The sequence below is a fragment of the Heptranchias perlo genome, chromosome 6, assembly GCF_035084215.1.
Source record: "Heptranchias perlo isolate sHepPer1 chromosome 6, sHepPer1.hap1, whole genome shotgun sequence".
NCBI lineage: Eukaryota > Metazoa > Chordata > Chondrichthyes > Hexanchiformes > Hexanchidae > Heptranchias > Heptranchias perlo.
The window spans coordinates 41,667,695-41,803,978 of record NC_090330.1 but is presented as its reverse complement, the minus strand read 5'-3'; the positions used below and the strand labels follow the sequence as shown (position 1 = coordinate 41,803,978).

Here is a 136,284-nt window from a genome sequence, read left to right as displayed (position 1 = left end):
TACGCCTCCACTGGATTTTTCAACTGTCTACAAAATGCAGCAAAACATTACAAAATCAGACCATGTTTGAGACTTTGATGATCAAGTGAATTTATTTAACAATGGACAGGCAAGTGAATAAATAACAGTGATATAACACATATATATTTACAGCGGAGATGACATTATCTAGCTCCTAGAAAAGCACCAAATGTTTGCAATTTCTATACCAACTTGCTATTCTTTTGGATTAATATTTTATACACATAATAATTCATTTCTTGTATTTTTCGCTACTGCAAGAGCTACACTGGCCTGCCCTAACTCTTGAAGGTTTCAACTTGATGAGCTCTGATTTGAGCAAATAACTTAAATATCCCTGAAACAGTTGCTGCGATTCCCTGAATTTAAATTACTGACAACTCGATTCAAAAGAAGGGGTCAGTCATTCACAAAACTGAATCGTAACATTGCCTGTCTCTGCCCCTAACTCAGCCCATCGCCCATGCCTTTGTCACCTCCAGACTCGACTATTCCAATGCTCTCCTGGCCGACATCCCATCCTTCACCTTCCATAAACTTCAGCTCATCCAAAAATGCTACTCATCCATCACTCCTATGCTCACTGACCTACATTGGCTCCCAGTCCCTCAATGCCTCCAATTTAAAATTCTAAAGCTTGCGTTCAAATCCCTTCATGGCCTCACCCCTGCCTATCTCTATAACCTCCTCCAGCCCTATAATCCTCAACAAACTCTGCATTCCTCCAAACTCTGGCACCTTGTGCATCCCCCGCTCCACCATTGGAAGCTGTGCCTTCAGCCATCTAGGCCCTAAGCTCTGTCACTCATACAGCCTTCACTTATATTTTCAAACCTTGTGGCACATTAAATGTGAACTCCTGGGACTGATAAAACTTGTGAATATGGTTGCATAAAGTCTGTTATAAAGCTAGCAACATACTCTTGCTTGCGTCGTCACCGCCTGTTTTTGCCTGTGGATTTGACCTCCGCAAGCCACAATGCAAAATGGAAGCATGCTGAAGGGGGGATTTATGGCTGAAACACAATCTCAAATTCACAATGTCTTGTACATTGAAACTTGAAACTGCGCTTTCGTAGTTGATTTACCAACAGACCACTTTAATTCTGATACAGCTGTATAACTCCCTCCCAGTGATCCCTTCTATGTTTTTCTTGGCTAAAGTTTAGTTTGAATTCATGCATCCCCTAACATTAACAAAGTGGCATACAAGAATAGCTCAAATGGGACTTTTTTATTATTGTTCAGAGGTAAAGGCCCAGACATCCAGCCCAACAAAGCAAAATAAACACTATTATCTCAGTCTAAGATCTCACTGCCGAATAGGAATAAGAGAGAGGTCATCTGATACATTCATAAAACTATTCAGGAAGTATAACGTTTAATAAAGCTGCTCACCAAATATAGAAATACAATGAAAGCAAATAACAAGTTAGCCTTTGATGGAGAAATATTTTTTCTTCTATAAAAAAGAGCACTTTTGCACCATTCCTTAATAATAGAGACAAAAAATCTCTTAAGAATTTTACACTTTAATCATAATACTTTAAATGAAATGTAAAGGAATCAAAACTAGTTTAACCACAGAAAGCAGAAAGTAACGCTAAATGGAAAAAGCTTTGGCTGGACGGCAATGATTTGTGATGTTTCATAAAGATCTATTCTGGGTCCATTATTGTTCACACAATTCATTATGCATCTTGTAATATGTTAAATTTGCTGATAATGGCAAGCAGGTAATGATGATGAGATTGATAGTATTCAGAGAGAGCTGAACAACTGTAACAGATGGGCAAATGGCACATATGCCATAATGTAGTTAAATATATTATATAGTTTATAAATACCTTGGCCCAGAAATTGCACAGAGCGGTGAACGAACGTTGCCCACTGCTGCTACATAACTAACTCACCCACAGACTTTTTGTGGGCTTCTGGACACCAACTTGCTTCAGTGGAGACCTACAAGAAGTGCAGTCGATCTTTCCCAGGCTTCTCTGAGCTGCGAGAGCAGGAAGAGGATCTCACGCTCTCTCCCCTCAACCAATCAGCTTGAAGCATTCTTTACAAGCCGTGCAGTCAGAACCAGGAAGTGAAGCATCCTTCATAAGGCATGCAGACTAAGAACCAGGTAAGTGTCAGATAGATGAGTAAATTCTCTATAAAATCAGTTAGAGAAAGCAGAATAAAGAGAAGGTAAAATTAAAAGATAGAGATAAAAGAGACAGAAAGAATAAGTAGAAAAATAACTATTTAAAATGTTTTTCTTTTTAAATGTCCCCAATAATAATTAATATCGGGAGGAATAAGACTCCACATTTATAAAAGTTAATTTTCAGTGCCAGAGAGGTTGTTTAGCAGTCATTAGTATTTACCACGCCATTAAAAGTTAGTTTAGACCTAAAAAACCCAGCGTACCTTCTTTATTGAGAGGTTAGTTCATTTCCAGCTGGGCAGTGCAGCAAGCTCGCGCTGGCCCATTCATTCAACCAGCGAGATCTCTTTAATGCAGAGTTTTCAAATGAGCAGGGGAAATGTGAAGATTTTAACAACAAGGCTAATCTTGTACTGACATGCATCTTAAAAGCATTTGACAGAGCTGAAACAGGTTATTCTAATTTTGCCTAGATCACTGTTGAAGCTACATTTAGATAATTGTGTGCAGTTTTGGGCACCCAATCCTTAAATAAACATTGATAGAATCTTACGTATGGCATGTGCTTCCTGTCCATAAATGTTATCTCCTATAACACTTTTTCTGTATACATTTATGTCAATATTTTATCATGGAAAAATCATATGTAAACATTTTACCATTTCACTTTTTTTAGGTCTAAACTAACTTTTAATGGCATGGTAAATATTAATGACTGCCTCTCAGGCACTGAAAATTAACTTGTGGCTCTCCTGTCTTTGCTGCACTAGTTAAGGATTACTAATGGTAAGCTGAGACAGGACATTAGTAGAAGGTGGTGTGATTTATCATTCAATGGTAGCATTAACTATCATTTACAGGCTAGTGCAGAGCTCACAAACATATACAAAGATGAAGTTCATATGAGGAAAAGGGTCAACTATGAGGTCTGTCAAAGTAGATTCATGTTCAAACCACTTTGTTTTTGTTCTGTTCGGTTCAGTGCTCACCCTATCACCCAGCACTCACACATTTATAGTGACGTTTTCAGACCACCCTTTGGAGGTTAGAAGCATAAAGGGAAAAGAAAAGATTCAAATATCTACTGAAGTGCAGCTGGTTTCATGAGCTGTTCCCAGTAACAAAGACTCTATTGTTCATGGATATGACAACTGTATTCAGGTAGCTGTGCTGCATGTAAGAGTGCCTTTGAATCAGAGCTGGTCTCTCAGCATACTGATGAATGACAGCAGCTGGCCTCGTAATTGTGATGATAGGCTGCACCTGGTCTGCCTGCCTTACAAAACTGAGAACAAAGAGAACTGAGAACATTTAAAATAACCAATACTAAATGGGTACTTAAAAGCAGGTAGGTGTAATAAAATATAATTAATGGGGCTTCATAAGATCTACTGAGAGACAGTCATGTGAATAAAAACAAAATAAATTTTTAACTGTTTATTTGTGGAGAACTGTCTAATCATGAGTGTTTGTAAATCCTGTTACACTAAGACTCGTTTTTCTGTGCAGAATATGTTGGGTGGGGGTGTAAAACAGGCCGTAGCGGATTGACTTCAATGGAAAGGAAAATTGGACAGGTGTATAACGGGCGGACGATCCACTACCATCCATTTTATGTCACTGCCGAAGTTGAAAGTTTAGCCTGTATTTTTTCACATTTTTTTTTACCTTGTTCAAGTGCAGTTGCCAGGCAGACTAACATATCCAAGTCTTTTGAGGTATAGGCTCCTTGGGGCCTTCTGGAAAGTGGGAATGCCAGCGGGGTGGGACTTCTGGCTACCGGTTAAGTGTGTCACTGATCCCATCAGAATTTGCGGGTTTAACTCATTTGCATAAAGGTTGATCATTCCAAAGGTGCTACACCCGTGTAAAATGCAGGAGGAGGGGAAGAAAACTTGGTTTAAAAGCCTACAGAAACTTAAGGTGACAGCAGCTTTTTGGAGAGCCAGAAAGTGACTGATTCTTCCTCCAACTTTTGTCAATATGTTGAACTGGATTGAATTCTTACCAAAGTATTTTTGTGCTTCTACCAGATTGTTTTGAAAACAGGTAACAGAGTGTTTAGGAGCACAGTGACTTTGTGTCATTCTCATCGACTAATGAACCAGCAACCCAAGCACATTACCAGGCACTGAAAAGGCCTAACCACAGAGTACACAACTTTCTTCACAGAGGCCTCAAGGTCCTTATAGAGTAAATGAGCATGTTCATTGCCTATAAAGGTAAATTCTTTTGATTTGTTTATTAATCCATTTAGGTTCATATTTGAATAGCTCAATATCATTCATTGAATTGTTACCACAGTGAAAACTAATTTCACACATCAAACAAAAAAAAAATCTGGTCTCAGTAAAAGTGACCATGAAGCTGCCAGTATGTCATAAGAACCCAACCAGTTCACTAATGGCCTTTAGAGAAGGAAACCCGCCATCCCTACCAGGCCTGGCCTATATACGACTCCAGGCACCAATGTGGTTGACACTTATCCGCCCTCTGAAGTGACCTAGCAAGCACTCAGTTGTATCAAACTGCTTGCAGCAGTTCAAGGAAAAGGCTCATCATCACCTTCTCAGGGCAACTAGGGATGGGCAATAAATGCTGGCCTTGCCGGCGTAGCCCACATCCCGAGAAAGAATAATAAAAAAAATAAAAAGTATTAAACAATCGGCTATAACTTAGACTGGTCATTTCACATGGGAAATTTGACCAAAATTCACAGGATACCTGCCTAAAGATAACACACATAGAAATGTTGTACAAGCATTAAGCAACCATACATGAACTTTGCCACTCGGAAATTTTACCCTAATGACTCCAATTCGAGATTTTTGGATTGCCTTTTAGCATAGTAGAAACTTTGAACTTGAGTGCCTGGCCAACCAGACAGACTATCAGCTGTAGTGTGTCAGCAGTACAGTACTCCACCAGCTCGAGCTTGCCTGCAAGTCAAGTTGCAAATACAGCTGATACTGTATTATAATAGTTGATTCTGTGCTCAAATTTAAGTTTCTACCACAGTAAATTGCACAATTTAACAACCAAATTTTGTTGATGGCATTACATTTTTAAAAATTGCATAAAAAGTCAATTTTACAAAATATAAATCATGCTACTTGGGTCAAATCATACTTCTCAGAGGCACAAAAATCAGTGAATTTGTTACTGGATGTTACACTGAAAAATCACTCAATATATTTCACTCCAAAGGTATAATGATGACATCTATTGGTAGAAAAGTGGTACTGCAAACATTGCAAAAATGATTCTTTTGCTGAATTTGTCGATTTGGCATGAAGTGGCAGTTCACTGAGACTACCAGCTGTCAAACACATATCAACCACAGCTGAGCCACTTTCCTTGTCACATTTGTTTGAACTGATAAATATGGAAATGGTTAAGGTCCCACAAACAAATGCACTTAGAAGTCATTGGGGGGAGTTTTAACCCCCAAGGACAGGGTGGGTTGGGGGCAGGTGGGAAGGTAAAAATCTTAACATTATCAAACCTGACCCCAACCCCTCTTCAATCCACCCACTTCTGATTTTTACAGAGGTGGGTTGGGGGGATGGGCAACCAATGCACTCTCAGGAGGCGGGTCGGTCACTAACATCTTTTAAGGAGGCTGCGTGCCTCCATTTTAACTCAATTTTTATTTTTAACGCACGGAGGCCGGGAGTCCCAGGCTGCGGGAATCCCGGCAGGTAAAAGGAGGCGACAAGGGTCGGATCCATGAGATAAGTGCCTTTATTGTGCTGCTTGTGGAACAGGAGGAGCAGGAATGCTTCCCCACGGCCAAAAGCTCTACGTGATCCGACACCTGCAATTAACCGATCCCCCCACCCCCCGCCATGATGTCCAATTCACCCCCCTACGATGTTCAAGTCACCCCTCCACGATGTCCGAAGCGCCCCAACCCCCTACGATATCTGATTCGCCCCACCCCCTGTGAGGCACAACTCCCACCCACAATGTCCAACTTCCTCCACACTCCCTGATCGACCCCCCCCCCCCATCCAAACCCCAAAGACCCCAATCCCTGCGCGGTTGCTTTCCCACCTGACAGGCATCCAGCCTGTCAATGTGGCAGGCGCAAAACCTGTTGAAAAAATTTTAAAGTCATTCTACCTTCAAAATCGGCAGAACATGCAGAAACCCTTACTTCCAAGTTTCCCATCCAATAATTCCTACCCCCTGCTCTTTTCCCGGCTCCGAGTAAGTATCAGGGTCTTTATAAGGATAAACCCAGCGACTGCAGACCAGTCAGTTTAACCTCGGTGATGGGGAAGGTTTTAGAAGCGATAATCTGGGACAAAATTAATAGTCACTTGGACAAGTGTGGATCAATAAAGGAAAGCCAGCATGGATTTGTTAAAGGCAAATCATGTTTAACTAACTTGATTAAATTTTTTGATGAGGTAACAGAGAGGGTTGATGAGAGAAATGAGGTTGATATTGTATATATGGACTTTCAAAAGGCATTTGATAAAGTGCCACATAATAGGCTTGTCAGCAAAATTGAAGCCCATGGGATAAAAGGTGCAGCGGCAGCATGGATACAAAAATGGCCAAGTGACAGGAAACAGAGAGTAGCCGTGAATGATTGTTTTTCGGACTGGAGGGAGGTGTACAGTGGTGTTCCCCAGGGGTCGAAACTAGGACCACTGCTTTTTTTGATATATATTAATGGCTTGGACTTGGAAGTACAGGGCACAATTTCAAAATTTGCAGATGACATAAAACTTGGAAGTGTAGTAAACAGTGAGGAGGATAGTAATAGACTTCAAGAAGATATAGACAAGCTGGTGGAATGGGCGGACACATGGCAGATGAAATTTAACGCGGGGAAGTGTGAAATGATACATTTTGGTTGGGAGAATGAGGAGAGGCAATATAAATAGTACAATTCTAAAGGGGGTGCAGGAACAAAGAATGAGGAGAGGCAATATAAACTAAATAGTACAATTCTAAAGGGGGTGCAGGAACAGAGAGACCCAGGGGTATATGTACACAAATCTTTGAAGGTGGCAGGACAGGTTGAGAAAGCGGTTAAAAAAGCATATAAGATCCAAGGCTTTATAAATAAAGGCATAGAGTACAAAAGCAAGGAAGTTATGATGAACCTTTATAAAACACTGTTTCAGCCACAACTGGAGTATTGTGTCCAATTCTGGGCACCGCACTTTAGGAAGGATGTGAAGGCCTTAGAGAGGGTGCAGAAAAGATTTACTAGAATGGTTCCAGGGATGGGGGACTTCAGTTACGTGGATAGACTGGAGAAGCTGGGGTTGTTCTCATAAGAGCAGAAAAGGTTAAGAGGAGAATTGATAGAAGTGTTCAAAATCATGAAGGGTTTAGATAAAGTAAATAAAGAGAAACTGTTCCTATTGGCGGAAGGGCCGAGAACCAGAGGCACAGATTTAAGGTGATTGGCAAAAGAACGAAAGGTAACATGAGCAAAAGCTTTTTTATACAGCGAGTAGTTATGATCTGGAATGCGCTGTCTGAAAGGGCGGTGGAAGCAAATTCAATCGTGGCTTTCAAAAAGGAATTGGATAAATACTTGAAGGGAAAAAATTTGCAGGGCTAAGGGGAAAGAGTGGGGGAATGGGACTAACTGGATTGCTCTTTCAAAGAGCTGGCACGGAACTCGATGGGCCAAATGGGCCACTTCTGTGATGTAACGATTCTATAATTCTATGATTCTTTGGCTCCTGTCACAACTCCACACCCTTGCCATCGATCCCATCCCCTCTCTGGTCACTGTCCTAGGCTGAACCAGATTGTTTGCAACCTTGGCATTCTACTCAGCCCTGAACTGAGTTCCGCTCCCATATCCTCTTCAACACAAAGGTCAATTGCTTTCATCTCCGTAACATTACATTGCCCTCCTCTACTCCTATCTCAGCCCATCTGCCGATGAAACCTTCAACAATGCCTTTGTCACCTGCAGACTCAATTATTCCAATGCCATCCTGGCCAACCTCCTATTCTCCCTCCTCCGAAAACTTCAGCTCATCCAAAATTCTGCTGCCCATATCTTATCTGGCACCCTCCCATTCACCAATCACCCCTGTGCTTACTGATCTACATTGGCTTCTAGTCCTCCAACGTCTTGAATTCAAAATTCTCATTCTCATGTTCAAATCCCTCTCTAACTTCTCCATCTCTATACCTCCTACAGTCCTACAACCCACTGAACCCTTCATTCCTTTGACTGTGGCCTCTTGTGCATTCCCCCCTCCCTTTGCCCCACCATTGGCGGTCGGGCCTTCAGCCACCTAGGTTCCATATTCTGGAATCCTCTCCCTAAACTCCACATCCTCGGCACTTTCCGTTACTCCTTTAAGACCCTCCTTAAAATCCACATCTTTGATCAAGCTTTTGGTCACCTGTCCTAATATCTTCTTCTTTAGTTCAGCATCTATTTTTTCCTTCTGTTTCTGTGAAGCACCTTGGGACATTTTTCTATGGTTAAAGATGCACATTATTGTTATTAACATTGTAACTGAAACAAAGAATTTGTATGTGCATTAATTCAGACCAAAATACAGCTGAAGTTTTTTTTTCCTGAATCCAGATTCTTCTCCAAATTCTGAGAAACCCAAGGCAGGTCTAGGAGCGGGGACAGTTTCCCTGCATTGATAGGGAATTTGACGCCGTACAATAAAGTTTTGGCAGGAACTCAATTCCACCATCAGCCCTAGACTGGAAAAGAACTCAGATGCATTTTCCGCAAGAATTTGGGTGCACCATCCCTCCAATTTACAGGAAACATCGATGCATCTCATTCCCTTGCTGGACTATGCCTGACTTTGTCCTCCATAGCACCAACAGGAAACTGAAGGATTTCCAAGGTACCTGAGTAGAAATGCAATGGCTTTATGAAGGAAGAGATGGTTAGTGATCAAAGACACGGGAGCATTTTCTGAGAAGATGCAGCTTGCATGATAAAAGAAATAAACAGCTGTTGCAGTCATTTCATTTAAAGAAGTAATTTGTCTCAGGCAAGTGGGAGTAAGAAGTTATTCCAAACACATTGTTTCTTTTTAGCATGAAAGTCAAGGGCATCAAAAAGCTTCCAATTAAAAACCACAATGAGTGAGCTCATTGATTCATTTTTATAATTTGAAGAATCATTTCTTTTAAGTGAAGGCTCTTCAAATGTAATTATGAAAGATAACAATTTCTATTTAATAATTAGCAACTTCCACAAAACCTGCTGACTCTTACCAATGCCATGAAAGTAGCCCCTTTATAAATATATATATATATATATATATATATGGATCTGGGCCTTCATGCAGGGCTTTACATGCTGTGGGATGTTGACTGAAATGGGATTTAGTGATATTCTCTTTCTTTTTCTCACTCACCAGGAAAAGAAGGCAAAGAAACAGTGCTATACTCACTGTCTATACAGCAAGTGAGAGGGCCCTGTTAAATAAAACTATTTAATATAGCATTGTTCTTATAGTTTTATTTTTCTCACTTCCAGAGGAGGAATGACTGCTTCCACTAGGCACTTCCCAATAGTGATAAGATCGAAGCTAAGATTGAAATCGAGTTCACTATGTGGGGAATTTCAAACACAGACCCATACCCCATCATTCTGTCATCGAGTTACATCGAAACTACAGCACAGAAATAGGCCATTCGGCCCAACTGGTCTATGCTGACATTTATGCTCCACACGAGCCTCCTCCCTCCCTACTCATCTAACCCTATCAGGATACCCTTCTATTCCTTTCTCCCTCATGTGCTTATCTAGCTTCCCCTCAAATGTATCTGTGCTATATGCCTCAACTACTCCTTGTAGTAGAGCGTTCCACACTCTTACTACTCTTTGGGTAAAGAAGTTTCTCCTGAATTCCCTATTGGATTCATTAGCGACTATTTTATATTTATGACCTCTAGTTTTGGACTCCCCCACAAGTGGAAACATTTTTTCTACATCTACCCTATCAAATCCTATCAATATCTTAAAGATCTCTATCAAGTCACCCCTCAGCCTTCTCTTTTCTACAGAAAAGAGCCCCAACTTGTTCAGCCTTTCCTAATAAGGTTATCCTCTCAGTTCTGGTATCATCCTTGTGAATCTTTTTTGCACCTTCTCTAAAACCTCTACATCCTTTCTATAATATGAAGACCAGAACTGTGCACAATACTCCAAGCATAGTCTAACCAAAGTTCTGTACAAGTTTAACATAATTTCTTTGCTTTTCAATTCCATCCCTCTAGAAATGAACCCTAATGCTTGATTTGCCTTTTTATGGCCTTATTAACCTGTGTCGCTACTTTTAGTAATTTGTGTATCTGTACCCCTAAGTCCCTTTGCTCCTCTATCCTATTTAGACTCTTGATATCCAAGGTGTATGTGGCCTCCTTATTCTTCCTACCAAAATGCACCACCTCACACTTGTCTATATTGAAATTCATTTGCCAATTACATACCCATTCTGCAAGTTTATTAATGTCTTCTTGCATTTTGTTGCATTCTTCCTTTGCATTAACTATGCCCCCAATTTGGTGTCATCCGCAAATTTTGAAATTGTATTTCTGATTCCCAAATGTATATCGTTAATGTAAATTGTGAGCAACAGTGGTCACAGCACCGATCCCTGTGGGGCACCACTTCTCACCTTTTGCCAGTCTGAGTAGCTACCCCTAACCCCTACTCTCCATTTTCCATTTTGTAGCCAACTTTCTACCATTCTGCTATCAGTCCCCTGACTCCACGTGCTCTGACCTTAAGCATGAATCTATAATGTGATTCTTTATCGAAGGCCTTTTGAAAATTCAAATATATTACATCTACTACATTACCCTTGTCTACTTTTTCTGTTACTTCTTCAAAGAATTCAAAAGGTTAGTCAAGCATGATTTTCCCTTCTGAAGTACATGCCGACTATTCTTTATTATATTTTCGTTTTCTAGAATTACACCTTTGAGTAAAGATTCCATTATTTTTCCTACCATCGTGCAATATGTTACAAAATTCCTGAGAATGGCTGTTAACAAAAAGCTAATAATACTCCGTCATATAGAGGGTATTTGAACTTCCATGTTTTCTGAAAGTTACATCCTTATAGTTGAACATGCAGATCATATTCCTGTAATTTGAGGGCCAGTTATTTGGAAAGTTGGGATTGTTCTCGTTAGAGCAGAGAAGGTTAAGGGGAGATTTAATAGAGGTGTTCAAAATTATGAGGGGTTTTGATACAGTAAATAGGGAGAAACTATTTCCATTGGCGGGTGGGTCAGTATATATCCAATTCACCTTTTGAAAGTTACTATTGAATCTGCTTCCATCACTCTTTCAGGCAGTGCATTCCAGATCATAACAACTCGCCGCACAAAAAAATTTCTCCTCATCTCCCCCTTGGTTCTTTTGCCAATTATCTTCAATCTGTGTCTTCTGGTTATCAACCCTTCGGCCAGTGGAAATAGTTTCTCCCTATCTACCCTATCAAAACCTTTCATAATTTTGAACACCTCTATTAAATTTTCTCTGCTCTAAAGAAAACAACCCCAGCTTCTCCAGTCTTTCCACATAACTGAAGTCCCTCATCCCTGGTACCATTCTAGTAAATCTCCTCTGCACCCTCCCCAAGGCCTTTACATCCTTCCTATAGTGTGACCCCCAGAGTTGGTACAATATTCCAGCTGAGGCCAAACCAGTGATTTAGAAAGGTTTAGCAAAACTTCTTTGCTTTTGTACTCTACACCTCTATTTATAAAGCCCAGAATCCCATATGTTTTCTTAACAGCCTTTTCGACTTGTCCTGCCATCGTCAAAGATTTGTGTATGTGAACCCCCAGGTCTCTCTGCACCCCCTTTAAAATTGTGACATTTAGCTTATACTGCCTCTCCTCATTCTTCCTTTCAAAATGCATCACTTCGCACTTCTCTGCATTAAATTTTATCCACCATGTGTCTGCCCAATTCACTAGTCAGTCTATGTCCTGAAGTCTGCTACTATCCTCCTCACACTTTACTACATTTCCAATTTTAATGTCATCTGCAAACCTTGAAATTTTGCCTCCTATTCTCAAGTCCAGGTCATTAATATATATCAAAAAGAGAAAGAAAGAAAGACTTGCATTTATATAGTGCTTTTCACAACCTTAGGGCACCCCAAAGCGCTTTACAACCAATGAAGTACTTTTGAAGTGTAATCACTGTTGTAAAGTAGGATAAAGAGCAGTAATTTAAGCACTGATAAGCACTGATTTTAACACCGGGGCGGGAATCGGGTAGGCGGTGGATGAGGTGAGAAACAAACCATCCTGACCTCACCAGATTTTAACTCCTGGACCCCATCTGCATGTTTCCTGCATGAAACCGGTGGGAAGTGGCAGCTCGTCACAGGTTGGGAACGCAATGTCGAGCAGCAGGTGGCCGCCCCCAGGGACCAAATGAATGGTTCCTGACACAGGTAAGTCAATCAGGATGGGGCGGGGTGAGAACCCAGGTCAGACGTGGATAAATGTGAGGTTATCCACTTTGGTTGTAAAAACAGAAAGGCAGATTATTATCTGAATGGTGATAGATTGGGAAAAGGGGAGGTGCAACGGGACCTGGGTGTCCTTGTACACCAGTCGCTGAAAGCGAGCATTCAGGTGCAGCAAGCAGTTAGGAAGGCAAATGGTATGTTGGCCTTCATTGCAAGAGGATTTGAGTACAGGAACAGGGATGTCTTACCGCAGTTGTACAGGGCCTTGGTGAGACCACATCTGGAGTATTGTGTGCAGTTTTGGTCTCCTTATCTGAGGAAGGATGTCCTTGCCATGGAGGGAGTGCAACAAAGGTTTACCAGACTGATTCCTGGGAATGTAAGACTGATGTACGAGGAGAGATTGGGTCAACTAGGCCTGTATTCACTAGAGTTTTGAAGAATGAGAGGTGATCTCACCGAAACATATAAAATTCTAACAGGACTAGACAGACTAAATGCAGGGAGGATGTTCCCAATGGATGGGGAATCCATAACCAGGGGTCACAGTCTCAGGATACGGGGTAAGCCATTTAGAACTGAGATGAGGAGAAATTTCTTCACTCAGAGGGTGGTAAAACTGTGGAATTCTCTACTACAGAAGGCAGTGGAGGTCAAGTCATTAAATATATTCAAGAAGGAGATAGATATATTTCTTAATGCTAAAGGGATCAAGGGATATGGGGAAAAAGCGGGAACAGGGTACTGAGTTAGACGATCAGCCATGATCATTTTGAATGGCGGAGCAGGCCCGAAGGGCCGAATGGCCTACTCTTGCTCCTATTTTCCATGATTCTATGATTCTATGATTAAACTTTCCTTATAGGGGCTGGAGTTATACTCCTGCTCCTTCTGGCCTCACAAGGATAGTCAACAAAATAAAAAGACTTGCTTATTTGGGTATCTTCTGGCCCAGACTCCTCTTCCAAAAACTTTCCAGAAAGAACAAAAATACAATAATTGGCATCTAAAAGTTATTTTCCCGTTGTTACTTTGTCTTCACTTTTCCGTTCATCACCTTCCCGTTTTTATTTTGACCTTACAGGAAAATCACAACTGCTTCCCTGCTCAGGCCCATGGTTAAAATAGTTGTTGGACCCCATTGGAGCCCAATCTGCATATTTAAAGAAAGACCCCGCTGGTTTTCAGTGAATGACTTCTCGCCTGCTCCAAAGAGCAGGTTAAAATGGTAGCCCGTGGGATCGTTGCGGGACACCAGCGGGTGAGACCCATGGACAATTTTAACTGCCTGCCCGCCTGGTTTCTGGCAAGTTTAAAATCATCCCTATAGTACCAACAATTCAACTCAAAACTCTCTGAGCAAACACTCTTATCATTCACTGTGGGCCATCAGGTATTCATTGGTATACACTACACATCTTATCAATGGTGTTTAAGAAAAAGTTAGTAATTTGAAAATGTCACAAACTAAACCATGCACCTCAATGTAAAAATGAAATAAAGAAACTAACATGGAACAGACTTCATATAGAAAGGCCTCCCCCAACCCCTACAAATCGTCAATTTTATTGCAAATTTGCAGAGTAAATTAAACCTCAGGATAGCTGCACCTTCCTCAGATTCAAATGTCTGAACTTTTCTTGTGGTTGGATGAATTTGCAACCAGCAGGAAAATGCTTCTTTCAGCTGATAAATCCATGCTTGGAAAACTACTGCCAGTTTGTCACAAATAATAGTCAGGTTTAACACCAAATTTGCTAAGAATCAATAATCAAGCTTAGCGTCACTGCACTGACATAACTTGCTTCAGCACATCATCTTACCCAGGCTGCTGATAAACTAAAGGCACTATATAAATCTCATCGGCCACTTCAAATGTGAACTTAGAAAACATCAAAGATTGGTGTAGGGGCTGTACTGGCATGACCGAGTCAAATTACAATGTTCTGCCTCCTGATTATGGACTGAAATTCACTGATATGGCTGACATTAAGCTATGGATGAGTCAAAGTTTGCTTCAACTGAACATCTGAAAAACCAAATCAATTGTTTTCAGCCCTGCCATTGAAACCAGCCCCTACCTAGCTACTTGCTCTGGCTGAACCAGACTGTGAAACCTTAGGATCCTGTTTGACTCAGAGCTGAGTTTCAACCCTACAATCTATCCATTACCAAGACCACGTACTTCTGCAGGAATGCCTCTCTCCACCCTCACATTCTCCACCTCCATACATTCCAAACTCAGTTGCCCATATTGTGTCCTACATTAAGTGCTGCTCACCCACCAACTCCACCCTCATTGACCTACACTGGCTCTCCATCCGCCAACACATTAGCCCTAAATGTGCTCGTTATCTTCAGCACATCATTATTGTTCTGAAAAAAGGCACACATTTGGGTACATTGTGCTGAACACAAATTTCCTCGATCTTTTTAACCATGCAAACCTTATGCTTGTCAAAGCACCTGATTTGCATAGCTGCATTGTATGTGGCAGTTTCTTGGTTTATGCTGTTCCTGCACTTGGTGTAACAGCTTCCTCTATCACTTCACACAAGTGTGAGTGACGAGTTACTTATACTCATCATCAAGACCGCCTACTTCCACCTCCGTAAACCCTCATCCATGCTTTTGTTACCTCCAGACTTGACCATTCCAATGCTCTCCTGGCCGGCTTCCCATCTTTCACCCTCCATGAACTTCAGCTTATCCAAAGCCCTGCTGCCCATATCCTGACTCGCACCAAGTCCAGTTCACCCATCACCTCTGTGCCTGCTGACCTACATTGGGTCCCGGTCTAGTAAGACATCAAATTTAAGATTCTCGTGCTTGTGTTCCAATCCCTCCATGCCTTGTCCCACCCTATCTCTCTGAGAACTCTGCATTCCCCCAATTCTGGCCTCTTATGCATCCGTGATTTCCTTAACCCCTCCATTGGTGGCCGTGCCTTCAGCTGCTCTAAGCTCTAGAATTCCCTCCCTAAATCTCTCCACCTCTCTACCCCTCTCCCATCCTTTAAGACGTTCCTTAAAACCTACCTATTTTACCAACCTCTCCCAATATCTCCTTGTGTGGCTCGGTGTCAAATTTAGTCTGATAACGCTTCTGTGAAGTGCCTTGGGACATTTTACGACATTAAAGGCGCTATTTGAATGTAAGTTGTTCTTGAGTTGGTGAATTGAAGATGGCACCGACTTCACTTATTGATTACAAGCTTCCGAAGAACTCTTTTAACTCCTTCCTTCACATTTTTTCAATCACTGACACCATTTTACCATAGTGCTTTCCTCTCTTCCCAGAAACAAATTTTGGGACCTTCAACTTCCTTCACCCCTAAACCACATTCAGATCGACTTCAGACAAGGGGTGGCTTTCCGCATGGGCATACAATACTATTCCATTATAATGGAGGAGGAGCTGCAGAAGCAGCATGTCCAGGACAGGAGAATCAGGCAGTGTGGCTGAGGACAGCAGTCCAGCAGGGACTACCCTCCCCAACACGTGTGCAGGCCTCGCCGGTCCTACAAGGACCTTTCCAAAAACTGTACATCCAACAGCTTCGCTTCTTCAAGGATGCCATGGGGCATCTCTGCCACCTTAATCACGAAGACTTGCCACAACTGCCTCTGTCCGTGGCGATTAAAGTGACAGCAGCCCCCAATTTTTACAACTCTGTATCCTTCCAAGCTGCCATGGGGCATCTGTGCAACATTAGCTGGGGAGCTGTCAGGGCATATATTGTACAGGTAACAGGCACCGTCTTTCATTGAGCAGCAGACTTCCTCCACATTGACATCACCTCCAAGCAGCAGAGGCACAGAGCTAAGGACTTCCACAGGATAGCTGGATTCCCCAGGGTGCAGAGTGCCACAATGGCACACAGGTGGCACTGCAGACACCAACCAAGCAGTCACTGACGTATGTGAATAGGAAGACTTCCCTTCGCAGGGCATCCAGCTCATTTGTAATGCAAACCAGGTCGTGTCCTCACTCACCACTGCAAGGGACATCAGAGGGCAGATTCTGCAGAACGGCTTCATCAAATGATTGACTGCAATGGCAGCACCTCAGGCTTATCTTCTATACATCATATTAGATGACACCAAAGCAGATCTCTTTAGCTTAGCAGGACCTTGCCAGGAATCCTTACCTGTGTGAAGAATTTCAAACCTACTGAATGGTCTATTTCCTGACTTATTGTAATGTTCCTAAATAACAAATCACGAGACAAGTGCCCAGTGTATTTCAAAGTATTTTTTTTTTATTGCAAGCTAAAGGGATGGTAGTTTGTGTGTGAGAAGATATGGCTGTCAATTAAGGAGTGTATGGCAATTGTGATGGGAGAGATGAGGTGAGAGATGTGAGGGTGTGAGGATGTTAGAGTAGAGGAAGGTGTTTTGGAGTTGTGCAAGGCAGTTGGTGTGTATTAGTGGAGTTATTGGCTCCCTTCCCCAAACTGTAGTGTGAAGGGTTAGTATTGTGAGTTGCTTTTAGAGGGTGAAGAGTGTAATGGTGCCTGGGGTGAGCATGGAGGCAAGGGAGAGAATCAACCCATGCCTGTTACTGTGAAATGTTTTCACTTCTTTTTACGCTGTTGATCAGTCCTGGGTGTGAGGAGTTAGGAGTCGGTGCCAGTGCAGGCTCCCTGCAAGTGGTACGACTGATGTTGGTGTCCGGCTCGGCTCAGGCGTAGGAGGCTCACTCACTTCCACCTGCTCACTCACTCAACCTTCCCCGCATACAAATCCAATTGCTAGCATGCCTCACCAACCTCACCAGTCTGTTGGCCTGCCTGCCTGATTTCCTGGCCTCATCTGCAATCCACCCTGCTTGCTGGTTCGCTGCACCTATTGCGCCCGCCAGCTCAATCACCAATCTTTAAGCTACCTGTTTGCTAAGACACCAGCTTGTGAGCCTGCTGGGCAGATGGCTGCATCTCCTATTAGCACCCACCCACCAATGAGAGGAGACATTGTCCTTGGCCCACTGCACCCCCCCCTCCATAAAGCATCAAAACAGGTACTGTGAAACACTTCCTCCACCACTAATTATCAAAATATCCTCCATCCCTCTCCCTGTCTTCCTCCTTTTACCCCTCCCTGTATCCTGTCCATTTCCCCCATCCTCAGCCCCATTCTCCCTCTCTCTCCATCCTCCTCACCCCACCTTCTTTCCATTTCCCCTCCCATCTACCTCCACCATCCACCTCACCATCCTCCTTCACATCCCCTTCCCCAACCTGTTCTTCTCCTCTCCTCCCTCTTCTTCCCCAACCCTATGCCCCTCCTTAACTCTTCTCCTCCAACCCCTCCTTTCCAAACTCTCCTCTTTCCATCATGTTATTTATCTCTCTGTCTCCAGTTTCCCATCCCCCATTGTCCTCTTCTCCATCTCCTCTTCTCCCCTTCTCCTCCTCTTGTCTCCCGCTAGTTTATGGTGACTGAATGCATAAGTTTCCATTTTTCTTACATTAAAATATGGGATTTTCCAGGGTTTTTACTAATGTTTGGGAATCACATTGTGCAATTCCATCCATTTTCCATCAAAAACCGCAAATCAGAAGCCTTGCCCAACTGGTGGCATAAGAACTCAGTGAGATGAATTAGCAGCAGCATAGGTAGCTGGGCACCAACAAAATTAGTTATCTCACAAGAAGTGTTGACAAGTTTTATACGGGAGAATATTTTTCGTTGTTGTAACATCCTCAGCAATGGAATCCAGTGTGGAACAATCTAATGAGCGTTGCCATGGAAATGGAATGCTCTTAAGAATGAGACCAAACAGAAACATTTTAAAAGATACAAAGAAACAAAAAGCAGCAAGAAATGAGAGGTTTACAAAAGTAAGTGGAAATTAATTGAAAGGAGTACTAGAAAGGCTAAGAGAGAATGAAAACAGATTGTAGATAGTGGTTAGAAGAGATATAAAAAAAAGTTTTTAAGCTGTATTAGTAAATGGTGGCCTCAAATCTCCATGGGCCTTACAGCGCACTCCTGCTGTATCCAGCGGGAGTCCATCAGAAGGCCCAGGAATTAGACCGGAATCCAGATGTAGTAGGTCCCAGCCTTCTCCATAAGTTTCTGTGAGGCCTTGTTTGGGCAGGAAGCTCTTTCTGCCCCAAACAAGGTCACCCATGTCATAAGGGACACGGCTGAGGAGAGGGGACTCCCAGGCCAGGAGTTTCTTTATCACTGATCTGGCAAAAAGGTAGCAGGCCGTGTGCCAGGTGAAAGGAGGCATACCAGCTGTTGGATAGTTGTGGGGCTCACTTTGGGGGGGGGGGGGTCCACTCCTCGATCATGGGCTGGACCCTCTAAGAAAAGATGAGAACTTTTTGAATTTCTAAGTTCCCTTATTGAAGAGGTGACTGGGCATTGCAGATGTTATTATCTTGGGGGACACCCCTAATTCCCAGAGCTGCCAGCATGCAATGCAATTATTGACCTCCCTGGTCAGGTGGGCACCCATGATCTAATTGAATTATGGTACAGGCTTGACGGACTGAATGGCCCACTCCTGTTCCTATGCTCTTATGTTCCTAACTATACACAGGTGATATTATTATTGGCAATGTGTTGTCAATAGCAGAAGCTGACCTTTAAAAAAAAATAAAATATTGGATTTTCCAGGGTTTTTACTAATGTTTGGGAATCAGATTGTGCAATTCCATCCATTTTCCATGAAAAACCATAAATCAGAAGCTTTGCCCAACTTGTGGCATAAGAACTCACTGAGATGACATAGCAGCAGCATAGGTAGCCTTTAAAAAAAATGTTGATGATCCATGAAATAGCACCTGAATTTTAATATAGATTAGCAAACTTCCTATGGCATGGTCATGGATAAAAATAAAAAACAAAATTAACACTTTTGTTGTGAAATTATGTCTCTGCTTCTTTCTCAGTCTTCAAATCTTTCTGTGTCCCTCATTTATTTTTCTTGTTTTCCTCCTATTTCTCATCTGCTGCTCAGCAACATCATCCAAAGACACATCATTAGATTCCACATAGGTACGCTGACGACACCCAGCTCTACCTCACCACCATCTCTCTCATCCCCTCCACTGCCTCGGCATTGTCAGACTGCTTGTCCAACATCCAGTCCTGGTTAAGCAGAAATTTTCTCCCATTAAACATTGGAAAGACCAAAGTCATTGTTGTCGGCCCCCGCCACAACTCTGTTCACTCACCACCAATTCCATCCCATTGCCTGGTCACTGTCTCAGGCTAAACCAGTCTGTTCGCAACCTCAGAGTCCTATTTGCCCCTTACCTGAGCTTCCAACCCAATATCCTCTCCTTTACAAAGGCTGCCCACTTCCACCTCTGTAACATCGCCCATCTCCACCACTGCTTCAGCTAATCTCCTGCTGAAACTCTCATCCATGCCTTTGTTACCTCCAAACTTGACTATTCCAATGCTCTCCTGACCGGCCTCCCATCTTCCACCCTCCATAAACTTGAGCTCATCCAAAACTCTGCTGCCCATATTCTATCACGCACCAAGTCCCGCTCACACATCACCCCTGTGCTCGCTGACCTACATTGGCTCTCTGTCCACCAACGCCTCAATTTTAAAATTCTCATCCTTGTTTTTCAAAATCTTCTATGGCCTCATCCCTCCCTATCTCTGTAACCTCCTCCAGCCCTACAACCCTCCAATCATTCTGTGTTTCTTAAACTCTGGAATCTTGCACATTCTTCACTTCCTTATCCCCACCACTGGTGGCTGTGCTTTCAGTCATCCAGGCCCTAAGCTCTAGAATTCCCTTGCTAAACCTCTCCATCTCTCTCTCTCACCCTTTAAGACCCTCCTTGAATCTTACCTCGTTGACCAAGATTTTAGTCACCTGTCCTAATATCTCCTTCTTTGGCTTGTTGTCATTTTTTGTCATATTACACTCCCTGTGAAACATCTTGGGTTGTTTTCCTATGTTAAACGCACTACATAAATGCATGTTGTTGGTGGTGTTGTTGTTGTTGTTCCTCCTTCATTATCACCGGGTCAGTATCCTAGAATTCCATACCTAACACCATTGTAAGAGTATCACCACTACAAAAACTGCAGTGGTTCAAGGAGAAGGCCCATCACCACCAAATGGTTTTCGCTTTGACTCCCATTGACTTCAGTTTTGCTAACGCTCCTTGATGCTATATTTGGTTGAATGCTGCCTTGAAGTCAAGGGCAGCTACAAATTTGAATCAAGGCTGTATTTAGGTCTGGAGCTAAGTGGTTCTGGTGGAACCCGAACTGAGCTTCGGGTGGAGGTTACTGGTAAGTAGGTGTTAGGTGATGGTACTACTGATGACTCCTTCCATCACTTTGCTGATAATTGGGAGGAGGTTGATAGGGCAGTAATTGGCTGGATTAGATGTATCCCGTTTTTGTGGATAGGATATACCTGGGCATTCTTCTACATTGTTAGGTAGATGCCAGTGTCAAAGCTACACTGGAACAGCTTGCCTAGGGAACAGCTAACTCTGGCGCATAGGTCTTCAGCAGTGAAACCAGGATGCATTTAGGGCCCACTGTCGTTGCTGTTTCCAGTGCACTCAGCCCCTTCTGAATGCCATATGGAGTGGACCTCAGGAAGAGGCCGAGTAGGATCATCCACACAGCACTTTTGGTAGAAGACACTTGCAAACATTTCAGCCTTGTCTCTTACCCTCATGTGCTGGGCTCCACCATGCTTGAGAATAGGGTTGTTCATGGAGTGTCCTCTTATTCTCAACTGGATGTGATAGGGCTACTGAGCTTTGCTTTGATCTGTTGATTGTGGGACTGCTAAGCTCCACTTATAGCCTGCTAGTTTTGTTGTTTACATGGAGGTGGCCCTTTGCAGTGCAGTCCCCACCGCTTATAGCAGGCACATTGATGCTAACGCGATTTGCCCGCTATATGCATTGGACGGTATAAAGGGGTAGTGCTATTAGTATTGAACAAGATTGTAGCAAATCACTATTGCACTATTGAATAGGCAAAATAAGACTGTAAGCAGTGCAACTAGCTTTGTTTAAACCACACCTGCTAAAAAGTCAAATACACGCTAACATATGTTAAATGTTAAAAGAGTTATTCAAATAATTAGTTCTACATTAAAAATGATATAATTGAATAGAAATGTACACCACAGCAGTCCTACATGCCTCCACCAAAGAACTCTGGAATCCAAGTCTGAACTGTCTTTCTCTGACAGTATGGACTACAAACTATGTCCACCTTTCTGAGGACCCTAGGCAAGACAGAGGGTCAGAGGGATCTTGGTGTGCAAGTTCACAGATCCCTGAAGGCGGCGGAACAGGTAGATTAGGTGGTAAAGAAGGCATATGGGATACTTGCCTTTATTAGCCGAGGCATAGAATATAAGAGCAAGGAGGTTATGATGGAGCTGTATAAAACACTGGTTAGGCCACAGCTGGAGTACTGTGTGCAGTTCTGGTCGCCACACTACAGGAAGGATGTGATCGCTTTGGAGAGGGTGCAGAGGAGATTCACCAGGATGTTACCAGGGCTGGAGCGCTTCAGCTATGAAGAGAGACTGGGAAGATTGGGTTTGTTTTCCTTGGAGCAGAGGAGGCTGAGGGGGGACATGATTGAGGTGTACAAAATTATGAGGGGCACAGATAGGATGGATACTAAGGAGCTTTTTCCCTTCGTTGAGGGTTCTGTAACAAGGGGACATAGATTCAAGGTAAAAGGCGGGAGGTTTAGAGGGGATTTAAGAAAGAACTTTTTCACCCAGAGGGTGGTTGGAGTCTGGAACTCACTGCCTGAAAGAGTTGTGAAGGCAGGAACCCTCACAACATTCAAGAAGCATTTGGATGAGCACTTGAAATGCCATAGCATACAAGGCTACGGACCAAATGCTGGAATATGGGATTAGAGTAGACAGGGCTTGATGGCTGGCGCGGACACGATGGGCCGAAGGGCCTCTATCCGTGCTGTATAACTCTATGACTCTATGACTCTATGACCTCCCAGTCTGGTTTTATATCAGGATGCTGCTCCATAGCACGCCGCAATGTGAGAACCGCAGAGTGAACATCGGTTGGCGTTACCATAACAAGGTGCTATTTACTTATTGAACATGTTTGTTATGCAGTCGGTGCTGGATAGTGCAAGCTGTGACCCGGCACCAGTTAGAGGTGCTTAAGTATACAAGGGAATTGCACCACAATGAGGTGCAAACTACTGAGTAAACACCTGTTTATGCCCAAAATACATGGAGCACTTAACACACTGTAAGTGGCGACTTTTGAATTGTCTATAATGGAAATGGAAAATGGTTCCCGCTTTTTGGCCGATTTAAATGATTACCTGATTGAAACATGGGCAGTTTAAGTGGTAGGGACTATACCATCAGTAGGTTCATATCTTATACTCAGACGCTTGTGAATCTTTGGAATTCTCCACCCCAGAGGGCTGTGGATGCTGAGTCGTGAAGTATATTCAAAGCTGAGATCGATAGATTTTTGGACTTTAGGGGAATCAAGGAATATGGGGATTGGGCTGGAAAGTGGAGTTGAGGTAGAAGATCAGCCATGATCTTACTGAATGGTGGAGCAGGCTCGAGGGGCCGTATGGCCTACTCCTGCTTCTAAGATATGCATATTGCTGCTCCTGGCACAGCTTTCTACACTCTGGAATAGCACCAGGATGGCTGATTTTAACACCCTCCCCCCACCCCACCGTCCACCCGGTGGTAACTGTGCGGGCAGGGGGGCATTAGGTTGGCAGTGAGGAGAATCGCGCCACATTCCCAACCCCCACCATTTAACTTGCCTGATTTCAGGCATGGTAAAGCCACCTGCCCAGAGGAGGGTGGGCTAATTTAAATGGCGCCATTGGAGTGCGCAAGCCATTTTAACCGCAGCCCGACTAAGGGCTGCTCATTCTTGGGCCTGGCAGCAGAAGCTGGCCTAGCAAGGATCCTAGCAACAGGTAGCCAAGGTAAGTGAGGTTTTTTTTATTTTTGAAAGGTTCTATGGAGGCCAGGAGGAGCTCCTCCAGGATACCTTGGGCCTCCCCCGTGCTGGGCATCACCCCTCCCCCGATCACTGAGTTCCCCAATCCCCCCCACCAATCCTCACTTATCTTGCCGGGAGCCCTATGCATGGGTCTCCAGCAGCAGTGTAACTCACCTCCAACACTGCCCCCCCCCCCCCCAACCCCTGATTTTTGACACCTACACTACCGGTGTCGTAATTCCTGTCAGCTTCAGATGGAAGTCAGTATCAGTATTTGTTCATGAGGCCCAGGAGTTAAAATCTCCCAGGCCTCATGCTCCAGGGGTTCACCATCTGCTTCAGCCCCCATGATACCTTCCCCGAGTTAAAATCAGGATTATGGCTGACCTCCTGGCTTGATGGTGATCAAAGAGTAAGGAATGTGCCAGCACATTGTGGTGGTATAAAATTCTGCTGCTGCTGATGGCCCACAGAGTATCGTGGATGGGCTGCTAGATCTGTCCTTAGTCTGACTCACTTAGTACAGTGGTAGTTTCATACTACACGATGGAAGATGACTTCAAAGTAGAGATGAGACTGTCTTTATAAGGACCTTGCAAATGTCACTTCTATCAATGCTATCATGGACAGGTGTGTCTGTGACAAATAGGTTGGTGAGGAAGAGGTCAAGTAAGTCCTACAACATCAATAGGACTCCAATGGCATTTTAACTCGGGCCTGACTTTCCCGTCAAATTGAAGCAGATCTGCAGCTGGTGGGAAGGATGAAGGAGAAACTCATGTAATTGATAAGAAAATACATTTATTTTATTGATATTATATAACACTTCCTACATCTATAGGGAATTCAGAATATTCTGTGCAAACATTTAAGGTGCTTATTTTAAATAATGATGCCAGCTTTAAAATAACGCAGGAATTTTCCTTATTTGTCTAAGATACTCATGTCAGAATCGTGGAGTGGAAGAATTTGCTCAGGTTGAACCAGATGATCAGCAACCCAGATGTCCTGTTCGTGCCTGAGCTGAAATCCCACATCAAGTACATCTCCAAAACAGTTCATTTTCACCTCTACAATATTGCCTGCACCTGTCCCTATCTCACTTACTGCCACTGAAACTCTCAATCACACCTTTGTCACCAAAAAGCTCTACTTCCCCCACACTCCCCACATTTCCCTCCCAAGCTCCATCCTACACAAACCTCAACTCATTCAGAGCTCTGTCTTCTACATTATATCCTTTGCTAAGACTTTCTCACAAATCATCACTGACCTTACTAACCTCTACTGACTCCTAGTCCCGGTGCAATGATTTCAAAATACTTGTTCTTGTTTGCAAATCCCTTCATGGTCTCCCTCCACCCTACATCTGCAGCCTCCTACAGCCCAGCTCACAGCTTCTACTCTTCTGACTCCGTGTTCAACTCCCACCCATCCCACCTAGAACCTACAGCCATCATATCCCTGCAATATCCGTCCTAAGTCCCTTCACCTTGCTATATCTGTCCCTATCTTCAAAATTTCCTCAAAACCTACTTGTTTGACTTTGCATTTGGCTCCATCCCCTAACTATTCTCCCAATTTCTGCTCAGTATCCTAAGTCACATCCCCGACATAGCATCTTGAGACCTCTTGATATGTTAAAGTTGTGATATAAGGACAAGTTGTAGTTTTAGAGCAAATCAATTTGGTTTGGAAAATGCTGGAAAGGTAGCGGGGTTAGTGTCAGAATAGGATGCCGTCTGTACAGAGTGATAATCTGTATTCCAGTTCTCTGATCTGCATGCCATGGATTCATAGATTCATTCTTATGGTAGTTGCTAGGATGAACAGAAGAGGGGGATCAAGAGTATCCCTGTCTGATCTCATGCTGGAAGTGAAATGTTGGCTTACTGAAAGGAGGTGTATGAATGTAAAATGATGATTGTTGTTAATATTGCACCAGATTACGTGACAGTTAGTTATGAAAAATGGGTGGTTTCTTTTGGGCCTATTAGCCTTTTCCTGTTTGTTCTAGTCTTAGGGTGGGTATTTTGAGTGGCTTAGAAATAACTGATTACACTCTATTTTGATGTTTAACAATTATAAAAATGCTGATGCATAATGTGTATGTTTTTAAAAAATCTAGCTATTGGTGACAGCTTTCTGCACTAGCTGCATTTTCAGTTGAAAATGTCTTTCGACGTTGGAGGGCTGGTCGCAATCATCCTGTTCTATTTGGTAATCCTAATTATTGGAATATGGGCAGCCTGGAAAACCAAAATTAGGACAAGCCGTGCTGAATTACGTCGAAATGAAGTTATAATGATTGGAAGAAGAGACATAGGTTTAGTGCTTGGTATTTTTACTATGACTGGTGAGCTTATTCACTTATACTTACTTTTACATTTCCCAAAGTTTAAAAAAGATATTATGTATTTTTTTTAATATGGAGGTAGAGAAGAATTGCAATCGTGTGCAAAATTTTGTGTCTTTTTTAGCACTTTTCTTGCTATTATTTCTTACCAAGGTGAGGGTTGTCCATGCTGTGGAATGAAACACTTTCAATTTCAGGGTCTCAATGCCCATATTAAGCATTCCCACATCATGTATAATATACGAACATACGAACAATGACATTCGGGAAAAGACCCTCTGGTCCATCCAGCCTGTCCCACGCAATCGTGATACATTGTGTATCACATTACATACACTCCCCACCCCACATCATGTGATTTCCAGGGAGAGGCGAAAAATCAGATACAAATCCAGGCTAATTTGGGAGGGAAAAAATCTGGGAAATTCCTCCCGACCCCTTTGGCGATCAAAACTAGTCCAGCAGATCACTCTGGCCCTGATAATTCTAAGCATTACATTACCTACCTTTTGTAAGAGATGATCTCCACCCCAGCCAGAAACAGGTCCAGCTCTCACTTGAAGGAATTCAGCGAATTAGCGTCCACTGCATGAGCCAGCAGCCTGTTCCAAAGGCCCACTGCTCTCTGGGAAAAGAACCACCTCCTAACATCGAACCTAGATCTGATCTTGTACAACTTAAAATTGTGACCACTAGTCCTCCCTAACAAATTTAATTGGAACAAACAATCTATTCCTTTCATCGTCTCATGAACCTCAATCAGATCACCACTAAGTCTATGCTTCTCTAAAATGTAGAGTCCCAGCTCTTTTAGCCTTTCTTGATAACTAAGATGCTTTAAGGTAGGAATTAGTCTAGTGGCCCTCCTCTGCACCCTTTCCAAAGCCTCAATATCACCAACCATGTGAGGAGACCAAAACTGGACACAGTATTCCATATGAGGCCTGACCAAGGTGTTGTACAAGGTCAAAATAGTATGCTTTGTCTTATGGTCAATTCTACTATAAATGCACCCCAACACCCCATTTGCTCTAGGTAACTTTTCACAGCATCGCTCATTAACTTCAGAGATCTATGCATTAGAACGCCCAGATCTCTTTCCTTTTCCACCTGTTTTAGTGCTTTTCCCTGAAGGGTGTATGTATGTTGAGCATTTGTCCTGCCCACATGCATAACACTATACTTCTCCAAATTAAACCTCATTTGCCAGTCATGAGCCCAGTCCTCCAACACATCAAGATTGCCCTGAAGTAGTTGAGCATCGTCTACACTCCTGAGACATGCACAGAACTTGGTAGCATCTGCAAATTTGCAGATCGTACCCCCAACATCTACTTCTAGGTCATTAATAAAAATAGTAAAGAGCAACGGTCTCAACACCGATCTCTGCAGGACACCACAGGTGACCATAAGAACATATGAAATAGGAGCAGGAGTAGGCCTTACAGCCCCTCAAGCCTGCTCCGCCATTCAATAAGGTCATGGTTGATCTTCGACCTCAATCCACTTTCCTACCTGATTCCCATATCCTTTGATTCCCTTGAAGTCCAAAAATCTGTCAATCTCAGTCTTGAATATACTTAATGACTGAGCATCCACAGCCCTCTGGGGTAGAGAATTCCAAAAATTCACAACCATCTGAGTGAAGAAATTTTTCTTCATCTCTGTCCTAAATGGCCGACCCCTTATCTTGAGACTATGACCCCTAATTCTAGACTGTCCAGCCAGGGGAAACAGCCTCTCAGCATCTGTCCTTTCAAGCCCTCTGAGAATTTTATACGTTTCAATGAGATCACCTCTCATTCTTCTAAACTCCAGAGAATATAGGTCCATGCAACTCAATCTCTCCTCATAGGACAACCTTCTTATTCCAGGAATCAACCTAGTGAACCTTCGTTGCACCACCTCTAAAGCAAGTTTATCCTTCCTTAGGTAAGGAGACCAAAACTGTACACAGTGCACCAGGTGTGGTCTCACCAGACCGCTATATAATTGCAGCAAGAACTCCTTATCTTATACTCCAACCCCCTTGCAATAAAGGCTAACATACCATTTGCCTTCTTAATTGCTTGCTATACCTACGTGTTAACTTTCAGTGATTCATGTAAAAGGACCAAATCCCTCTGACTACCAACATTTCTTAGTCTCTCACCTTCTAAAAAATATTCTGCTTTTCTATTCTTCCTATCAAAGTGGATAATTTTACATTTCCCCACATTATACTCCATCTGCCACCTTCTTGCCTACTCGCTTAACCTGTCTATATCCCTTTGCAGCCTCTTTGCGTCCTCCTCACAGCTTACTTTCCCACCTAACTTTGTATCATCAGCAAACTTGGGTACATTATACTTGGTCTCCTCATCTATATCATTAATATATATTGTAAACAGCTGAGGCCCAAGCTCTGAACCTTGCGGCACCTCACTAGTTACAACCTGCCAACCCAAAGATGACCCGTTTATTCCCTCTCTCTGTTTTCTGTCCATTAACCAATCCTCAGTCCATGCTACTATATTACCCCAATCCCATGAGCCCTAATCTTGTGTAACAACCTCTTGTGTGGCACCTTATCGAATACCTTTTAAAATCCAAATATACGACATCCACTGGTTCCCCCTAATCTACCCTGCTAGTTACACCCTCAGAAAACTAATAAATTTGTCAAACATGATTTCCCTTTCATAAAACTGTGCTGACTCTCTCTAATCATATTATGATTTTCTAAGTGCCCTGTTACCATGTCCTCAACAATAGATTCTAGCATTTTCCGTACTACTGGTGTCCGGCCAACTGGCCTATAGTTCCCTGTTTCCTCTCTCCCTCCATTCTTGAATAGCGGGGTATGTTTACCACCAATCCACGGGGACTGTTCTAGAATCTAGGGAATTCTGGACGATCAAAACCACTGCATCTACTATCTCTGCAGCCACCTCTTTTAAAACCCTAGGATGTAGGTCATCAGGTCCAGGGGATTTGTTGGCTTTTACTCCCATTAATTTCTCCAATACCTTTTCTTTACTAATCTTAATTACATTAAGTTCCTTACTCTCATTAGACCCTTGGTTCCCCACTATTTCCGATATGTTTTTTGTGCCGTCTACTGTGAAGACAGATAAAAAATATTTGTTTAACACATCTGCCATTTCCTTATTCCTCATCATAATTTCTCCTGTCTCTGCCTCTAAGGGACCTATGTTTACTTTCACTAATCTCTTCCTTTTTACATACTTGTAGAAGCTTTTACAATCTGTTTATATATTTCTTGCTAGTTTACTCTCATATTCAATTTTCTCCCTCTTTACCAATTTCTTGGTCATCCTTTGCTGATTTCTAAAACCCTCCCAATCCTCAGGCTTACTACTTTTTGGCAACATTGTAAGCCTCTTCTTTTAATCTAATACTATCCTTAACTTCTCTAGTTAGCCACAGTTGGATCATTTTTCCCGTGGAGTTTTTATTCTTCAAGGGAATATATATTTGTTGAGAATGATGAATTATTTCTTTAAATGTTCGCCATTGCTTATCTATCATCACTTTTAACCGGTCTCCAAACAGATCCGAATCCATCTATAACTATTTTCTGCCTACGTCCTTCCAGCCAGTTCTCAATGCTGCTCAATTTATAACCATTAATACTGGAAGCTTCGATCTTGTAGAGAAGCCTCTTGTGCGGTACCTTGTCAAAAGCTTTTTGGAAGTCTAAGTAGACAATGTCTAGTGGGCTTCCCTCATCCACCATCTTAGTGATTTCTTCAAAAAATATAATCAAATTTGTTAGACATGACCATTTTTTGAGGCCATGTTGGGTGTCCTCAGTATGTCCTTCTCTATCTAAGTAATCATATATTACATCCCTAAGGGTCTAGACAGTGTAGATAGAGAGAAACTGTTCCCATTGGCAGATGGGTCAAGGACCTGAGGACATAGATTTAAGGTGATTGGCAAAAGAACCAAAGGTGACATGAGGAAAAACTTTTTTACACAGCGAGTGGTTAGGATCTGGAATGCACTGCCCGAGGGGGTGATGGAGGCAGATTCAATCATGGCCTTCAAAAGGGAACTGGATAAGTACTTGAAAGGGAAAAATTTGCAGGGCTATGGGGAAAGAGCGGTAGAGTGGGACTAGCAGGATTGCTCTTGCATAGAGCCGGCGCGGACTCGATGGGCCAAATGGCCTCTTTTAGTGCTGTAACCTTTCTATGAGTCTATGATTATATAACAATTCCTTCAAGAATCTTTCCTATTACTGATGTCAATCTAATGGACCTATAGTTATCTAGGTCCGTCTTGTCTCCTTTTTTAAAGATGGGGGCTACTTTAGCCTCCTTCCAATATACAGGAACTGACCCAGAATGCAGTGAGCTATTAAAAATATGGGCAATGGGCTCACACAGCACGTGTCCCATCTCCCTGAAGACCCTGAAGGTGGATATCATCCGGCCCGGCTGCTTTATCTATTTTCAGGTTCTTAATTCTATCTATAACAATATGTTCATCTATTTTAATATTACTAATTTTATTGTCATTAGATTGTAACAGTCAAGCATCGCCTTCATGAGTGAAAACTGATGCAAAATACTCATTCAATATTTATGCCATACCAGTGAGTCCTTCGTAACCTGTCCTTGAGCGTCCTTCAATGGCCCAATACAGTCTTTGATAGTCCTCTGACTCTTCACATAACTGAAAAAGCTTTACCCATTACTTCCACAATTGTCTACAATCCTCTTTTCCATTATCCTTTTAGTTGAACTAATAGCAGCCTTCATTTTCTTTAGTTGTTCTTTATACTTAATTCTGTTTAGTTGAGTATGAGATGCCTTAAGATTGTAGAAACATTCTTGTTTACATCTTAGTTGTCTTTGTACATGACCAGTCAGCCACCTTGGCTTTTTCTTACCACACTCCCTTCTTTTGACTTTGGGTACATATTTGTCTTCCACATTTTTTATCTCGTTCTTAAAAACTTTCCATTTGTATTCTACATCAGCCTCATCACCACCCAGTAGGGTTAACCAATTAACCCGTTCCAAATCGTCTGCCAGTTTAGTAAAGTTTGCCCTGCTGTAATCCGCAATGAGTTGTAGATTTTCCGTACCTTTAGTTCTACCAGCCAATTGAAACCGTATAGTGTTGTGGTCTCTGCTGCCCAGGTGTTCCCCCACATGGAGGTCTGATACGAGGCCAGGCTCACTACTAAATACTAGATCTAATATATTATCATCCCTGGTTACATCATTAACATGTGGAGGGGTACAGGAACAGAGAGATCTGGGGGTATATGTGCACAAATTGTTGAAGGTGGCTGGGCGGGTTGAGAAAGTGGTTAAAAAAGCATATGGGACCCTGAGCTTTATAAATAGAGGCATAGAGTACAAAAGTATGGAAGTCATGATGAACCTTCATAAAACACTGGATAAGCCACAACTGGAGTATTGTGTCCAGTTCTGGGCACCGCACTTTAGGAAAGATGTGAAGGCATTAGAGAGGGTGCAGAAGAGATTTACTAGCATGATTCCAGCGATGAGGGACTTTAGTTACGTGGATAGACTGGAGATACTGGGCTTGTTCTCCTTGGAACAGAGACAGTTGCGAGGAGATTTGATAGAGGTATTCAAAATCATGAAGGGTCTAGACAGAGTAGATAGAGAGAAACTGTTCCCATTGGCCAAGGGCCAAGGAACAGAGGACATAAATTTAAGGTGATTGGCAAAAGAACCAAAGGTGACATGAGGAAAAACTTTTTCACCCAGCGAGTGGTTAGGATCTGGAATGGACTGCCTGAGGGGTTGGTGGAGGCAGATTCAAACATGGCCTTCAAAAGAGAACTGGATAACTACTTGAAAGGAAAAAAATTCCATGACTACGGGGGAAAGGGCGGGGCAGTGGGACTAGTTGGATTGCTCTTACATAGAGCCGGCGCAGACTCGATGGGCTGAATGGCCTCCTTCCATGCTGTAACCTTTCTATGATTCAATGAGTCAGGAAACAGTCGTATATATTTTCAACACATTTTTCAGCTGCACCTCCCACCACAACAGAGGGTAAACCATCGTGCCACTGAATTCCAGGAAAGTTGAAGTCACCATCAAACAAAGGTGACCGACTTTTGAGGTTTCCATAGTAACTCATCATGTTCGGGTGTCTGACCTGAGATTCTATAACAATTACCAATAATTAGTCCCTGCCGATAAGTTTGGTCCACTTGAACCCAGATAGCCTCAGCTGTACCCAATGAGGCAAAATCAATTCTCTCTTGAGCGATTAGTTTCTCACTGATAAAAATAGCAACCCCACTTCCTCTTTGACCTACTCTATCCTTTCTGAATCCCTTGTAGCCTTTTAGGTGAATTTCTATCCCATCACTTTCATTTAGCCATGTCTCAGAAATGCACAAAATATCTAATTTTTCCAAGACAGCACATGATTGCAGTTCTAACAATTTGTTTCTAATACTCCTCACATTTACATAGAAACAATGTAAAGGTCTCTCATCTGCCTTCTTAGGGTTATTTATTCTTATATGCCCCCTACCTGGTTTAATAGTATGTTTAGAATCTATGCAATGATCAAGTTCATTAAAATTACCTTTAAACATATTTGCACTATCCCCATGTTGAACTAGATTAAATGCTTTGTAAAAGCTAGCTCAACATCCTCTGCGAGCCATTGTGCACTCCAGAAGTTTAGATGAAGGCAATCCCTCCTAAACAACTTACCCAGTCCAGCGAATACGTCCCAGTTTTCAACGTAGTGGATCTTCTTCTTTTTAAGATACTGAAGCCAGATGTTGAATCCTACAATTCGGCTGTTCCTCTCCAGCGATCTGGACATAACTGGTAATAGCCTTGAGTCTACTACCCTTGCACCTTTACTCTGGAGGTCAGCAACGAGGTCCTTGTAGGAATTCTGCAAAACAAATGGATTTCTATCCATTATATCATTCATACCAATATGTAGACCTGCTACAGTACCTAGGCACTCACCTTTCATGAGGTCATCCACCCGATCCCAGAGGTCAGCCACCTTGGCCCCTGGAAGACAAAAGTCTGCTCTTGACAGAGCCTTACCTGTACATAGGGTGCTGTCAATGTGCCTGATGATAGAGTCCCCTATGAGGATTGCACGCTGCTTCTCTCTATTCCTTGGCTGTACCCCTAACATTGTCCTCTTGATCTTTGTAACCTTTCCCTTACCTTTTCCAGATGGCTTATATGAGCATTGAGGTTGATCGGTGCCACTGGTGCTGAACTCACTGCCTGTTGTATCCTCCAAGTCAAGAATCGGGGCAAACCTATTTGGAGCAACAAAAGAATCCAGAGTAATAAAGGATCCAGTAATGTCTATGTCAGACGATGAGGACTTACCTTTCATTCCCATCAGAAAGTCATCGAAATCCACCAAGTAGGATAGTTGTTCAATCTCCTGCTTCAAGCAGACAATCTCCTGCTGCAGATGTTGAGTAAGCCTCCCTCTCCTCAGCTCCACCCCGAGGATTATCTGAGTGCGAATTGCAGCTTAGTGTCCACCTCCACTGGGAGCTTAATTGAGACCCCCAAACTCATTTCACATAGGACTGCTGCTGTCCAAAAACAACAGCCAGCAAACAGACAAGATTTTCATTTGCTCATTCTGCAACTAGATTTAAATTTAAGTCCCAGAGACAAAAGGCCAATGTCTAATCCATTGCAACTCCCAGTCCCCCTTGTGATAAAATAATTCATGTGTCAATATCTGCTGCCAAGCCCTAACACTCCCCACAAGTACTTCTCGACCCCCACCTCTGCCTTTGATTGTTGCCAGACCCCCTTTTCTCCAAGTGCTCCAAAGCCCTAAGAATCTTAGCCCCCGAATTGTCCCAGAGTCCAGCATAACCAATGTCAAAAGACCACAGACTTCCTTGTACTGCCAGGCCTCAGACCAGTGCCCTGCTGCTAAATCCCATCCCAAAGCCCAGGCCACCACTCCCTTCCATCCCTCTGCTAGTGCCACAGGAAATCAGCTAGCATAGAAAATTGGGCACTGAACAGATGCAGCATGCTGAAAGTGTGCTGTACCTGTCTGGGTCTCAGTATGCCCAAATTTGATGGGCCATGTCATTTGAATGACTTTTATACACCTGGTGCAGCCCATCCCAACAGGTAATGCACCTGGGAAGCCTGCATTAGCAGCAATGGCTGACTTCTGCTGCTGTCCAAAAACAACAGCCAGAATGCCTGCAGCCGACACTAGCCCGAAGTCCTTGAAAAGCAGAAAAGGGACTTACCTACAGTGCCACTTCCTGCCTTTCCCCATTCCTCGGATTGGAGAGGGAGTGGGTGCAAAGCCTGCTTCTTCCTCCAAATAGGCACTTGGCTGGCGAGAAAGCAGAAAGATAAGGTGGAAGGCCCAAGCATATTCCGTTCTGCATCATCTGATCGACTGCCCCAACCAGTGCCTATTGCAAGCAAGGGGGAGCCTCCCTCCCTTCCCCTTCCCCCCCCCCCCACCCTCGCTCCCCACCCCGGGAGGAGCCCTGAAAATCCCAGGGCAATATCAAGACAGCAGGTACCCAGCATCACAGGTCTCTGCCCAAGTTCCTGTGCTTAGTGACCAAGAAATCAGTATAGCCCGGGTGCTAATAACAGGAAAAATGGCCCCATGCATCAAATCATACACGTGAGTATTATAGATTATGTGTATTGTCATGTATGTAGCAATGAACTGAAATAAATTGCACGTCTGTCCTACAGCCACTTGGGTTGGTGGTGCTTACATTAATGGCACAGCAGAGGGAGTCTATTTTGTTGGACATGGGCTTGCATGGACACAGGCTCCAATTGGATATGCAGCAAGTCTTATAATCGGTAAGAAAAAATTGCTTTCTAAAAATGCTTTGCTTTTAGTTATTGAAATCAAAATATTAATTTAGAGAAAGTATGTAAATGCTTTGGGTTAAACAATAATTATGTTCCATTTCTGTCATTATGCCTTCTGTTAATCCTTTCATTTAGTTTTCTTTGCAATGTGCTGTGGTATAATCTTTTTCTTCATTACCTACAGAAATAAAATTACCAAGAACCAAAAAGGATTTGTTTTAAATAACAAGGGTTTATGTTATACCACTCTTTCTCATATCTAGAGCACTTGAATATTTTTTCAATCAGTCAGATGTAATCTTTGACAGGTGTAGTTCTTTATCGTCTTATATCTTAATGTTTAGAACAGTAGTTTCAGTGGTTTTCCAGCTTTATATGTGGAAAACCCTTTGCAAATACTGACACACTCCTGTCGATTTTCTATTCTAACTTCCGCAAGGGCAATGTCAACTACCCAAGGAAAGCAGTGCTACCAAAGCACAAAAACATTAGTATGTAGTAAATATCATGCAAATAAATCAACAAAAACAGAAAAATATATTGAATTCTTAAGTGAGCAGTATGTCCGGACTCAGACAAAATTCTGATGCCCTCACCTACCATAATGTCCATGAGGCCCAGTTCAAAATCTATATTTTGGACTGATCCAAGGAAACTTCCTAGGCTGTCCAGTTTGGTACTGGATAAAGAATAAATGAAAGTAATAAAGCTGCCCAAACATCATTAATAACTTTATTGCTGTAATATTAACATTCGACTACTAAAATAAATCCCCAAAACACAATTTACATTAAAATTTTAAAATTAAAATGTTACATGTCTTCAACCTTCCGTTCATTTTCCCCATATTCTGTCTTCCATGTGACTTATTTTTTATTTTTTATTTCAATTTTACTATTTCTAAAAATTCTATCTTAGATAATCAAACTCTTTTTCGCTGTTTATTTTAATTTTGAAATTTTTTATTCACTGTTTTTAATTGGCCTTCCTCCTCTCGCCATCCATTTTGGAGATGAAAGCAACTTTTCATTGGCTGTAAACAAGGTTTTAAAACTATTTTTCAGGCCAATGTAAAGTTCATACTGTGTAGATTAAGATGAGTGTTTAGGTCCATCTTTGACATGAAAATCATGTCTAAACCAAGAAAGATTTTTAGCCAGAATTTATTTTTCAGCCCCCAACAGCAACCCAGATAAATATACTAGCCCAAGGCACTTCATGTTTTGTTGGAAATAACTGCTTCCTTGCAAACTTATAGCAACTAACAATTGTATATTAATGAAGCCTCAACATATAGGTAGGAATTCCCTCCAACCTACAAGGGAAAATCACATGTAATGAGTTTGTTCCTTTACATTTATTTAAGTTGCAGTTGTGTGACCACTTCCTTCCTCTCCCCCCACCCTGCTGACTTACTACCTCATTGTGGCTCTAATCTAACATTCATTTTGCCCCATTGGTAAAACAATGTGTTTTCTATGCCTTCCCAAAACAGGAAGGCAAATTATACTAAACTTTCAGAGGGGCAGAACAGGGCAGAAATTCATCTATGCATTAGTGCATTGTGCTAAGGAAGAGTTATTGTTAAGTAAGTTTGGCTGTTAGTGGCAATAATTTGGGGGTTCACTTTTACATCCTCTCTTAAAATTGTTCCTGTGTGTTGGATTTTGCCCAGATTATATTTTTGCTTGTAAGCCCTCCTCTTCATGCTTTTCCTTTCAGAGGAAATATGACCTGGTAGATGTGCATAGCAATTAACTTATTATGTGAATGGGATGAAGGAGATTCACCCATCCAGTCAATTGCTTGACCCTATGGAAATCAAAACATTGGGAAAATCCATTAACAAACTGAAATTAGTAGGAAAAAACTGGAAGATGAGAGCCCACTTTATTTAAACCATGGCCACACTGAGGATCAACATATATGAGGTATCCCTTTAAGATAACAGTAAAGCAATTACCTAAAGCAGTGGTCATGCTTTCTTGAAGCATATTGCCTTGATCTGTCTTCTTATAAGGACAATCACTTTGGCAATTCAATTCTTCAAGTTGCCTGGTTAAAAGTCACCACAACCCTGCTTTTAACTTTCCTTACTACTTTAATATGGTATCTATTTGCTTGTTGATGTAAATGGTAGATTGCTTACTTTTAGATACAGTCTTCAGTCTTCTCCACATACAAATCAACTTCCCACCATCCCTTGATTTTCTTCTGACCTAGGAAAGCTTGAAGTGGTAGATTATTTTGTTTTTGTTCAAAGAAGGGGAGAAATGGGCACTTAATAATCTTGGCTACAATGTGTTCAGGAAAGATAGGGAAGGAGAAAAAGGAGGGGCGGTGGCAGTATTGATCAAAGATATTTGAGGGTTCAAAGACAGAATCAATTTGATTAGAATTTAGGAACAATAGAGGAGCTATTACACTGCTAGGTGTATACTATAGGCCACCAAATAGTGGGAAGGAGGTAGAGGAGCAAATTTGTAGGCAAATTGCAGAAAAATGCAAGAACTTTAGAGTAGTGATAATGGGGAACTTCAATTATCCTAATATAGACTGGTAAAATAATAGTGTTAAGGGTAAAGAGGGGGAAGAATTCCTGAAATGTGTACAAGAGAACTTTCTTGATCAGTATGTTTCTAGCCCAACGAGGAAGGAAGCAGTGCTGGATCTAGTTGTGGGAAATTAAATGGGGCAAGTAGAGCATGTTTCAGTAGGAGAGCATTTGAGAAATAGTGATCACACTATTAGGCTTTCGGTAGTTATGAAAAGACAAGGAAAAATCAAATGTGAAAATATTAAACTGGAAGTGGGCTAATTTCAGTGAGTTGAAAAGGGATCTGGTCCAAGTGGATTGGAATCAAAGATTGGCAGGTAAAACAGTAAATGATCAATGGGAGGCCTTCAAAGTGGAGATAGTTTGGGTGCAAACTGGACACATTTCCACAAGGGAGAAAGGAAGGACATCCAAAGCTAGAGCTCCCTGGATGGCTAAAGATATAGAGATTAAAATGAAACAGAAAAAGGAGGCTTATGATAAATGTTGGGTTGATAATTCAGTAGACAACCAAGCTGAATACAAAAAGTACAGGGGAGAACTGAAAAAGGAAATAAGATGGGCAAAGAGAGTGTATGCGAATAGATAAGTGGATAACATAAAAGGAAACCGAAAGTAATTTATAAACACATAAATAGTAAAAGGGTAGTCAAAGGAAGGAAGAGTGGGGCAGATTAAGGACCGTAAAGGAGAATTAAGGAGTGTTTTTTTTAAGACTTAATTTATTTTTGTTAAGCTTAGTAAACAATCTAATAAATCGAGGCATGGCCGGGCAGCTCACACCCGTCGAATGCAGGGCCTGTGCCATGTGGGAACTCCAGGATGCTTCCCGTGTCCTGGACAACCACAGGTGCAAGAAGTGTCGTCAGCTGGAGGAGCTCGAGCTCCGGATTTCGGAGCTTGAGCAGCAGCTGGCGTCACTGCAGTGTATCCGCGAGGCCGAGAGCTACATGGATAGCATGTTTCAGGAGGTGGTCACCCCACAGCTTAAGAGAGTGCAGGCAGAGAGGGACTGGATGACCGCCAGACAGACAAGGAGGACCAGGCAGGTAGTGCAGGAGTCCCCTGAGTGCATCTCACTCTCTAACTAGTATTCAGTTCTGAATACTGGTGAGGTAGAGGGTTCTTATAGGGAGAGCATCCAGAGCCAATTCCACAGCACCATGGATAGGTCAGCTGGACGGGGGTGGGGGGGGGAGGGAGGACAAAGGTCAGGAGAGCAATAGTGATATGGGATTCTATAGTTAGGGGAGCAGACGGGCATTTCTGCGGCCGCAGACGTGGTTCCAGGATGGTATGTGGCCTCCCTGGTGCCAGGGTCAAGGATGTCACTGAGCGGCTGCGGAACATTCTGGGGATGAGGGTGAACAGCTAGAGGCCATGGTTCATATCAGTACCAATGACATAGGTAGAAAGAGGGATGAGGTCCTGCAGGCAGATTTTAAGGAGTAAGGAAAGAGATTAAGAAGCAGGACCTCAAAGGTAGTAATCTCCTGATTGCTCCCGGTGCCACGCGCTAGTGAGTATAGAAATAGGAGAAAAGTGCAAATGAATGCGTGGCTGGAGAGATGGTGTAGGAGGAAGGGCTTTAGATTCCTGGGCATTGGAACCAGTTCTGGGAAAGTGGTACCTGTACAGGCCGGATGGGTTGCATCTCAATGAAGCTGGGACCAATGTCCTCACAGGGAGGCTCGCTAATGCTGTGCGGGGTGGGGGGGGGGTTAAACTAATTTGACTGGGGGATGGGCACCAGGATGTAGCAATGGAAAGAAGAAACAAGGGGCACAAAGGATCGGGGAGAAAGATAGCACTAGAGCAAGTAATAATACAATATTAGGTGGGACTAAGAGAGAGTACAAGAAAGTCTAAGACTGGTTTGCAATGCATGTGTGCAAACGCACAAAGCATGGTAAACAAGGTTGGTGAACTGCAGTGCAAATAGCCACATGAGAATACAATGTCATGGCGATAACGGAGACCTGGCTCATAAAAGGGCAGGATTGGGTACTAAATATTCCTGGATACAAGGTGTTCAGGAAAGATAGGGAAGGAAAGAAAGGAGGGGGGTTGGCAGTATTGATTAAGGAGAATATTGCAGTACTGGAGAGAGAGGATGTCCTGAAGGGGTCAAAGACAGAATTTATTTGGTTAGAGTTAAGAAATAAAAGAGGTGCCATTACACTACTGGGTGTATTCTATAGGCCACCAACTAGTGGGAAGGATATCGAGGAGCAAATTTGCTGGGAAATTACATACAGGTGCAAAAGCTATAGAGTAGTGAAAAGTGGGGACTTCAACTGTCCTAATATTGACTGGGATAATAATAATAACATAAGTGGTAAAGCGGGGGAAGAATTTTTGAAATGTGTTCAGGATAACTTTCTTAACCAGTTACGTTTCCAGCCCAACAAGGAGGAGGAATTGCTGGACTTGGTACTAGGGAATGAGGTGGGCCAAGTGGAGCAAGAGTCAGTGGGGGAGCATTTAGGGAGCAGCGATCATAGTATCATAAGGTTTAGAATAGCTATGGAAAAGGATACAGACCACACTAAAGTAAAAATACTCGATTGGAGGAGGGTCAATTTCAATGGGATGAGAACAGATCTGGCCTGGGTAAATTGGAATCAAAAATTGGCAGGCAAAACTGTAATTGAACAGTGGGGGACCTTTAAAGAGGAGATGGTTCGGGTACAGCCTAGGCACATTCCCTCCCAGGAGAGGGATAAACCCGGCAACTACAGGCCAGTCAGCCTAATGTCAGTGGTGGGGAAACTTTTAGAGACATTAATCCAGGTCAAAATTAATTGGCACTTGGAAAAATATGAGTTAATAAATGAAAGCCAGCACAGATTTGTTAAAGGCAAATTATGTTTGACTAACTTGATTGAGTTCTTTGAGGAACGATTTAGATTTGGGAATCGGAAGTACAATTTCAAAATTTGTGGACGACACCAAATTGGGGGGGTGCAGTTAATACAAAGGAAGAATGTATCAAAATGCAAGAGGACATTAATAAACCAGCAGAAAGGGCGTGTAATTGGCAAATTAATTTCAATACAGATAAGTGTGAGGTGGTGCAGTTTGGTAGGAAGAATAAGGAGGCCACATACTGCTTCGATAATAAGGGTGCTAAATTGGGCCGTGCAGCACCCGTTGTTTTGGTGCTACACAGCCTCTCTGACGTCCAAGATGGCATCTTGGATGCGCACGCATGTTTCCAGCGTGACGTGCGCTGGATGCTATCTTGGTATAGGAGTTAGCACAGACGCAGATAACGAACGCTGGAATCATGTAAAGGAGGAGAAAATGGCTTCAATCAGTGTGCAGCGCTAATTTAAAGTGATAGATACCATTTTGGGACGTAACGCTCAACTCAACGCACAGTCTTAACCCCGACCATCTGAACGTGTCTTAGAGTGCCTGTAGGACCTCCTACCAGCGCTATTTAAAGAGACTATGCAGGATTTACTGGTTAGTGGCTGGATTATTGCCTCTGGCTGCCCAGACATTTACAACTGTTTTTGGAGGTCTCCTACACTTGAATACGAGGATGCAGGGGCATAGCCTAATATTTAGAGCCAGGACGTGCAGGAGTGAAGTTAGGAAATGCTTCTACACTCAAAGGGCGCAAAGGGTGAGAGACGTTTGAAACGCTCTTCGGCAGACGGCAGTTGATGCTGGCTACTTGTGAATGTTAAATCTGAGATAATAGATTTCTGTGAACCAAGGATATTAAGGGATATGGGGCTAAGGCGGGTATATGGAGTGAAGTCACAGGTCCACCATGATCTCATTGGCGGAACAGGCTCGAGGGGCTAAATGCCAAGGCCACTTGCTGCCTCTTGATTATGTGCCACCTTCTCCTGCAAGAAAGCGGGAAGTGTATCTGGGTGATGTGCCTGTCATGGTTGAATAGTTGCCAGTGTGAGTGGCCTGTGAGTTGCAACAGTGGTAATGTGTAAGGGTGAGAGGAAGCATCGAGTTGGAAGAGTTGAGTACTAACGGAAATAGTTTATTGGCTGTGGGTGATGGGGGATGTAATGCGTGGTGCAATTGGTATGAGACACCACTTGACAGTTGACCTCATTCACCTCAACCACTCATGTCAGAGCATTGAACTTCTTCCTGCATTGCATCCATGTTCATAATGCTGTGCGCCTGGCATTGACTTTGTCCCCCGCTGCCTCCCACTGCCTTTTGAGCATATGTCTGGAGGGCCTCCTGCCCTCACCCCTTGCAGATATAGGATGTTCCTCCTTCTGTCCAGCTCTTGCACCCAAGGCCTCTAGTGCACCAGCAGAGAAACTTGGTGCATGCACTTTTGCAGGCCTGGTACCAACTCAGATCGGCAGATTGGTGAGGTCTGGCATGCAGATTGGAGGATGTCGGATTTAGTGGTGCGCAACCTTTATTCAATGTTTTAACATAGCTCATCAGTATGTACACATAGGGATGGGACCTGCACCTGTGCTTTACATGTGTGATGTCTGATCTCCGTTCAGACTCCGTGTAGACAGCAGGTTGTTATATTCAGCAAATATCAGGTACCAGCTACCTTTAAGAGATTTCGAACAGACAGCCTGCCTTTAAGAGATTGGAGCTCCCCCTGCTGTTGGAAAGTGCAAATTGCATGGAATCCTCGTTCAATGCTGATTTCCAACGCAGAGTGCAGGTGACTCCTCAGGCCTGACGAAAATCTCGTCCTGCCTGCGCATGAACCATTGGGCGCAGGGTAATAGCGGATCGTGCTACTCCCGTCCAAAAACAGGCTCTATCCAATTTTCACCCCTAACAGTCTAAATGGGATAGAGGAGCAAAGGGATCTGGGAGTACAGATACACAAATCACTTAAAGTAGCGATGTTGGTTATTAAGGTCATAAAAAAGACAAATCAAGCACTAAGGGTTCATTTCTAGAGGGATAGAATTGGAAAGCAAAAGGCTTATTTTAAACTTGTATAGAACCTTGGTTAAACTACACTTGGAGTATCGTGCACAGTGGTGGTCTCCATATTATAGAAAGGATATAGAGGCCTTGGAGAAAGTGCAAAAATGATTCACAAGGATGATACCAGAAATGAGAGGATATCCTTATATGGAAAGGCTGAACAACTGGGGCTCTTTTCTCTCGAAAGGAGAAGCCTAATAAATCCAATAGGGAAGTCAGGAGAAACCTCTTTACCCAAGGAATAGTAAGAATGTGGAATGCGCTACCACAAGGTGTAGTTGAGACAAATAGTAGTTGAAGGAATTCCTCCTCATCTCAGTCTTAAATGGCCGAACCCTTATCCTGAGTCTATGCCCCCTAGCTCTAGACTCGCCAGCCAGAGGAAACAACCTCTCAGCATCTCTATCTCCATTTCTGGGGATAGGCTGTGAACCAATATCTATTATAAGCCCACCGACTCCCATAGCTACCTTCATTACACTTCCTCCCACCCCGCTTCCTGTAAGGACTCTATTCCCTTCTCCCAGTTTCTCCGTCTCCGTCGCATTTATTCTGATGATGCCACCTTCCACACCCGTGCTTCCGATATCTCTTCCCTTTTCCCTCAACCGAGGATTCCCTTCCACTGTAGTTGACAGGGCCCTCGACCATGTCCGTCCTATTTCCCACACTTCTGTTCTCACCCCTTCCCTTCCCTCCCAGAACCATGATAGGGTCCCCCTTGTCCTCACCTTCCACCCCGCCAGCCTCCACATTCAACGGATCATCCTCCGCCATTTCCACCACCTCCAGCCCGATCCCACCGCCAAACACATCTTCCCCTCCCATCCCCTTTCAGCATTCTGAAGGGACCGCTCCCTCCCCTACACCCTGGTCTACTCTTCCACCACCCCAACAGCCGGTCTCCTCCCCACTGCTCCTTCCTGTGCGAATGTCGGAGATGAAACACCTGCCCTTTCACCTCCTCCCTTCCCACCATCCAGGGCCCCAAACACTCCTTCCAGATGAAACAGCGGTTTACTTGTACTTCTTTCAATTTCGTATACTGTATTCACTGCTCACAATGCGGTCTCCTCTACACTGGGGAGACCAAACGCAGATTGGGTGATCGCTTTGCTGAACACCTCCGCTCTGTCCGCAAATGTGACCCTGACCTGCCGGTCGCTTGCCATTTTAATTCCTTGTCCCACTCCCACTCTGACCTCTCCGTCCTCGGCCTCTTACACTGTTCAAATGAAGCTCAATGTAAGCTCAAGGAACAGCACCTCAACTTTCGTTTAGGCACTTTACAACCCTCCAGATTCAACATTGATTTCAATAACTTCACATCATAACCACTGCTCCCATTTTTTTGGTCAGCCACTGCTGGTAATGGTTCTGCTGTTGCCATTCACAGCTCCTCCAGACCCATCTTTTGTTTCTTTACGTGTCCCATTACCATCCACTTTACCTTGCACCATCATTCCTTTTGTCATTTAATCACTCTTGGCCTCTACCCTATCACAGACCTTCCCTTTTGTTATTTCCCCCCTCCACTCCCTCCCCCGCTTTCCCTGGCTCTGTACTTGGTTAAAAACTTTAACTCTTTTAACATTTTCCAGTTCTGACGAAAGGCCTTTGAGCTGAAACGTTAACTCGGTTTCTTTCTCCACAGATGCTGCCTGACTTACTGAGCCTTTCCAGCATTTTCTGTTTTTATTTCTCTCTGCATCTACCCTGTCAAGCTCCCTCAGAATCTCATATGTTTCAATGAGATCACCACTCATTCTTCTAAACTCCAAAGCCTACAGGCCATTCTACTTAATCTCTCTCCATAGGACAACCCTCTCATCCCAGGAATGAGGAAAGAGGAACTTATTGTAAGAAAGTTCAAATCTGACACCAAATTTGGTTGCAACTTGTCGGTTTATCGTGTGACAACAAGTCTTAACATAGGCATAGTATACTCAATGTTCAAGCAACAGCATGCATGAAAAGATATGACAATGACCCCGTTCTTTCCTTGGGTAGAGCAAAGTAGCTCATGGATCTGCGTCCTGAACCTTTACAAAAATTCAAGAGTTAAAACCCCCTGAATTATGGAGAGCCTGGTCACATACACATGAGTTGTTGTTCACAGCTGCCTGTTTTTATCTCACTTGTTCCAGACTATGGAATGTCTAGGCCTCTCTTATCAAAGTCTGGCTTTTCTTCCCAGCCTCCCAACAGACTTGCAATGTAAGCATTCTTGGGATCTTCCCTTATTGAATTATATCCTTCTGCGTTATGGGTAGTTTAATTTGACCGTTTCTGTCTTTTTAGCTCTTTATGTGTTAATGCTTAATCTAATTTCTATAAGAGTGAGCTGGTTATATGTATTAAGATGCCTAATCTAAACATTAGTGATTTATATGTTTTATATGTTAAAAACACATAGGGGGCTAAATTGGGCCGCGCAACGCCCATTTTGTAGGTGCTACACAGCCCCCTAAACTCCGAAAGTGGCCTCTGAAATGTGCATGTACTTCGAGCATGATGTGCGCCAGACGCCATCTTGGGGTAAAGGCGTTCGCGCGCACGCAGATAACGAACGCCGGCACCATGTAAAGTAGGGAGAATATGCGGTAGATCAGTGTACAACGCTGATTTAAAGGGACAGGTGCGATTTTTGAACTCCACGCTCCAGCCAACGCACTGTCTTAACTTTGCACAGCTGAACAGGTCTTAGGTGGCCTGGAGGACTACCCCACCAGTGCTATTTAAAGTGATCATGCAAGTGTTGCAGTTTAGTTGCTGGATTAGTTAAGGTTAGATAAGGTTAGATCTCACGGGATCCAAGGTGAGGTAGCCAATTGGATACAAAATTGGATTGACGGCAGAAGACAGAGGGTGGTTGTAGAGGGTTGTTTTTCAAACTGGAGGCCTGTGACCAGCGGTGTGCCTCAGGGATCGGTGCTGGGTCCGCTGTTATTTGTTATTTATATTAATGATTTGGATGAGAATTTAGGAGGCATGGTTAGTAAGTTTGCAGATGACACCAAGATTGGTGGCATTGTGGACAGTGAAGAAGGTTATCTAGGATTGCAACGGGATCTTGATAAATTGGGCCAGTGGGCCGATGAATGGCAGATGGAGTTTAATTTAGATAAATGTGAGGTGATGCATTTTGGTAGATCGAATCGGGCCAGGACCTATTCCGTTAATGGTAGGGCGTTGGGGAGAGTTATAGAACAAAGAGATCTAGGAGTACAGGTTCATAGCTCCTTGAAAGTAGAGTCACAGGTGGATAGGGTGGTGAAGAAGGCATTCAGCATGCTTGGTTTCATTGGTCAGAACATTGAATACAGGAGTTGGGATGTCTTGTTGAAGTTGTACAGGGCATTAGTTAGGCCACACTTGGAATACTGTGTACAGTTCTGGTCACCCTATTATAGAAAGGATATTATTAAACTAGAAAGAGTGCAGAAAAGATTTACTAGGATGCTACCGGGACTTGATGGTTTGACTTATAGGGAGAGGTTGGATAGACTGAGACTTTTTTCCCTGGAGAGTAGGAGGTTTAGGGGTGATCTTATAGAAGTCTATAAAATAATGAGGGGCATAGATAAGGTCGATAGTCAAAATCTTTTCCCAAAGGTAGGGGAGTCTATAACGAGGGGGCATAGATTTAAGGTGAGAGCGGAGAGATACAAAAGGGTCCAGAGGGGCAATTTTTTCACTCAAAGGGTGGTGACTGTCTGGAACGAGCTGCCAGAGGCAGTAGTAGAGGCGGGTACAATTTTCTTTTAAAAAGCATTTGGACAGTTACATGGGTAAGATGGGTATAGAGGGATATGGGCCAAGTGCAGGCAACTGGGACTAGCTTAGTGGTATAAACTGGGCGACATGGACATGTTGGGCCGAAGGGCCTGTTTCCATGTTGTAAACTTCTATGATTCTATGATTCTAGTTATTCCGGCTGCTGATATAATTGTACGTGTTTGATGAAGCTTCCTATACTTGGAGAAAGTTGCAATATTATATAGGGAGTAGTTTGGCAGGTCCTGCATTACTGTTGGTGGCATTTCAAACAGTGTGCTGAACAAGGTGTCTGCCAACCTGCTCGGGCTTCCGCCGGGCATTGAGTACAACTGGGAGCATGCAGAGAGGCCTCTCAGAGCAGGTCAAGCTGCGAGGATAGGGAGGAGGAGGCTATATCCAATGAGGGCCTTCAGGGACTAATTCTCTTACCTCAACCTGAGCGAAGATCAGTGTATCAGACGGCTGCGGTTCACGAAAGAGGTCGTGACGGAGATTTGTCAACTGTTGCAGCCACAACTGCAGCCTCAGAGCAGGGCAAAAACAACAATGCCAGTGACTGTGTGGGTAACCATAGCGCTGAACTTTTATGGCTCTGGGTCTTTTCAGGCTGCTGCTGGTGATATGTGCAACATCTTGCAGTCTGCAGTGCACTGCTGCATAAGGGAGGTCACTGAGGCACTGTACGAGCTGCGCAACAGATTCATCACATTCCCGCTTGACAGAGTGAAGCAGCATGAGCGAGCACAAGGGTTTGCTCACATTGCAGGCTTCCCCATGGTGCAGGGTGCCATTGACTGCACACATATTACCATACATGCTCCACATCTCAACTTGGCCATCTTCATGAACAGAAAAGGGTTCCTCTCCCTCAATGTGCAGCTGGTGTGCGATCACACACAGTACGTCATGCAGGTCAATGCCCGCTACCCAACAGCAGTCACCACGCCTTCATCATGAGGCAGTCCAATGTGCCACCTATCTTTCAACCGACACGGCAAGTCAAAGGCTGGCTACTGGGCGACAAGAGCTATCTCCTCATGAAATGACTCATGACTCCGGTCAGGAATGCATGCACACGTGCGGAACAGGCCTACAATGAGAGCCATGCGGCCACACGGAACATCATCAGGCACACCATAGGCATCTTAAAGCAACGCTTCCGCTGCCTGGACCTTTCTGGAGGAACCCTGCAGTACTCAGCGGAGTGGGTGTCAAGATTCATCGTTATATGCTGCATATTGCACAACCTCGCCCTTACGAGAAGACAGCCCTTGTCACCACCTATCCGGCGAGACCCTGAGCCAGAGGCAGAGGAAGAGGAAGAAGAGGTGGAGGAGGAGGAGGAAGTGGAGGAAGTGGAGGAAGAGGTAAGGAGGCAACAAGGTGCACAGGCCCTGTCTGCCAGGGCTCTGCGTGCTCACCTTATTAATGAACGGTATCAGTAACCTCAACGACACCTCTCAATTCACCAACAGTCCTACACTCCTCACCTTTTCTCTCCCACATGACCATCAAATCGTCCTCCTTATGATTACACTTTGCTTCCTCCTGCAGCTCATCGCATAAATAAAAACCACCACCGACTGCAACTTCAAATACAAATTTATAAATTAACACATGAAATGATGTAAACAACATTATACTATTCATCCCTGTGCATTCCTTTAGTGCCTGTCGTTCGTGTGGCTTTTCCTTTCCTAGTGCCCTTATGAGGTGCATCCCCAGTGGTTGGAAGGCTGCTGACCTTCAATTGAGGTGCATAATGCAGATGGCCATAGAGAATGACCCCGAGCAGCTCTGGGCCGGGAGGGCCCGGCTTCAGACTGCACTGCGTGTAGTGTCAGTATCTGAGCTGGTGGCTGCAAGTGTAAGATCAAGTGATGGTGTGGCTTCATCACCATTGTCTTCCTCCTCCTGCCGGATCCAGTTCTTGAGTATCTGCAATGTCAAAGGGACACGGGTTGAGTTGTGGAGTGAGGAGAGGAGAAAGTAAGACGCCATCTGCAGCTCGTGAGTCTTAAAAGATTGTGGGATGAGGGAGAAGTGCGAAACGAGAAGGAGGATTATATATGCAGGGACCCTCATCATTGATCCTTCCAGCACCGCCAGTGGCCACAGTTGCAGCGAAGGCCCGCCAAATTATCGCCAGCACTGCCTCCTCCATGGGGGTGAGGACGTGTAGGTGCTCCCCAAGGTCTTTCGTGCTGCTGGCTGTTATGCGCCACCTTCTCCTGCAAGACAGAGTGAAGTGCATCAGTGGGTATCCTGCAAGAAGTTTGGGTGATGTGGCTGTCATGGTCGAATAGCTGCCAGAATTTGTGACCTGTGAGTTGTGGATGTGTGGCTTACATGAGTAGTACTATGTGAGGGTGAGATGCAGCATCCGATGTGCAGCGTTGCGTACGGATGGAAAGCATTTGTTGGTGGGTGGGTGACGGGGTGTGTCGTGCGTGGAGCAGTGGATGAGGCTAGTGGTAGGAGATGCCACTTGACAGTTGGATTCACTCACCTTGACCACTTGTGTTAAATCATTGAACTTCTTTCCGACGACAAAAATAGGAGAATGGTAATATTGGGCGATTCTATAATCATGTTATAGAAAGCCTTTTTTGTAGTCATGACTAGGAGTCCCAAATGATATGTTACCTCCCTGGTGCCAGGGTGAAAGAAATCACAGAACAGATGGAATAACTTCTAGGAGGGAGGAGAAGCAGCCAAACATTGTAGTCCACGTTGACATAGACAGAGATACATTTGAGGTCTTGCAGAAGGAGTTTAAGGAGTTAGGTGCTAGACTGAAAAGCAAGACATCTCGGGTGATAACAACAACAACAACAAATTGCGCATATATATATAGTGCCTTTAACGTAGTAAAACTTCCCTAGGCACTTCACAAGAGCGTTATTTGACCTCGAGCCACTTAAGGAGATATTAGGACAGGTGACCTAAAGCCTGGTCAGAGAGGTAGGTTTTAAGAAGCATCTTAAAGGAGGAGCGAGAGGTAAAGAGGCAGAGAGGTTTATAGAGGGAATTCCAAAGCTTAGGGCCTAGGCAGCTGAAGGCATGGCCGCCAATGGTGGTAACCTCCAAATTGCTTCCTGTATTGTGCACTGGATAGGTTAATCAGAGGAAGATTCGGAAGGACAATGCATGGCAAAAGGGCTGGTGCAAGAAAGCAGAGTTCACATTTTTGGGGCATTGGAATGATTTCTGGAACAAGGGAAAGCTATACCAAAGGACCAGCCTTAACCTCAACCAAAATGGGACCAATATCCTTGTGGAGAGGCTAAATAGAGCAGTGAGGGAGGATTTAAATTAATACAGGATGGGGAAAGTGTAGGTTTGAGAATGAGGTAACAGAGAGGGTAGATGAGGGCAATGCAGTGGATGTGGTGTATATGGACTTTCAAAAGGCTTTTGATAAAGTGCTGCACGGTAGGCTTATCATCAAGATTGCAGCCCATGGAATAAACGGGGCAGTAGCAACATGGATACAGAACTGGCTAAGGGACAGGAAACAGAGAGTAGTGATGAATGGTTGTTTTTCGGACTGGAGGGAGGTGTACAGTGGTGTTCCCCAGGGGTCAGTGCTGGGACCACTGCTTTTCTTGATATATATTAATGACTTGGACTTGGGTGTACAGGGCACAATTTCAAAATTTGCAGATGACACAAAACTTGGAAGGGTAGTAAACAGTGAGGAGGATAGTGATAGATTTCAAGAAGATATAGACAGGCTGGTGGCATGGGCGGACACGTGGCAGATGAAATTTAATGCAGAAAAATGCAAAGTGATACATTTCGGTAGGAAGAACGAGGAGAGGCAATATAAACTAGAAGGCACAACTCTAAAAGGAATAAAGTAACAGAAAGATCTGGGGGTTTATGTGCACAAATCGTTGAAGGTGGCAAGGCAGGTTGAGAAAATGGTTAAAAAAGCATACGGGATCCTGGGCTTTATAAATAGAGGCAAAGAGTACAAAAGTATGGAAGTCATGATGAACCTTTATAAAGTACTGGTTCGGCCACAACTGGAGTATTGTGTCCAGTTCTGGGCACTGCACTTTAGGAAAGATGTGAAGGCCTTAGAGAGGGTGCAGAAGAGATTTACTAGAATGATTCCAGGGATGAGGGATTTTAGTTACGTGGATAGACTGGAGAAGCTGGGGTTGTTCTTCTTGGAACAGAGAAGGTTGCGAGGAGATTTGATAGAGGTGTTCAAAATCATGAAGGGTCTAGACAGAGTAGATAGAGAGAAACTGTTCCCATTGGCGGAAGGGTTAAGAACCAGAGGACATTTTGCCAATTTAAGGTGATTGGCAAAAGAACCAAAGGTGACATGAGGAAAACGTTTTTACGCAACGAGTGGTTAGGATCTGGATTGCACTGACAAGGGGGTGGTGGAGGCAGATTCAATCATGGCCTTCAAAAGGGAACTGAATAAGTACTTGAAAGGAAAAGATTTGCAGAGCTAGGGGATAGGGCAGGGGAGTGGGACTAGCTGGATTGCTCTTCCATAGAGGCGGCACGGACTCGATGGTCCGAATGGCCTCCTTCCATGCTGTAACCTTTCTATGATTCTATGTTTCTAATAGAGAGGGAGAGGAGGATCAATTAAGCTGTTGGAATAGAAACAAAAACACTATTGTAGAAGGAGTAAGGGATATTAAAAATATTAAATAGAAAACCAGGAAAAAGAACTGGAAGGGATAGGAGGAGTTGTTGAGGCCGATGAAGCAGCCAAGCATGTATGTAAGGAGTTTGATAAAATCTGCAATTGGGCAAATCAGTGCAGTTCACTACAGTTCAGTGTAAGTTAGTACACATTGGTGACAAAAATGAATGAAAAGAATCTGGGTATGATAGTAGGTTTGGCACTTAACATGTCAAATCATGGAGCAGCAATAAGCAAAATGAATGGAATGCTTACTTATATTGCTAAGCAGTTGAGTATAAGTCAGAAGATATGCTAAAACTGTACAGTGTCCTGGTCACTGCACCTTGAGTACTGTGTTCAGTTTTCAAGACAAGGGAAACGTTCAAGGCATGGAGGCAATGCAGAGTAACCACGAGGCTGACCCCTGGTGTTAAAGAATTGAATTATAAGGAAAGACATGAGAAACTGGGACTGGAAAACAATCTGGGGCAGTACTTCAAGATATTCCAGGATACTAGAACAAAGGGGCATAGGTTAGAGCAGGTGAAAGGAAAGTTTAGAACAAATGTCAAGAAGAACATCTTTATACCGAGTGATTTAGATCTGAAATGGTCTTCCTGGTAGAGTAACAGGTTAAAATCTTAGGCTTATTCAAGAGTTAGTATGATGATGCGATAGAAGTAAATACATTTTTTAGATGAGCTTAGATTGCCTGAATGGCCTCTCTGTATCTACCTTGTGATATTATAAACTGCAAAAGAAAGAAATTTAAAGGGATGGCATCTCTAAATGTGAGTGACTCTTTTGGGCTGGACGGAAGTCCTATTTGTATATGGAAGTTGAATTGAAGACAAGTAATCTACCTGTTTTTTGAAGCTTGCTGTTACAAATTTCAAGTCTGCATTGGGTTCAACATCAACAGGATACGCTGTAAGCAGACCAGCTTATCCTACAATCAGGACTTCACCTTCACTGTCCAATATCTAGTCTTACAATAGTATGACACAGGGTTATAAGAATAAAACCATCAATGTATGAAATTGATGCAGTCACCACCACTTACACCGTCCCTGCTCATCCCAGTCAGCCATTGATATCGGGCAAATGATGCTGACCATTTGTCATTACCATGGGCGTCAATTACAAAAGGCACTGCTTAAACTTCATAAGAGACTGTTAGCTAAAATTAAATGGAAATGGAGGAAAATTATTTACCTGGTTAGAAGATTAGTTAAGCGATAAAAGACAGAGAGTAGGGATAATGGGTATGTACTCGAATTGGAAGGAAGTGACTCGTGATGTCCCACAAGGGTCTGTGCTGGAACCTCAGCTATTCACCATGTTTATTAATGACTTAGATAACACAATAGAGAGCCATATATCCAAGTTTGCCGATGACGCAAAGATTGGCGGCATAGTAAGTAGTGTAGATGGGAGCATAAAATTACAAAGAGACATTGACAGATTAAATGAGTGGGCAAAACTGTAGCAGAAGGATTTCAACGCAGGTAAGTGTGAGGTCATCCATTTTGGACCAAGAAAGGATAGATCCGAGTATTTTTTAAATGGTGAAAAGCTAGGAACAGTGGAGGCCCAAAGAGATTTAGGGGTCCATGTATACAGATCACTAAAATGTAGTAGTCAGGTACAAAAATAATCAAAAAGGCTAATGGAATGTTAGCCTTTATAACTAGAGGGCCAGAATATAAAGGGGAGGAAGTTTTGCTGCAGCTTTACAAAGCCCTGCTTAGACCACATCTGGAGTAATGTGTACAGTTCTGGGCACCGCACCTTAGAAAGGATATATTGACCTTGGAAGGAGTGCAGCGCAGATTCACCAGAATGTTACCAGGGCTTCAAGGGTTAGATTATGAGGATAGATCACATAAGCTAGGCTTGTATTCTCTGGATTTCGAAAGGAATTGATGGAGTAGATAGAGAGAAACTTTTTCCGCGAATGGAAAAGTCTAGGAGAAGGGGGCATAACCTTAAAATCAGAGCCAGGTCATTCAGGAGAGAAGTTAGGAAACACTTCTTCACATAAAGGGTGGTAGAAGTGTGGAACTCTCTCCCACAAAAAGCAGTAGATGCTAACTCATTAAATAATTTTAAATCTGAGATCAATAGATTTTTGCTAGCCAAGGGTGTTAAGGGATTTGGAGCCAAGGCGGGTGAATAAAGTTAGGATACAGATCAACCATGATCTCATTGAATGATCAATCAGACTTGAGGGGCTGAATGGCCTACTCCTGTTCCTATACAACCACAGGTGTAGGAAGTGACGTCAGCTGGCGGAGATCGAGCTCTGGATTTTGGACAGATGTCAGGTTGATAACACAAGTGAGAACTAGGCTGAATATAGAAAGCTCAGAGGGGAAGTGAAAAAGGAAATAAGAGGGGCAAAGAGAGAGTGTGAGAATAGACTGGCGGCCAACGTAAAAGGGAATCCATAAGTCTTCTATAGGCACGTAAACAGTAAACGGAGGGGTGGGGCCAATTAGGGACCAAAAAGGAGATCTGCTCATGGAGGCAGAGGGCATGGCCGAGGTACTAAATGAGTACTTTGCATCTGTCTTTACCAAGAAAGAAGATGCTGCCAGAGCCTCAGTAAAGGAAGATGTAGTTGTGATACTGGATGGGCTAAAAATTGATAAAGAGGATGTAGTGGAAAGGCTAGCTGTACTTAAAGTAGATAAGCCACCCGGTCCAGATGGTTTGCATCCTAGGTTGCTGAAGGAATTAAGGGTTCAAATTGTGGAGGGACTGGCCATAATCTTCCAAACATCCTTAGATACAGGGGTGGTGCCAGAGGACTGGAGAATTACGAATGTTGCACCCTTGTTCAAAAAAGGGTGTAAGGATAAACCCAGCAACTATCGGTCAGTCAGTTTAATCTCAGTGGTGGGGAAACTTTTAGAAATGATAATCCGGGACAGAATTAATCCGGGACAAGTATGGATTGATTAGGGAAAGCCAGCATGGATTTGGTAAAGGCAAATTAACTAACTTGATAGAGTTTTTTGATGAGGTAACAGAGAGGGTAAATGAGGGCAATGCAGTTGATGTGGTGTACATGGATTTTCAAAAGGCGTTTGATAAAGTGCAGCATAATAGGCTTGTCATCAAGATTAAAGCCCATGGAATAAAGGGAGCATTAGCAGCATGGATACAGAATTGGCTAAGTGACAGGAAGCAGAAAGTAGTGGTGAACGGTAGTTTTTCGGACTGGAGGGAGGTATACAATGGTGTTCCCCAGGGGTCGGTGCTAGAACTACTGCTTTTCTTGATATGTATTAATGACTTGGACTTGGGTGTACACGGCACAATTTCCAAATTTGCTTGGAAGTGTAGTGAACAGAGAGGTGGATAATGATAGACTTCAAGAGGATATAGACAGGCTGGTGGTATGGGCGGACACGTGGCAGATGAAATTTAACGCAGAAAAATTCAAGGTGATACATTTCTGTAGGAAGAATGAGGAGAGGCAATATCAATTAAAGGGCACAATTCTAAAAGGGGTAAAGGAACAGAGAGATCTGGGAGTACATGTATATAAATCGTTGAAGGTGGCAGGGCAGGTTGAGAAAGGGGTTAAAAAAACATTTGGGTTCCTGGGCTTTATAAATGGAGGCATAGAGTGCAAAAGTATGGAAGTCACAATGAACCTTTATAAAATACTGGCTTGGTCACAACTGGAGTATTGTGTCCAGTTCTGGACACCGGACTTTAGGAAAGAAGTGAAGGTCTTAGAGAGGGTGCAGAAGAGATTTACTAGAATGATTCCAGGAATGAGGGACTTTTGTTATGTGGATAGACTGGAGAAGCTGGGGTTGTTCTCCTTGGAACAGAGAAGGTTGAGAGGAGATTTGATAGAGGTATTTAAAATCATGAAGGGTCTAGACAGAGTAGATAGAGAGAAACTGTTCCCATTGGCGGAAGGGTCAAGAACCAGAGGACATAGATTTAAGGTGATTGGCAAAAGAACCAGAGGTGACATGAGGAAAAACTTTTTTACACAGCGAGTGGTCAGGATCTGGAATGCATTGCCAGAGGGGGTGGTGGAGGCAGATTCAATCGTGGCCTTCAAAGGGGAAGTGGATAAGTACTTGAAAGGAAAAAATTTGCAAGGCTACTGGGATAGGGCGGGGGAGTGGGAGTGGCTGGATTGCTCTTGCATAGAGTCCGCACGGACTTGATGGGCCGAATGGCCTCCTTCCGTGCTGTAACCTTTCTATGATTCTATGATTCTGGGTTCCTATTAAGCGCGCTGGCTATTTCAGGCCGTGCAGCAGCTGTTCGCACAATCTCTTTCTTTAAAATCCTGGTCACAAATTCCAGGCTGTTTTACAGGTTTAAAATTTACATTTAAAGTCTAACTCACTCTCTGTAATCGGAACTGCCTGTACCAGAGGACCCCCGGCATCGACGCTTTCGCACGGGCTTGAGAATCCCGAGTCCCCAAAGCAAAGTGTCATGCTTGCAAATTAACTTAACACGTTAATATGCCGAAGCTTCTGATGGTTACAGATATAGGTCTCAGAAGTCTGTGAGGCAGGGCAAATGTGAGATGAATTTAAAACAAGCAGCTAAACATTGGATAGTCCTAAACGCTGACAGGTTCAGAAACATTTGGTGAAGTTAGCACGTAACTGGAAAAAGCATAGAAATGAGACAGCGAGTGATTACAGAATGCTTTTTATCACTTTGGTGCTGTGTGGGGAGATGGGATACATCACATTTCTCAGTCTTCATTTTAATCAGAAAAGAGCAGTGTAGGTAGTGTAATCGGGGAAACCTCCGTGGCTTTCTTGGTTCCAGCATTCACCACATATAGCGGGCAAATCGTGTTGACACCAACTCGCCCGCTATAAGTGGTGGGGACTGTACTGCAATTTCACACATGCTCCCACATACATTTCTCCTATCTTCAAGTAGGTGGACTGATCAGTACTCTAGTGAGATAATATTGATTGTAAGCCAACAAGCAGGTTTATTTTGCATGTATATGTGAGTGAACAATGTACAATGAATTTTTATCTACTTCATAATGCTCCTTATAACATAGAAAATAACAAAGTACACCACGCTACCCCTGTTTAGTAGGCTAATAGCACTTTATTGACGAGCAAATCACTGAAACTAGTCAGCAATAAACTTGCAAAGGGAGTTCTTACCTTCTGTGTCTGATTTACATTACAGATCACTGTAGACTCATTTTTGTATCCCAGCTAGACAGAAAACCAAATATTTGTTTTCCTTTAACTCCCTCCAGCTCTCCATATCAGAAGATTGGCCAATTTAGCTGCCAATTAAACCTGCTTCCATCCTCCTCGGTGTGGACTCCTGGCAGCTACCCTCTGCTGGGCACACTTGAATGAAACAATTCCAACATCACATGTGTGAATGTTTACTGGAATACTAGGGTTAACAAATCCCGTTATCTCAAGTTGATACGGAAAGTAAGAAATGCCATCCCAGACAAATGTTTCTGCTGGACTTAATTTGCATTCCCCAAATGGGTGTGTTCTGTAGATTTAATCTCTTGTGAGGGAAATTTAACAATAGCAACATCTTAATGTAAATTGTTTGAAATTCCTCATAGGTCAAATAATCAAAAATCTTGAAACGTGACACTTGCCTTCCAATATATTTTATTGGAGAGAATGTTTCCTTGCAGCATATTAACCTTTGAATGCTGATATTAAAATTTCTAGATTGTATTTTAATGACATTTTATAGGTTTTTTTTACAAAATACAGATAGAAACTAGTGAAGACGTCATCCTGAGTAAAACAATTATGCAACATGTCATATTTTCATTTGAAACCATTTAAGTTTAAGTAAAACATTTCTGAAAGGAATTATAGCATCACATGACAATTTATAACATCATACACCAAATTTCGACATACATCTTTTCTAAGTGTTACAGAATGTTGGATAAAAATGGTTTAAAACCTGATCTCCTGCTACCCACAATATTCCACACTCAAAGGAGAATCATTACTGTTTTATGGAGGAAATTTCATCCACTCAGTTCTGGAAGAGTCGAGGTGCATCATTTTATTTTTTGCTGTACAGTTGTGCCATCACACCCAAGTGACATAGTGGTATTATAGCAACACAGGCAATCACTTTAGCTATGTGAGTGGTATCATCATGCCATGGATGATGTGACTGCATGGCATGCTTACTTTATTTATTACTTATCTGTTTGCATCACAAATATTTGCAAAATACAGTAATGCCAGTAATTGTCATTATAAAACAAAGGAATCCTATGTAACAAAGTAGTTCTTCAATAACATTTTTGCAGGCGGTTTGTTTTTCGCTAAACCAATGCGTACAAAGAAGTATGTGACCATGTTGGACCCCTTTCAGAACCTCTATGGTGAACGGATAGGTGGCCTGTTGTTCATCCCTGCTGTCATGGGAGAGCTGTTTTGGACAGGAGCTGTTCTATCTGCTCTTGGTGAGAAAATAAGGCATTAATTAGAAACGTTTTCTTGTTTTTTTCCTTGTAAAGAATGAAAAAATATATGTGCAGAAAACTCCTTGGTTAGTTTTGAAGTAAGCAGCAAAACACTGTAGCCCTAAATTTGCGAGACTTTACTCCCAACACAGAATCTTGCTTAACAAGAGTGTTGATTGAAGAATTGGGCATGGAGTTCAGCCAACCTGATTCAGCCTGCTCCAAATTTTCATGTCATCAAAATCAATGGGCAGAAATTCAGTAGCACTAAAAATTGGGCATAATAATCTCTGTGCCTGATTCTCTCATCGGCACTCCTGTCATGCACAACTCCAAACTGGAAACAGTCTCACAACTTCAGAGCTCACATATCCATCTGAAAGAAAGCATCTCCAACAATGCAGCACTCCCTCAGTACTGCAATGAAATATCATAATCTAAATATATTAGGTCATGTGCTCAATTCCTGGAGTGGGGTTTGAATTTCCAACCTTCGACACCATCCAGGACAAAGCAGCCCGCTTGATTGTCACCCCATCCATCACCTTAAACATTCACTCACCCCACCACCATCGCACCATGGCTGCAGTGTGTACCATCTACAAGATGCACTGCAGCAACTCACTAAGGCTTCTTAGACAGCACCTCCCAAACCCATGACCTCTACCACCTAGAAGGACAAGGGCAGCAGGCACATGGGAACACCACCACCTGCACGTTCCCCTTCAAGTTACACACCATCCTGACTTGGAAATATATCGCCGTTCCTTCATCATTGCTGGGTCAAAATCCTGGAACTCCCTACCTAACAGCACTGTGAGAGAACCTTCACCACACAGACTGCAGCGGTTCAAGAAGGCGGCTCACCACTACCTTCTCAAGGGCAATTAGGCAATAAATGCTGGTCTTGCCAGCAACGCCCACATCCCATGAATGAATAAAAAAAATGATATGAGAGTGTTACCAACTGAGCCTATCTAAGAGAGATGAACTGAACTGACACCACCCAAAGTTTTTCACACAGACTTTTACAGCCACAGACACAGGAGACTTTTATCCCATCAGTTTTAGCTGTGCAATAATTTTTTAAACTTAAAAAAAAGTAAGTTGAAATATAAGGTTGAAAAGAATAGAGGCGATGAGGTAAATCATGAAGTAACAATTCGGTGCCAACAAGCTTGGGTTTTAAGTTTGCATTTGTAGGAGACTTGTTCGAGGGTCTGTAAAAAAAAAAGAGTTAGCATAGAAAAAGTATGATGAATTTGAAGATGTAGGAGGAGGAATAGTGCATAGGATGGCTTATTTATAGCTTAGGGAGGGACAGGAGATGAAAGCTCAGAGGAACTCTGGTCATATCAATACAACTGAGGGAAATAAGAAAGATTGTAACAGAGAAAAAGATATCATACCACATTATTTTCCTAGTATCTTGTTCAGGTGTTTCAGAGGATTTGAAGAATTTTTCCAGACATGAGAGCAACATCCAAATCTTGTATGGACTTGGGATTTATAGAGAGTCAATAGCTGTCAAAGGGAGAAGAAACATTTGGCCTGAGAGAAGAAATCGAGCTTCTTGGAGGCAGCTTCGGCAAAGGAAGAGAAGTGGAGTTCCATTTCAGATCACAGGAGATAGTAAATCTAAGAATGTTCATAACTGAAGATCTAAGGGTGTAATCATTAAAGGCAAGAAATGATAGTTCTTGTATAGATTTACAATTTACAAGAGATGCACCACCAATAGTAAAATCACCATCTCTGAGTCACAGAGACTAGGAAGGTCTTATTTTTGATGCTTAATCTGTATTAAGTTAGCTGTTCTTAGCCGGGGCAGTGGCAGAGGGACTACTGCCTGGCTGCAGCACCCCTGGGTTCTGCAGAGTTCCTGCTCCTGAATGCTCCACAGCAACCCATGCTGGAAGTGTGCATGTGTGGAAATTGAGTGAGGGTAGGATTGAACTAAGTTGTGATGCCCTCCACAGTTGAATAGCATGCTGATGCTTACTCTGATGGCTTACACATGAAAAATGTCTAGTTGCATGAAGTGGTGGAGGATGGCTGCTGCCATGGAGCTGTACTGTAGTGACAGAACCAATGTGCTAAGGAAAGGAGTGGAGAAAATTGGAGGATAAAACTGAAGAAGGTTAACAACGACTTCAGAGACATGACAATACGGTGTCCCTGAAGAACTGAAATGTATGGATAATTTCATTGAAGCGCATGGAGACCATTGTGGTAATTCGGCCATCGCACGGCAAGATGTATTTATTTTGTGAAGGAACAAAGAATCATAGCATGGTTGCAGCATAGAAGGAGGCCATTCGGCCCATCGAGCCCATGGCAACTCTTTGGAAGAGCAATCCAGTTAGTCCAATGACCCCGTTCTTTCCCTTTAGCCCTGCAATTTTTTCTCTTCAAGTATTTATCCAATTCCTTTTTGAAAGCCACGATTGAATCTGCTTCCACCACCTTTTTACGCTGCGCATTCCAGATCATAACTACTTGCTGCGTAAAAACGTTTTTCCTCATGTCACCTTTGGTCCTTTTGCCAATCACCTTAAATCTGTGTCCTCTGGTTCTCGGCCCTTCTGCCAATAGGAACAGTTTCTCTTTATTTACTTCATCTAAACCCGTCATGATTTTGAACACTTCTATCAAATCTCCTCGCAACCTTCTCTGCTCTAAGGAGAACAACCCCAGCTTCTCCAGTCTATCCACATGACTGAAGTCCCTCATCCCTGGAACCATTCTAGTAAATCTTTTCTGTGCCCTCTCTAAGGCCTTCACATCCTTCATAAAGTGCAGTACTCAGAATTGGACACAATACTCCACTTGTGGCTGAACCAGTGTTTTATAAAGGTTCAACATAACTTCCTTGCTTTTGTAACCTATGCCTCTATTTATGAATCCTAGCATCCTGTATGTTTTTTTTAACCACTTTCTCAACCTGTCCTGCCACCTTCAAAGATTTGTGCACATATACCCCCAGATCTCTATGTTCCTGCACCCCCTTTAGAATTGTACCCTTTGGTTTATATTGTCTCTCCTCATTCTTCCTGCCAAAATGTATCACTTCACACTTTTCTGCGTTAAATTTCATCTGCCATGTGTCCGCCCATTCCACCAGCCTGCTTAGGTCCTCTTGAAGTCTATGACTATACTCCTCACTGTTTACTACACTTCTAAGTTTTGTGTCATCTGCAAATTTTGAAATTGTGCCCTGTACACTCAAGTCCAAGTCATTAATATATATCAAAAAAAGCCATGGTCCTAGTACTAACCCCTGGGGAACACCACTGTATACCTTCCTCCAGTCTTTAAAACAACCATTCACCACTACTCTCTGTTTCCTGTCACTTAGCCATTTTCAAATCCATGCTGCCACTGCCCCTTTTATTCCATGGGCTTCACTTTTGTTGACAAGCCTATTATGTGGCACTTTATCAAAAGCCTTTTGAAAGTCCATATACACCACATCAACTACCTTACCCTCATCAACCCTTTCTGTTACCTCATCAAAAAACTCAATCAAGTTGGTTAGACATGATTTGCCTTTAACAAATCTCTGCTGGCTTTCCTTTATTAATCCACAATTGTCCGAGTGACTGTTAATTTTTTCCAAGATTATCCTTTCTAAAAGCTTCCCCATCACCAAGGTTAAACTGACTGGTATGTAGTTGCTGGGTTTATCCTTACACCCTTTTTTGAACAAGGGTATAACATTTGCAATTCTCCTGTCCTCTGGCATCACCCTCGTATCGAAGGATTATTGAGAGATTGTGGCCAGTACCTCTGCAATTTCCACCCTTACTTCCCTCAACAACGTAGGATGCATCCCATCCGGACAGGGGGACTTATCTACTTTAAGTACAGCCATCCTTTCCAGTACTTCCTCTTTTAGCCCATCCAATATCTCAGCTACCTCCTCTTTTACTGTGACTTTGGAAGCATCTTCTTCCTTGGTAAAGACAGATGCCTAGTATTCATTTAGTACCGCGGCCATGCCCTCTGCCTCTATGCGTAGATCTCCTTTCTTTTCCCCCTAGTCGGCCCCACTCCTCCTCTTACTATCTGTTTGATGAACACAAATTGGAATCATCATCAAAAGAATGGATAGGGTTGGATGATGAATAGGGAGAGATCATTGTTATGAAGAAAGAACTGAGTGAAAGAGAAGAAAAAGCCCTAGGGTATCCCGAAGTTGATGGGAGAATCAGTCAAATGATGAGTCATCAACCACAGCACTTATATAACTATTTGAGAGGAACCTAGATAGCCATGAATGTAGCTTTGTGGCAGGATAATGGTAACATATTTAGAAGTCAATGGTTCTAGACCCGGAACCAGATAGGCAATGACAAATGATTCATCTAGGAGTAGATTCCTAGAGGTAACAAGATCACCAGTGAAACAGTAATGCTGAAAATAATATTGACAACCCTGGATTTGTGCAGAACTTTCAAGGTGAAGGTTAATTTGAAAGTTAACAGCATCTTCTATAACCTTAGAAAGTGCCTATGAAAGGTAAGGGGCATTAGCTTTCCTTAAGGACAGGGTGAACATGAGCAAGGAGAATAAAAGATGGACTGCGGGTAAGTGAGATCAAAGAGATTGTACAGGGCAGGGATGCATTTAGAGGCGTACATCTTGAATTTGGGGATAATGGCAAGGACCAGAGATCTTATAGTTCAGACAACAGAGGATCTGATAAATTTTGTGATCGTGATGTTGGTCATAATGGTAGAACAAAATAGATCAATTGAAAAAGTTTCTTTACCAAACACAAAAAGGTTACAGTTGGAGAAGAAAATAGAGATAAGAAAAGAACCAAAAATGACAGCTTTCTCTTCAGAGCAGCTGGCAATTGAATATCATGATGGAAGAGAATGGAAAGGAGAATTCACAGAAGCTATGAAAAACTTTGTTGCAAGAAACCAAAAAGAATAGTTACTTGGGTGGGGGGATGTGAAGACAACAGTTGAAGTTATTCAATAATGTTCTATTGGTAATTCTGATAGTGGATTTACAGATGTTACAAGCACAGATAAAATTGGCTGATTATTACTTCAGATTGATTGAGATGCCAGGTATGGTAGGCAAAATTTTACAAAAGATAGAAAAATGGCAGGCATAATTGAACCATGATGCAATATCAAATGGATGTCAAGGAATAAAATGCAGAAACTCTCAAGGTAGCTACAATAATATCAGAAGATAAAAGATAAAAGGAGCAGATGACTAAAGCACCAGAGTAAAGAATACTTGAAGACAATTTGTATTGGCTTATCTATAGCACCAAATATGATGGACTAATTTAAAGTGTAATTTGGTGCAGGGTGTTCTACAAGATGTGGACATAAGACAGTGATCAGAAGAGTTTACTGTTGAGGAAGCAGGCGCAGCGTGAAAATAGAATCAGAAGTGAGGAAAAGATATAGCAAGTTAGTTGAATTATACAGCTGCACCACAATGCGGATAAGCTAACTGATGAGTTTCCCAAGGTCATTTAGGATAGCAAAGGACTGGGCGTTAGTGTCAGCCTGATCAGTAGAAGAGAAATAAAGCCATTGCTAATGGTGTACATTCAAGTTGCCAAGAACAGAGATTTCAGCAGACAAGAAGTTAAGAGTTCACAAGATAGTCACGAGGAAAAAGGTCATTTGGCTCATCCCTGCTCGTTCATCCAGAAAAAAAACCTACTGCCCCCATCATGTGATCCAATTGTTCCTTAAATGATTTCAGGACTTTTGCTTCCATTTCCCTACCCAGAAGTCCATTCCATATGTTGATCATTCCTTGCGTGAAGAAAAACGTCCAGACATCAGAACTAAATTTTCCTTTCACTAGGGTGAACTTGTGCCACCTTGTCCTACTGTTATGGTTTAATTTGAAGTCATGTTCCAGGTATATCTTTTCTGTATCATTTTACTAAATTATGTACCTCTGTGAGGCCACCTCTCAGTTGTCTCCTTTCACGGTAGAATAGTCCAACTTTCCTCATAACTCAGTCATCTAATACTGGGCATCAATCTGATGGCTCTTCTCTGCACCATCTCAAGCACTTCATTTACTTCTTTAGATCAGAAGCAGGCACGGTGCTGAAGGTTTGGTGTGAACAGAGCACTGTGCACTTTAAGCATGACTTCCTCTGACCTGAACTCTACTGCTTTGATTATATAATTCAGCATTATAAAATAAGAAATTTAAGCAGCTTGCAACATGCCTAGAATTCCATTTCTACCTGTGCATAAAGAGCTGATTTATAAGAGATTCACTTGGAATAACAGGAGGGAATGTGGGTGAAGGAAACAAAATATAAATTAAATATTGAACATTAAAGAGGAAAGTCAATGTATAAAAAAACTTAGTTAGCCAAACTAGCATTGGGGGTGAATTTCCCAGTGACAGTAATTTTGCCCACAGTTTACTAATATCTGGAAACAATTATTTTAAACCAACAACAAAATCAATTAGCATGTACGATGTTCCCAATTTCCGACATGGGTTGCAATGGCAGTAAAGGTTTCCCAAAAGTGTTGTAGGGACAAACATTAAAGACCATCATTGAATAGGCATACAAATAATTGTAGCTGCACTGCAGTTTCTGGATACTGAACTGGCTTGTGCACATCAGCTATAGGTCAAGCTTGGAATTTCAAGCTTAGTGTAAACAGGCTGCATAATTCAGCAAATCAATAGGAGAATCGGAACATAGCATTCAATTAGTTAGAGAAACGCTTCCTCATATTTGCTTCCATCCTGTCTTTAAAACCATCCGGTCCTGATTATAATTCACCTTGGATGCTGAACCTCATGTGAGTTAAAGCATTTTGAAGCGATATTCCTTGTTATGTTTTTATGTTTTTTACTGTAGATTTTTTGGGGGGTTTAGCATCTCAAACTACTCCTCTAGGTAAGCCTTCACTTGCTATGTTCTAGAGAGAGCTTCCTTTAATCAGATTCCAAGTAAATTAATGGAATGCCCGGGGATCAAAAAGAGAACCCTCTCCATTGGCTTGCTAGTTTTATCACATGCCCTTACACGATATATCCTCGACTTCAGAAGGCAGCAGAATAAACATCACAGTAGATTGTGGCTTAGGTTTTAACTGACAACCAAATTTATTAAACAGTAAAAGAATAAGTGAACAGCAGCAGTGACATAACCTAGAATTTACAATTATTGAACTTAACTTCGTCCTCGATTAGGTAGAAATTAACAAATCGTAGCAAATTCTATACTGAACTAAATATTCTTACCTGATAGTTATTTTCCTCTTCTTGCCATTCATGGAAGCTATGTGACTTGACTATTAATCTCCAAGGCTCCGGTCAAACTCTCCAGGGTCTATTTGAACTGTTCCCTCCAGGCCGGAAACAGGCTAACCGATCGGTCGTTTTACACACCACTCAATTTTCCTTTCAGTTTCCCATCTGACGGGAACAGTTAAGTCCTTCCCCCGATTGAACTGGCCACACTGAGAAATACTTTCCAGAAAATGAGCAGGACTTAAGAAACTTAAAAAACTGCCTGTTAAATTCAAAAAAGTTGCCAATCAAACAGTTTCAACAAATCCCACAAGATGTTTTTATTTGAACTGACCGGCTTGTCCCTCCCTTGGACACTTGGCTCACACAGGTGTTGGTTGACATTCCCACCATGACAGGTGCCAGTGCAGGAAATCCTTAGTATCAGAGATGGAAGTATTCAGCCATGAGATAATTGTTTCATTCTTCCCGGCCTCTTGTCCATTATAGTATTCATGGTTGCCACAAAATTGCGAATATCTTGTTGGTTCTCCAATGCTCTTACTTTGAAGACAGGCCCACTGAACACCATACCCTTGCCTGTCCTTCAGTCGTGACTTTGTTTTAAGGATGCCTTCAAACTCTCATTGACCTCTCCAGTTTATCCTCAGACAGAGCATGCTTACATGCTGATGATTCACTAACTTGTGTGTCTCAGACTTCTCTGTTAAGTGTGTTGTATAATTGTGAGGATTGTGTGCATGGTTTCTGATGTGGTGTATAATAAGCCATATTCTGCAGTCTGCCTGTTTCCTTTGTGCAGAGAAAAAGGATAAATATTAGTAGGCTACCGGAGAGGGGATATGTAACAATCAAAAGTATTGCTCTTATATTGATTCTAAAAGACAGATAATAAACCCAACACACAAAATTACAGTAAATACCATGCTTTCCAACTATTATTGAAGGCTATCAATTAATGTGTAATATATAAGATGACTTAGAAGAAAGGCATTTACTTATTTCACCAGAAGATAAGCCCAGTCTGTGTTTTGTCACCTCTATAGAAACTTGAGGTGAAAATATTCCACTTTAAATTGCTGTGGTATCCCTGACCAGGTACCTAAAGGCAAGATTTTGTTTGTCTTTTTTTTCTCCAGTTTTCTCCCTAATCCTCTCGTGAAGATGTTAACTCCTTGCTGAAGTATGGCTCCACATGCATCACTCACCATCCAATACCTTCCCAAGTGAACATTTTTTTGTTCTCATGGTGTGGGATTTGCTGGCAAAGTCGCATTTATTGCCCTTCCTTAGTTGCTCTGAGAAGGCGGTGCTGGGCTTTCTCCTTGAACTGCTGCAGTCCTTGTGGTGATAGTGCTCCCATGATGACATCAGGAAGAGAATTCCAGGATATTGACCAGGCGACAATGAAGACAATGGCGATATGTGTCCAAATCAGAATGGTGTGTGACTTAAATTGGGAATTTGCACGTGATGGTGTACCCATGACATCGCTGTTCTTGTCCTTCTTGGTGGTAGAGGTTGCAGGACTGCGAGGTGCTGTCGTAGTAACCTTGGTGAGTGGTTGAAGTGTATTCTATAGATAGTACATACTGCAGCCACAGTGTGCCGGTGATGGAGAGGGTGAATAGTGAGTCCAATGGCAGGGACACCATTCAAATGAACCGCTCTGTTCTGGATGGTGTCAAAGTTTTTGACTGTTGTTGCAGCCACACCTATCCAGGCAAGTGGCAAGTATTCTATTACACAATTACCATGGGCCTTTAGATGGTGGAAAGGAGGGTAGGAGAGATAAACTAGGAAATTATAGGCCTATTAGTCTAACGTCTGTTGTGGGGAAGTTACTAGAATCTGTTATTCTGGACAGAGGACTGAGCACGTGGACAAATATGAGCTGATCAGAGAGAGCCAGCACGGATTTCTAATGGGTAAGTCATATCTAACAAACTTAGTTGAATTTTTTGAGGCAGTAACAAACATGATAGATATGGGAGTGTCAATGGATGTTATTTATATGGACTTTCAGAAGACATTTGATAAGGTTCGACACAAGAGATTGTTAAAAAAAATGAGAGCGCATGGGATTGGAGGTAACCTATTGACATGGGTAGGGAATTAGTTAGGAGGTAGGAGGCAGAGAGTAGGGATAGTGGGTATGAACTTAAATTGGCAGAATGTGAGTAGTGATGTCCCCCAGGGATCTGTACTGCAGCCTCAGATTTTCACTATATTTATAAATGACTTAAACGAAGGAATAGAGTGCCGTATATCCAAGTTTGCTGATGGCACCAAGTTAGGTGGCACAGTAAATAGTGTAGATGGGAGCAGAACATTGCAAAGGGACATTGATAGACTGAGTGAGTGGGCAAAACTGTGGCAGATGGAGTTTAATGTGGGGAACTGTGGGTTAACCACTTTGAACCTAAGAAAAGTAGATCAAAATATTTTCTAGATGGTGAGAAGCTAGGAACTGTGGAGCAGCGGAGAGATTTAAGGGACCATGTACAGAAATCACTAAAAGCCAGTGGACAGGTACAAAAAATAATTAAAAAGGCTGATGGAATGTTGGCCTTTATCTCAAGGGGGCTAGAATACAAAGGGGTAGAAGTTATGTTACAGTTATACAAACCTCTGGTTAGACCCCATCTGAAGGTATTGCATTCAGTTCTGGGCATGAACCTCAGGAAGGATATTTTGGCCTTTTTAAAAAATTCGTTCATGGGATGTGGGCGTCGCTGGCGAGGCCGGCATTTATTGCCCATCCCTAATTGCCCTTGAGAAGGTGGTGGTGAGCCGCCTTCTTGAACCGCTGCAGTCCGTGTGGTGACGGTTCTCCCACAGTGCTGTTAGGAAGGGAGTTCCAGGATTTTGACCCAGCGACGATGAAGGAACGGCAATATATTTCCAAGTCGGGATGGTGTGTTACTTGGAGGGGAACGTGCAGGTGGTGTTGTTCCCATGTGCCTGCTGCCCTTGTCCTTCTAGGTGGTAGAGGTCATGGGTTTGGGAGGTGCTGTCGAAGAAGCATTGGCGAGTTGCTGCAGTGCATCCTGTGGATGGTGCACACTGCAGCCACTGTGCGCCGGTGGTGAAGGGAGTGAATGTTTAGGGTGGTGGATGGAGTGCCAATCAAGAGGGCTGCTTTATCTTGGATGGTGTCGAGCTTCTTGAGTGTTGTTGGAGCTGCACTCATCCAAGCAAGTGGAGAGTATTCCATCACACTCCTGACTTATGCCTTGTAGATGGTGGAAAGGCTTTGGGGAGTCAGGAGGTGAGTCACTCGCTGCAGAATACCCAGCCTCTGACCTGCTCTCGTAGCCACAGTATTTATATGGCTGGTCCAGTTAAGTTTCTGGTCAATGGTGACCCCCAGGATGTTGATGGTGGGGGATTCGGCGATGGTAATGCCGTTGAATGTCAAGGGGAGGTGGTTAGACTCTCTCTTGTTGGAGATGGTCATTGCCTGGCACTTATCTGGAGCGAATGTTATTTGTCATTTATGAGCCCAAGCCTGGATGTTGTCCAGGTCTTGCTGCATGCGGGCTCGGACTGCTTCATTATTTGAGGGGTTGCGAATGGAACTGAACACTGTGCAATCTTCAGCGAACATCCCCATTTCTGACCTTACGATGGAGGGAAGGTCATTGATGAAGCAGCTGAAGATAGTTGGGCCTAGGACACTGCCTTGAGGAACTTCTGCAGCAATGTCCTGGGGCTGAGATGATTGGCCTCCAACAACCACTACCATCTTCCTTTGTGCTAGGTATGACTCCAGCCACTGGAGAGTTTTCCCCCTGATTCCCATTGACTTCAATTTTACTAGGGCTCCTTGGTGCCACACTCGGTCAAATGCTGCCTTGATGTCAAGGGCAATCACTCTCACCTCACCTCTGGAATTCAGCTCTTTTGTCCAGGTTTGGACCAAGGCTGTAATGAGGTCTGGAGCCGAATGGTCCTGGCGGAACCCAAACTGAGCATCAGTGAGCAGGTTATTGGTGAGTAAGTGCTGCTTGATAGCACTGTCGACGACACCTTCCATCACTTTGCTGATGATTGAGAGTAGACTGATAGGGCGGTAATTGGCCGGATTGGATTTGTCCTGCTTTTTGTGGACAGGACATACCTGGGCAATTTTCCACATTGTCGGGTAGATGCCAGTGTTGTAGCTGTACTGGAACAGCTTGGCTAGAGGCGCAGCTAGTTCTGGAGCACAAGACTTCAGCACTACAGCTGGGATGTTGTCGGGGCCCATAGCCTTTGCTGTATCCAGTGCACTCAGCTGTTTCTTGATATCACGTGGAGTGAATCGAATTGGCTGAAGACTGGCTTCTGTCATGGGATACTGGGAGGAGGCCGAGATGAATCATCCACTCAGCACTTCTGGCTGAAGATGGTTGCAAACGTTTCAGCCTTGTCTTTTGCACTCAAGTGCTGGACTCCGCCATCATTGAGGATGGGGATGTTTGCAGAGCCTCCTCCTCCCGTTAGTTGTTTAATTCATGACTGGATGTGGCATGACTGCAGAGCTTTGATCTGATCCGTTGGTTGTGGAATCGCTTAGCTCTGTCTATACCATGTTGCTTCCGCTGTTTAGCACGCATGTAGTCCTGAGTTGTAGCTTCACCAGGTTGGCACCTCATTTTTAGGTACGCCTGGTGCTGCTCCTGGCATGCTCTTCTACACTCCTCATTGAACCAGGGTTGATCCCCTGGCTTGTTGGTAATGGTAGAGTGAGGAATATGCCGGGCCATGAGGTTACAGATTGTGCTGGAATACAATTCTGCTGCTGCTGATGGCCCACAATGCCTCATGGATGCCCAGTTTTGAGCTGCTAGATCTGTTCTGAATCTATCCCATTTAGCACGGTGGTAGTGCCACACAACACGTTGGATGGTGTCCTCAGTGCGAAGACGGGACTTCATCTCCACGAGGACTGTGCGGTGGTCACTCCTACCAATACTGTCATGGACAGATGCATTTGCGACAGGTAGATTGGTGAGGACGAGGTCGAGTAAGTTTTTCTCTCGTGTTGGTTCGCTCACCACCTGCCGCAGGCCTAGTCTGGCAGCTATGTCCTTCAGGACTCGGCCAGCTCGGTCAGTAGTGGTGCTACCGAGCCACTCTTGGTGATGGACATTGAAGTCCCCCACCCAGAGTACATTTTGTGCCCTTGCTACCCTCAGTGCTTCCTCCAAGTGGTGTTCAACATGGAGGAGGACTGTTTCATCAGCTGAGGGAGGGCGGTAGGTGGTAATCAGCAGGAGGTTTCCTTGCCCATGTTTGACCTGATGCTATGAGATTTTATGGGGTCCAGAGTCAATGTTGAGGACTCCCAGGGCCACTCCCTCCTGACTGTATATCACTGTACCGCCACCTCTGGTGGGTCTGTCCTGCTGGTGGGACATACCCAGGGATGGTGATGGAAGAGTCTGGGACGTTGGCTGAAAGGTATGATTCTGTGAGTATGGCTATGTCAGGTTATTGCTTGACTAGTCTGTGGGACAGCTCTCCCAATTTTGGCACAAGTCCCCAGATGTTCATAAGGAGGACCTTGCCAGGGTCGACTGGGCTTGGTTTGCCGTTGTCGTGTCCGGTGCCTAGTGGTCCGTCCGGTTTTATTCTTATTATGACTTTTCGTAGCGAGATTCTACAACTGAGTGGCTTGCTGGGCCATTTCAGAGGGCAATTAAGAATCAACCACATTGCTGTGGGTCTGGAGTCACATATCGGCCTGACCGGGTAAGGACGGCAGGTTTCCTTCCCTCAAGGACATTAGTGAACCAGATGGGTTTTTACGACAATCCGGTCGTTTCATGGCCACCATTATTGATGCTAGTGTTTTAATTCCAGATTTTTTATTTATTGAATTAATTGAATTTAATTAATTAATTGAATTTAAATTCGCTAGCTGCCGTTGCGGGATTTGAACTCATGACTCCGGATTTTAGCCCGGGCCTCTGGATTACTAGTCCAGTAACATAACCACTATGCTACCGTACCCTTAAAGAGGGTACAGCGCAGATTCACCAGAATGAACCCCAAAAGGGTTGAATTATGACAGGTTGCATAAACTAGGCTTGTATTCCCTTGAGTATAGAAGATTAAGGGATGACCTAGTGGAGGTTTTTGAGATGATTAAAGGATTTGATAGGGTAAACAGAGAGAAACTATTTCCTCTGGTGGGGAAGTCCAGAACAAGGGGCCATAACCTTAAAATTAGGGCTAGGTAGTTCAAGGGTGATGTCAAGAAGCACTTCTTCACACAAAGGGTAATGGAAATCTGAAACTGTCTTCCCCCAAAGCTGTTGAGGCTAGGTCAATTGAAAATTTCAAAACTGAGGTTGATAGGTTATTCGGCAAGGGTATTAAGAGTTACAGAATCAAGGTGGGTAAATGGAATTAAGATACAGATCAACCATGATCTAATTGAATGTCAGAACAGGCTCGAGGGGCTGAATGGCCTACTCCTGTTCCTATGTTCCTTTGGGAGGTTAGGAAGTGAGCCACTTGTCTCTTGTGAACCTTTGTCCTTTTCTTGTAGTCATAGTATTGATATGGCAGATCCAGTTAAGTTTCTGATCACTGGTAACTCCCAAAATGTTGATGGTGGCAGCTTTTGAAGGTCAGGCAGAGATGGTTGGACTGCTTCTATATTAAGATAGTAGTACCTGGCATTGATGTGGCATGAATTTTATCTGCCACTTGTCAGCCCAATCCTGGATATTATTCAGGTTTTGCTGTAGGCTGGCACAGTTTGTTTCATTTTCAGAGAAGTTGTGAATGAAGCTTAATGCTGCGGAATCATCAGCAAACAGCCCCACTCTGACCTTATAAAAGAGGGAAAGTTATCAATGGAGCAGTTAAAGATGGTTGGTCTGAGAATGCTTCCCTGAGGAACTCCTGTAACAATGTCCTTGGGCTGCAATAATTGATCTCTGACAACCACAACCATCTTCCTTTGCGTCAGGTATACTCCAGTCATTGCAGAGTTTTCCAATTGACCCCCAGTGATTTCAGTTTTGCAAATGCTCCTTGGTGCCATTCTAACTGAAATGCTGCCTTGATGTTAAGGGCATCTACTCTCACCTCTCCTCTGGCATTCAACTCTTGTATTCATGTCTGTATCAAGACTATAATGAGGTCTGGAGCCAAGTAGTCCTGATGGAACCCGAACTGAGAATCAATGAGCAGGTGTCACTTGATGGCACTATTGATGACTCCTTCCATCAAATTACTGATGATTGGAAGGAGGCTGATAGGGTGGTAACTGGCTGGGTTAGATTTATCATGGGTGATTTTCACCTTCACAGTAAACTGGTGGGATGGATCCCCCAGCCATTATAGAACTCACTCAATTTTCACTAGGTTGGGACCCCACTCTAAGGTAAGGATATTATTCCTGGCATATCCTTCTGCACTCCCTATTGAACCAAGGTTGGTCTTCCAGCTTAATGATGATGGAAGAGTGAGGGATGTGCAGGGCATGAGGTTAGATTGTGGTGGTATACAATGCTGCTGCTGCTGACTGCCCTTAACCCAGTTTTGGGTTGCTAGACCTGTCCTTTGTCTGTTCTTTCATTGAATGGCTTAACAAACTTCTGCTGACTGGAAACTTCTGCTTCTCTTGACGTTTTAGCTTGCATGAAAAATAATTCCTTTAAGGGCTTTATCAGTTGATACCCAAGAACTGAATCCCATGGATACTTAAAGCTGAATCAACTCTTACTTTAGTTGCCACCGATTGCATCCAAATTCCTAACTAATAAATATGTTCTCCTTTAGGTTCATCATTGAGTGTGATTTTCGAGATCAACGTTCACTTGTCCATTCTTATTTCTGCAATGATAGCAGTTTTTTATACTCTGATTGGTGGATTGTACTCAGTTGCATACACAGACATGGCCCAGCTTTTTTGTATCTGTATAGGATTGGTGAGTTTATAAAACTAGATTTAAATTATTAATAGAGTTAAGTTTCAAACATCTGGATATGCAGAATGCATTTAGTGGTGGAGTAAGACTTGTTTCTTTGGTTCTTCATGCAGTACGTCAGCCTGCCTTTTGCTATTTCACATCCTGCTGTTACAAATATCGGCGTCACTGCTACGAAGTATGTTTACCGTGATCCATGGCTTGGATCCATAGGCACTAAAGAAGTTTGGAACTGGATTGACAATTACTTTCTGATGGTATGTATGCAGTATCAGTTATTATAATCTGTGTAAGGTAAATAAAGTGACGCTACTTCCTCCAAGGCACCAGGATCCATCTAAAGAAACATGAGGCGCTAAATAGGGCCGTGTAGCACCCATTGTTTCAGCGCTACACGACCTCTCCGACATCCAAGATGGCGTCCTGGATGCGCATGCACATTTCCTGCGTGACGTGCGCCAGATGCCATCTGCAGGCGCAGATAACGAATGCTGGAATCATGTAAAGTAGGGAGAAAATGGCTTCAATCAGTGTACAGTTTAAAATGATAGACACCATTTTGGGGCTTAATGCTCAACTCAATGCACAGTCTTAACCCGGACCATCTGACCATGTCTTAGAGTGCCTGGAGGACACCCCTCCGGTGCTATTTAAAGGAACCATGCAGGATTTACAGGTTAGTGGCTGGATTATTGCTTCTGGCTGCCCAGACATTTGTAATTGTTTTTGGAGGTCTGCTACACTTAAATACTAGGACACGGGGACATAGCCTAACATTTAGAGCCAGGAGTGAAGTTAGGAAACACCTCTACATGCAAAGGGTGGGAGAAGTTTGGAATGCTCTTCTACAAACGGCAGTTGATGCTAGCTCACTTGAGAATTCTAAATCTGAAATTGATAGATTTCTGTAAACCAAGGGTATTAACGGATATGGGGCTAAGGCGGGTATATGGAGTTAGGTCACAGGTCCACCCTGATCTGATCGAATGGTGGAACAAGCTTGAGGGGCAAAATGCCACCGTCACTTGCTGCCTCCTAACATGTGCCAGCTTCTCCTGCAAGAAAGCGGGATGTGTGCCTGGGTGATGTGCCTGTCATAGTTGAATAGCTGCCAGTGTGAGTGACCTATGAGTTGTGGGTGGGTGGCTTGAAACAGTGGTAATGTGTAAGGGCGAGAGGAAGCATCTGATTGGAAGAGCTGAGTACTGATGGAAAGAGTTTGTTGGTATGTGGGTGATGGGGGGTGTAATGCGTGGTGCAGTTGGTAGGAGACACCACTTGACAGTTGACCTCACTCACTTTGACCACTCATGTCAAAGCATTGAACTTCTTCCTGCACTGCATCCATGTTCATGATGCTGTGAGCCTGGCATTTACTTCGTTCCCCGCTGCCTCCCTTTTGAGTATATGGCTGGAGGGCCTCTTGAAACCCCACCACCCGCGGACATAGAATGTCCCTCCTTCTGTCCACCTCTTACACCCAAGGTCTCTAGTGCATCAGCAGAGAACGTTGGTGCATGCGCTCTCACAGGCCTGGTACCAACTCAGATTGGCAGATTGGTGAGGTCTGGTGTGCAGAATGGAGGATGTGGGATTTAGTAGTGCGCAACCTTTATTCAATGTTTTAACATAACTCATCAGTGTGTAATCATAGAATCATAGGGATGCGATCTGCATCTGTGTTTTACGTGTGCAATGTCTGATCTCTGTTCAGACTCCATGCAGACAGTAGACTGTTATTTTCAGCAAATAACAGGTACAAGCTACCTTTAAGAGATTTCAAAGAAAAATTCTCCCTTAAGAGATTGAGCTCCCCCTGGTGGTGGAAAGTGCAAATTGCATTGATTCCATGTGCAAGGCCTGGAAAGGAATGCCGATTGCAGGTAAGTGCTCTCCTGGGACCAAACTTGTGTCTTCCCTGCCCAGGGTCTGTCGGTCACGGGGTGTTAGCGCATCGTGTTAACATTGCCCAGAACGGACCCTTAACCAATTTTTCCCCCCTGTTTCCCTAGTATCTCTAGAGGCACTAGCACTATAACAGTAGTGTAAATGGTTTCCACTGGCAGTTCTGGCTGCCATTGTTTCTCACAGCACAAGATGTTACGCCTCATCAGCCAGTACAGAGCTAGGGTATCCAATCACAGATACCAATTGCGATCCCTGGATTTCAGGATTCAATTTCGCAATTCCAAATAGGGAATTGAATTATGATTTATCATAAAAAGATGTGGGTGACTGGCTAATCAAAGGGGAGAAAAAGTGAATGCACACAGTGTGAGCACATTTGTCACTTTTCCCAAAGAAGGTAAGCAAGAGGGTATTTTTTCTTGGTCAGAAATTGTGCATTTCACAAGCTTGTTGTCCGGATTCTGAGTTAAAAGTCAGATTACTGACTTAAAAGGAAAAATGTCAGTCAAATAATATTCATAGTGAAGCAAAGGACACATATTGGGCTGGATTTTAATTTTCACCACAGGGTGAAAAACTGATAGTAGTTGATACATCGAATTACATCAAAACTACAGCACAGAAACAGGCCATTCGGCCCAACTGGTCTATGCTGGCGTTTATGCTCCACACGAACCTCCTCCCTCCCTACTTCGCCTAACCCTATCAGGCTATCCTTCTATTCCTTTCTCCCTCATGTGCTTATCTAGCTTCCCCTTAAATGCATCTATACTATTTGCTTCAACTACTCCTTGTGGTAGCTCGTTCCACATTCTTACCACTCTTTGGGTAAAGAAGTTTCTCTTGAATTCTCTATTGGATTTATTAGTAACTATTTTTGTTTATGACCTCTAGTTTTGGACGCCCCCCCCCCCCGCTGAAGTCATTGGAAAGGTAAGTCAGACGGGATGTATATCAGGCGGCAGATCCACCACCACCAGCTTTCCATCCGGTGGTGAACGTTAAAATCTACCCCATCATGTTTTAAAAACCCAACTGAAAGGATTATTACATTTCATGACTGTGCTCTCAATGAGTAATAATCATTTAAAGTGAAATAATTCAATTTTTTACATCGTTAAATGTTTACTATTTACCTATTGAAGATTATGGCTCTGAATTTCCACAGGGTTATCCCGATCTTCTATTCACATCGTATGAAAGTTAGGAGCGGTGACCAATAACTTGGTTGAAAAGATGGGATTTGTGGAGATTTTTAAAGGTGGAGAGAGACTAGGAGAGGTGGTGGGGTTTAGGAGAGAGTTCCAGAGAATAGGGTCAAGTTGGTTGATTGCTCTGGCACTGGTGGTGGGATGAAGGGAGGAGGGATGCATAAAAGTCTTGCATTGGATGACCTAAGGTTGTGGGAGGGATGTAAGGCTGATAGGGTGGGGCATGGCCATGGAGGGATTTGAAGACAAAGACAGTTCGCTGAAATTCTGGGAGTCACATCTGCAGTCGGTGGTGCAGAAGAGCAGAACTCTTGCCTGCCTAACCACAAAGACACAGACCCGTCCCAAATCCGAGGAATGAGATCATCTGTGTAGTCGGGAAGCCGCAGCAGGTGTCTGCCAGGGCACTTCAAGGGTCCTGCTCCAATCCACCATTGTAAGGCAGAGTGGCTCACAGCTTGTGCAGGGTCTAAAGTCTTTTCTGGGGTCTCTACGGAACTCTCACAAGCTCCATTAAGGCCTATGAAGGATGTAATGGGTGGAATTCCTGGGGAATTTCCACTTGGGCTATAGGTGTTGGTGTGGTGGATTGCCAGTCAAAGGACCAGAAGATCAAATAGAACTCGTTTCTGCCAGGATTCTGCCCAGTTCCAAGCCCTGTCCTAAATTCAGGTTGGGGGTTGGAGGGGGGAGGAAACTAATGCAACATCCACCCTTTCCCCCATGTCAAATTAGCCTGTCTGGGGGAATTCCCAGGCTGTGTGCCATTCTGCCTCACAAGGACTGGTCGAGGCAGGTGCCTCTGAACTACCCCTTGCAGGCACCAGCAACTCGCTTCAACCACACAAATGCCTGTTCTCTGGGATTTGGGACAGGGTCTGCATCTTTGAATACAGGCTACCAGAAGTTCCATTTCACCATACTTTCGCTGGCACCGTGGGACTCCCAGAATCTGCTCAACAACAATAACAACTAGTATTTATATAGTGCCTTTAACGTAGTAAAAAGTCCCAAGTTGCTTCACAGGAGCGTTACCAAACAAAATTTAACACCGAACTACATAAGGGGATATTAGGACAGGTGACCATAAGCTTGGTCAAAGAGGTACGTTGTAAGGAGCTTCTTCTAGGAGGAGAGAGAGGCCATGGAGAGAGATGTCAAGAGGCAGAAAGGTTTAGGGAGGGAATTCCAGAGCTTGAGCCTAGAGAGCTGAAGGCACGGCCGCCAATATTGGAGCCAATAAAATTGGGGATGCACGAGGCCAGAATTGGAGGAGCCCAGCAATCTCGGGGGGTTGTAGGGCTGAAGGAGGTTACAGAGATAGGGAGGGGGTGAGGCCTTGGAGGGATTTGAACACAATGTGAGAATTTTAAAATCGAGGCATTGCTGGACCAGGAGCCAATGTAAGTCTGCAAGCACAGGGGTGATGGGTGAACGGGATTTGGCGTGGGTCAGGATATGAGCAGCAGAGCTTTGGATGAGCTGAAGTTTATGGAAGTGAAAGATGGGAGGCTGGCCAGGAGAGCATTGGAATAGTCGAGTCTGGAGGTAACAAAGTCATGGATGAGGGTTTCAGGCTGAGGCAGGGGTGGAGACGAGGGATATTACAGAGGTGGAAGTAGGCGGTCTTGATGATGGAGAGGATATGGGGTCAGAAACTCAGCTCAGGGTCAAATAGGATGCCGAGGTTGCGAACAGTCTGCTTCAGCCTCAGACAGTGGCAAAAGAATCGATGGAATCGGTGGTGGGAAACGGTGGCTAGAGAATGAAAAACAATGGCTTTAGTCTACCCAATCTTTAATTAACTTTGGGATTATCTTAAACTTGTGTCCTTTTGTTGAAGTTTCACCGACCAATGGAAAAAATCTATTACTATTCACCCTATCATAACCCTTCATAAACTTGAAAACATCTATTAGGTCACCTTCAACTTTCTCAGATCCAGTGACAAAAGTTCTTAATTTCTTAACTTTCCCTTCATAACTAACTCATCAAACTTGGTAACATCCTAGTGAATGTGCTGCTAAGAAAGAATTCTGCAAATTACCTTTTAGCATTTTTTGTTCCCACCCTTCTTTCATAGAACCCTTACTATGGGGTTTATTATGGGCATTGCTATATAGGTCCTTACGATGGAAGAAGAACAGGAGCAGGAGCAGGATGAAGAGGAAATGATGGAGGAATACAGGATAAAGTTATACCAAAGGAGAAGAAGAGCAAGTAGGAGGTACCCTTCCATCAGAGTCTACAGATAACACCGCTCCCTCAAGGATGTATCAGAAGAGACCTGCTGAAGGAGGCAATAAAGATGCATAGAAGGAACCGTGTGACACATTGCAAACTGACCTCCAAACACCCTCTCAAACATAAAAACTAAAGGAAGAACAGACATACTTCTGAACACTGGACTTCACATCACTGTACACACATGTATTTACAAGTACTTTTTTTTCACTGTCCTGGTTCCTCTCTGTGTTGTTCTTAAATCTATCCTGGTGCTTCATCTATGTGCTACCTGAAGACCAGGGCTGCCAATGGTACTTGGTGTGCTCTGCTCTCCGCTGTCAGATTCCACTTTGACCTCTGACTCCTCCAGTACTCTCATGTCTTGTGCCTTACCCAATGAAAAACCCTTATTGGATTTATCAAGATCCCTCAAGTGGATTTTTCTGGGTTGACGAGTGATTGGGAAAGGGTAAATGACAGAATAGGCGAGGATGAGGTTGGTTGGGCAGTGGTGAAAGTCTGCTCATCTCTTTCTTCTCTTTCTTTCTTTCTTTACCTCTCTGCCCCCAACAAGTCCAGCCATATGGCTCTTCAGGATCTCCAGTGTTTCCTCCTCATGTGCAGTCAGAGGTCTTGTGTTGGGGAGATTGGTCAGCGTTATGCCCACGTTCTCTTCTGAGCCAGGGCGGATCAACCTATGGGCCTATGGGGCCTGTACCCAGGGGCCCCAGCCAAACATGACGACCCCAGTAAAACTCACCATAATGCAGAAAAACTGCATTAGTTTAATTTAAGCATAGTATGTTGAGAAATTATTTGCTTTATTATTAATGCAGTGTGCACTCCAGGGGTCTATTTCTTCATGCATTTTACTACATGTTTGTGTTTTGATGGATCGAGAGGGGTTGTGCGAGAGGGGGTGCGGAGAGGTCCCGAATGTTCTTGGTGCCTAGCTCTCTGTCTGTAAGACAGATGTAAAAAGAAGACATGATTAAAGCAGTCAGGGCAGAGCACAGTCTCTTCTACTCACCCCAATTATTAAAATGATCCCGTTCCTCTTTTTTGGGACGGGGGTCAATGTCCTAAGCAGTTGGCTGCCAAGTATTCTGGCCATCCGTATTTCCAGCAGCAGGGATTTTGGGCCCATTGGACTTTCTTTTAAACATAATGGCCTAGAAATTGGTCCCCGTAGCACCCATTTTTGAGGCACTATGCAGAAATATAAGGCCTCAAAATGGCAGGCAGGAAGCCCACATGCACGTCCAGCAGGAAGTCCGCGCCTCGCCATTCTGAGTAAGAGCAAACAAGAGGTGTCCTTTACCCATGCCTGATGCAGGCATTAGGCTCTTTACATAGGGGCCTAACACCTGCTTGAGTTCCCCACTGCAACATTGGTTTGCCTTGAGTTAGCCAGCTCAATCGCAGGCTGCCCTCAGAGAAACCAGCCCTACAGAATGCCTGCAACAAAAAAGTTAAGTTACTTACCCGAACTACCCTCCCAATCGCTGCTGCTCCCGGCTCTGAGATCCCCTCCCTCCAATCTCCCCCTCCACCCTGCCCCAACCCCCTAACTGCTGGCTTCGAGATCCCCTCCCTCCAATCTCCCCCTCCACCCTGCCCCAACCCCCAAACAGTCGGCTGCGAGATCCCCTCCCTCCAATCTCCCTCCCCACCTCCCATCCCTCCCTCCGAACTGCCGGCTCCGAAATCCCTGACCCCCAGCCTTCCAATCTCCCTCTCCACGTATTTACCCTGCGCGGGGAAGCTCAAAAATGGTGCTCCCAAATTTCTAGGCCAATAATTTGCAAACTTTTCAAACTAAAATCATAAAAATAGTATCATATGTAGAGATAAAGGAAAGGAGCATAAATGCACTGCAGGTCAGTCAGAATCTGTAAGATGAGTTAATGTTTCATGTTTTAACTATTTATCAGTTCTGGTGATGTCTTCACCCAAAATGTTAACCTATCTTTCTCTTACTGATATTGACTAGTCTGTGGTACATTTCCAACATTTTCTGAATAACATAATAAGGTAGATTTGTGTTCAGTTAGGCCAATTTTGCAGGTGCGAAATGGGTGCAGACAGATTGGAAAATTGGGTACAATTGTTTTGTACCCATTTCCTTCTGCCCATGATTTTCCAGCCAGCTGCATTTTGTGCGTGCGGCACAATTTTCTGGCTTTTGTGGTGGGAATGTGTTTCTTCCCTTCAAAGACCCATGTTGAGTGGATGCAAGAGGATCATTATCGGGCTTATTTTCACTTGAGAAAATTGGCCCATGCGGGGTATTAAGGAATCAAAAATGGGGTCAGTAGCCTTACCGCCCCCATTAACCCGGATGATCGGCCCGCTGTAACTTTCACAGAGGCCTACCGCTGGGTGGGTGAAACGCCTGCTTGAAACAATTGGGGTCCTAATGGCGTAGTTAGGACCCTGATTCAAATTTTGCGGAATTTGAATGGACGGAGCTTGTGACTTGCTCACTCCACCCATGTGTCCTTCCATTCCAATCAGGAAACAGACAGAAAAACTTTTTATGGAGCCGGAACTTAGATGAAGGCATAGAAAGTCTCATATCTAAGTTTGCCGATGACACAAAGATTGGTGGCATTGTAAGCAGTGTAGATGAAAACATAAAATTACAAAGGGATATTGATAGATTAAGTGAATGGGCAAAATTGTGGCAAATGGAATTCAATGTAGACAAATGTGAGGTCATCCACTTTGGATCAATAAAGGATAGAACAGGGTACTTTCTAAATGGTAAAAAGTTAAAAACAGTGGATGGGCACCGCACCTTTGGAAGGACATATTGGCCTTGGAGGGAGTGCAGCGTAGGTTTACTAGAATGATACCCAGACTTCAAGGGTTAAGTTACGAGGAGAGATTACACAAATTGGAGTTTCGAAGGTTAAGGGGTGATCTGATCGAAGTTTATAAGATATTAAGGGGAACGGATAGGGTGGATAGAGAGAAACTATTTCCGCTGGTTGGGGATTCTAGGAGTAAGGGGGCACAGTCTAAAAATTAGAGCCAGACCTTTCAGGAGCGCGATTAGAAAATATTTCTACACACAAAGGGTGGTAGAAGTTTGGAACTCTCTTCCGCAAACGGCAATTGATACTAGCTCAATTGCTAAATTTAAATCTGAGATAGATAGCTTTTTGGCAACCAAAGGTATTAAGGGATATGGGCCAAAGGCAGGTATATGGAGCTAGATCACAGATCAGCCATGATCTTATCAAATGGCGGGGCAGGCGCGGGGGGCTGAATGGCCTACTCCTGTTCCTATGTTCCCTATGTTTCCTATGGAAGGAGCAGGAGCGCCTCTGCGACGTGTCCCCACCCTGAACACCTGCCTGCGGGCCTCTGTTGGCATCCCAGCCGGCCGACATTCGTGAAGCCGAAGTGCGGCGAGCTGCATCAGGAAGCCGGTTTGGTGTCCTCAACTCTCCTACCAAATTCAAATGAAGGCGAGGCCTTAAATTCGCGGCAGCCTCTTTATCACTGGAATGGGCGACCGGCCAGCGCGCTCAGCCGATTGGCTGCCCAAAAGTCAAAATCGACCTCTATGTGTGATGGAGCTCTTAAAGGGAAACAGGCTTTGTATTTATTTTGTTTGCAATGTTAACAGTACTTTTTTTTTAAAGTTATTTGCTTTTATTATCCCAATATTTATGAAACTTTTATTAATAATATATTTTAGGGGATAAATTTTATTTATTCATTACAGTAAGTTTGTTTTTAAATGTCTCAAATATAGTCCGTTACTTCCCATGAAGTCACTGGAAAGCAGATTGTAAGTGGCCTGCAAGGGATGAGGAAAGAGGATATGTGAAAGGAAGATCCTCCAGTCTCAAGTTTCGTTGAGTGCAGGGAGCCACTGGCTGGGTGAAAGAAGTTTATGTTAATGATGGGGTTGGTTTGGATGCCACCCAAAAACAAGATGAAAGAAGACATTTGAGGGAGTTCAGCAAGAACCTGAGCTGCACTGGCCATACCTGCCGTTATGCCACCAACCATATCTGCAGGCCTTGGCATTCATGATATTCCAGTGGACAACTACTTCGGCACACTCCAGGTCAGCAGGAGCCAGTTATGAAGCTTTTCCATCTATTGCAAGGGCATCTGCAGCCAACCTGCAACATTGGCACAGCACTTGATAGCAGGGAAGGTCATCACTATTCTTAGCTTCTCTCCCTGTAGCTCATTATAGGCCAGCAGCGCTGCATTGGCTAATTACTCTCTACATAGGCATCAAACAGGTGACTGATGCATGGCAAATACTTTCATCTCTTCTTTCATTGAAAAGCAACAGGAGCATGACTCGGCTGCCCAATTTCACCATACTGCTGCAGTTGAGAAAGTACTGGGTGTCATTGATGGCAGCCATGTGTCCATCCAGCCAGCAAAGTCCTGCTCCTCCTCAATCATTGCCACTTGCCCCGCCTCGCCTGTACATTATGACTCATTTGGTGCTTTTGAAGGTCACTAACTGCATCTTTCAAGATATCTATAACTGTGCTGGTACTTGCAAATGTTGATGAGAGGGATGCAGTGTGTTGTGTTGCTGCCTTGTTCCTGGCCACTGGTAATGCTGCTTTTTTAGGCCATAAATGGTATAAAATAAACGCATTTCAGAATGTTGACTGCAAGAGATGCCTTCAAACTGAGTTGCCTTGCAAAATACTGCTTCTGATGTTGGTTTTGTTATGAGCATACCAATGCGGCTGTGAGTGAAAAGGGGACAAGACAGAAACGCAGGATGGTACTAGCTCTGAGTTTGGGGGCGTGCTCCCGTTTCACTTTCCCTTACCTCCTTGCTCTTAAATTCAAGGTTATACAGATTGACCTCCTCAAGGGCTTGTGGTTTCTGAGCCCTTCTCCAGTTTAGGTCTGTTCCCTTGTACTATGGGGAAGGTTTTCTGAGTACTTGCCATCCACAGGAAGCCTCTCCCACTCGTAGTGTATATCAGGAAATTGCGAAAAGCAGCCCACCATTTCCCAATATGGCGTGTACTTGGAGAATTGGCCCCTATATGCCGTCTTGTTGTGCAAGCAGAGAGTAGTCTTCACGTGTTGTATGTTGAAGGAGCACATAGACAGTGACAGACGTGTACCTATTCTTAAATTCACCTGGATGTTAGTAAGTGACTTTGTGGAGCGATTTTCTACTGCCAGTCATCCATTTCTTGCCTGAAAAATAGGCGGTGACAGTTGAAAATTGGGGGGACATCTCGGCCGCCCTATTGATACCCAAGCCCCGCCTGATGCAATTTTCAGGTGGGCCTGTAAAAGGGCGAATAGCCTGGCCATCTGAAACAAGTGTAAGTCTGCTTAAATAAGCAAATCAGCCCAAGCCTGGATGTTGTCCAGATCTTGCTGCATGCGGGCACAGACTGCTTCATTATCTGAGGGGTTGCGAATGGAACTGAACACTGTGCAATCATCAGCGAACATCCCTATTTCTGACCTTATGATTAAGAGAAGGTCATTAATGAAGCAGCTGAAGATGGTTGGGCCAAGGACACTGCCCTGAGGAACTCCTGCAGCAATGTCTTGGGGCTGAGATGATTGGCCTCCAACAACCACTACCATCTTCCTTTGTGCTAGGTATGACTCCAGCCATTGGAATATTTTTTACAAGGTGAGAGACTAAGAAATGTTGGTATTCAGAGGGATTTGGGTATCCTTGTGCATGAATCACAGAAAGTTAACATGCAGGTACAGCAAGCAATTAGGAAGGCAAATGGTATGTTAGCCTTTATTGCAAGGAGGCTGGAGTATAAGAGTAAGGAGGTCATACTGCAGTTATATAGGGCTCTGGTGAGACCACATCTGGAGCATTGTGTACAGTTTTGGTCTCCTTACCTAAGTAAGGATATACTTGCCTTAGAGGGGGTGCAAAGAAGGTTCACTGGATTGATTCCTGGGATGAGAGGGTTGTCCTATGAGGAGAGATTGGGTAGAATGGGCCTACATTCTCTGGAGTTTAGAAGACCGAGAGGTAATCTCATTGAAACGTATAAAATTCTTATAGAGGGCTTGACAGGATAGAATACTGAGATGCTGTTTCCCCTGCTGTAGAATCTAGAAATAGAGGTCATAGTCTCAGGATAAGGGGTCGGCCATTTAGAACCGAGATGAGGAAATTTCTTTTCACTCAGAGGGTTGTGAATCTTTGGAATTCTTTACCCCAGAGAGCTGTGGATGCTGAGTCGTTGAGATATTCAAGACTGAGATCGATGGATATTTGGACACTAAGAGAATCAAGGGATATGAGGAAAGGGCGGGAAAGTGGAATTGAGGTCAAAGATCAACCATGATCTTATTGAATGGTGGAGCAGGCTCAAGGGGCCGTAAGGCCTACCCCCTGCTCCTATTTCATATGTTCTTACGTAAAGTACAGATCAACCATGATCTAATTGAATGGTGGAACAGGTTCAAGGGGCTGAATAGCCTATTCCTGTTCCTAGTTCCTATGTCAATGGTAGGCACCTGTGCTACTCGGGGTGTATCTGAGGCATCTACCATTGTCACAAGGCCAGAAAGTCTGGCAGAGGTGGCTGAGACAGTGGGGTGTTGGTGCTCCTTGGAAACAAGATGATGATGCCCAGTATTGTCCTTTGAAAGGGGGTCGCATTGAAATAAAATTCTTGCTACTTTTTGGGTCCCAGGCCTCAATCCTGTCTTGAACCCCCAAGTGGGCCCTTCAGCTACCTGTTGACAGCGAATTATGGCTGGTCTGACAAGGCATAGCTGCAAGAACCACACATCAATTCTCACTGAAGGCCCAGAGCATGGAATCTCCTGATTCAGGGAGTCCCTGCCCTCAGCTCCGCCCCCAAGATGATGGCCCTATTTGGAGCAGGAGAAGCTCCACCCCTAATGTGCCATCATGGATTCTACAGCATAACACCAGTAACTGGTATATCTAGTCACGGATTTCTGATCCTATTGCCTTCTGTACAAAGCAAGCAGTTTATGTTAAGTAATTGCTACATGCTTTGCAATCAAAGCGTATCTGCAAATGAAAATTTCAGTGTTTCTGTGAAAAGTTCCTCCCTAATGATAAATTCCAGCCAGCCATAAGGAGTGTGGATTCTACCTCCAGCTCAGAGTATACCTGTAGTAAAGCAAATTTTAAGTGACCATCCACTTCTCATATGATTTGGAATATGACGGAACTCCCTATGTGGCATCATCCACACATCAAGTGCATTCCTGGGCAATGTGCGCGGGGAGCATATTCAGTTTATTTCAATGAGCCAAACTCACAAGCTCATGCAAAGGCAGCACTCTGCTACCTGCGCGCCATTCACACAATAGCCCTGATTTTGCAACGCTTCATGCCACCACATGTAGCAGCCAGTGCAGGTTGTATATTCGGGCCCAGGACATTGTTTACCCAAATCTTGGAACACCAAATATTGTGCGGGCTGATTGGAGGCGTGTTGGGGTCTGCACTACAACCATCTATGGGCCTCATAATGATATGTAAATTAGGCGCTGGATTTTACAAAATCAAGCAAGTTCCACTCAAGGCTGTGACCTCACCCATAAAATTGGACATGCTGGGTTAGGAACTGGTGAGGCCTTTTTAAACCTGGCTGTTTGCCATTTTGCCTAAACGTTGGAATAATCATTTTTTTCACAGTAATATTTTCATGGCTCTGCATTAACAACTGTGCATACTTTAGTTTCTTCTCCCTGGTTCTCATGTTGTGCCTATTTTAATTTTGGCTGTACAACAACTGTAGTTAAAGTGCCAAATAGCTGTTGGTGTTCTGAATTAGTCTTGTTGTTCATGGAATCCTGTCAATGATCCTCCTGTTGTTGTGAAGTCACAATGGCCTTGTCCTTCTACACCACAGAATCTTTCAAAGTAACTGCAGTGGACAACTGCCACATCACCAGTCTGCTGTTCACTCACGTGTTCAGCAAGTCCCTGATGCCATGTTTGTCAAAGGGAAACAATTCAACTCTTCACCACCAGAAAGGAAATAACAGTCAGAAAGAGCCTAGAACGTCTATCAACCTGCAAACTTTCCAAGAGTTCAAGACATCACAGATAGCACTTTTGTGATCATCAAGGCTCTGCTCTCCACAATCCAAATGCCTTCATCAATAAGAAGGGCTTCCACTCTCACAATGTGTAAGTAATGTCAGATCACAAAAATGACATCCTGCAAGTCAATGTACGTCACCCCAGAAGTACTCACGATACCTTCATCCTGAATCATTTTGGACTCTCCACATTGTTTTCTGGCATCGACTGGATATACAGATGGCTCTTGGGCAACCAGGGCTATCGATTGTTTCCATGACTTATGAGACTAATTCAGAACCCCTGCATTGCAGCAGAGAGTAGATATAACCAAGGAGATGCCACCGCCTGGGATGCAGTAGAACACACCATTGAGGTGCTAATGGAACAACTCAAATGTTTAGACTACTCTAGTGAGGTGCTGCTCTATGCCACAGCAAAGGTAGCCAAGATTATCACCATCTGCATGCTGCATAATTATGCTCTGCACCTGAAGGATGGTGAGGCCAATGGAGCAGCAGGCACACATAAAAAGGAGATCCCTGATGGCCATGCAGGCTGAGTGGAAAGAAAGATTTCCCACCACAACTACAGATGGCCATAAAGAAATCACTTAACTCCATACTACCTGAATTTCAGCAAAACCCTTATGCAGCACTGCAGCCACGTCCAAGGTGTTCTGCTGCACAGTCTTAGACAACTGTCGTATGCTACTCATGGTGAACACCAAGATAGAAACCATTACCTTGTAATTTTGCAACAACTCACATCTGAAAGCTGGCCCAGTAGAATACTAGCCGCTTGCATATGCTGTAGGGACACGTGTGCAATGATAGCCTGCTTTAATCTCTCATATTCCTATCCTGTCCCCCTCCATTTTTCCTTCTCACTAGTGCTCCACCTGGTGCCTCTTTAATTACTTGTTCCAAGAGGTCACTAGCTGGGTGATCCCATTGAAAGTTGACCGCTTTTCCTTGGGGAGTGGGGGGGGGGCTAATTTTATATGCAAGGTGATATTTGAGCAATAATCACATTCCTGACTGAATGTTTGCCACTGGGAGTAAGGGAAATCAGGACAGCATGCAGCAGTTAAAAGGCTGCTGCAGCTAAAATGTGGATCTGCACCTGAAGTTTCAAAAGCAATGGCAGAGGGAAGAGCACCACCTGGGCGAGTGAAACTCTACACTGACCAAGGCCCCATGGTTCTCAGAAGAAGTGGTGGAGGTAATGCTGACAGAGATAAGGACGAGAAGACAAAGGCTCTTTGACATCTAGAGACGAGTGCCACCCTCTAGGGCTCCATCGGTACAGTCCTAGCCACAAAACTCACAACCTCCTACTACTGAGAAAGTATCACATAGGGGTAAAAAGAGTTTAAGACACAATAGGTTGCCATGGTAATAAGAAGTATCAGTAATAGGATGTAATGAAGGGATAAGACGGTAGCAAACATTGAAATTTCTGGCAATTCGTTGTCTTTGCATTTTTTTCCCAGGAAGACCTCCTGTCATCCCTCTTATTTGGTGTTTTATGTTTGTAACTGTCCTTCCCAGAAATGATGTTGGAGGTCATTGCTAAATGGTTGTCTAAGAGCAAGGCATGGGATCATGAAGGACTTTATTGCTTGCATGAAGAACTTTATAACCCCTTCCTCCATTTGCACCAAAGGGGAATTGGACAGTGCCAATGAGGATGTGGCACCCTGGTGGTGCACAGACCACAAGGGAGCCAGGGGAGTGAAGAGTGGATGAAGCAATTCCATTTTTCTAGCAAAGACTGACCAGAAGGCTGCCCATGGTTTTGGAGTCGTGGGATCCAGATCTCACGGGTACTCGCTTGAAAAGATGGATGTTAAAGAAACATCATATCTACGGGAAGGCTCCGAGGTCAGTCTCCAAGGATGTAGGGCAATTGACAATTGACTCTATCTTTTGCAGGAACATCAGGGAAGCCTTTTCATCATTTCAGGAATCAATGAAGCATGCAGCAGAGTCATCGGAATCTCAGACAACATCCCCTGCTTAAGAAACTGCCCGGGACCAGTTGGTGCTTCCTCCTCCATGGAAGCAGAGACTGCAGCTCTGGTGACACCACCCTGTGGATGAGCTTTCTGTCCCTGGCTATCAGGGCTTTCAGGATCTGATATATCTACCATTAAACCAGCTATCCCACTGATCAGTTGGGATCCAAATCCAGGCCCAATTAGAATAGTGATGGCTGGAGGTGTCATGTATGACACTGCTATTTCTCAGGATGTCAGACATTTGGCCTTCCACCTCAGAATACCATACAAGTGACATATAGGAAGCAACACAGGCTGCCTAGGCACAAGCACCAGAGATACAGGCAGGAGCAGCTCTTTCCCAGGAACAAGCTGCTATGAAAGGACAGCCACCTCAGCCCCATGACACTTAAGTTGAACACGAACGGCAACCAACTCTCATGATACGTGGCCCTCAGGTTGCACCTAGGGGAAGCACTAAAATAGATGAAAAAAGACACATTTAGCTACTAGGAGAAGCACAATGTTGGGAAATAGTAGGCTGGCTTGAGTTCACTTTGGAGTTTGTTAAAGGAGAAAATGCACTTTTCTCATGGTCTGTTCCTCATAGTGATTGGAGTCTTACAAGAAAGGGTGCAATCATTAAATACTGACTTATTCAATTAGGTGATCATTACTGGCATGCTCATGTAGGGCTGATGTGTTATCATGTTTTAGGATGGGTTTGAAGGAATGTACCTTTATTAGAAGGTGGGGGGGTGGAGAAGGAGGTACAGCGCTAAACTGTGTTAAACAGAAGAAAAGACTTCAGTGACCAGTTGTTTTCTGATACCCCTTGCAGCTGTCACTGTCCTCAGAGTGATTATCATCCTGATACTCTCCTCCATGTTATTCTGTCTCAAAAGCAGCGAGGGCCACCTTCACTGGTATCTCCATGTCCAGGCCATCTTGGATTATAAAGTTGTGCAGGGCACAGCAGGCTACAACTAGGCTATAGCAGGGGTCGGTACTAAGACCACTGCTTTTTTTGATTTTTATTAATGACTTGGACTTGGCTGTAAATTTCAACATTTGCAGATGGCACAAAACTTGGAAGTGTAGTAAACAGTGAGGAGGATAGTAATAGGCTTCAAGAGGACATAGACAGGCTGGTGAAATGGGCGGACACATAGCAGATGAAATTTAATGCAGAGAAGTGCGATGTGATACATTTTGACAGGAAGAATGAGAAGAAGCAATATAAACTAAATGGTACAATTCTGAAGGTGTTGCAGCAACAGAGAGACCTGGGGGTATATGTGCACAAATCTTTGAAGGAGGCAGGACAGGTTGAGAAAGTGGTTAAAAAAAGCATTTGTTATCCTGGACTTTAGAAACAGAGGCATCGATTACAAATGCAAGGAAGTTATGTTGAACCTTTATAAAACACTGGTTCAGCCATAACTGAAGTATTGTGTCCAATTCTGGGCACCACACTTTAGGAAGGATATGAAGGCCTTAGAGAGGGTACAGAAAGGATTTACTAGAGTGGTTCCAGGGATGAGGGACTTCAGTTACATGGATAGACTGGAGAAGCTGGGATTGTTCTCCTGAGAGCAGAGAAGTTTAAGAGATTTAATAGAAGCATGCAAAATCATGAAGGGTTTAGATAAAGTAAATAAAGAGAAACTGTTCCCATTGGCAGAAGGGTCGAGAACCATAGGGCACAGATTTAAGGTGATTGGCAAAAGAACCAACGGCGACAAGAGGAAGAACTTTTTTATGCAGCGAGCAGTTATGATCTGGAATGCGCTGCCTGAAAGGGTGGTGGAAGCAGATTCAATCATGGCTTTCACAAAGGAATTGGCTAAATACTTGAAGGGAAAAAATTTGCAGGGCTACAGGGAAAGAGCTGGCACAGGCTCGATGGGCTGAATGGCCTCCTTCTGTGCTGTAACCATTCTATGATTCTATGATTCCAGGAACTATGCAGGACACAAGTGTAGAAATTGGTGTGCCTGTTTACCAACGGTTGCAAAGCATACCAATTTAGCAGTAGGAAAGCCGGTGCCAATCTGCGCAGGTGTTGGTCGCACGGCTAAATTTGCGGGGCCCATTTTTTAGGCGTTAGGCCCCATGAATATGTTGATTAGGGGCCTAAAGCAAGTTGAGGACCCATTGGAGAAATTGATGAGTGGGCCTAGAATTTTTTTTAAACCCTTCCTTTGAGCCAGGTGGTGGTACAGGAGTGCTCCCCCAACTCCACAAGATCACCCCTCCTCCGTAGTCCGCTCCACCCCCCCCCACTCCCGGGACTTAACTGGATTCTCCCGTTGGGTGAGCTGCCTGAGGAGTCGCGACCAGCTCTAGCTGCTCGCTCGAGTATGTAGTTGAAGCTCGAGGATCAATTCCTTGCATTAATTGCGCAGTACTGAGCCTGGGCCCGAAAACCTTTACCCCACAACCTAGAGCATATTGCAGAGCTCTTCCTGACCGATCAAGGCAGCAAAAGCGCCCTTTAAGACCTCAATGGTCCTCTCAATGACTACTCTAGAAAAGGCATGTGACTCATTGTAATGCTTCTTTGCTGCTGTTTGCAACTCTCACAGGGGTGATTATCCATGACAGCAAGGGGTACATTTCGTCACTCAAAAGCCACTCATTTACATAATTTTCTTCCTTGAAGAGCTCGGGGAGGGTAGGATTCTTAAGGATGAATTCATCATGACAACTTCCAGCAAATCTCACATTGATGTGAAGAATTCTTTGCATGTTGCCATACACAATCTGGACATTCATTGAGAATGAATTAACCTTTGGTGCTCACAAAGCAAGATAGATACCCTGCACTTTGGGAAATCCAGCAACACCATAAAACTGGAAGCCCTATCTCACTGCTGCAATGCTATGATGCCAAAGCGGATGAATTCTCCAGCTCTCAGGAAAAGTGTGTCAGTTACCTGATGAATATATGCGCTGATTGATATTGCAAAGATCCCCCATATCTTCTTAAAATGAGCCGGTAGCAAAAAGGTTGAGTGCGGTCATGATCTTCACAGCCAGAGGCAAAGTTGGGCAGATGACCTTGGCCACAGGTCTTCATGTAGTAGCTGGCACAACTCTTCTACTGCCTCTTTAGTGACACAGTCTTCACAACACAGAGTTCTTCACTAAAGTCTTCATAGGTCCTGTGTAACTTGTAAATTCTTTGGGATGTAGTATCTTGAAGGGTGCATCCTTCTCATATACTGCTTCATCTCCTTTCCTCCATCCTCTTCTGCTGTTTCTCTTCCTCCATTATAATGTAAAATAAGGAATGTTAATTGGGAATCCCATACCTAATCCTCAGAACCTTTCACTCTGGGTAGGGTCAAAAATATTCTGGTGGTCTCACAGTCCCACAGGCAGTCGGAGGCAAGTCCAGTGCTGTCTGGGTGCAAAGCCAAAAAACATTGCTCCATAAGCTTTTTTACAGCTCCAGTAATCCGTAGTCAAAAACCCCGATTTTAACCTAATCTACCAAGTGAGGTGTAAATCAGGCGTCCAAACTGAATCCGCCCCATTCCCGGGAGGCCCCAACAATGATTGGGATTTCGGGCACATCTATTTTAGGTCTGAAAACTGGCAGAAAATTTGTATGCTCGTAAACTAGATTGCGCCAATTCGGCACCCCAGAAATGCTGCAAACAGCGAGGAACTGCAAGGCCTAGATTTCCACTGAGAGGACAACAGGTGCACCCTCCTTGTATACAGTACAGTAAGAACATAACATGTAATATGTAACAAATAGAAAAAAAATTAAATTAGGACCGTACACTAGAGCTTTGTGTACCATGGTTCTTTTAAAATTGTTTCTCTGGGAAAAATAGTCACGTATGATATATTTCTGTAGCATGGATCCGCTGACTGTAGTATGAAGCTGTATATTAAGTGAAACCTAAACAGTAGTATTTTTTCACGTCTTTCCAGATTTTAGGAGGAATCCCTTGGCAGGCGTATTTTCAGAGGGTACTTTCTGCCTCCTCAGCTGCTCATGCACAAGTGATGTCCATCGTGGCTGCTTTCGGCTCTTTAACACTGGCTGTCCCATCTGTAATCATTGGTGCAATAGGAGCATCAACTGGTAATATGAAACTGTTTTAGTCGATACAAGATATTGTTTAATGCCTAATCTGCCTAAAACATGAAAATGCATAATTTATATGTTTAAAGACAGCAAAATTATTAAAGCACATGTGTTCATTAATTCTAAGTTGCCTATTGCAGAACATTATCTCTATCTTCAGACATTATGGTCAGGAAATTATGTAATGCACGTTTGAGTTCAAAATGTTTTTTGAACATTTAGGCACCTGAAATAATATTAAATGAAAGATTCCACTTGTTAGCAGTCTAAGGGTTACATTAGACTTTTTAAATCTCTCTTTACAGACTGGAATCAGACTGCCTATGGTCTTCCAGACCCTATACACAGGAATCAGACTCAGATGATTTTGCCTATAATACTACGGTACCTTTGTCCAAGTTACATTGCATTTTTTGGCCTTGGAGCTGTCTCTGCTGCAGTGATGTCATCAGCTGACTCTTCCATCCTATCAGCAAGTTCCATGTTTACTCGGAATATTTATCAATGTGTATTTAGGCATGAAGTGAGCATGCCTTAAACCTACACGTCTTCAAGTTTATGTATTGTACATATTTATTTTCTTTTATGATGTTACACATATTTTACCTAGTAATGTATTTTTGTTAAGTTATATGAAGGTGATTGTTCAATTTGAAAAATGGGTAACTAACTCAATTTATTTAATCATATCAACTTTCAAATATATTGACTATTGTTATTGAAAATGGTTGCTGAAACATACTAGTATTGATAATTTAAAAAATATATATTTATTGTCAAAATATATTCTTAAAATATCAGCATCCTGAGATTGAGTGGCAGAATGGGTTAACACACAATCCATTTGCTCCCTAAAACCTAAGGGAGAATTTTAACTCTCGGGCGGGAGCATGCAGCCCAGCAAAAATCGGGCGGCTCAGAAACCTCCCGTTGACATCAGGTAAGTCACGGGTAGGGTTGCCAACCCTCCAGGATTGTCCTGGAGTCTCCAGGAATTAAAAATTACTCTCCCAGAGACAGTTGCCAACCACCCAGGGAAAAAAAATCATAGGGATAGTAAAAAAAAAGTGCTTTTTTTCATTTTCTTTGACTATTTTCCTTTATCGGTTATAAAAATGTTGGAGGTGGAGAAAAAAAGGCTGTTTGACAGGGTGGCGGGATGTCATGTGATGAAACCTCCATGAATAAGTCCAACTAGAGTTGAAAACTCTAGTCACGGGGGTTGGTTCGGCAAGGTCTCACTGGTGGGAAGGGAGGGAACCCAGGGCAGCAGAGAGATAGACTTTCCTTGTGGGGCCTGGAGAAGCTCCTCCTGCTCCTCCTGGGCCCACAAAGATAAGTTTAAGACTTACCTTGTAGGGCCTCTGTTTCTTCCTCGGCAGATTTTACTGAGCAACACGGTGGGTGCCCTGCTTATTACGCTATTAAAATGCCATCAGAGTCCTGCGTACATAGTAGGAACTCAATTAGCATATATTAATGAGGCTCCCACCCGAGTCAGGCAGGTGCCTCAATCGTCAGGAAAAAAAAGAGAACAGGATTAAACCTGCTGTGGGGCAGGAATCAAGCTGCAAATACAGCCGCTTGATTATAACTCCCATTCCACCCAGTTTCTGTCAAGCAGAGGGATTTAAAACTCCCCCTTTAGTTTCAAATCCAGTGGAGACTAGTAGAATAAAATCACCTCTCTCAGCTGGCTATAACAGCACATTCACACTCAATTAATTGAACCTAGAGCAAATAGCTTTTGTAATTTGCATTAGGTTTCATTCAAACTGACAGCTCTAAAACCCATTCTGATTTGTTAGTGTGATGATGCATGTGCACAAAACATTTTGAGTAATTTTGCAGGAATTAAAAGTAATTTTCACATTATCCCCAGAAGGCACAATCAATTGTGGAATAATTGTAAATGTTATTAAAATTCGCCCCCATCTAGCTCTGCTGAATTCTCCCTTTGCGACTTGAACTGCAGAATACAATGCTTACACTGTGGTCTGAGATATGTAGTTCAGATCTGAAACCACCAATTGCCGAATTCCACATCTGGGTCTACAAATGGAATTGATCTCCCATTGACCCTTGTTTAAATACCATCTTTAGCATTGCTGTGAAACAGCCTATTATACCCACAATTCAGCATAAGTTGGCAGTCTCAAAGAGGTGATAACAATAACTGATAAGAGAGATGGAAATTTCTTACTGACGTGGCATGAGGGGCTCTTTCGACATCGGAGTTAATGCTGATTATTAGACAAAGAGAGCTTTACCCTGTTGGGGGTCCATTCTATACCAGACCTGATAATGTTTGATGCTGACATTTGAGTGGGAATTTTAACTCCCTCCATCCAATGGAAACCAGGGAGAGCAGGAGTTAAAATCGAGCGGGGCTACTTGCCCCTCCATTCCCACCCCATAGCAGGTTTAACGCTTCTGTTTTTGCCAGCGGCTGAGGTGCTCACCTGACTCAGGCGAGAGCCTCATTAATACATGTTAATCAGGGTCCTCTCATGTACATAGGACCCCAATGGCACTTTAATGGTGTGCTGAGCAAGGAGCCTGCGGCGGGCCACTTGCTCAGAAAAGCCCGCTGGGGAGGAAGCAGAGGCCCTAAAAGTAAGTTTTAAACTTATCTTTTTGGGGCCACGAGGAGCAGAACTGCTCTTCCAGACCCCAAAAGGATAGCCTGTGTCTCTGCAGCCCTGGGCTTCCACCTTCCCACCATTGAGACCTTGCTGAACCCCCTTCTGCCACTTACTTAAGTGCTGGCGGACGGCCTCTGGGCCCTTGATCTTCATCTGGCAGCCAGCCAGCTACCACTTTACGATAATTTGGTCGGGCAGCTGACCGGTGGGATGTAAATGAAGTTTGACAGTTAATATTGACTGGACTGCCCACGGAGACTCTCGGGCAGGCAGCCTGTGCATCCCGCCGGCTTCCCGCTGAGAGCTAAAATTGCCCCTATAGTGCCCAAAGTGGAAAAGTTCTCTGTTTCCAGCACTGACATTCCTCCCCTTGATGATCGTAAAAATATGCAAAAATAATAAGTCAACGGCCTGTTATATCTGAAAAATATCACAATAATGTATGGATGCCATTAGTATCTAGGTAGGCTGGGTAAAAATCCAGTATTTCAATTTCTGAGAACTTTTTCTGAGAACTAGATCTCCCTCTAAAACATAATTCCAGGATTTTTATGTAAAAATCTGGTATATAGTTGCATATAAATGTTGACATGTTAGAAACTCGGGCGAGAGCCTCATTAATATATGTTAATCAGGGTCCTATAACATTGTGCATATTCCCACAGTATCTCCATGGGTAAATGCTTCCTTCCCATAGTGTGGTATTGAGTTAAAATTTCAATGCATGGCCTACTATGAGTTAACTGATCTCAGTTAGCATGGAAGGCAGGGGTTCTGCAATTGACCTGAGTGTCCTTGGAGGAAAAAAGATCAGCCAGTGTTCTCACTCCTAATCACTACCCAGTGACCCTTGCTGGAATATGTGAACATTAGATGAGGACAGGATTGGACTCAGCTGTGATCGACTCCATGTGTGAAACACCCGCTGAGATTCTCTGCCGTGGCTCACACATGAAGAACGGCCGCCACTAAAGGAGCTTAGTACAGGAATGCTTCCATTTCAACACCTATGAAGTGATGATGGAGATGAATGCTCTACATAATGACCAAAATTGTTGCAAATGTGATCCAAAATTAAATTTTACAACTTTTAAAAATGTTAAATCACGAGAGCTTACCACGTTGTTTTTTCAAACAAAACTCTTGGAGTCTAGCTCTTTCGTGGCAAGGACATTTTTGAGTAGACCACTGAAATTTTATTAGTTGGTATCCATTGGCAGTCATTTGAAAAATTAAGTGTAGAACCTTGTTTTATGGTTTCAATGCCCCTCTGTGCTGATTTCAGGCAGGGTGGCAGCATTAATGCTACAATTAGCCTAAGGGTTCCTGCTCCTGATCACTATCCAGTGATTCTTGCTAGGAACTACATGTGTTCAGACATTGGTTGAGGACATAATTCCACTTGACTGTGACACCCCACAATCAAACAATCTGTTGACAACCATTATCTAAGTTCACATATGAAGAATGGCCACTTGGGCAATGTAACAGAACTGGCCAACGCCCATAGCTCCACACTTCAACAGGATTCAGCGCCTTCAGAAGATAGAGAAAACTGGAAGATGAATGCATTTTTATAAAACCTTTTTAAAGTAATCTTGTCACAATGTACAGTAAGAACAGTCAATTAGTGTTTCCCCCCCCTTCTTTATGTGCATTACAGGCCACAGATAGAGAACTGGTGTGGGTAATGAGAGTCACCATTATTCTGTTTGGAGCAGCGGCATCAGGAATGACATGGCTGTCCACTTCCGTCTATGGATTGTGGTATCTGAGCTCGGATCTTATCTTTGTTCTCCTTTTTCCTCAACTGGTATCTGCACTCTATATCAAGGGAAGCAACGCATATGGGTGCCTCACTGCATACATCTTTGGTCTTTTGCTGCGTATTAGTGGTGGTGAACCTTACCTACATCTACAGCCATTTGTCTGTTATGCTGGATGTCATTTAGATTTCAGATTTCCAACTGGACCAAAGTATGTTCAAACATTTCCCTTCAAAACGGTATCAATGTTATTATCCTTGTTGACCAACCTAGGCGTTTCACGTCTGACCAAATATCTCTTCAATAACGGAATGTTGCCACCAAAACTGGACTTTCTTGATGGCTTTGTTTCACAGCCTAAAAAAGAAAAAACGAATAAAATAGGATCACTGGCTGATGATAACACTGATTTATCTGAACAGATACCATCAAATACAAACGATATGGACCCTCTTAATACTACTGCTCAAAACAATGAACCTGTCGTTGATGAGGTTTCAAGTCCAGTGATTTCAAAAACAGATGACTGACACTTGCCTCACTTGAAGGCAACTTCAAACATGGATATTGTAGCAAAAATGTATTACATCTGAAGCAAATGCCTGGAGGTTTGGGTTAGCAGGAGTTATAACTAATAAATAAAACAAAACTCACTGATAAACACTGAAAGCTAGTGGACTAAAAATCCCAATTGAGTCAATTATTAGCAGTTGGATATCATCAGCTAGTTACTGTTCCATTTAGTTTACAACAACAGCAACAACTTGCATTTATATAGTACCCTTAATGTAGGAAAACGACCCAAGGCACTCCACAGGAGCATAATCAGACAAAAATTGACACCGAGCCAAAGAACGTGGGAGACATTAGGACAGGTGACCAAAAGCTTGGTCAAAGAGGTAGGTTTAAAGGAGCATCTTAAAGGAGGAGAGATTGTTGGAGAGGCAGAGAGGTTTGGGGGAGGGGAATTCCAGAGTTTAGGGTGTGGACAGCTGAAGGCACAGCCGGCAATGGTAGAATGAAGGAAGTGGGGGATGCACAAGAGGCCAGAGTTGGAGGAACGCAGAGTTCTCAAAAAATTGTAGGGCTCGAAGAGGTTACAGAGATAGGGAGGGGCAAGGCCATGGAGAGATTTGAACATAAGGATGAGAATTTTAAAATTGAGGCGTTGCTGGACCGGGAGCCAATGTAGGTCAGCGAGCACATGTGTGATGGATGAATGGGGCTTGATGCGAGTTAGGATACTGGCACCAGAGTTTGGATGAGCTTAAGTTTATGGAGGGTGGAAGAGGGGAGGCTGGTCAGAAAAGCATTGGAATAGGCGAGTCTAGAGGTAACAAAACCATAGATGAGAGTTTCAGCAACACATGAGCCGAGGCAGAGGCGGAGATGGGCAATATTACAGAGGAGGAGGAAGTATGCTGCATTTGTGATGGAGTGTATACGGGGGTCAGAAGCTCAGCTCGGTCAAGTAGGATGGCAAGGTTATGAACGGTCTGGTTCAGCCTGATACAGCGGCCAGGGAGGGGGATAGAATAGAAAAGATTGATGTGGTTGGATACATGGTTATGACCTTCTCCACCACATTTACCTTTGCTCAATAATGCTGGGATTCCTCGATTTTTAAAGTTATGTTAATTATTTTCCAATCATCTCTTCAATCAGTATTACTATTTAGTTACTTATGGGAGTCAAGGGTTTCGTATCCATATTGTTTCAGTGCTTAACTGTGATGAGTAATGATCTCTGATGATTGGATGTCTTAACGTTTGCTGGAAGTAAATCAAAGCTGAGTGAAGTCAAAAGTGGTGTACAATTGGCTGATTGGTAATGTGTGCAGTTACATTGCAAACATATCTAAAGCACTTAGTGCCAGACACTCAAAAAATAGAGCCCTTGATGTGTGCTCCTACTTCTTGTATAATGCAGCCTGCATTACATGACTGTCACTAATATGCAAATATCGAGTTCTGCATAAAATTGTTGAATATCACACAATTCTTAAGAAGTTCCCTTAATCAGTTGATAAGAAAGTTTTCTCCTGATAGAACTGTAGCTTTTCAAGGCATCTTCCTTTAAGGCATTACACATGTAAAATGCATTTAGGGTCTGGCTAGGTGTGCAGGAAAGGCGTCTACATTTTTCATGTTTGCAAATCTTCCAATTTCTATATCTTATTCTAATGTTATATAAAGGTTTATTAAAACAGTAGGAAACTATTCATTAAAGGTAAGAGGAGAGATTTTCCTCTACTCTGCTCCCAAATAACTTCTGAATTACTTCAGCGCAACACAGGGAAAATGGACGCTAATCCTTTCCTCCATTCTATGCCTGAATAGTGCTGACTCCAAATATCCTCAATGGGGTTTTCTGGTGTCTGTGCCTGACTTCACCTATAGAAGGTGCAACAGTGTAAATTACATGCAAATAAAGGACTAATGGGCCTGCACCTAGTTTTCCTCTAATAGCACTAGGTGTGGATCAGGGGCAGACTGCCTTACAAAAACTGCTTCCTGAGATGTCATTTAAGTTCGATTTTAACTGGGGGTGAGCGGAGAATGTGGTGTTGGCCTGGCAAGCATCATGCTCGCCTCAGCTCGTTGACGCGAGGCCAGGGCCATTTTAACTCCCGGGTTCCATTTAAATATACCAGGCCCAAATCCCTCCAGAATCCGGCATCAATGACGCCAAACTAGCAGACGGGAGTTGGACTAGCATGACAGGAGGCTAAGGCTGAAGACCCAAGGAAATGGTCTGTGGCAGTCAGGGAAGTGGTGGTAGGGCAGACGTTCAAGGTTGGGAGAGAGAAGCCTGGGGCCCCATGTTTCCTTGTGAGGCCTGGAAGAGCACTCCTGGCCCACAACAAAACCTTTCAAAACAAAAAAATTACTTACCTTTATGGCCCTCTTCTGGGCCTGCTGCTCCTTCAGGCCCAGTGCTCCTGGTTAGGCTAGCACCATGCGCCAAACGTAGCTGTCCTGAGTTAAAATATAGTCAGGGTCTCAATTACATCATCGGACTCCATCTTTTGAATTTCAAGGAAGCCCTCACCTGTCTGGGTCGAGAGCCTCGCTGGCTGGCCAGAATGCACCAATTAAAATGGCACATGGTGCTAGGCTAGTGAGTGTAGGGTGAGTAGGTTACTGCAAAGATTTTAACCCCCCACATGCCCCGTTCTTGTCGGGCACGGGGGGTTAAAATTGGGGCTTTAGAGGTTATTTGTATTAAAGTAACAGGCTATTATTTTCAAGAAAGGGCTTCATCTTTGGCTTTTTGCATTAAAAGTTCTTTTTCTGCTTCACAATTTGTTGCTGAATGCTGTCAATCTTTTACACTAAGTGATGGAGGCCAGGTTTGGTATTGTGCCATCCCTCCTCTAGAGATTTGGTATATTTGTAGACAGACAAGGAGCAAAATGTACTCTGGGTGGGGGACTTCAATGTCCATCACCAAGAGTGGCTCGGTAGCACCACTACTGACCGAGCTGGCCGAGTCCTGAAGGACATAGCTGCTAGACTGGGCCTGTGGCAGGTGGTGAGCGAACCAACACGAGGGAAAAACTTACTTGACCTCGTCCTCACCAATCTACCTGTCGCAAATGCATCTGTCCATGACAGTATTGGTAGGAGTGACCACCGCACAGTCCTCGTGGAGATGAAGTCCCGTCTTCGCACTGAGGACACCATCCAACGTGTTGTGTGGCACTACCACCGTGCTAAATGGGATAGATTCAGAACAGATCTAGCAGCTCAAAACTGGGCATCCATGAGGCGCTGTGGGCCGCCAGCAGCAGCAGAATTGTATTCCAGCACAATCTGTAACCTCATGGCCCGGCATATTCCTCACTCTACCATTACCAACAAGCCAGGGGATCAACCCTGGTTCAATGAGGAGTGTAGAAGAGCAGGCCAGGAGCAGCACCAGGCATACCTAAAAATGAGGTGCCAACCTGGTGAAGCTACAACTCAGGACTACATGCATGCTAAACAGCGGAAGCAACATGCTATAGACAGAGCTAAGCGATTCCACAACCAACGGATCAGATCAAAGCTCTGCAGTCCTGCCACATCCAGTCGTGAATGGTGGTGGACAATTAAACAACTAACGGGAGGAGGAGGCTCTGCAAACATCCCCATCCTCAATGATGGCGGAGTCCAGCACGTGAGTGCAAAAGATCAAGGCTGAAGCGTTTGCAACCATCTTCAGCCAGAAGTGCCGAGTGGATGATCCATCTCAGCGTCCTCCCGATATCCCCACCATCACGGAAGCCAGTCTTCGGCCAATTCGATTCACTCCACATGATATCAAGAAACGGCTGAGTGCACTGGATACAGCAAAGGCTATGGGCCCCGACAACATCCCAGCTGTAGTGCTGAAGTCTTGTGCTCCAGAACTAGCTGCGCCTCTAGCCAAGCTGTTCCAGTACAGCTACAACACTGGCATCTACCCGACAATGTGGAAAATTGCCCAGGTATGTCCTGTCCACAAAAAGCAGGACAAATCCAATCCGGCCAATTACCGCCCCATCAGTCTACTCTCAATCATCAGCAAAGTGATGGAAGGTGTCGTCGACAGTGCTATCAAGCGGCACTTACTCACCAATAACCTGCTCACCGATGCTCAGTTTGGGTTCCACCAGGACCACTCGGCTCCAGACCTCATTACAGCCTTGGTCCAAACATGGACAAAAGAGCTGAATTCCAGAGGTGACGTGAGAGTGACTGCCCTTGACATCAAGGCAGCATTTGACCGAGTGTGGCACCAAGGAGCCCTGGCAAAATTGAAGTCAATGGGAATCAGGGGGAAAACTCTCCAGTGGCTGGAGTCATACCTAGCACAAAGGAAGATGGTAGTGGTTGTTGGAGGCCAATCATCTCAGCCCCAGGGCATTGCTGCAGGAGTTCCTCAGGGCAGTGTCCTAGGCCCAACCATCTTCAGCTGCTTCATCAAAGACCTTCCCTCCATCATAAGGTCAGAAATGGGGATGTTCGCTGATGACTGCACAGTGTTCAGTTCCATTCGCAACCTCTCAGATAATGAAGCAGTCCGAGCCTGCATGCAGCAAGACCTGGACAACATCCAGGCTTGGGCTCATAAATGGCAAGTAACATTCGCGCCAGATAAGTGCCAGGCAATGACCATCTCCAACAAGAGAGAGTCTAACCACCTCCCCTTGACATTCAACGGCATTACCATCGCCGAATCCCCCACCATCAACATCCTGGGGGTCACCATTGACCAGAAACTTAACTGGACCAGCCATATAAATACTGTGGCTACGAGAGCAGGTCAGAGGCTGGGTATTCTGTGGCGAGTGACTCACCTCCTGACTCCCCAAAGCCTTTCCACCATCTACAAGGCACAAGTCAGGAGTGTGATGGAATACTCTCCACTTGCCTGGATGAGTGCAGCTCCAACAACACTCAAGAAGCTCGACACCATCCAAGATAAAGCAGCCCGCTTGATTGGCACCCCATCCACCACCCTAAACATTCACTCCCTTCACCACCGGCGCACTGTGGCTGCAGTGTGCACCATCCACAGGATGCACTGCAGCAACTCGCCAAGGCTTCTTCGACAGCACCTCCCAAACCCGCGACCTCTACCACCTTGAAGGACAAGAGCAGCAGGCACATGGGAACAACACCACCTGCATGTTCCCCTCCAAGTCACACACCATCCCGACTTGGAAATATATCGCCGTTCCTTCATTGTCGCTGGGTCAAAATCCTGGAACTCCCTTCCTAACAGCACTGTGGGAGAACCGTCACCACACGGACTGCAGTGGTTCAAGAAGGCGGCTCACCACCACCTTCTCGAGGGCAATTAGGGATGGGCAATAAATGCTGGCCTCACCAGCGACACCCACATCCCGTGAATGAATAAAAAAAAAACCACAAGCCTCCTTGAGGAACGCTGGAGAAATTCGCCGAGCCGTCTCCTGAGCCACCCAACTACTGTTTCCCTACTACAGAAGAATAATCCTCCCTCTCCCAACCATACAACTACCCTATCCCATCTTGAATGGAAAGAGAAGCCTTACAGTCAAACTTACACCCTCCTCCTATTGTCACACCATCACTGTTTACAGCCATACTTGTTTTCCTTGCTCCTTTACATTTAAAATGCACCAATATTACAATAACACTTTTTAAATAATGCTTTTTGAAACAAATGTGTGCATGTAAATCTACTGCTCGTCACCATAGTGCTCCCCTTTTACTCATTCCTTCCAAGGCTGAAAGTAATGGAATTGATTATCAGGGAAATCAGGGTAAACCCTAGGAATGGATAAGAAACTGGTAAAAGGAAACATTGAGTACTCATTAGAGTAGTTATGTCAGGTTGGGTGATGTACGAAGCGGGGTGCCTCAGGGCTCAGTACTGTTCAGAATTTAAATAAATCACCCAGATTCAAATCTTAATGCAAAGTGGTAAGATTTGTAGATGATACCAAACTAGGAGGGGCAATGGGTTTGCAAGAGGCAGCATGGAAATTACAAAATGTGTTGAAAAAGATATGTAAGTGGGCAGGACAATGGCACATGAAATTGAATGCAGGCAAATGTAAAGTGCTACACAGAGGAAGAATAAACAAACATAGAATTACATCGAATTTACTGCACAGAAACAGGCCATTTGGCTAAGATCAAGTGTGTTCCTATTCGGGCTTATTTGGATCTGAGCGGATTGGAACGCTGGCTGCGACCTCATGGGCTTGCAAAGTGCAGACTTTGCTGCGATTGGTCGTTTCGTGTGCTGGCTCTATCCCCAAAAATTTGCATAGGGACGACATCAATACTGCAATGGCAGTGAAGGGCACCCGGGTACTCAGTCAGGGTGACGGTAAAGACAGTTGAGAGCGTTACGCCGATGGATCGCGCGTTTTTCGTGAGACGGGTTTTGGTCGAGTGCTGTGGATTCAAAGCAGCGGACATCTTCTGCCTCCAGGATTTCCCTCGAAGCGGATACTTTGATGTCACCTTTAAGACCGTCGCTGGATGCCAGAAGCTTCTTCAGGTCTTCGAGGAGAAGGGGAGCGAAGGACCGCTGGCGATTCTCACTGCGGAGCGACTCTTCACCCTCCCAACGCAGAGGAATCGGAAGCTGATTGTACACATGTACAACCCACACGTCCCGGCCATCGATGTGCTGATGTTCCTCGCAAGATATGTCAACGGGACGGAGAACAGCATTGACGTCACCGACCAGTTCGGGATCTGGACCAGCAAGAGGGAGGTCACGGCAACGTTGAGAGTGGACGCCCACGGCAACATCCTCCACCCCCCTTCCAGCTTCACCATCGGAGGAAGTCGAGGGTACATCATGTACATGGGGCAACCCAGAGTCTGTCGCACCCGCGGCAAATCTGGCCACGTGGCGGCCTCCTGCACTGCAACCGTCTGCAAGAACTGCAAGCAGGAAGGACACCAGACTAAGGACTGCAAGGAGAGCAAGCGCTGCAACCTGTGTGGGGAGGATGGCCATCTCTACAGGGCCTGCCCCAAACGCAGCTTCAGCTACGCCCAGGCGGCCAAGAGCAACACAGTGGAGGAGGAGGGGGCAACAAACAAGGCTGCCCCAAAGAAGGCCAAGAACCCTTGCCCGGCCGCGACCCCCTCTGAGAAGTCCCTGACCCAGGAAGACCTGGAGCGAGGAAAGGGTCAAGCCGAAAACTGCCAGACCCCGACACCCAGCTCCGAGCCTCCCCACCAGATGACAGAGTCCATGGACGACGAGGCAGCAGAGGAAGAATGGCAGCTCGTGAGCAAGAAGAACAGAAAGAGGAAGCCAGAGGAAAGGAAACAAGCTCCTGCCGACACTGCAACCAGGGGTAAAAGAGCGTTCGAGTCACAGTCGGACTACAGCGACTACCCCACGTCTGACGAGGAGGGACGACAGGAGCGAAGCAGTCAGACGTCCCACTGAAAGCGGCAAAACGTCCAAGGTGACACCGACGCGATCGACAGCCCCCATCGCCAGAACACTGGGAGCGACAACGCCTCCAGTACCCTCCAGCTCCGGGACGCCGGCAGCAGCACCGCAGAGAGCGAAGAACGGCTCCGGGAAACCGGGAGCAGCAACAACGAGGATGCTGACCGAGGATCACAGAGGCTCTTCATCCGACACCACGCCGCCGATGTTACCCCAGCGGAACGATGACCCCCTCTCTGAGGCAGAACAGGACTCGTACCTCAGCTCAGGGAGCGTGGAACACTTTGCACAGATCACCTGGATGCAGGGACACGGCCAAGAGCTGGAAACAGCAAACGGACTGTCGGGTGAGACTTCAAACTGTTGTTAAAATGGGTCTGAAATTCGCATCCATTAACGTGCGTAGCGTTAAATGCACTAAGCGATGTGTGTCGACCTTGGACTACCTGGCCAAGGTCAAGAGCGACCTGCTGTTCTTGCAGGAGTGCGGCCTGTCGCACCTCGGCAATTACCGGCAATGGTCGCAGCGGTGGGCCCACGGGCCGTCGATCTGGTCGGGAGGCAACAATTGCCGTGCCTCCGGCCTGGGGATTCTGCTGCGGGGAGGCAACTTCACCATCACCGAAGTAAAGGAGGTCGTGGGGGGGTCGCCTCCTCGTAGCAGACGTAATGTACAAAAAAACTCCGCTCCAGCTGATCAACGTGTACGCCCCGACTCTGAAGAGCGAGCGGCTGGCCGTCTTCCAGCAGCTCCCGCTGCTGCTGGCGACGTCCAGGCCGGTCATTCTCGGCGGTGACTTCAACTGCATCATCGATGCAGCTGGACGATCCGGCCGAGCCGACAGCAAACTGGACGCCACGTCCAAACTCCTGATGGAAGCGGTGAAAGACGCCAAGCTGTGCGACGTCTTCAGCAACCCTGCAGATGGAGGGGCGCATCAATACACCTGGTCCAGACCAGACGGGTCCGTCCGTTCCAGGATAGACTTCCTGTTTGTGTCCCCGAAGCTCAAGGTCAGATCCACCAAGGTCTTCTCTGACCACTGCCTCCTCCTGGCCGACTGTCACCTACTGGATGATCAGAGAGTGGGCAGGGGGACATGGAAGCTGAACGTGAAACTGTTGACCCCGGGAAACATTGAGGAACTGAAGAGGGATTACAAAGGTTGGAGAACCGTAAAGCCCCTCTTTGATTCTCCAGTCACTGGTGGGAAGCCATCAAGGTGAACATCAAGAGGTTCTTCATCCTCAAAGGTGTTCAGAAGGCGAGACAGAGGCAGAGGGAAACAGCCCGACTCCAGAAAAGCATGCAAAATGTTCTCCTGCTGCAGTCGATGGGGATCAATGTCGGGGAGGAACTCAGAGAGGTGAAGGACCAGCAAGCCTCGCTCTTTGCCTCCGAGGCCTCCAAGATCATCTTCCGGTCCAGAGTCCGCTCCGTGGAGCAGGACGAGACTTGCTCGCGCTTCTTCTTCCAAAAGGTGCACAGAGAGAGCTCTGTGATCAGCAGCCTGAAGGAAGAGGACGGCTCGGTCACGTCCTCGCAGCCCGACATACTGAGGATCTGCAAATCCTTTTATGCCGGACTGTACGACGCGAAGCCCACAGACAGCGCGGCCTCCCAGTCCTTCTTGTCGTCTATCACGGAGGCTCTAGACGACAGCAAGCGGGAGAGCCTGGATCACCCGCTAACTCTGGACGAACTGACAAAGGCCGTCTGTACCTTCGAGAAGAGTAAGACTCACAGAAGCGACGGCTTACCGGTGGAGTTGTACTTGGCTCTGTGGGACTGAATAGTCCCAGACCTGCTGGAAGTGTGCGGGAGTATGCTCCTGGCAAGCAGCATGTCAGACTCCATGAGGAAAGGCATCATCACCCTCATCTACAAGCGGAAGGGGGAGAGGGAAGAAATCAAAAATTGGCGACCCATCTCACTACTTAACGTGGACTACAAAATTCTGTCCAAGGTCATCGCCAGTCGGGTCAAGTCAGCCCTGGAGGTGGTGATCCACCCCGATCAGACCTGCGCCGTACCCGGCAGGAAGATCTCTGATAGCCTGGCGCTACTCAGGGATACGATCGCCTACGTACAGGACAGGGGGGTGAACACCTGCCTGATCAGCCTGGACCAGGAGAAGGCCTTTGACAGAATATCCCACACGTACATGATGGACGTGCTCTCCAAAATGGGGTTTGGGGAGGGAATCCGCAATTGGATCCAACTGCTCTACACAGACATCAGTAGCGCAGTTTCAATCAACGGGTGGGAATCAGAAAGCTTTCCGATCAAATCTGGAGTCAGGCAGGGCTGTCCTCTCTCCTCCGTCTTGTTTGTGTGTTGCATCGAGCCCTTTGCTGAGTCCATCAGGAGGGTTGCGGGCATAAGAGGGGTGATGATCCCAGGCAGCGGAGGCACTCAGGTCAAGGCCTCCCTGTACATGGATGACGTCGCCGTCTTTTGCTCGGATTAGCTGTCGGTCCGCAGATTGATGAGCATCTGCGACCAGTTCGAACTGGCCTCAGGGGCCAGGGTAAATCGCACCAAGAGCGAGGCCATGTACTTTGGGAACTGGACCGACCGATCCTTTGTCCCCTTCACCGTCAGGTCGGATTACCTGAAGGTGCTGGGGATCTGGTTTGGGGGGGCCGGGGCGTGCACCAAAAACTGGGAGGAGCGTATTTCCAAGGTTAAGCAGAAACTCTCGATCGTGGGCAAAAACCTGGTCATCAGGTGTGAGGTGCTCTCGGTGTTGCTGTACTTGGCACAGGTCTGGCCCATACCTCGCTCCTGCGCTGCGACAGTCACCCGAGCCATCCTCCACTTTATCTGGAGATCAAAAATGGACCGTGTCCGCAGGGTCATGATGTACAAATCTCCAGAGAAAGGGGGGAAAGGCGTGCCCAACGTGGCCCTCATCCTGATGGCCACCTTTGTGTGCGGCTGCATCAAGCTGTGCATAGACCCTCGGTACGCAAACACAAAGTGTCACTACGTACTGAGGTTCTACCTGTCCCCGGTGTTGAGAAGGATGGGCCTGGCCACGCTGCCATGAAACGCTCCATCCAGTTGGACTGTTCCGCCCCCCTGTCCTTCGTGGAAAAGTTTGTGCAGAAAAACACCTTTGACCACAAGGCGATCAGCAAGTGGTCCACACGCAACGTCCTCGAGACCCTGCGGGAAAAGGAGATGGCGGATCCTGTCGGTTGGTTCCCCGACAGAACGCCTCATCGCCAGAGCTTTCAAACAAGCACCAAGACCTAGCTTGGCTGGTGGTGAGAAGGGCCCTTCCCGTCAGATCCTTCATGCACTCCCGGACTCTCAGCGCCACCGCGCGCTGTCCCCGAGGAGGCTGCGGTGGAGACGAGACCGTCAGCCATCTCCTTCTGGAATGTGCCTTTGCAAAGAAGGTCTGGAGAGAGATGCAGTGGTATCTGTCCAGGTTCATCCCGAGCAGTTCCGTAACACAGGATTCTGTGCTCTACGGGCTGTTCCCGGGGACGCACACTGAGACGGACATCAACTGCTGCTGGAAGACCATCAACTCGGTGAAAGACGCCCTTTGGTCTGCCCGAAGCTTGCTGGTCTTCCAGTGCAAGGAGCTGTCCTCGACCGAGTGTTGCAGACTGGCACATTCCAAGGTCCAGGACTACGTGCTCAGGGACGCACTGAGGATGGGGGCGGCCGCCGCAAAGGCTCTGTGGGGAAAGGCAACCATTTAGAGCCTTCCCGCCATTGTATACTGAGGGGCTGCAATCAGGGAAAAACCCCCTCGGGCGAATGTAAAATTCTAATTGACGTATTGTAACTGTAATGAATCTGTAATGAACCTGTAAAGAATCTGTAACGTACCTGTTATCAATAATCTGTATTGAGTGTAATGCAATGAGGCACCCTAGAGTGTCATGAACTGTAATTATGTCCAATGTGTTCATTGAACTGTACTTGATGTAACCTGCAATTTGTATGATCTGTATTGTGTATGTTTGGAATGTGATATGACAACTGTATTGTATGTATTGCTACAAATTTTATGAATAAAGTAGATTTTTTGAAAAAAAAACCACGTGTATGCTCCGCATGAGCCTCCTCCCACTCTATTTACTTCATCTCACCCTATCAACATATCCTTCTGTTCCATTCACCCTCATGTTAGTAAACTAAGTTAATAAACTAATTTATAACTAGTTAATAAACTAATCTAATAACTTAAGTTAGTTTATTAACTAGAATAATAAAACTATAAATAAACGGGAAGGAGCTGATTGGTTGGTAGCTGATGAGCGTTTCTTTTTCTGGTGGGTGTTATTTTTAAGGCTTAATTTATTTTTGTTAAGTTTAGTAAACAATCTAATAAATCGAGGCATGGCCGGGCAGCTCACACCCGTCGAATGCAGGGCCTGTACCATGTGGGAACTCCAGGTCGCTTCCCGTATCCTGGACGGCCACAGGTGCAGGAAGTGTCATCAGCTGGCGGAGCTCGCGCTCCGGATTTCAGAGCTTGAGCAGCAGCTGGCGTCACTGCAGTGTATCCGCGAGGCCAAGAGCTACATGGATAGCATGTTTCAGGAGGTGGTCACCCCACAGCTTAAGAGAGTGCAGGCAGAGAGGGACTGGATGACCACCAAACAGGTGAGGAGGACCAGGCAGGTAGTCCCTGAGTGCATCTCGCTCTCTAACCAGTAAATACTGTTGAGGGAGAGGGTTCCTCTGCGGAGTGCAGCTAGAGCCAAGTCCACAGCACCATGGGTGGCTCAGCTGTATGGAGTGGGGGAGGAGAAAGGTCAGGAGAGCAATAGTGATAGGGGATTCTGTAGTTAGGAGAGCAGAGAGGCTTTTCTGCAGCCGCAGACATGTTTCCAGGATGGTATGTTGCCTCCCTGGTGCCAGGGTAAGGATGTCACTGAGCGGCTGCAGAACATTCTGGGGTGAAAGGGTGAACAGCGAGAGGTCATGGTCCATATCGGTACCAACGACAAAGGTAGAAAGAGGGATGAGGTCCTGCAGGCAGATTTAAGGAGTTAAGAAAGAGATCAAGAAGTAGGACCTCAAAGGTAGTAATCTCCGGATTACTCCCGGTGCCACGCACTAGTGAGTATAGAAATAGGAGGATAGAGCAAATCAATGCGTGGCTGGAGAGATGGTGCAGGAGGAAGGTCTTTAGATTCCTGGGCATTGGAACCAGTTCTGGGGGAGGTGGGACCTGTACAGGCCGGACGGGTTGCACCTCAACGGAGCTGGGCCCAATGTCCTCGTGGGGAGGTTCGCTAGTGCTGTGGGAGGGAGGGGGATTTAAACTAATTTGGCAGGGGGATGACCACAAGGATGTAGTATTGGAAAGGAGAAACAAGGGGCACAAAGGATCAGGAGAGAAAGAAAGCACTAGAGCAAGTGATAGTACAGTATTAGGTGGGATCAGACTAAGAGAGAGTACAAGAAAGTCTAAGACTGGTATGCAGTGCATGTGTGTAAACGCATGAAGCATGGTAAACAAGGTTGGTGAGCTGCAGGTGCAAATAGCCACAGGGGAATATGATGTTGTGGCAATAACGGAGACCTGGCTCAAAAAAGGGCAGGATTGGGTGCTAAATATTTCTGGATACAAGGTGTTCAGGAAAGATAGGGAAGGAAAGAAAGGAGGGGGGGTGGGTGGCATTATTGATTAAGGAGAATATTGCAGTACTGGAGAGAGAGGATGTCCTGAAGAGGTCAAGGACCAAATCTATTTGGTTGGAGTTAAGAAATAAAAGAGGTGCCATTACACTACTGGGTGTATTCTATAGGCCACCAACTAGCGGGAAGGATTTGGAGGAGCAAATTTGCAGGGAAATTACAGACAGGTGCAAAAGCTTTAGAGTAGTGATAACTGGGGACTTCAACTATCCTTATATTGACTGGGATAATAATAATAAGGGACAAAGAGGGGCAAGAATTTTTGAAATGTTTTCAGGATAACTTTCTTGACCAGTACGTTTCCGGCCCAATGAGGAAGGAGGCTTTGCTGGACTTGGTTCTAGGGAATGAGGCGGGCCAAGTGGAGCAAGTGTCATTGGGGGAGCATTTAGGGAGCAGCGATCATAGTATCATAAGGTTTAGAATAGCTATGGAAAAGGACACGGACCACTCGAAAGTAAAAATACTCAATTGGAGGATGGCCAATTTCAATGGAATGAGAACAGATCTGGCCCGGGTAAATTGGAATCAAAAATTGGTAAGCAAAACTGTAATTGAACAGTGGGTGGCCTTTAAAGAGGAGATGGTTCAGGTACAGTCTAGGCACATTCCCACGGCGCAGAAAGGTAGGGCAACTAAAGCCAGAGCTCCCTGGATGACTAAAGAGATAGTGAGTATGACGAAACAGAAAAAAGGGGCATATGACATGTCAGGTTGAAAACACAAGTGAGAACCAGGCTGAATATAGAAAGTTCAGAGGGGAAGTGAAAAAGGAAATAAGAGGGGCAAAGAGAGAGTATGAGAATAAACTGGCAGCCAACATAAAAGGGAATCCAAAAGTCTTCTACAGGCATGTAAACAGTAAACGGGTAGGAAGAGGAGGGGTGGGGCCGATTTGGGACCATAAAGAAGATCTACTTATGGAGCAGAGGGAATGGCCGAGGTACTAAATGAGTACTTTGCATCTATCTTTACCAAGGAAGAAGATGCTTCTTCTCAGTAAAGGAAGACGTAGTTGAGATAGTGGATGGGCTAAAAATTGATAAAGAAGAGGCACCAGAAAGGCTAGCTGTACTTAAAGTAGATATATCACCCGGTCCAGTTGGGACGCATCCTAGGTTGCTGAGGGAAGTAAGGGTGGAAATTGCGGAGGTACTGGCCATAATCTTCCAAACATCTTTAGATACAGGGGTGGTGCCAGAGGACTGGAGAATTGCAAATGTTACACCCTTGTTCAAAAAAGGGTGTAAGGATAAATCCAGCAATTATAAGCCAGTCAGTTTAACTTCAGGGCTGGGGAAACTTTTAGAAGCGATTATCCAGGACAGAATTAACAGTCACTTGGATGAGTGTGGATTGATTAGGGAAAGCCAGCACGGATTTGTTAAAGGCAAATCTTGTCTAACTAACCTGATAAAGTTTTTTGATGAGTTAACAGAGAGAGTAGATGAGGGCAATGCAGTTGATGTGGTGTATATGGACTTTCAAAAGTGCCACATGGTAGGCTTATCATCAAGATTGCGGCCCATGGAATAAAGGGGGCAGTAGCAACATGGATACAGAATTGGCTAAGTGACAGGAAACAGACAGTAGTGGTGAATGGTTGTTTTTCAGACTGGTGGGAGGTGTACATGGTGTTCCCCAGGGGTCAGTGCTGGGACCATTGCTTTTCTTGATATATATTAATGACTTAGACTTGGGTGTACAGGGCACAAGTTCCAAATTTGCAGATGACACAAAACTTGGAAGTGTAGTAAACAGTGAGGAGGATAGTGATAGACTTCAAGAGGATAGAGACAGGCTGGTGGCATGGGTCGGCACGCGGTGTGATACATTTCGGTAGGAAGAACAAGGAGAGGCAATGTGAACTAGAGGGCACAACTCTAAAAGGGGTACAGGAACAGAGAGATCTGGGGGTATATGTGCACAAATCGTTGAAGGTTGCAGGGTAGGTTGAGAAAGTGGTTAAAAAAGCATATGGGACCCTGGGCTTTATAAATAGAGGCATAGAGTACAAAAGTATGGAAGTCATGATGAACCTTTATAAAACACTGTTTCTGCCACAACTGGAGTATTGGATCCAGTTCTGGGCACTGCGCTTTAGGAAAGATGTGAAGGCCTCAGAGAGGGTGCAGAACAGATTTACTAGAATGATTTCATGGATGAGGGACTTTAGTTACAAGGATAGAGTGGAGAAGCCGGAGTTGTTCCATTTGGAACAGAGATGGTTCCGAGGAGATTTGATAGAGGTATTCAAAATCATGAAGGGTCTAGACAGAGTAGATAGAAAGAAACTGTTCCCATTGGTGGAAGGGTCAAGAAGCAGAGGACATAGATTTAAGGTGATTGGCAAAAGAACCAAAGATGACATGAGGAAAAACTTTTTCACACAGCAAGTGGTTAGGATCTGGAATACACTGCCCGAGGGGGTGGTGAAGGCAGATTCAATCATGGCCTTCAAAAGGGAACTATCTAAGTACTTGAAAAGAAAAAATTTGGAGGGCTACGGGGATAAGGCGGGAGAGTGGGACTAGCTGGATTGCTCTTGCAAAGAGCCGGCGTGGACTCGATGGGCCGAATGGCCTCCTGCCGTGCTGTAAATATTCTATGATTCCATGATTCTATGATTCTATGTACTTATCTAGCTTCCCCTTAAATGCATTTATGCCGTTCATCTCAACCACTCTATGTGGTAGCAAGTTTCACATTCTCAGAACTCTGAGTAAAGAAATTTCTCCTGAAGTCCTTACTGAATTTATTAGTGGCTATCTTATATTTATGGCCCCTAGTTTTGAACTCCCTCACAAGTGGAAACATGGGGGACAAATTTGATAGGGCCTATTATTGGGCGTAGGTAGCGTGACCAACTATTAACCCGCCACCCAATGGCCCCTGAGCAGGCAGGATGAGAACTTCATCCGGCCTCAGTACTCAGCGTCAATCTGCATTGAAATCCAGGCCTTCCACCTCGATGCAATGCAATTCGCACTTTCCACCAGCAGGGGAGCCCCAATCTCTTAAAAGGAGGATGTCTCTTAAAATCTCTTAAAGGTATCTGGTGCCTGTTTTTTGCTAAAAAGAACAGTCTGCTGTCTGCACAGAGTCTAAACGCAGATCAGATATCGCATACGTAACACACAGATGTAGGTTCGGTCCCTATGTTTACACACTGATGAGTTATGTTAAAACATTGAATAAAGGTTGCGCACCACTAAATCCCACATCCTCCAATCTGCATGCCAGACCTCACCAGTCTGCCGATCTGAGTTGGTACCAGGCCTGCAAGAGTGCATACACCAAGGTTCACTGCTGATGCACTAGAGGCCTTGGTGCAAGAGGTGGACAGAAGGAGGGGCATCCTATATCCGCTGGAGGTGGGAGGGTGGGGGGGGCAAGAGGCCCTCCAGACATATGGCCAAAAGGCAGTGGGAGGCAGCGGGGGATGAAGTCAATGCCAGGCGCACAGTGCCAAGAACAGGGATGCAGTGCAGGAAGAAGTTCAATGCTTCGTCATGAATGGTCAAGGTGAGTGAGGTCAACTGTCAAGTGGCATCCCGTACCAACTGCACCACTACTCCACGCACTACATCCCCATCACCCACCTACCAACAAACTCTCTCAACAGTACTCAACTCTTCCAATCAGATGCTTCCTCTCACCTTTACACATTACCACTGCTGCAAGCCACCCATGCACAACACACTGACCACACACACTGGCAGCTATTCAACCATGATAGGCACATCACCCAGACACATGTCCCGCTTTCTTGCAGAAGGTGGCGCATAACAGGAGGCAGCAAGTGGCAGTGGCATTTAGTCCCTCAAGCCTGTTCCACCATTCAATGAGCTCATGCTGGACCTGTGACATAACTTCATATACCCATCTTAGCCACATGTCCCTTAATGCCCTTGGTTCATAGAAATCTATCAATCTCAGATTTAGAATTCACAATTGAGCTATCATCAACTGCCATTTGCAGAACATCATTCCAAACTTCTCCCATCCTTTACATGTAGAAGCATTTCCTAACTTCACTCCTGCAAGTCCTGGCTCTAAATGTTAGATTATGTCTCCGTGTCCTAGTATTCAAGTATAGAAGACCTCCAAAAACAGTTACAAATGTATCGGCAACCAGAAACAATAATCCAGCCACTAACCTGTAAATCGTGCATGGTCCCTTAAAATAGCGCTGGTGGGGGTCCTCCAGGCACTCGAAGACACGTCCAGACGGTCGTGGTTAAGACTGTGCGTTGAGTTGAGTGTTAAGTACCAAAATGACATCTATCACTTCAAATCAGCATTGCAAACTGCTTGTATCCATTTTCTCCTTACTTACATGCTTCCGGCATTCGGTATTTGCGCATGCGCCAACTCCTATATTAAGATTGTATCCAGCGCACATCAGGCTGGAAACGTGCATGCATTGCGCTGTAACAACAGGTGCTGCACAGCCCAATTTAGCACCCATCTTCTCTATGTCTACCCTATCAGATCCCTTCATAATTTTGAAGACCTCTATCAAGTCACCTCTCAGGCTTCTCTTTTCTAGAGAAAAGAGCCCCAGCCTGTTCAGCCTTTACTACACACGCAAAGGAAATGAAAGAAACAACTTGCATTTATATAGCACCTATCAAAACCTCAGGACATCCCAAAGCACTTTACAGCCAATGAAGTACTTTTGAAGTGTAGTCACTGTTGTAATGTAGGGAAACATGGCAGCTAATTTGCACACAGCAAGGTCCCACAAACAGCAATGAGATAATGACCAGTTAATCTATTTTAGGTGTTGGTTGAGGGGTGAATGTTGGCTAGGACTCTCCTACTCTTCTTCAAAATAGTACTATTGGATCTTTTATGTCCACCTGAGAGGGCCGGCAGGGCCTCAGTTTAACACCTCATCCGAAAGATGACAACACCGACAGTGCAACACCCCAATAGTACTGCACTGAAGTGTCAGCCTAGATTTCATGCTCAAGTCTCTGGAGTAGGACTTGAACCCACAACCTTCTACCTCAGAGGCAAGAGTGCTATCACTGAGCAATGACTGACACCTCCATGAATTATGCTGAAGTTACTAAGGATGAAGTTGAAAGAGACCTAGGAGTCTTAGTAGACCTAAATATGAACATAGGAATAGGAGTAGACCCAATCAGCCCCTCAAGCGTGTTCCACCATTCAGTTGGATCATGGCTTATTTGTACCTCAACTCCATTTGCCCACCTCTGATCCATATGCCTCGATACCCTTACCTAATACAAATCTTTCAATCTCAGTCTTGAAAATTGCAATTGACCCAACATCCACAGCCTTTTGGGGGAGAGAATTCCACATTTCCACTACCCTTTGTGTGAAAAACTGCTTCCTGATTTCACCCCGAATGGCCTAGCTCTAGTTTTAACATTGTGCTCCCTTGTTCTAGATTTTCCCCACCAAAGGAAATAGCTTCTCCGTATTTACTCCATTGAATCCTTTTATCATTTCAAACACCTCAATTAGCTCATTACTCAATCTTCTAAACTCCAGGGAATATAACCTAAGTTTATGTAACCTGTCCTCATATTTTAAGCCCTGGTATCATTCTAGTATCATTTTAGTAAATCTGCACTGTACCCCCTCCAAGGCCAATTTATCCTTCCTGAAATGTGATGCCCAAAACTGAGTGCAATACTCCAAATGGAATCAGACCAAGGCTCTGTACAACTGAAGCTTCACTTCCTCACTTTCGTATTCCAAACCCCTTGAGATAAAAAGCAACATTCCATTTGTTTTTTTGATTGTTTTTTGTACCTCTTCCATAACTTTTCATGATTTGAGTACCTGGACACCCAAATCCCTTTGCCCATCCACAGTTTCTAGTTTCCAGCGATTAAGGAAATATTCCTATTTGTCTTTCTTAGATCCAGTGTGGATTACCTCACATTTCCCTGCATAGAACTCCCTCTGCCACAGTTTTGTCCAATAACTTATTCTGCCTATGTCCCTTTGTAACTTCCTGCTCCCACAGCCTCCTAATTTAGTGTCATCTGCAAGCTTAGATATATATATAACTCTCTATTCCTTCATCCAAGTCATTGATATATATGGTGAAAAGCGGAGGCCGCAGTACAGATTCCTGGGTAACACATAGAATAATAATCATGGGAGATTTCAAGTACTCCCAAATAAACTGGCAAGAAGAGGTAGGGAATGAAGTTTTTACAGTGTATACAAGCCTCCTTTCTTGCCCAGTATATAAGAGGCCTAATAAGAAAGGAGCCATTGCTGGATTTAGTAATGGGAAATGAACCAGAGCAGATAAGAGATGTAAGCGTAGGGGAAAATCTAGGCAATAGCGATCACATCATAATAAGGTTTAAGATAATGATCGAGAAAGGCATAAATAAGACAAAGGCCAAAGTAATGGATTAGAAAAAAGCTCATTCTGAAGGGATGAGAGTAGGGAAGATAAAATGGAAAAAAAATTGACAAAGTGTTAGAACAGCAGTGGGAAATATTTAAAACGGTGTTCAGTAGAGTTCAGGAGAAATATATTCCGCTAAAAATCAAGAACAAACTAGCCAATAATGAAACACCACAATAAAGAAATAAGGGCAAAATTGAAACTAAAAAAAAGACATACACTAAGTATATCGACAATAAAGGAGAGGATGACAAGAGGGAATACAAAGAGGTTAGGACTGAAGTAAAACAAAAATGCAGTGGTGGCTCTACAGATAGCAAAAGTTGTGATATTGGATATAAAGAGATTTGTTGGCCAGCTACTGCAAGTACATGGGGATGTGATCCTGGTGCAACAGTTTGCCCAACTCACCATGCCATACCTTGGAACTACTGGTATAGAGATCCTCTAGTAGGTCACTGCTGCACCACAGAGGGGAGAGAAATGGCAGGCCCACTGGCATGTCAAGCTTTCTTTCAGATTGCGTGGGTCAGAAATATCATTGGGTCCTTTTGTATACCCATTGGTCTTTAATGGGGGCTTGTGAGGGGGAAGGAATATAGTGGCAGCGCAGTTAAAGTTGAAGTTTGGGAAACTCAGCCCAGCTTCTTTTTGAAGAGTTGGAGCCATCTCAGATCTATTCTTAGCTGCCTTACAGCCCTGAGAAATCAAGTAATGATTGTCAGGGTCCCAGTACCACTGAGCAGATAGGCAGCATCTGGAAGATGCAAAGGAGGCAGGGAAGCAAATCCATCTTTACGGTGTTCGCTCTCCCCAGCAGAGATGCGGAGGTTATTGCACTTGTTTAAGTTGGCGTGTTTGTTGAAAAGGGGTGCCAAGAGTCTTTTTCTGTTAAGGACTGAGAGTTTAGATGTAACAAATGTACCTAGATACTTGAACAAAAGCAAAATACTGCGGATGCTGAAAATGTGAAATAAAAACAGAAAATGTTGGTTATACTCAACAGGTCAGGCAGCATCTGTGGAGAGAGAAACAGAGTTAATGTTTCAGGTCGATGACCTTTTGTCAGGTGACGAAAGGACAATGACCTGAAACATTGGGCTCGATTTTTGCACCCCCGAGCGGGTGCGATCGTGGCGGGGGGGGCTGCGAAAATCAGGGATTCCCAGGACGGGTCTGGAGCCTGGCTCCAACCCGCCCACTTCCGGGTTCCCCAGTGACGCGCTGACATGCGCGCGCAGCCCCCGCATGTGGGACTCCCGCAGGCAGTTAAAGCCAGCGGGGTGCCACTTAAAGTAATCATTAAGGTATTTCAGGTCGTTTAGAGACCTGATTAACATAACATTTTAGGTGGGGTGGGATTTTGCAAGCAACTGGGACTGTTTCCCGTACTGGGGGAAACACTCTCAGTTCAAATGGACCTGTTGCAGCTGTCAGCCTGTGGCAGCTGCAAATGTCCATTTGACAGATAGGGGGGGAGAGACCCTCACTCATTGCAGGAGGCCACTCTGTCACTTTGGACAAAGTTTGGCCTCCACCACCCTCCTCCTATTAATAAAATTCACCAACTTGCACACTTACCCCGGGTCCAGACACATGTACCTACCTTGCGGACCCCCTCAGATGTACATCTTACGGATGGGGCCGCCGTAGCTGCAGTCATTGCCTCCTCGGAGGGCGAACAGCATCACCAGCCTCGCCGGCCAAGCCTTCCACCTCTGACACGTGGAGCTCCACAACACAGTGCTGTGACACATCCACCTGCACAGCAGGAGGGAGGGCAACCGCAGAGAGAGATGTGTCGCAGAAGGCACTACCCTCGCCACAGGGTCCACAGACCGAGGCTCAGCTTCCTGGACCTCTCTGAGCAGCAGTACACACGGAGGCTCAGAGTCACTCGACATGTAGTCGTGGACATCTGCAGCCCCCTTCATGCCGAGCTGCTCCCGGCTGGCCCGAGCACCATCTTCTTACCTGTCACTGTCAAAGTCACCACTGCCCTCAACAACTTCTCCTCCGCATCCTTCCAGGGTGCCACCGGGGACATCGCCGACGTCTCTCAGTCGTCTGCACAAAAGAGCCCTGCAAATACACCGACACCCACTCTGCAGTGACACAATAGGTGGCATCAGTTGTGGGTCTTCATAGTGATTCTCAGGAAAGGGCATTATTGCACAAACCAGACAAGATTCGCAAAGATGTGGCAGTAGTGGTGCCAATATAATGTGTGATGTGAGTTGTTCTTTAATTCAATAGAAGTAAAAACCATGACAAACCCTCAAACACCCTTGTGCATCCCCTTCATGCTCACGACACATTTACCTTACCTTTCCTACTGCACATTTGTGATGCATGCCCAGTGGCTGCAGCACAGGTAGTGGCTGACAGAGATGTATGAGAGGGTAAGTATGAGATAGAGCCATGAGATTGTATGAGGATTGGGTTGAGTGGTAGTGGTGGGATGAGTACTGGCGAGGTGAGTAAGTGCAGGTAAGATGAGGATGAGCTTTGAGTGGGTGTGAGGAGTGATGTGATAGAGTAGTGTTGGCAGTGCAGAAGGAGATATGGGGTGGGGGCGGTGATGTGGTAGACGGAGTGTAGGGGGATGAGTAAGTGTACTCACTTCGGCTGACCTACTTAGGTCATTGGAGCGCCTCCTGCACTGTATGCAGGTGCGCGATATGTTGGTGGTGCAGGTGACCTCCTCTGCCACCTCGAGCCAGGCCTTCTTGGTGGCAGAGGCAGGCCGCTTCCTCCCGCTCGCCGGGGGGGGGGGAAGATCTCTGTCCTCCCCCTCCTCCTCAGCCCATCCAATAATATCTTTTTTAAAAAAATTTTTTATTCGTTCACGGGATGTGGGCGTCGCTGGCAAGGCCAGCATTTATTGCCCATCCCTAATTGCTCTCGAGAAGTTGGTGGTGACTCGCCTTCTTGAACCGCTGCAGTCCGTGTGGTGACGGTTCTCCCACAGTGCTGTTAGGAAGGGAGTTCCAGGATTTTGACCCAGCGACAATGAAGGAACGGCGATATATTTCCAAGTCGGGATGGTGTGTGACTTGGAGGGGAACGTGCAGGTGGTGTTGTTCCCATGTACCTGCTGCCCTTGTCCTTCTAGGTGGTAGAGGTCGCGGGTTTGGGAGGTGCTGTCGAAGAAGCCTTGGCGAGTTGCTGCAGTGCATCCTGTGGATGGTACACACTGCAGCCACAGTGCGCCGGTGGTGAAGGGAGTGAATGTTTAGGGTGGTGGATGGGGTGCCAATCAAGCGGGCTGCTTTATCTTGGATGGTGTCGAGCTTCTTGAGTGTTGTTGGAGCTGCACTCATCCAAGCAAGTGGAGAGTATTCCATCACACTCCTGACTTGTGCCTTGTAGATGGTGGAAAGGCTTTGGGGAGTCAGGAGGTGAGACACTCGCCGCAGAATACCCAGCCTCTGACCTGCTCTCGTAGCCACAGTATTTATTTGGCTGGTCCAGTTAAGTTTCTGATCAATGGTGACCCCCAGGATGTTGATGATGGGGGATTCGGTGATGGTAATGCCGTTGAATGTCAGGGGGAGGTGGTTAGACTCTCTCTTGTTGGAGATGGTCATTGCCTGGCACTTATCTGGCGCGAATGTTACTTGCCACTTATGAGCCCAAGCCTGGATGTTGTCCAGGTCTTGCTGCATGCGGGCTCGGGCTGCTTCATTATTTGAGGGGTTGCGAATGGAACTGAACACTGTGCAGTCATCAGCGAACATCCCCATTTCTGACCTTATGATGGAGGGAAGGTCATTGATGAAGCAGCTGAAGATGGTTGGGCCTAGGACACTGCCCTGAGGAACTCCTGCAGCAATGTCCTGGGGCTGAGATGATTGGCCTCCAACAACCACTACCATCTTCCTTTGTGCTAGGTATGACTCCAGCCACTGGAGAGTTTTCCCCCTGATTCCCATTGACTTCAATTTTACTAGGGCTCCTTGGTGCCACACTCGGTCAAATGCTGCCTTGATGTCAAGGGCAGTCACTCTCACCTCACCTCTGGAATTCAGCTCTTTTGTCCATGTTCGGACCAAGGCTGTAATGAGGTCTGGAGCCGAGTGGTCCTGGCAGAACCCAAACTGAGCATCGGTGAGCAGGTTATTGGTGAGTAAGTGCCGCTTGATAGCACTGTCGACGACACCTTCCATCACTTTGCTGATGATTGAGAGTAGACTGATGGGGCGGTAATTGGCCGGATTGGATTTGTCCTGCTTTTTGTGGACAGGACATACCTGGGCAATTTTCCACATTGTCGGGTAGATGCCAGTGTTGTAGCTGTACTGGAACAGCTTGGCTGGAGGCGCAGCTAGTTCTGGAGTACAAGTCTTCAGCACTACAGCTGGGATGTTGTCGGGGCCCATAGCCTTTGCTGTATCCAGTGCACTCAGCCGTTTCTTGATATCATGTGGAGTGAATCGAATTGGCCGAAAACTGGCTTCTGTGATGGTGAAGATATCGGGAGGAGGCCGAGATGGATCATCCACTCGGCACTTCTGGCTGAAGATGGTTGCAAACGCTTCAGCCTTGTCTTTTGCACTCACGTGCTGGACTCCGCCATCATTGAGGATGGGGATGTTTGCAGAGCCTCCTCCTCCCGTTAGTTGTTTAATTGTCCACCACCATTTACGACTGGATGTGGCAGGACTGCAGAGCTTTGATCTGATTCGTTGGTTGTGGAATCGCTTAGCTCTGTCTATAGCATGTTGCTTCCGCTGTTTAGCATGCATGTAGTCCTGAGTTGTAGCTTTACCAGGTTGGCACCTCATTTTAGGTACGCCTGGTGCTGCTCCTGGCATGCTCTTCTACACTCCTCATTGAACCAGGAGTGTAGAAGAGCATGCCAGGAGCAGCACCAGGCATATTCCTCACTCTACCATTACCCTGGCTTGTTGGTAATGGTAGAGTGAGGCATATGCCGGGCCATGAGGTTACAGATTGTGCTGGAATACAATTCTGCTGCTGCTGGCGGCCCACAGCGCCTCATGGATGCCCAGTTTTGAGCTGCTAGATCTGTTCTGAATCTATCCCATTTAGCACGGTGGTAGTGCCACACAACACGTTGGATGGTGTCCTCAGTGCGAAGACGGGACTTCATCTCCACGAGGACTGTGCGGTGGTCACTCCTACCAATACTGTCATGGACAGATGCATTTGCGACAGGTGGATTGGTGAGGACGAGGTCAAGTAAGTTTTTCCCTCATGTTGGTTCGCTCACCACCTGCCACAGGCCCAGTCTAGCAGCTATGTCCTTCAGGACTCGGCCAGTAGTGGTGCTACCGAGCCACTCTTGGTGATGGACATTGAAGTCCCCCACCCAGAGTACATTTTGCTCCTGGTCTGTCTACAAATATACCAAATCTCTAGAGGAGAGATGTGCCCTTGCTACCCTCAGTGCTTCCTCCAAGTGGTGCTCAACATGGAGGAGGACTGATTCATCAGCTGAGGGAGGGCGGTAGGTGGTAATCAGCAGGAGGTTGCCTTGCCCATGTTTGACCTGATGCCATGAGATTTCATGGGGTCCAGAGTCAATGTTGATGACTCCCAGGGCCACTCCCTCCTGACTGTGTATCACTGTACCGCCACCTCTGGTGGGTCTGTCCTGCCTGTGGGACAGGACATACCCAGGGATGGTGATGGAAGAGTCTGGGACGTTGGCTGAAAGGTATGATTCTGTGAGTATGGCTATGTCAGGCCGTTGCTTGACAGCTCTCCCAATTTTGGGACAAGTCCCCAGATGTTAGTAAGGAGGACCTTGCAGGGTCGACTGGGCTTGGTGTTTTGCCGTTGTCATGTCCGGTGCCTCGTGGTCCGATGCCGGGTGGTCCGTCCGGTTTTATTCTTATTATGACTTTTCGTAGCGAGATTTTACAACCGAGTGGCTTGTTGGGCCATTTCAGAGGGCAATTAAGAATCAACCACATTGCTGTGGGTCTGGAGTCACATATAGGCCAGACCGGGTAAGGATGGCAGGCTTCCTTCCCTAAAGGACATTAGTGAACCAGATGGGTTTTTACGACAATCCGGTAGTTTCATGGCCATCATTACTGATACTAGTATTTTAATTCCAGATTTTATTTAATTAATTAATTGAATTTAAATTCGCCAGCGGGATTTGAACTCATGACTCTGGATTTTAGTCCAGGCCTCTGGATTACTAGTCCAGTAACATAACCACTATGCTACCGTACCCTGGAGTGAGGCATCATTAAACCTGGGAGCAGCCTTCCCCCTGGGCTGCTCCATGCTGTAATTTTTCCTATTTCCTGCAGCATCAGTCAGTGGAGGACTGCCCCTTTAAATAGGGCTCCTCTAGCTGACAGCCTATGCTGCACCTGCGCAGTCCGCCCGCTGCGCAGCTTTCCAGCGCGAAACCCGGAAGCACAGGTAAGTGGCTCCAATTCGCCAGCGATTCTGTGTGGAGCACCCCGATTTCACTGGGCGCGTTACCCACGCGCCCAGTCAACCCCCCGCCGCGAACCCCCCTCCCTCCTAATATTGGGCCCATTAGCTCTGTTTCTCTCTCCACAGGTGCTGCCTGACCGGCTGAGTATTTCAAACATTTTCTGTTTTTATTACCTCGATACTTAAATCTTGCTTTTGTCCAGGAAAAGGGATAGTCCTCTTGTATGTGTGTCTGATTTTCCTTAGCATGGACAATGCCCTGTATTTTAGTGTAGTTGAGCTTGTAGCTTGATTGCTGCCCGAGTTTTTTGATGGCGTTGAAGATGTTGGGGAATGAAGCAGTAATGTTGGTGACTTACAGAATCTGCTTAAGAGGATATTTTGTGTTCCATTCCTCTGTCCTGAACACAGAAGGTGCAGGGATTCATTCGTACGCTGCACCTAGGAGTTCAATAATCAGGACAAAAAGGAGAGAGGACAGGGATCAACCCTACCTGGTTCCTGATTGGAAGAGGGATGCTGTTAAGGTGTAGCTATTAGTTCTCATAGAGGATGAGAGGTGGAAGTGGAGGATTTACATTAATTTTATGAATGTGCTCCAAAAGGCCATCTGCTCAATGACAGGGAGCAGAAACCCTCACTTTACCCAATCAAAAGTATTTTCTGCATCCAGAGATAACTTCACAGCCAGTATATTTGTGCTGTTGCAGTGGTGCACAATGTGAAATAGTCGGTTGGTGTTATCCATCAAGAGGCATCCTCAGATGCACCCAGTTTGAGCTGGGTGTAGTCGTCCAGGGGTGACTTATCTAACCTAGAGGCTGAGCTCTTGACCAATACTTTATAATCATACTTGAGGAAGAATATTGTATGATACACAGGCATTGGGATTTTGTCCTTTATATGTGTGAGAGTGATTATAGGAGCTTTGAATACAGTTCATCCTAGGGTCTTAAAAGAAGTGGCTGCAGAGATTGTATATGCATTGTATTAATTTTCCAAAATTCCCTAGTTTCTGGAAGGGTCCCATCAGATTGGAAAATAGTGAATGTAACTCGTCTATTCAAGAAAGGAAGGAGAAAGAAATCAGGAAACTACAGGCCAGTTAGCTTAACATCTGTCATAGGGAAAATGCTAGAATCTATTATTAAGGAGGTTATAGCAGGGCACTTAGAAAATCTCAATGCAATCAGGCAGAGTCAACACAGCTTTGTGAAAGGGAAATCGTGTTTGACTAATTTATTAGAGTTCTTTGAGGAAGAAACAAGCAACGTGGATAAAAGGGATCCTGTGGATGTGGTATACTTGGATTTCCAGAAGGCTTTTGACAAGGTGCCACATCAAAGGCTACTACATAAAATAAGAGCTCATGGTGTAGGGGGTAACATATTAGCATGGATAAAGGATTGGTTAGCTAACAGGAAACAGAGAGTAGGCATAAATGGGTCATTTTCAGGTTGGCAAGATGTAACGAGTGGAGTGTCACAGGGATCAGTGTTTGGGCCTCAACTATTTACAATCTATATCAATGACTTGGATGATGGGACCGTATGTATGGGTGTGAAATTTGCTGATGACACAAAGGTAGGTAGGAAAATAAGTTGTGAAGAGGACATAAGGAGTCTGCAAAGGGATATAGATGGGTTAAGTGAGTGGGCAAAAATTTGGCAGATGGAGTATAATGTGGGAAAATGTGAACTTGTCCACTTTGTCAGGAAGAATAGAAAAGCTGTATATTATTTAAATGGAGAGAGATTGCAGAACTCTGAGGTACAGAGGGATCTGGGTGTCCTAGTACATGAATCACAAAAAGTTAGTATGCAGAAACAGCAAGTGATTAGGAAGGCAAATGGGATGTTGTCATTTATTGCAAGGGGAATGGAATATAAAAGCAGAGATGTTTTGCTACAGTTGTACAGGGCATTGGTGAGACCACCTCTAGAATACTGTGTGCAGTTTTGGTCTCCTTATTTAAGAAAGGACATAATTGCTTTAGAGGCAGTTCAGAGAAGGTTCACTCGACTGATTCCTGGGATGAGGGGGTTATCTTATGAGGAAAGGTTGGACAAATTGGGCCTGTATACATTGGAGTTTAGAAGAATGAGAGGTGATCTTATTGAAATATGTAAGATCCTGAGGGGACTTGAAGTGGTAGATGCTGAGAGGATGTTTCCTCTCGTGGGAGAGACTGGAACTAGGGGCCACAGTTTAAAAATAAGGGGTCTCTCATTTAGGACGGAGATGAGGAGAAATTTTTTCTCTCAGAGGGTCGTGAGTCTGTGGAACTCCCTTCCCCAGAGAGCGGTGGAGCAGGATCATTGAATATTTTTAAGGCTGAGTTAGATAGATTCCTGATTAACAGGGGAGTCAAAGGTTATAGTAGGTAGATGGGAAAGTCACAATCAGATCAACCATGATCTTATCAAATGGCAGAGCAGGCTCGAGGGGCCGAATGGCCTACTCCTGCTCTTAATTCGTATGTATGTTCGTATGTTCTACAGTTGGAATTACAGCAGGCTGCTGGGTAATGTAATGGCAGCTAAGCTATCTACCTAACTAGTACCAGACTTGGAAGGACTTGCTGCTGGATGTGAGTATTAACACTTTGTTTTTTATTTTTTAAAATTTGTTCTAGGGGATGTAGGTGACACTAGCAAGGCCGCTTGTATTACCCATCCCTACTCTCTACCAGAAGGTGGTGTGTCTTATCCTTGAAGCACTGCAGTTTTTTGGTGATGTGGACATCACTGGAAAGGCCAGCATTTAATCCTAGATGCCTTTGAGAAAGAGGCCGTGGGCCGCCTTGAACCGCTGCAGTCCATGTGTGAAGATGCTCCCAAATGTTGTTAGGTAGGGAATTCCAGGACTTTGACCCAGCGACGATGAAGGAATGGCGGTATATGTCCAAGTCAGAATGGTGTGTGATTAGAGGGGAGCTTTCAGGTGATGGTGTTCCCATGAGTTTGCTGCTCTTGTCCTTCTTGTGGTAGAGGTTGCGGGATTGGGAGATGCTGTCGCAGTAACAATGGCGAGGTCTGCAGTGCATCCTATAGAAATGCAAGTGTTCTAACTTCCAGGACCTTGATGAGCAGAAAAGTTCTCCCCCCAACATAATTGAATGCACATGGAACCAGTCAAAATTCTCCCTCCCATGAGCAATCAGTTTCATTACTTAGATGGGAATGTTGTAGTTGGTAAGCCTTACACAGTGCCTTGACCCTGCAGTGACATTGCTTACTCACAATTCTTAAAATGGAAAAACGTTTGGAAGCAATCCAGATGACCTAAATAAGTGAGAACAGAGTGGTTTGACTAGATGAATATGGAACAGCTAAGAAATACAATAATTACATGAAGAGGAGCAAAGGTAATGTAATAAAAAGAATTGCTTTACCACTTGAAGCTCAGTTTCCCATTTAAGAAATATGGCTAGCAGATGAGTCATACATTGCGACATCACCCTGTCCAGGAGGAAAGAAGTAACTGCCTTTTCCTTGTTTGAAAGTCAAATATAACTCTAAAGAGGAAAGTTCCTATGAATTCATACTAATGGAACTGTGGGGGATGGGGGGATTCAGCTCTTTCCATCAAGTGTTACTTACAAATCAGTTATACTGCAATTTCTGCATCAGTCTAATACAATTTTAACATCACATGCACAAAGTGCAGCGATCTTTTTAGACTTTATTTTTAAAGTTTTAGAAGACCCTTTGACTGCCTTTAAGTATTTGATGTTAGTAAGTAACCTGATGTAAGGATTTTTGCTTTCTTTTAAATGCTGTATAAAATATTAATTTAAATAAGTTTAAATGTATAAGATCCGCAATAATGACATTCATTCAAACATTAGGTTGTAATTGATGACCTGCAACTTAGTTTGTAGAATCATAGAATGGTTACAGCACAGAAGGAGGCCATTCGGCCCATCGAGTCTGTGCCGGCTCTCTGCAAGAGCAACCCAGCTAGTCCCACTCCCCTGCCCTTTCCCTGTAGCCCTGCAATTTTTTTCCCTTCAGGTACTTATCCAGTTCCCTTTTGAAAGCCATGATTGAATCTGCCTCCACCGCCCCTTCAGGCAGTGCATTCCAGATCCTAACCATTCACTGTGTAAAAAAGTTTTTCCTCATGTTGCCTTTGGTTCTTTTGTCAATCACCTTAAATCTATGTCCTCTGGTTCTTGATCCTTCTGCCAATAGGAATAGTTTCTCTCTATCTATTCTGTCTAGACCCTTCACGATTTTGAATACCTCTATCAAATCTCCTCTCAACCTTCTCTGCTCTAAGGCGAACAGCCCCAGCTTCTCCAGTCTATCACATAACTGAAGTCCTTCATCCCTGGAACCATTCTAGTAAATCTCTTCTGCACCCTCTCTAAGGCCTTCACATCCTTCCGAAAGTGCAATTCCCAGAACTGGACACAATACTCCAGTTGCGCCCGAACCAGAGTTTTATAAAGGTTCATCATCAACTTTTATAAAGGTTCATTATGAACTGAATCCGTTATGCATCATATCCAACTTTACTCCTGTAGATCTGTTATTAATTAATTCTTCTCCATTAACTATCCCCACTGCACTGGATGTCAGCCTAGATTTTGTGCTCAAGTCTTGAACGGACTGCTGACTCAAAAGGAAGAACGCTACCAACTGAGCAAAGCCAGCAGATGAAAAGCCCCTCTCCAATGTAAATACATTGGCATTTCTAGTTGGTTGGGTGACTGATTAGGTATTAGCCTTGGCTCAATGGTAGCACATTTCCTTCTGAGTCAGAATGACACTGGTTCAAACCCCACTCCCAAGACTTAAGTACACAATCTAGGCTGACACTTCAGTGAAGTACTAAGAGTGTGCTGCACTGTCACAGGTGCTGTCTTTTGGATGAGATGTTAAACCAAAGGTTTGCCTTCTCAGATGGCTATGAAAGGTCCCATAGCACTATTTGAAAAAGAGCACGGGTGTTCTCCCAGCATCCTAGCCAATACTTATCCCTCAACTAACATCACTAAAACAGATTATCTGGTCATTTATTTCATTGCTGTTTGTGGGACATTGCTGTGCACAAATTAGCTGCCGTGTTTCCCTACATTATAACAGCGACTACACTTCAAAAATTACTTCATTTGCTGTAAGACACTTTGGTACGTCCTGAGGTTTAGAAAGGTGCTATAGAAATGCAACTTTTTTTAGACCTTTTCCTGCAGGGAAAGCACTTGAATGGTTTCTCGTCAGTGCGAATGTGCTATTGTTTCATCAGAAACTCAGAGCTTTCAAAGCTTTTCCAGCAGTCAGATCATTTAAGAGGTCTCTCAGCAGTATAAGCTGACAAGTGAGTGTATCCCTTTCCATACTCAGAGCAGTTGAATGGTCCTTCTCCAGTGTGAACATGCCAATATCTTTACCAGCTGCAAGCCTAACTGAATCTCCTTTTGCACATGGAGAAGGTAAGTGGAGCTTCTCCAGTGTTACTATGCCCTTGAGTTTCCGGCTTGAATGTTGATTGAATCCTTTCCCACGGTCATGTTTATCATGTTTAAACAGCTGCTCTCCAGTGTGGTTGCACTTGTGCCTCGCCTGGTTGGATGATCAGTTGAAAATGCTTCTACACATGATACACATGTAGAGTTGTGAATGGTGCAATGCTTTTTCATGTTATCTGACTGGTTAAAAAACAAATTCTGCAGTGAATAGCACAATTTCTTTAACATTTACACATAAACATACTTATTGTTCCCTTTACTAATCATTACAAAATGTATTGGGTTTTCTAAGCAGCTGTTCTCTTAGATATGAAATTTTTAGAATAATTACTACTAGGGGCTGAGCTCCAAAGATGTTTGCAGGACTCAGTTAAGCTGGAATATGGCAAGAGCACACACAAACTGGATAATCCATCCCACAATCTGAGAAGCCCATTGATTTTTTAAAAATTAAATGCAATTGTTTTACTGAAATACTATGCATTTGCGGATTGATGTAATCAACTTAGCACAGATGAGGTGCTGTTTCTAATTATAACCATAAAATTATAAATAGCCCAGATAATCATCTCTAAAAGGTGCTATGACTAAATATTCCTCAAGAACAGGGGTTCTTCATGGGCCACCTGTTAGGGCCACTTTTCTTTGGCTCCCTCTGTCTGGGCAGTTAAATAGGAGCAGCACAGTAGTACACTGCACCTGCACAGCCCTAGGGTCACTCCTACTTTCTGTCCCAGGCCATTTAAACTGCCCAGATGCAGCCCTGGTGCGGGCCCATCCCCTGGTAAGGCCTAGTATTGGGAATAGAGCTGCAGTTCTCTCCAGGCTGCAGCCGCCTAACTGGCCAGGGTGATCTGGGAGGCCGGGTACGTCTCGTCCCACCCCATTCACACTGCTCCATCTGAGCTGAAGGCACAAGCCAGGCTCTATCCCCACAGGCACAAGGACCCAGGGAAATTGGCTCTATAAAATTCAAATCCATGTTCTTTCATTTAAATATATCTCAAGTTATTCATACTAATAGATTTTGATGTTCTGATTTGCGCTTTATTCACCAAAGAGGCAACAGCACTAAAATTAGCCCTATCCAAGCTCCCAGACCCGTACAAATAGGATTCTGCTACCTGGAGTTCAAGGGTCAGATTGCCTTGGCTCAGGGGCATAGGTCAGACACCCCTACTCTAGACCACTATTATTGGGAATGATTATCAGCAATCTAATCTACCGATAACACAGAACTAAATTATTGCGTATATTCTTATATAACAATCATTTATTGCTGAACAAACTTCCAAATTGGTGGGGATCATACATTTCATCCCTTCAATGATGTGCTCTTCAACTACATACATTTTATTCAATTAAAAAATGGATGAGGCTCAGAGGACAGAAATTCTAAGCTTCATACTAAATCTGGAAGATTTGTGATTTTTAAAAACAGATTACTGAACATAACGTAGAGCAATCTTTGGAAGTCATCAATTCCCAGCCAGCTCTGATCTTTTTTGGCATGATAGTCCACTCAGTGATGATTTTAATTCTAACTTAGGGCCATGCAGAAAATGACAGGTGTTAAAAGGTGTCTCAGTGGAATTTATGACCATCCACATATTCAGCATTGGTTTAATCCAGCAGTGAATTTAAAATGCTTGTGGAATAAAAACAGTGATTGAGCCAATTATTGTAGGTTTAATCAACTATCATTTCCCCAAGTACCTTTAGACACACTGCAAATCCCAAAGTTATATGCCATACTCTATTAAAATTATGTCACATGCAGATCAAGCTTTAACCCCTTGAACACCGCCAAGATTACCGATTTTGCTTCCTGGAGCTGCCAATGAGTTGCATCAAGTGGCCAGAGTGCCCAATGCAATGTCCAAAAAAGATGTCAAAATACTTTTTCTGTTGCTTCAATGATGGGTCTGGGTCTATCATTAATATACTGAAGTGCAATAGGCTGGAAATTGTTATTTAAAGGTGTTTTTCAACTGATCTGAGATCAATTTTGGACAATGTGATCCTACTGTCAGAATGGATGGTGGGACACCAAGGACAATAGGAAAAAAAGTGAACAGATACCAAGGTGCTGCAAGAAATCCATATATGAAATGAGATGGAAAGACTGATACAGAGAGGATAAAGTGAACACTGGAGGATTAAGTGGGAAAAATAAATGTTTTTAATGCCAATTTTAAAAATCTGTCTGGTAATAGATCAATTACTTAGCAGACCTCTTATGGTGATAGTACCATATACCTCACAATGTATTACCTATTATATTCTTAAAAATCTTGCATTTCTATAAACGATCTTAATTCCTGTTATCACAAATTTTGATAACACTATTTCATCAACATTTAACACTGAAACTGCTCATGTAAACATTTTATAATGTAATTTACCCAAATAAACAATGACATACCATAGTTTGTTGAGAAGCCAATCTAATCACTGAAAATGTGCTTTGAAAAAAATTATATTTGCCAATTTTTTCTCAGTAGCTGATATCTGCAATCTCCCAAATAAATTTTAAATCATAGTAGTAATATATTTTTTAAAAATAACATATTTAGAATAACATGATTAAATTTACTCATTGAATTATTTTTTATGTTTATTGATACTATTCACGTTTCAACATCAACATTGTAGCCTCTGCCAAAAGCCTAGCCCCCAACATAATGATGGGGGAGTGGAGGGGGGGGTGGGGGAAATTGGACCTTAATATACTAACCAGCTGGATTTCAGGCTACTGGATTATTGATGCAAAAACTGCTGAATTTACATACAAAAATTATAAGTTAAAAAATTCAGCTCAGAAAAGCCAGAGGATGAATTTTAAAAGCTTTATTCAGGTAAAATTTATATTGAGGTTTCTTTTGAACAAAGAGGGTACATGTGAGACAGAGAGAGAGAAAAGGCGATTTTTGTACGTAGTGTAAATCGGGTGGGCATTGCTTGGGGCCTATGCTCCACCCACTCAAAGGAATTGGCCAGGCATAATTTAAGTGGAATTGGCAAGCTGCCAGTGCTAATCATGCTCCCTATAGGCAGCTCACCGATTGAGAGGGCAGGAAATCTAACAGGCCGGCTGCTACTTAAAGGCAACCTGCAACACTTTAACGGGGAGGAGCATTTTTTTATGGTGGCTAGAAGACAGTAATATTCTGGAGCAGCAGGCAAGATGGCAACAACCAAGGCCTCCAGATTCTCAAATGTAGTGGTGGCAGTGCTCATAGACCAAATAAACAGCAAGAAGGAGGTCTTCTTCCCCTTTGATGGGCAACACGTGCCCAGACAAATTTCTCAGCAGGAATGGTGAGAGATGGCAGAACATGTAAATACCACAAACATTGTCCAAAGGTCCAGGCCAAAGGATCAAGTCATCAGGGAACAACACTGCACCTCCTTCTGTTTGCGCTCACACCCTCAAAACCCATTACTACTCTCACAACTACTGCCCCTCTTGGTTACACTTACTCTTCTTCCTATAGTCATGCACACTATGCTCAGCTTAAAAACCCTTCAACTGGGCACATACTAACCCACTTCCACTCTTCTTTCAGGAGAAGCTTGCACACAACAGCATGAGAACAGGAGTTGGGCCAGCCTCTATCCAGACACTGACATCAATGGAAAAGGCAGCCATCAACATTACTAGTTAGAGAGAGGATATGCTGCATTGGAGATGGCCAGGCTGCAGGGTAGATACAGCAGGGTATCTGGGCATCTTTCCTTCCTAATTATTTTTCTACTTAATTCTCTCACTGACACACTCAGCATGACAATTCGTCAATGGAAAAGAAAATTAGGCGCAGTGTAAAACGGGCTGCCAATTCGCTATCAGCCCATTCAAAGCTACTTGCATTGACCAATTTCAACTCTATTCTCTCGGGGCTTTCAGGATTTGGTGGGAACGATTACATTTGCCATCCTGCTGATCAGTGATCACTCTGAACCTGGGCCGAATCACAATGATGCGGCTGGAATCAAACAAAAGCAAGCTGCTGTTTCTCATGATGGCAACACAACCCACGCCCTTCAGAGATCAGGTGAAGGAGCATGTAGGATGCAAGGCCAGACGGCTTAAGTGATGCAGCCCCACAGTGCATCCTTCCCAGGACTCAGCTATCACCTCATTCCCATGATCCTCTTGTACCAATCCCAGAGCCAATCACCTTTTGTCACACCAGCATAGGAGATAGAAAAGCATGTCTAGAGACCCTAGGGAAATAAGAAGTAGGTTTGAACATTTTTATAAACTGAATATGATGTTGCACTTTGAGGTAGCTTTGTTGTTCAATGAGCACATGACATACCAAGGGGTCTAGTTGGAATGATATGGCATTTTTGTTAATGGGGGCCAGAAACACTGGGGACATGTAGCAATGGAACGCTTCAAAGGGCACCACTTTAATTCAAGGAGAATGTATGACTAATAATGTCCCTATGTATTTCCCTGGCAGCTGGCATGAAAGACTCGTCAGAGTACTGATCCTCAGGAGGCTGAGTTCCAGGTTCTACAGCTTTCTTCACATCCAGGCCCACCTCCTTCCAAGATTCCATTTCCAGTCCTTTCTTAATTGTGAAGTTGTGAAGGGACGAGGATGTGACATTCAATTGGGATCATAATTCAGAGCCCCTTCTGATCTATCAAGGCACTGGAAGTTTCCTTTCAGAACCTCACTGGTCCTGTCAATAACCAATCAAGTTGATGTATGGGCCTCATTGTAACAATGTTCTGCCTATGGGTTTGACAAGCACAACCACAACAAATTGCATTTATATCATGCCTTTATTGTAGAACAACATCCTAAGGTGCTTCACACAGGCGCAATCAGATAGAAATTGATGCAGAGACAAAGAAGGACATATTAGGAGGGGTGAGAGCTAGCTTTTAAAGAGGGTCTTAAAGAAAAAGAGAGGAGCAGTTTAGAGATGGAATTCCAGAGCATGGGGTCTGGATGGCTGGAGGTACAGCCGCCAATGGTGGGGTGGGGGGAGGGCAGCACAAGAGGCCAGAGTCAGAGGAACTGATAACTCAGGGGGTTTGTAGGGATGGAGGAAATTACAGAGATGGGGAGGCAAGGCTATGAAGGGATTTAAACACAAGGGTGAGAATTATACATTTTAGGTATTGGGGAACCGGGAGCCAATGTAGGACAGCAAGGTCGGAGATGATGGGTGAGCGAGGCCCAGTACAGGATAATTTACGGGCAACAGAGTTTTGGATGACTGAAGTTCATGGAGAGTAGAAAATGGGAGGCAATCAAATTGGGGTCATATGCCATGGCAGCAAGGGCTACATCTTATCTCCCAGAAGCCTTCCTGACATTTCACTGTCTTTCCTGAATGGAGCTGAGGGGCTGGAGTTCCTCATGATGAAAGCATCATGTCAACTCCTTTCGAATTTGGAATTGACATGCAGGATTCATTGTAGCTCATCACAGACAATTTAAGCACTGAGGGAAAATTCAATAGGTCCACAGTAGGATCACAGAGTACTACTTGGGTACTGTCTATTGCCCCATGAACTTTGGGGAAACCAGCAACATAATATATTTGAATGATTCCATCATGCTGCTGTATGGGAATATTCCCAAAATGGTGACTTTCAGATGTATCATAAGTTTTTAACAGTAATATCCTGAAGACATGCGATGGGCTTAAAATCTTTAATTATATCGACGTACAATTAATTAATCACCTTAACTATAATCTGAAGTAGTAACTTTAACTTATTAACTAAGTATAAAAATTAAAATATCCTGTACAATGTCAACCATGTAACTACAATTATGAGAGTTGCGGATGGGGAAGTAGAGCGGGAGGAGATTGCAAAAATAAGGTGGGGCAAAGCTATAGAGGTACAAAAGATAAATCAAATAATATTTTTAGATCAAAGTCTTTGCTAGTTATGCATAATCTCAGAATCAAAATTAGGTTACCCATTTCTATTTGCATATTTATGAACAACTGGTTGCCAAGCATTCTTCTCCATCAAAGAAAGTGCCATAGGGTGGGATTTTGGGTTAGGTTATCTCAGGTACAGGTGAAATAAATACTGGCCACAAAACCTCTGTGGAAATATCTTCAGGAGACTTGAAGGAGGGCTGAATGTGAGCAATCTTGGGTATTGTCAAAGAGAGTTGCTGGCTTTCCAGCAGTGCATTGTGCTCGATAGTTGTTTTATAATACTAACTTTAGCCAGCCAAAAGCATAATGTTATACAATCTGATGGTGTTGGTGTGCATATCAGTGTTACCAGATGCACACTAGATGGATATTATCAGTGTCTGATGCAGTAGTCATATAAGCTCCTCCACAAAAGTGAAACAATAGAGATATTGAAGGGGCATCATCCACTTTCTATGAATTGCACACTCCCTGGTCTGTTGTTCTAGACTAGTGTTGTCCAACATGTTAGCCAATAAGCACATGTGGCTAATTGGGAATCCAGATGTGGCCAATTGCATTTCTGATTAGTAAATAAAAAATGAGTATGAAAAAACATCACTGGGCATGTGCTCTCAGTACTCATATTCATACAGTGTATGCATGTGTATTTTAACCTTTTTGTGCATTTGTTGGTTAATGGTCAGACAGAAAGCAGAGTTTGCAAGTGTTTCTTGATTGTTGTGAGTGCTTTTCTTCCTTGGTGGCTGAATGGTGGGAGATGTTTGTTAAGTAAATGTACATGTGAAATTCATCTACCTGTACAGTGAGTGTATATGAGACGTTTTCTACTAAAATTAGCACGTGTAGCTAAAATAGTGCCGCAGTAGGCACATCTGTGGCTAGACAGTAATTTCTATTGGACAACACTGTTCTAGACCCATCCACGTGTTTTCTGACTTCAGTGAAGGTTCTGGAGAAGATCATGTGTGAGAGAATGGGTCTTCACACTGTTCAGCTGTCTACAATTTTAACTCACCAATGAACTTTTCTCCCTCCTATGCCACATCACTGTCACCCAAGATGCTTTATTGCTCCCTAAATAAATTCAACAGACCAGGATGTAAACTATTCCACTGAGGACACAAGGATATCATGCAATCTCTGGCAGAAGACTGCACAAGCATTAGAAATTGAGAAAGACTGTTGCAGATGTCAGACAAACAGAGAACATTGTGTGTACATTAAGTACAGCTGTAGAATATTTAAAAGCACTTTAAAATAGGTTTTAGTGACTTTATATAATTATTTTAACCAGTTGATTAAGACGGAGGTTCTGCACCATCTTTTCCAGCTCCTTTTATTGTACTGGAAGATTGCTTAATAAGAAAACTAGATTTCAAACTTGCCAGACAGCCAAGACTCTAATGAACTTTTCCCCTTCTGTGGTATTTTGAACAGCTTTGGTGATTTCCTCAAACTATGTGAGTGACACTGCACAGTTGTCTAAGGTGCATTAACACCTGCAAAGAAAGAAAGAACTTGCATTTATATAGCACCTTTCACGAACTCATGACCTCCCAAGTACTTTACAGCCATTAAAGTGGCAAGTAACATTCGCGCCAGACAAGGGCCAGGCAATGATCATCTCCAACAAAGGAATCTAACCACCTCCCCTTGACATTCAACGGCATTACCATCGCCGAATCCCCCACCGTCAACATGCTGGGGGTCACCATTGACCAGAAACTTAACTGGACCAGCCATATAAATACTGTGGCTATGAGAGCAGGTCAGAGGCTGGGTGTTCTGCAGCGAGTGACTCACCTCCTGACTCCCCAAAGCCTTTCCACCATCTACAAGGCACAAGTCAGGGGTGTGATGGAATACTCTCCACTTGCCTGGATGAGTGCAGCTCCAACAACACTCAAGAAGCTCGACACCATCCAGGACAAAGCAGCCCGCTTGATTGGCACCCCATCCACCATCCTAAACATTCACTCCCTTCATCACGGGCGCACTGTGGCTGCAGTGTGTACCATCTACAGGATGCACTGCAGCAACTCGCCAAGACTTCTTCAACAGCATCTCCCAAACCCACGACCTCTACCATCTAGAAGGACACCACCTGCACGTTCCCCTTCA

General features: G+C 44.4%; 1 protein-coding gene across 1 annotated transcript; it reads left to right on the top strand.

Annotated features, from left to right (window-relative positions):
* Positions 1-25,768: 25,768 nt before the first annotated feature.
* LOC137322508 (high-affinity choline transporter 1-like) lies at positions 25,769-96,953 on the top strand. The gene is made up of 8 exons (XM_067985435.1): positions 25,769-25,952; positions 34,685-34,798; positions 57,068-57,223; positions 72,272-72,420; positions 72,534-72,677; positions 91,766-91,919; positions 92,228-92,445; positions 96,231-96,953. Exons 1-8 carry the CDS (start codon positions 25,769-25,771, stop codon positions 96,861-96,863), a joined length of 1,752 nt encoding a protein of 583 aa, XP_067841536.1. The 3' UTR covers positions 96,864-96,953.
* The last annotated feature ends 39,331 nt before the right edge of the window (positions 96,954-136,284 follow it).

Coding starts and splice junctions, on each gene's coding strand:
- LOC137322508 (XM_067985435.1), top strand. CDS start 25,769: ATGTCTTTCGACGTTGGAGGGCTGGTCGCAATCATCCTGTTCTATTTG. Junction 72,421..72,533: donor TTTGTATCTGTATAGGATTG/GTGAGTTTATAA, acceptor TTCTTCATGCAG/TACGTCAGCCTGCCTTTTGC. Junction 91,920..92,227: donor TGCAATAGGAGCATCAACTG/GTAATATGAAAC, acceptor CTCTCTTTACAG/ACTGGAATCAGACTGCCTAT.